This window comes from Amphiura filiformis, chromosome 7 (assembly GCF_039555335.1).
Source record: "Amphiura filiformis chromosome 7, Afil_fr2py, whole genome shotgun sequence".
NCBI classification, from domain to species: Eukaryota; Metazoa; Echinodermata; class Ophiuroidea; order Amphilepidida; family Amphiuridae; genus Amphiura; species Amphiura filiformis.
The window spans coordinates 15620038-15747610 of NC_092634.1; the positions used below are offsets into that span (position 1 = coordinate 15620038).

Consider the following 127573-nt stretch of genomic DNA (forward strand, 5'->3'; position numbering starts at 1 on the left):
AATACGTCGTCTTTTACTTGGTCATAATCGCAGTTGACCTCGTTTTAACGGCATTACTTACAGGAGTCTTTTTCGGATTCTTTGATGCGGAAATCATTGTCGAAACAGTATACAAGTATGGATTAAGTGATGAATTTATGGGCATGATAAGAACAGCGGACCATGCGTATACCGAAACAGGAATGACTACCAACCCCGTCTGTGATAAGACTCCCATGATTATTATCGGCATCCAGCAACAGAAATCTGTAGCAACTATGACACCCATCTTAATCGCTATTTTGATTTCTTCCTCACGATCTTTGCTTCGTCCTGATTGTCTAGATGATAACTGAACGTGAGCGAACATTACGATGTAAAGCAATAAAATAAGGAAAAATAAGAGAAGGTTAACACCCAGGAAGAGTGCTATGGAGAAATACCATGCAGGCTTCTGGTCTTGAGGGACGGGCACGTTGAAGGATCGGCTAGACAATGCTGAATCAAGACCACCTTGCGAAATCTTGTAACTATTCGGTTTTGTAATCAAAGGCAGACCAATACAGACGTCCGACAAGCCGTAAAAGTCTGATTCAGCATCGGCGAAAAGAGTAGGAACTAAAGACAACACAATTAAACCTACCCATGAAAGGCATGTTATTATTTTAACCGACGTCTTACCAAAACGGCGGATGCTAAATGGAAACACAATCCCATGAAAACGATCAATACTTATCAGGACAAGAAAATACACGGATGCCTCACTTGACAAAAGAGACAAAAATCCTGCGATTTTACACAAACCACTTGAACGCCACAACTCGGCATATTGAAAATATTTAGATCCATAATAAACATCAACACTTGCCAAAATCAACATATATATCCCCATCAAACAGTCAGAAATGGCAAGATTCATAACAAGATATGATTGGACATATTGCCCTGTCTTTTCAATCTTTTCTCTCAATCGCCAAAAGACAACAAAGACGTTACCACACACAGCACTTAAACCTAGCACCCACATGCAGATTCGGAGAAATGTATTTTCCATGAGTTCTCCACATGAAAACAGTGGAGATTGCGGTTCTAATGATATACATTCAGTGTGAGATGTGAAATAGCAACATATTCTGTGATCGTCAACATATCTGGAAAAAAGAATATGCAACATGAAATGAAATGAGTATATTTTTATTTAAAGGAAATAAATTAAAGTTTATTGTTAAATAAATAATTTTAAGTAATGGCATTATTCGCAGAAGGTTGGAAAAGGTTGCTATACAACGTTTGAATGCCGGGATATGTGATTATAAAACGTTTGCATAATATCAAAAACATTTTTTGAAAACTGCAAAATATTCTTAACCGCTTTAACACTGGAAGTGATCACAGACTAGTAAGAGCAAGCACCTCCATCAACTTGAAATTGGAAACATACAAACTCGTGCAAAAGAGAAGGATGCAAGTCAATCTGGATACGCTACAACAGAACAAAGAAGTATTCCAGATGAAGCTACAAAACAAGTTTGATCCCCTGAACGATGAAGCAGAAGACGTAGATATAAATGATGTCTGTGAGAGGCTTACAAACACAATCCTTGATTGTGCCTTGGAAATAGCAGGGAAAAAAGACTCACAAAAGATAGACAAGATTTCAAAGGAAACTTTTGAAATTATGAAAAAGAGATTGGAAATGAAGAACACGATTAGGATCCAACATATCGAGTACAAAGAGTTGTGCAAAACCATAAAAAAGCGAATGACAAATTCGAGCACACAACACAAAGATGATCCAGAAACCTCTTGAAGATAACAAAAGCTACAAGAAAGCAAAGCAAGGACTTGCCACTGGAAAATCTCAAATTATAGCCTTGAAGGGGGAAGATGGAAGCATAACCTCAGACAGGGAACTAGTAACTACAGTGCAACAGAGCATTAATGCCCAAAATTTAAAAGCTATATAATTTATTAACAATATACACTACCCATAAAATACTACTACAAGGGATTTTCAACATATTAGAATCCTAACAATCAAGTACCAACATGCACAGTTTTGTCCTTATATCACTTTTGGGTTTTCAACAAAATGTTATCAAACCTCTACTGTGATTGGCAGCTGCCTAAGGCATCTATTTGATCGCTGATAATGCCCAGCCATTCAGCAAGTGGCTACTAACTGACCTTGATAGGCTTGAATGAGCACTGTCATCTGCTGCAAAACCATCACACTCAAGGACCTGGTCACTCCATAATGCTACAGGGAACACAGTACTTTGACAATAGAATGAAAAACTCACTGTTGATTAGGCGCGGATTTTAAAAGAACAGCACTGTGCGTGTATAGCAAAAAATTGGAATAGAATGTTTGGAATTTTGTAACTAAAATACTAAATGCATTTTGCAAAATGTGCTCTGACAAATCTATAAAGCGTTTCATTAGCTTTAATTTGACACATTGCTTGACATGTTTGGAATTATGGTAAATCATGAAAAAATATTTATTATCGCAAATTAATTAATCAATATTATGTCCATTAATTAAAAAATAAATACAAATATGCAAATTTTCTCTGATAGAATTGTAGGATTTGACAAGAGTCAATCTTTCTTGTAAGTTTGATTTTTATAACATATTTACTTTTGACGAAAAAAAAATAAATTCATTTTTCATACATTTCTTTTATTATGCTAATTATATGAAAATTACCGAGTTTGATCATAAAATGTTGTAAGTGACATCTTTTACTTTAATCTAGATTTTAAATTATGTGTCAATCTGTCCAAAATTCAGTTTTGGGTATTTATGCTCTGTTGCACTGTAGTCATCAAGCGGGCAGAAGAGTTCTACCAAGATCTCTACTCCAGCAAAGTCCAAATAACTCCACCTATTATAGACATTGAAAGTGCAGAAGAAGATATACCACCAACTGGAGAGGATGGGAGCAAGTTGAAAAATCTCTCAATGACATAAATAAATAAATTTCGGATTTATGAAAAGACACGGAAAGAGGTAAAGCACCGGGAGAAGATTAGTCGACATTCTCATGGATGATGATGATGATGATAATGACGATGATTCTAACATAATGTTTATTAAGTGCTGACAAAATATTTGGAAAAATATTCACATTTTGATAACATTTTAAAAATGTGTTTATAGTGTGACCTTCATAAAAGCTGACATTTAATGTTACTAAAACGTTTTTACCAAACCCAAAACCTAAAATATAATATGTTTAAAACGTTTTGTGTTTGCTGGGGCAGCATCATTTTGCATGTCCTTACTTTAAGCATAATTATTGCACAGCCCTGAAATATATGCATTTTTGTACTTGTTCTCAAAATTACAAAAAATGAGTTAGTAACTTGTTAATATTGGTATACTTACAGGTCATTCAAATTTTGAAGTTCGTGGAATCCGTTTGATTGGACATCAAGTATTTCACCGGATCCTCTCACTAGAACGCTTAAATAAAATGAAAAACACATTAAACCAATAATCATAATCAAGCTGCAAGCTGGTATATTTTCAAGAAAGGATGACGACAGGAAGTTCACAGAGACAAACAAAGGTTCTTCATATTTTGCCCGGCTGTCATTTATGAACAGTAGGCCTAATGTGAGTTGAGATATTTGGGTTGAAATTTTAGTGTTTTACATTTTTACTTAAAATTGTCCATATCAAAATAGCGAAGACTTGACAGTAAGCCGAGTATTCGATTGATCCATTCTAATTTTACCCGCAAAAAAAGAACACATTTGATTTTTAAATTATACCGGCGAACGGCGAACTGATTTGAATGTTAATCACATTAGTCCATCGCGACAAGTTTCTGAGAAGTTTTTCTCTAGTAAATCGAATTTCAGCAGTGACAGTTATTCCATTTGTAGGTACGTATGTAGTCTACAAATGAGATTTTTCATCATTAATTAATTTCGAAGAGTACAATCAAAAGACTTACAGTGTCTTGAGTTGCGAGAGACCGGCAAATGCGTGTTGCATTATACGCATAAGGGGCACGTTCCACATGGCACTGTTAAAGATAAAACAGGAATAATAAAAATTACCGGTGTATTTTCCCGCTATGGCAAAATTTGGGAGAAGAAAATGAAGAAGACAAAGCAGAAGAAAATTGTAACGATAACGGAAAACGCATATGTATCTCGCGACGCATCCCAACTTTTCCCTGGGAAATTGTAAAAATGCACTGAAGACGGTCCAAATTAAGAAGGTAAACATTTTTAGGGATTAAGTCCACCGATGTTAGGTTAGAGTTGAGCTGGTATCCAACATTATTCATTCTATCCAGACGATCTAAGCATAAGTTTAACACTGCATTGGGCATCCTTTTTGAACAGCTTTGAACGGACTGTTTGTTACCACGGAGATAATGTTATCAGCCTTTGAGATAGAACCTAAAAACTACGTAGATGAATTAACCTTAATAGCATAAGCTGCAAAAGGATGCAACACTGAAAGCAAATTTATTCAGGAAAAAGGTCCATATTATGGAAATTCCGTACTCCCGGACAAAAACCCTGGCCCCTGGTTGCAACCAAAAAATGCACGAAAAAGACTCAGAATAAATTATTTTAACACAATATGTAAAGTTGTAATAGTGGTACTTACAGTCCCTCTAGTTGCATCAATTCTTCAAAATTTCGACTGTGTACGACGGCAATAAGCGTTGATGATAAATCACTAAAACGTAATCAAAATAAGGCATGCTTACAACCATATAGAAAAATCTTATTAAGTATGGCTCTATAATGTAAATTCAAATGCTATATATTGTATTGGAATAGTCAATGGAATTTGATTTATATTTATTTATTTAAAGCACGTAATGACTGTTCTTAGTGAACATTGAAGGGGTATTTCCATCTTCACATGTATATGCCTGGGGATATCGCGGGGGAGAGAGACGCAGGGCCGCGCTATAAGGTGGGAGCAAAAATTAACTACCTTGTGCCGGTCTTGTCCATATCTAATACATCAGAATATTTTTTTTTTGTGATTCAGCGGTGTGTGCGGGAGAGGGGGGGGGGGGTTCTTCCCGGTATTATCGGTGGGATATATACAATATACACTATTCTAGTAGTATTGTACATTATATTCTGTCACATGATCGGGGAAATGTTGGTGGGAAACTGGAAATATAACGGCTTCTTTCCTTCTTTTTCCCTTTGGTTTTCCTTTGCCTTCCCTTTCTCTTTCATTTTGTCAGAGGGCACACTGCTCCCAACGCTGGCTACTTTGAAGCTAGACGCGTTGGGTTTCGGGATGGCCTGTGGTGCTTTTGAGTTGGGAATACGTATATTTAAAAAAATTAATATTGCTACTCACAGCCAGGTGAGATTTTGCAGTCCATCAAAGGTCCTTAGCTGGATGGATGTAATATTGGATTTTGTGACAGATCTAAAAAATGAACATGGTGAATTAAGTTCACACTACCTCCAGACATAATTAAGTTTTCATTGTTTAAATTGGAAAAGTCCAGCAACTTTATAATTTATTTGGACATCGTATGATTGCGTGCTAGTGTGATTGGTCACTAGCGGTATGTCCTTAATGGGCTATTCGATTTTTTTTTACAGGGAAAACGACAAATTTGGTTTTCAAATTAATGGAAGAAAATGTGACGTAAATTGAATTAAGAAACAGTGAAAAGTGACGATTATGAATGAGGTTAAAGACTTTGCATTAATTAGTTTTACTTTACAAATATAAAAGTATAAGCAAGAAAATGCTATTACGAGTCATTAATGACTCAAGGTCAAAAACATCTTTTACCCAAATTCACTTCAGAATGCACCACATAACACGCTGTTTGATTAAGTTAACAATAACTCAATCTTTAATAAAAATAAAGTATGATTTGACATTGATTTTGCGAGTGAAAAATCATGCTTTGTTTACTGTGATTACATTACTGTGATTCCCAACATTAGATTGTAAACAAATATAAATAATCAAAATAAATTTATCCGGGCACATCACAATGCAAATAGCTTTTTCGACGGGAATTGACAATAAGTTACAGTTTTATTACAATCCCAGCAAACACAAAACGTTTTCGACATCATTCGCAAAAGGTTATAAAAGGTTGTCAGAAAACGTTTTAATGTCGGGTTATTTAAAGGGTATACTAAGGGTATAAAACGTTTTCATAACATTAAAAAACATTTTTTGATAATCTAATGCTCAGCAAACAGAAAATGTTTTACAGAAAACGTTCAAATGTCGGGTTATATAAAGGGTATAAAAACGTTATAATAACATTCCAAAAACATTTTTGAAAACGATACAAAACATTCTAAACAGAATATTATTTTGGGGTTGAAAAAATATTTTGTTAAAATTGCTTGCCCAAAATATTTGCAATAACGTTTTAAAAACGTTTTCATGACCTTTATATAACCCGACATTTAAATGTTATTAAAACGTTTTGAAAAAAAAAAAACATTTTAAGAACATTTGTTTACTGGATGCAAATATTTTAACATCATGTTATTTAAATGTTGACAAAATATTTGGCAAAATATGTTTGCAAAAATAGTTTACAATAACAGTTTGAAAACATTTAAAAAATATTGCTGTAGTGTGCTTTTGTACAAAACGTTTTAAAACGTGTCCATGACTTTTATATAACCCGACATTTTAATGTTATTAAATTTTTTTACCTAAACCAAAAGCCAAAATATAACATATTTAAAACGTTTTTAAAACGTTTTTGTGTTTGCTGGGATACAGGTGCCTGTATAAGCGGTCTCTCTTTCGTCTTTCGTTAGACGTGTCTCTAACTTCACTTCTTCTTCTGAAGTCGGAGACACATCTGAGGAAAGATCGACCACTCACACAAGGACCGGCTGCACCTGTGATAACCGATGGCGTACTCGTAGATACACTATAAAGAAAATGCACATTCAAAGATCTTGTTTTGTTTGAATCATGCAATTCAACATTTATTATTTAATTTTGATTGTTTTGTATAAGGCAGTTGAAGGTAAACAAATCTAATCTATTATGCAATTGATTAATACAGCATCAAGCCCGGTGTATCAAGACAATTATGAATATAAGAGCGAACAATTTCCTTACAGAGTTCGTAAGTGCCGAAAGCCTTTAAATACTCCGGGTTCCAATGACTCCACACCAGGTCCAGACACTTCCCTATTACAAACAGCAGCAACAATAACAGCAACAAAAATGTGAGTTAAACAAAACAGCTAAAACACGATTATAAACATGTTTACAAATAATATATTTACAGGCAAAAACAATATAATTGTCAAATAAGACGATATTATTTTGAACTATGCCGACGATTTTTGTATTTTAAAAACAACTGATTTCGAAAGTGATTTATAGTGCCACACTCACAATTCTTCAACCCATTATTGAACCGGATGGTATGGTTGAACCAGCTAGAAAGTAGATTGTCCATGAAAGGTCTTTATTTGTGAAAATGTTTACTTACAAGGCATTGGTAATTTTGGCAACATCAAACAATGACTGGAAATTTATACCGCACTGTACCAACAGGTTTCTGTCCACATAGTAACAATTGCAATCATCTGGACATCGTTTTGTATCTGCACAAAATCGAGAAAACTTATTCGAAAACTTGGTTGATAATCATCTGGCATGATGTGACTGAGTTTACGTCCGTCCTTCTGAACTTTTAATACAAACTACATTGTGTTGTCATCAGTGTTGTAGCATGTAATATGTTTTATTGTGAAATAAGATTAGCTCTTTTATTACCCAAATATTCTTCCAAGTTTGGAATTTAGTAGCTGACCGAAATGTGTATCGCATGCAGTCATAGAACAGTATATGCTTTTCAGATGATACACCACCCTGATACCAATTGTTTGGTTGAACCATCTAAACGAAACATTGTCTCAGTCTTTTCATATTTTACCGGGGTTATGACATAATTTCTGTTTATAGGATCAGCAGGGGTGTAGCAAAGGGGGGGGGGGGGCAGGGTCCGTGGGCCCGAGCACAAAAGCGAAAATTAAATAAGGGCTGATAATGGAGAACAGGGCCGGATTTATTGTCCTATGCATTTTTCTTTTAACCCCAATAACAGCATGTTTTTTTTGCCAAAATAGGGGAAAATATTATTGTAAAAAATTCATTTTCGTGCTTTGCGCGTATTCAAATAGTAAAATTAATGTTGATCTGGGGCTAATATAGTTTGTAGTTGATTTTTTTCGTGCGATTTCGCGCAAATGTCCTAGTAACATCGGAGCAAAATATGTTAGTACCCCCTATATTATACGTAAACCAAAACTTAGATCCCATAAGGTAAATCCCGCCCAGGTTAAAAGGGCCCGTACTGCTTCTTGTCCACGGGCCCCTGATACTCTTGCTATGCCCCTGAGGATCATATTGCCCAGTCCTCAATAGTTAAAGTACCACCCATCCTTAGGTTTCATTATCATCAGACAACATACAACTGCGTTAGACTCCAGAATTAATATGATTAATATAAATAGCAAGAAAAAAGTAAAACTTTCTGCTGATGTCGATATCGTAATAGGGTTCAGATTATGTTGTCCACCAGCCCAGCCCAGCACTAACCACATCCTTCTTCATCATCTGCGACAGGACAATCTTGTTTGCCGTCACAAACATCTACCATGGGTACACAGCTACGAGGTGTCATCGTCTTGGCAGGGGAATCACACAAGTATGATCCGGGACAATTGACAGATTCTAAGAAAAAGAAAAATATAATATTTTCCTTCTCCAATATTGGTAATTCGTTGTTATTATTCAGATATGACATTAATGACATTAAATTTAAAAAGAAGTACAATTTGACTGTTCCATTCTTTATATTTTGTTTATCATATTTGAAAATGCTGAATTGATCAAGCTTTTTTGAAAATTAGAATTGGAATATCTCCTCGCTTCTTACCACAATCGAATTCATCAACTAAGTTAAAACAGTCATTAAATCCATCACAGCGGGCCGATTCGTCAACACATAAACCATTTCCACAATTGAGATTATTTTCCAAGCACTCTTTAAGATAAAGATAAAAAAGCAAATGAGATAGCAGACAATAAATTGTGGGTGCTTTTACTAAACTCTTAAAACCATTAGGTCATTTTTGCCCCACCCGGTGAAAAATGAAAAAGTAACAATTGACGTCATGGAAAAGCTTCGAAACATCGACACCCGATTCGCTAATCAAGACGCATAGCATCGCGTGATCCTGGCGTAACCATGTTTTGTTTTAACACTTAAAAGTGTTAAAATCCGGACGCACGCATCGGTCAGTGCCGTTCCTCTGTGGTAGCAACTAGGGATGCTGCATTCCAGGAGACAGAATATCACACATCCAATACTTATTGTCGTCATACTACCCACATCATCGACCTTATAGCCCTAAATCCTTCACGTCTCTTGTATTCTGGTTCTTTAGCAACACAACTGCCAACAATTGAAGAGCTTTGTTCCAAAACCCCTTACATGCACTTGAGAAAACATACAAAAATCATGAAAAAGTACTGATATAATGGGGGTTTGCAACAAAAGCAGTTTTTGGCGGATGCTTGGGTAGTATGAGCATCCCGCCAAAAACTGCGTTTGTTATTTTTGACTCTCACCGTATTGTCCTATTCGAACTTGATTCAGGCGAAAAGAAAACCCTCGTCGTCCACCAGACCGATCAGAAGCAAATTTAAGCCAGATTTGAGCTTCATTGGAAGTATAACTAACTGTTTTGGGTTTCCCAGTAAAGGAATACAGCATCGTTGTGGAATTAGACGTTTCTTTGCCAAACCCTAAGATAATAAAATCGTAACCAGCTTCTAGTTCAAAATCAGTCATCTCAATAAATATGAATTGCTTATCTTCTGCAATCAGGACCCATTCGCATAAAACGTCATCTGGATATATATTCGGATAATCTGGGGAAGTAAGATTTCTGACTACTTGACCATCAAGGTAAATGTTTCTTGCGCCACACAAGCCTGAAATGCAAAAAAAGAATAAAAAAATTACACAATTCTTTCATAACAAGCTATACATAGCCATCAAATGCGATGCAAATCAAATTGTTGTAGAATTTTATCAACAGTAATTAAGTATGTGTAACTATTAAAACTGCACTTACAACCCCCCCACACACACACATTAACGTAACTATCATTAGTTCCACTGCCTTTACCGAATTGATCATGTCTCACCTCCCTTTTCAACCAATTCAACATTTAACCACATATTGCCTCTGCGAACTATACTGTCATATAATTACGCTGCCTTGAGCTATAATGACAGCCTGGTGATCTGGCAGCTCTGGCCTGTTCAGACAGTTTTTACCAGATACTGTACGGGTCTTACCACACTGTTCCTCGTCCGATCCATCTGGACACAATTCCTTGCCATCGCATTTGTAACGACTGTAGAGGCAGATTAGCCAAGGTTGAGAATGACACGTAAAGTGCCCAAGTTTACATTCAGCTGCGACGTAAAATCATCGAGAGCAACGTAAAAGCTTAACGTCTTTACTCGTAATTTCTGAGGGGTTTTTATGAGGCAAGATTTATTGACTCATGACGCTCTTCAATTGCTGCAATGTACTTGAGGCAGTTTACTGCTTATAGTTGTATAATAACGTTTTATTGTTTCAATGGAAATCAAAACTGGGAGCTTTATTCTTGTATATGATTAATACACTGAATTGACTCTTCAATTTACCTGGACTTGATTGAGCCTTCAAATCGATAGAGAATCCTCTTGCCTCAATATACCCTTCACTTGCCATCACAAACCATATCTTATGGCTGGGAGGCGTTACTAGGGCAGGCGCATCGGCCCCACTTACTATAAAGTAAGAGTCTGATGTTACGTTAGACAGGTCATTTCCTATACCTATGAATAAGGAGTCATAGTCATCAGGCCACGTGTCCATGTTGAAATCCGTAATAATTGCGCTGATTGTGTTTCCTGGTGTTGTGTTGATGTACCAAGTGCACGTTATTTTCTTTGGATATGGTTCGGGATACCGAGGAGAGGTAATGGTAACGGTGTCTTCTTCAGGGAGCAATGTGAACTTGTGGATACCGCATGGAACTGAAATATGATTTTGTAAGCATCAAATGATAATCCTTTTGAAGCTGCTTTTACTTGTTTACCCAATAGTAACACGTGTTGATAAAACAGGATCTCTTGTTATTCTGTCCCCTGGAGTACTCTGCTTTAAGAATGCTGTTTATGATGTACAGAATACCGAAGAAATACAAACTTCTCATATCTTAATGTCATGCTTGTACCTGCTACCTTTTTACCTAAACTAAACTTGTCTTTCAATTTATTGAACCAAGATTTCAATTATTCTTAATAGCAGAATAGTACCCGATCTATAAGACTCACCGCAAAACATTTCATCTTGGAAAGAATCACATGTTGGATCATCATCGCAAAGAGAACTTTTATCCAGGCAATTTGATGAGCAGGAAAACTCGTTGGTTTGGCATAATCCTACAGTGCAGAACATTGACATTGATTATCGATCACGCACCTGTTAAGCCCTCATCAGTTTAAGTAAATTATATCAGACAATATTTAAAGGTAGAACAGTGTATTCAAGACGTTGAAAGAGTTTTATTGTTAATACATTGACTGATCTTTTTCAACAACAGTGTTGTCTACATACCGCAACCAAACTCGTCAGAAAAGTCTTGGCAGTCTGCAATACCGTCGCAGATTGCTGTTTGGCTAATGCAACCAATACCAGATGAGCAGGGAACAGTATTATTGGTACAATTCAACTCTGTTTATGGAAATAAAGATAAAGTGCTACTTAAAATTGTATCTAAAACGCTTCCATGCAGACCATAGTCTTCGTGAATGGTCAAAGAAGGAACCGAAGTTCTAGATCAAAGACATAGTTGTATGATTAAGACAGATGTGTTTATAGGTATCTATTTGCCATGTATATTAGATACCATTTGCGGAAGATTCGCTAAGCTGTAGTGACTCGATATCTCTACATTCAATTGCACAATCATATTCCACTAAATTTTGACATAATAGTGAAGCCAAGAATAGCCTTTGTGGATAATAAAAAACGTGGCATCTCAGCATTGTTTATATCAATTGATAAGGTGATGAAATCATAGCGTCTTGAAATCGTGCGTTGTCCAGTTCTTGTAATAATTATGTAAAAAACGATCCCTATTTCAGGACATCGTTGCTGATGAGATGCGCGATTGCCTACAACAAAGAAGTCGTCAATGTAATGCAAAATTTCAAGAAAAAGGATGCATTTACTTCAACAAGTCAAACCTGTACAAAATGTTGGAAATTATCAGGGTAGTTGCCTCTGGTATTGACATAATAATTTATGATTTTGTTACATACATGTAGTGTTCAGATTCATCCTGAAAATTACTATTCTGAAATCACTACATTATTTACAACGCTTAGACCTACCTCCTCTTTGAAATGAAACCAATCCCAAGTAAATTTCTATGAGATCCCATGTACCCAGTCTGATGGTAATCCACATCTTATGATCTTCAGACCATGTTATTTCCGGTGTTCTCATTCCTAATCGAGTGAATACGATGGTGGATTCATTCATAGCATCATGACCATAACCAATAGAAAATAGATTGCGTGTGCTAAGACTCATGTATATGAACTCAAAGAGAACTCGTATCCAGTGGTTTACGGATGAAGCCGTTATTAACCATACGCACTCATTCCTGCCATAGTAACCTAAATCAAATGGTGTGTCCCTAAGACTGATATCCGTACTAATGTTCCCACAAAGCTCTGTAATTCAATTGAAAGTGTTATATGTACATCCGATTCGCACACGCTCAAAATTTAATTTACAGTTCTACGTATAATATATTTTTGCGGTCACAAGCAAGACTAGTGTTTACACATAATATTACCTTTATCGCATCCCAGTTCATCTGTGTATCCATCGCAGTCGGCCCGCCCATCGCACACATTTTCTGTATCAATACACACAAATGATCCTGGGCACTGTTGCTCCTGACTTCCACAAAGTTCTAGCATTGGGGAAAATGAAAACGATTTAAAATACGACATTGTTTCCAATGTGATTTTAGACAAAATGACTAAGAATGATCAGCGAACTTGCTCCTATTGAGTAAAGACACAGCTTATTTTGCTCTTGAGTTTGCTGTCTTGTTTGCTACAATTTGAACTTGCCGTCAATATTGACTTGAATGTGTTTTTAAACTACAGTATGTAGTTCGTGTTGTTTGCTTTTATATTTTGTTGTCTGTCCCTGAAGAAGAGCAGTTTATCTGTTCGAAATGTCGGTTGTTTTTTGTCCGTTTGGTTTTGTTTGTCTGCTTTGTGCATAGTGATTTTCATCACTTCTAGTGTACATTTGTACTGTTTTTCAGACACTTTTATGGGCTCTGGAATTGGCAATTTTAACCATCGAACTTTGCCTGTTTTTGTGCCTACACCGATTGTTATGTTTATCATATCTGTGCACTTTTGTATCCCATTGATCCTTGTTGTTTTTGCAGTTTTCGCACTTCTGTGGGCTTTGGAACTGGTAATATTTGGCTATCGAACTTTGCCTACTTCTTATGCCTATATTTGCTGTTTTTGTCCCCCCTGCTTACTGTCTAGTCTGTATTTTACTTTTGTTTTCCCACATCAAGTTGCATGGTGTACCTTGCTCTTTTTCTTTCTTAAGAATTATTATAATTTTACGAAAGTCGGGGGGCTTGATCGATCTCTAAAGATGCCACTCACCTTCTGTTAAGTTTCTAACGTGAATCTCCAATTCAAAATTACGTCCATGACGAAAATCATCCTGTACCAGCAATGAACAGATCGATTCAAAAACAATCCACAAGGTGTTGCTGTTTACCGCATATGTAGTCATATCGTTCCAGCCTTGCCATCCTTGAAGACGATCTACCACAGATTTCGCATTATGAGGATCATGTCCTTTGCCAAACTCGACATAATCTAAAATATATGGCATTTCAAGTACGGTAACATCGATCGTCATACCATGGCTATCGGGTCCAGTTATTAACCATAAACATGTTACCTCACAAGGATAATGCATACCATAGTACATTTGAAAATTGATGGCCACGACGTTGTCCGTGGTTAAATACAATTCTTTATTTCCACATATTGTTGTACCTGCAGGTAATAAAATTGGTATCAACTTGGGTCCTAAAAATTGTCTTTTCTTTAATATGATAATGGTCGTCATTGTGCTAACTACGACTTCCTCTTCTACAAATCATCATCATCATCATCATCATCATCATCATCATCATCATCATCATCAACAACAACAACAACAACAACATCATCACCATCTTCGTCGTCGTTGTCGTCATTCCTCTCCTCCTCCTCCTCCTCCTCCTCATCTTCATCAACAACAACATCGTTGTTGTTGCTGCTGTATTTTACGTTCTTTTGTTGTTGTTCTTCTTGTTTTGTGGATCATGGCAACTCATCATAAAAGCTTAAAATGATCTTACCACATTCCGCTTCATCTTCGTAAAACCAACATTCAGCTGTCCCGTTACACAATGCACCACGCGGGATACACTGGTAATTGGATGGACATAAAAATCCATCTAGATTGCATTCTAAGAGCACAACAAATAGAATGAAAAGGAAAATATATTACGTAAATGTTAACAAGCGCCATTAAACCAAAACATCTATGTTTGCAGACTCGAAATATGTGTCTCTGTGTGTGTACGTTTGCCTAGCATTATTTAAGAAGTGAACACCACATACCCACACAAAGAGGACCTAGACATGTGTCCTCTACTACTCTACTAGCCTTCGTCTATAGCTGACTCCTCTGAGCGTTAACCGTACGAGGATCAATTTGGGATAAATTGGCATCACAACACACCGACAAATAGGACTTCTTGACTTCAAAACTTGTCGTCATTGTTCAGTCTTCGGAAATATGCAAAATACAAGGGTATCTGTGTGGGTGTGTGTTTGTGGGTGCAGTCGGCCCCACAGTGGCGTAGCCCCGGGCACTGGGATGTGGGGAGGGGGGCAAGCCGTTCATGGCAATTTAACTATGGGATTTTCCCAATTTTGAAATCGACAGAGGACGTACCCCCGTGATACAGAGGCCCTACATGACAGCAACCTCAATCCCGGTCTAGCTACTCATCTAAATCTTTATCACTTGATGAATACGGAATGAACTGCATTTTGTTTAGGGGAGTAGACCGGGATTGACTTTATTGTCCCTATCTGGGTGTCATGGTGGGCGGATGTTTGTGAGGGGGTCATTTGTGGGTAGGAATTGCGAGCAGAATGTGTGTGCTTTGAACAAGCAGAAGGAGTTTGAAGTTGCTCATTTGCATAATGTTGAATTGCGATTACGATACTTGCTTTGTAGTATTTTACGGGACGAGATACTCTTTACCTTGGCACCCGATCTCGTCTGATGCATCGAGACATTGAATTCTGCCATCACATCGGTATGTGTCATTAATACACTGCAGGCCATAGTCACATCTATATTGACTGGAAGAGCACATATCTGAAACAAAAGTGTCTTACGATTATCACTGTTATTCATATAGAGTTCCTATCGCTTATGATTCTGGATTCTGGTGATCAGCTGTGATCGATGCAGTGGCGGCAACAGAAAGAGGCCATGGGACCTCCGATCTTAAGATCCCCCACTCCCCCGTATTCGAAGTATGAAATATGAAAAATTTGAATAGATTTTCTGTCAAGTTTGATGAAGTTGAATAAATCTTTTTAAAACAATCCCCTACCTGTATCAGTATGTCCTTCAATGTTAAGCAGAAAACCTCGATGATGATAATTGTATCTAATTATAATCGTTTGGTATGTGATCCATATTTGTGATGTCTCAAACGATAACACTTCGGGGTGAGCTCCTCCTGACCTCCGAAACGCTTGTGACGTCACATTACTAGGATAGTGACCACTCCCCATCGCTAGAACATCCATGTGTATGTCGAAATAGTCAAAAGTAATAACGATCCGATTGGCATGCTCGGCAGAAATAAGCCAGACGCAAGCAATATCTTTTGGAATATTTGCAGTAAAATGGAATGGCGGTGAAAGATGATACGACTCGCTTTCTTGTAAGGTTATAAAACTCGGATAACAGGGATCTAAAGAGGAGAAAAGTACAATAAAGAAAGTGACACGTATGCCGCATCAAAAAGGATATATATACTTAATAAGTCATATTCAAGATTCAAGGCTTACAGCAATTCATTTCATCGGTATAGTCGTCACATTGTGGGATCCCATCACACAACAAAGAGTAATCCAAACATTCTCCAGTAGAACAACGGAATTGAGCAGGACATCCATCTAAAAAAACGAAAGCAAGAAAATCATTATAGCGATTTTACCAATGACCAATGTTAAATCAATTTAATTTTATTACAATACTATCGAGTACTGTGTTAACTAACCACAATCGTTCTCATCATTTTCGATATTGGAACAGTCACGAAACCCGTTGCACACATGGCCGATTGACAGGCACGACGGAATTGGTGTTACGCATTCATATTCCTCACTTAGACAAGCAGCAACTGAAATATAACATGAGAGATTTATCCTATTAAAAGTTAGAACCTGTGTGGATGACATGGTTAGCAGTTACTACCTGCGGGGAAGGGGAAAACTACCAAAATGTGTTATTAGCTTTCAGTAGGAAATGTCATAAAATTTATACAAATTGCTCAAATCTTGAATGTTAGCATTTACCCCTTAAAGACTTACTCCAGAAGGGTCAATAATTCGGAAAGTGTTCTGATTTCTAAAGCACATAAAAATACCTTTTTCACGAAGTGTTTTTGGACTTAAAATTAATATAAGCACACTTCTTACCTTGCGCAACATTCGTATTCGTGACATTGAACAAAAACTCGCTGTCCAAACGTTGTCCGTTACTTTCAAATACTATCCACAGCATACTACTGCTACTTGTTATAACAGGAGGAATCATGCTATTTCGACGCGTCAAGATGGTAGAATCCTTCATGTTTGCCGTGTTAGCCAATGAAAGAACGTCATTGCCTTCGTTGTAATAATGCAGGACATGCAGCAAGATTCGGTCGTCGTGATTGGTGGATATAATCCAATCACAGGAGAGCTCAGTGTAAGGGGACGAAGGAAGATACGCTGCTGAAAGAATATGATGAATATTGTCGCTGACGTTGACGTATGGTCCTCCACAAAAAGCTATGAGAAAATAATAAACAAAAGTTTTGCGAAGGTATTAGAATATTTACCGTACACTGTAATTTATTTCCTCCAAGTGTGCCTTTATTCAATGCGTAGAAAATGAAGGCGATGTGTTTAGCCTCCTTCGTGAAACTTTCGTCTTAACCTGCAAAATTACCTCTGCGATGCGGACATTCCCCTTTCGTTATGGCGACTTGGGGAGATAAGTTATCTAGCTTTATCTGCTCGTGTACCGATAATGTGTCGAGTTACCAACACTCGAGTGTCCAAGTTAGATCACTTGGATGGCATTTGCATAGGAACCGCTTGAATTGAATAAAGTCTTACCGGAAGTACTACATGTAGTTTCAAACGATTCATCATCTCCCATAGGGCAGTGTTCTTCAAAGTCACAAACAAACTCATCATGTAAACATATTAATGCGTCAATAATACCAGTTGTATTGCAAGTAAACTGGTCATTGTTACAGTCAATATCTTTGTAAAACAAAGAAACAATGTCATTGAACATCGAAGAATGTGCTTAAAATGGAACGGTTGCATTCTAATGATTTCATATTTACGTCATTGTTAGCAATACAATAATAGAACATTACAGAATATTGCAAGCTGCAGTACATAAGAAAACAATAATTTTCAGAACACATTAACCTGAGACGACTATACTATACCGTATTTGTCAATCGTCCCAAAAGTATACAATGATATGTCTACTTCCAAAACAATAGTACCTTCAAGGGAGTAACCGGGGTGGTGACAGAATGAATGGCAAGTGTACGAGTTACAATTTGTAAATCAAAGGCTTGAAACGACCAATGTTCATTGAAGAGGTAAGTTCACATCCGTATAACCATCTACTGTTTCGTTTTGAGTGATTGACAGTTGGCACACCTCTATTGTGGGTACGTACGTGTTTGCTTTTATAGCTATTTGTAAAATATTGAATAAATTATGATTTGTTGAGCTGAGTTACCAAACATCCCGCCAAAAATAGCAACCGGGTAATTGTATGAAGGCCACTTTAAACCAACAAACGTACCAATAGCAGCTTTCCATGTGAACACGGCACGAAATCCTCGAAAGGGAGAGCTAAAAATACTTGACTCTGTAACAAAACGTAGCCATGTCACTGAATCCTGGTTGAGCAATATAGAATACTGTGGCATACTCCAAAAGCGTTCCCAATGAAATATTGCTGTATCTATCAACACGTTACTCCCATGCCCGTAGCTTAGTGTAGTGAAGGTTCCCAGTTCGAGATCGGTTAATTTCATGAATGTGCGTGAGCCTTCGTCCATTGCCTTTATCAGCCATGTGCATTCAAGATCAATTGAATCAAGTTGTGGATACAGTGGTGACATAACCTCTGTTGATTGGTTAATGTGGATTTCCAAAGTCAGGGGTTCGATCCCACAAGCTGAAATTTAATGAAATATGTGACATTTATTCGATCGGAAAGAGGGGTTACACCTGTCTTTTGCAAAATTCATGGCATAGACGAATCCATTTTCAAGCATTCCAACACCTCAATGGCAGCCATAGCTGGGTCCCCAATGAGTCTATCCCACCAGAAATGTGAAATGATGCGTCCTTGGCGGGAATTTTAAACTGAATTCCATCACCAGTGTCACACGTTGACAATGGTAGACAAAAGAATGATAAACACAATACAATATAACATCGATTTTTAAGCGGCTTTAATGCACCCAATTGGGCAGTCACAACACTAGTTTGGTGCGTCGGGGACCAAGTAATGGCCGAATGATTTCTGACCATCACTTGGCTCGTTGGATTCGTCTATACAACGGATCTCTTGGTAGAACCAGGTTTAGTGTGCAGTAAACTAACCACATATGCCACCAGTTCTTCACGCACTATGTCCGTCACTGTCAATTAACTGATACGATTTGTGAAGTGATTCTCAAAACATTCTCAACTTTGTATACCGTATTTGCCCGTATGCTGAAATTCCGTATTAATGTTTTTCATATTTTGAATGTCCCTTTCTTTTCAGTTTCAAGACCAGTTCTCTGACTTCGTCCTAAATGATTACACTTAGTGGAAAATACACCAGTCGTGTTTCTCGGGCGCCAGCTTCTTTTTAGGGCTTTTGTTCATTCATTTTCCACTTTAATTTTGAGATTGAAATGAAAAATCTATCCAATAAGCATTTTTCTACCCAATAAGCATTTTCAGGTTTATTGTAAAATATTGTTAAAGCAGCCTCCTTTTGCTAAAGTTAAACGGAAATAACTAAACATTATGCTCATTATCACTACGGATGTGGGCCGTAGTGGTCAGCGACAACCTGTAAAGTGTGCTGAGGCTTGTGGATCAACGTGTAGGCGTTGTGTCTGCGCGTAGCGCACAATAAATCACTGCTCTGCGCTTTTTTTTTTTTAATTAGGTGCATTCCATTAGATTTGAGAAATGATCTATGACCACTTACCCGAAGAACAATTATTCTCATCTTCTCCTTTCGGACAGTCAACTTTATAATTACACACATGTTCTTGATCTAAGCATCCAATAGACGTATTGCCAATAATACAGGACAACTCACCATCTGTACAGGACGAGTCTAGGCATCAAAGTATTATCAAAATAATGTATTTCAGAATAATTATAATATTAAGTAAATGATGTTCTGAAACATTACACTTGCAATTACAAATGCACATAATAAGTTTGCAGCGAGTTTATTGTCGAACATCGTATTATTACAATGTTTAATAATCATCATAACTGCCCCTACTATACTTTACATAAAACGTGGAGTGTCTTTTGTGTGTGTGGGGTGTGTGTGTGTGGGGGGGGGGTCATTTGATTGGGGTCTCACCGTCAGTCCGAAACACCGTCAGTCCAAACCACCGCTAGACCGAATTTTTAGGGTTAGGGTTAGGTTTAGGGTTAGGGTTAGGTTTAGGGTTGGGGTTAGTATTAGGTTTAGGGTAAGGGTTAGCGTTAGGTAAGCTAAAATTCGGACTAGCGGTGGTTCGGACTGACGGGATTTCGGACTGACGGGATGTGCCCCTTTTGATTCGGCGATAATGGCTTTACACTGTACAAACAATCAATAACGTCGCCCTCTGTAGTCGATACAATACAAAGGGTTCAGAAGCGAACGGGTTATAATAGTAGTCTGCTATTCGTCTTTATGCGGTAATCACCATGATAAACTGTAAATGCCGCAAATACTTATTAAAATATATCGAATCATTCGACCGACCTCATATTCAGGCAATGATTGTTTAATTTTGATATACAAGGATGACGGATTACCAATTTCATGATAATTTCAAGATATTTTGTTTCTCTGTATGTATATGGAAACCTTGATAAGGCCAACAAAATAAATTGGTTTCTTGTCATAATTATTTGAAACTTTTAAACTAATTCACACAAGCAAAATGAAAACTCAAAAAATTGTTTCTTGTCCAAAGATCACTTTCAAAAGTTGGGTCGGTCGGGCGGGAAAAGTGTTTTTCCTTATATCTTTTTTTTTTTCATGTACCAAAAGTATAATGTTAAGTACTTGTTTGTATTTAATATGAAAAACACTCACTGACCACAGAATTTCCACCAAGGTAAACCCTACTTTATTTGACATGTACGTGTCAAAAACGATTCTCTTATAAACCATCATGCGCACAGTTTCCACTTCGATACACCTGAGCACACATTTTCGTCCAAGAGCTTCCAAGCAGAGAATAACAAGCAGTGAATGTCTCCACCACAGTCTTTGTGAGAGCTGTGGAGCTTCTAGCTGAAAAATGGGCCTCTTTGACTGGTTTTTGTCGAAACCTCAAGTGTTCCCTTCATCCAATCAGAATTTTTTTAATATCAAACGAAAACTAACACTTCTCCCTAAAATTCGTCACTAGGTCAACAGATAACGCAATTCAATGTTATAGCAAGGCGAATGTGGTAAATCTGTTGAAAGCTACCTACCTAAACACATTTCTTGAACAAAATGTAGGTTTTAAAAGTCAAAACCTCAAGTGTTCCTTGCAATATTTGTCAAATTTTATGTCATTAACTGAAAAAGCACACTTATATTGTCCATACACTAGCGTCACTAGAATGAGCAATGGCCAATTCTCTTTAAATTGCAAATCTTGTGCAAAACTCCTGTCTGCCACCCTTTGGATCGCTAAAGAACGGTGCATCATCACAGGGTGTCGTATAATATATATATATCATATTATGGCGTACTGATGTACAAACTAATTGACACAAAAATCCAAAAATCTTGAAACACTTTACGAGAGACGCCGATCACAGTGATTCATAATGAGAAGAAAGGATAACCACTTACTCCATCCAGAACGCCATTCTACCTCAACGAAGAACCCTGTTGCAGCTACGTACGAATCACTTTCAAATTTCAGCCACACATTTTCATTTCTTATTATCAGATATGAGTACGGTGTTGTGTCTGTCATTGTTATCAACTTGTTATCCTCTGATGCATTCAATCCTATTCCAATGGTTAAGAAATCGTACTTGTTTTCCAATTCAAAGATAGTAAAGGTCATAATTAGTTGTCCGCGTTCTGCAATTCTTATAAAAACAGTGCACTCAGTGTTACCGGGATATGGTGCTGGATACATCGGTGATATCAAAATAAAAAGACTCCCAGGTTGAAGCAGTTCAGTAGTCATGTCACATATGTCTGTGGACAAAATTATTTTAATATCTATAACACTTTTACAATTATTTTAAGCGAGCTCTACATGAAATCATACAAGTGAGAGTAACATGGACGACAGTGAATGATCGTCACAATCCAATACCCTTTAGAGAGTGTTCATAAATACTTTGGTGTTGGAACCTCGGACATAAAAAAAAATAAAAATTTTGATCCCCCCTGAAAAGGGTGGATTGTTTTTGGATCCCCCTTTTTATGGTCTAAAGTTTTTTTGATCCCCCTTCATGTCCTAAAAAAGAAACCAAAAATATATGTTATTATCTCATTAGCTAAAAATTATTTAAAAAAATATTAAGCCTACTCGTTGGAGTCACATGAATAGTGTTACACCCTTATTTTTCTGTTATGATTAATGGTTGTAAACTTGAAAGTGTACATAATATGAAATGTTTGGGTGTTTTAATTGACAATGAATTAAATTGGCATAAGCAAGTTAAGAACGTTATCCAAAAGGTTTTTTGTAAGATTGCTCTTTTACGTCGTGTAAAACCTTACTTGGATATAAACACTCTTAATGTTCTTTACAAAGCTTTAGTCCAGCCACATTTTGATTACTGTAACATAGCTTGGTATGGTCGCTTTAAAAATGACACTGCTAAACTTGATATATTACAGAAACGGTGTGCGCGAATTATTTTAGGTGTTGACTTTTTCACTCCTTCGGATTACATGTTTAATGAACTTAGATGGGGGCGGCTTTCAGTCCGCAATCAGTATTTTAAAGCACTTATGGTATATAAATCTCTGCATAATCTAGCACCGCAGTACTTATCTAAGAAGTTCAATTTTGTAAGTGAACCATGATCGTAATACTAGACAAGCTACTTCTGGTCAGCTAGCTCTTCCATCACTCAATAATGGTTATGATATCGAGTGTTTTAAACATTCTTTTAGTTATAGTGGTGTTAAAGTATGGAACCATATTGATCTATGTGTTAGAAATTCTCTAAATTTGCATTCTTTTAAGGAGATGTATAAGAGACATCATTTTAAACAGCACTAATTAATATTTTGTGTGGTGCTTATGCAGGTTGCCTCACTGTATTGAGTTTATTATATTGTTGTTATAATATGGTTGATATGTTATGTTGATATGGTGGTTGAAGTTAAATATTTTATGCTATGTTGTTTTAAATTTGTATATATGTATTATTGCAGGGCCCCGGGTAAGACCAGCGGTTAGCTGATTCGGGCCTACCCTGAATAAAGATTATAAGTAATAAAAATAAAAAATAATAATAAATTATTGTAAAGTGCGCAAATTTTGTTGATGCATGCAATGGAGCAAACTGTAACTTTTGGACCCTTTATTATTTTCTTGAACGATTTCAACGAATGAGGTCTTAAATGATTAAATCCGAGCTAAAAATGCAGCTATTGGCTGCTGATTCCAATTATGACATATCTATTTTTGTTTAGGATATATACATGTACATGGATGAACATAACTGGTACCTTAATTATTTGCGCACTGTATATCTACTTTGTATTATTCGCTGTTGTGGGACTGAAAGGTATGAGCCTCTTTTAAGGGGCTCATACCTAAAATACCCATATCTAATAAACTATTGGGTGGTTGGGTGGGCTGGGCTGGGCCTCCAGCCCCAGGTTCGTAAGCTATGGTAGGAGCACACATTAATCTTCAGTTTTAATGTTTTTACTTAAAAGCTACCTTCCTACCTTTGGTATTTGTTGTACAATTCGCCTCGTCCTCACTTAATGGGCAGTCATTTCTTAAATCACAAACTTTCTGCACGTCCAAGCACGCGATAGATCGAGTAAGGCTACAAGGGAAGTAGGATTTCGGACATGATGGATCTGTATAAGAAAATGTGCTACAAATGGTCAAGAATATGAAATGGTACTGGTGGGGTGAAATTTTATTTTACCTCTTCAAAGAATGAAATTGTCTGCAGTTGTGAACGATGTTGTTTTACCCTTTTTGGGTGCTCCATTGGGCTATTCCAGATGTATTCCGCACCCCCCCTATGGAAGACATTTAAAAAAAATACAATTCCAGCTGGAATTGAGATGTGTCTAGAATTCCAGCAGTCATTTTTAACACAGATTCCGGCTGGAGGGTATGGAAGACATTGAGATTAAGTGAAATTCCGGCTGCTAAAATTAACAAAAAAACAAGAGTGGGGATTGTGAAAGGCCATGATGTGCCTATGAAAGACATTCATATTTCTTAATATTCCGGCTGGAAAATGGTCAAAAATGCTCCAATTCAGGCAGGATCTTCACTTATGGTCGCCATCTCGATTAACCTATGAATGACATTTACAATTTACTTGAATTCTGGCTGGAAACTGAAAAATGTTCCAATTCCAGCTGGAACCCTATGGAAGACATTTACATTTACTTGAATTCCGGCTGGCCATATTACCACAATTCCGGCAGGGTCTTCCATGGGGTTTTCCTGACATGTGAATTCCGGCTGTCAATTTAGCCCCGAATTCCGGAAGTGTCTTCCATAGGGGGGTGCGGAATACATCTGGAATAGCCCATTGACAATGCAGACACCTTCAAACCATAAGAGAGTCTTGAAGACACCAGAAACGCACACACACTTTGTACACACCCCTGAACACCCTGTCCACAGGCTTGCCTGAGATGGTACATAGCCTAATGTCCATCTATGAGTAACTGTTAATGTAATATTATTTTTGTACATAATAAGGTTAATTTACTTGTTAAAGTGCTCAAGAACTTAAACTTTATAAGATAGAGAGATTGGTACCCATCCCATAGCCTCAACATGCATCCTTGATCCCATGTAAGCTAAGAAAGCACACACAATAATTCGTATTTTAAGCGATTGAGGTATTATGAAAAAGTTATTTTGATCGGGGGGGGGGGTAAAACATCAGTTTATACAGTGTTGCCAGATATTTTCCTATTTTTTCAAAATTCAACACAAGTCTCGCTCTAAGTTAAAAGATATGAAAATGAAACTTCACCTTCATACGGAACATATCTTTTTAGAAAGAAAGTTAATTTCATATTCAATTTGATCATCTGGGATGGTCAGTGTTATTTCTAAGCCATATGGGTGTTGCCATAGCTGGCGTTTAATATGACAATTTAGATATTTCCAGCTTTTTACAAGTCTTAAAATAGTACACATCCTTAAAATTTGTGTGGAATGAAAATTACCCTAAGAACACTTAGTATGTGAATTTAAATTTTAAATTTGAGTTCGGAAAATATTTCCTTCTATACAGTATTGCCAGTTATTATCACATATATTCAAAATTCAACGTATGTCTCACTTTAGGATTTATATTGTTTAAATCGCTGCCATGAATAAACCACATGGATGATGCCACTATAAATGGAGTTAATAGTGAAATGTGGATATATTTTCAATTTTAAAATGACACCTTATTAAAGTTACAGCTATAGTATTCCAATATTTCACAAAAAACACCCAAAAAGCACACAAATTTGTCCTAATTTGGCGCTTTTATGGGCACTTTTGCCTTAATGCACCCAATTTGGTGTATTGTCTCCACTGCAAACCCACCAATCGACATACCAAAATTGCTAAGGTACCCCCAAAACCGTGGCACATCCCCGTATACCTTTAACCAGGGAGAACCCCTTTAATAATATAGGGTAGGCGTAATTTAAACATTATCTTGCTCTTATATGCATCTTTTTGCAATGTAACAATCTTATGTTATTTTAATTTATTCTAGCCTAGCTAGTATGTGTATATTGGTAAAAACATTATGGCTTTTATGTAGGCCTATATTTTAAAGTATACATGTTTGATGTTTTCTGTGTTGTATTTTAAGGGGTTGGTCACCCACCTTTGCACAGTATTTTTGTCAGACCTGAGAGCACATCAGACATACCAAATTGCATTTTGAATATGAGGAATGTCCTTCTGATATAAAATAATTTTGATTTTTTTTTAAATTCGCGATACAATAATTGTTTTTATTTTTTTATTTTTTGACATATTACAGTTAATTTAATAAATCTAATGATGTGTACTTAAAGTGTATGTAGCTGGGATGAAAAGCCGACCACTAATCAATTAATTAATGTTATTTGAAAATTTTGACCTTTCATAGTGAAGAATATAGATTTTTACTCAAAAGACCTAAGGTGTTTTGGTAAAAAAATCTATATATCTTCAATACGAAAGGTCAAATTTTCATATGGACGGCTTTTCATTCCAGCTACATACACTTTAAGTACATATCACTAGATTTATACAATTTACTTTTGAGATCTGTTAAATTTCAAAAATATCAATTTTTAATCATTTGCCATCATGTGCTCTCAGGTCCAAAAAAAATATGTGAAAACGTCGCTATTTGAACCCTTATGACTTATAAAAATATCGACATCTCACTACATGTATTAAACCCTAATTATGGCAACACCCATGAGGTTTGGAACAACACTGACCATTTATACAACTGATCAAATTTAATATGAAAGTAAATTTCATTTTAATAAACTTTCCTTGTGAAGGAGAAGTTTCATTTTCGCATCATTTAACTTAAGGTGAGACTTGTGTAAAATTTCGAAAAATAGGAAAATATCTGGCAACACTGTATAAACATATGTTTTCCCCAAGCTTAAATGTAAATTTTTCATAAGACCAAATATGTATAATTTCAACATGGTGAAGTTGATGTTTCACTTCCACGTATTTTTTAGGGGATGCATACCATGGTATTTTGGTATTTTTAAAACTCGTAAAAAGTTCAAAATAACCACATCTCGCTATTTAACCCTAATTATGGCAACACCCATGTGGTTTGGAACAACACTGACCATTTATACAACTGATAAAATTTAATATGAAAGTAAATTTCTTTCTAATAAACTTTCATTTTCAACCTAAGGTGAAACTAGTGCTGAATTTTGAAAAAATAGGAAAATATCTGGCAACACTGTATAAACAGATGTTTTTCCCCAAGCTCAAATGTAAATTTTTCATAAGACCGATGTATCATCTCAACATGATGAGGTCGATGTTTCATTTTCACATCTTTATTTTAGGAATGCATGCCATTGTATTTTGGCATTTTTAAGACTGAAAAATAGCTGAAAAAGCTGAAAAAAAGCTGAAAAAAACTCAACATACGTTGAATTTTGAATTATGTGATAATATCAGGCAATACTGTATAGAAGGAAATATTTTCCGAACTCAAATTTTAAATTTAAATTCACATACTAGGTGTTCTTAGGTTAATTTTTAACCTTAATATTGCGTTCATTCCACAATAATTTTAAAGGTGTGTACTATTTTTAAGACTTGTAAAAAGCTGGAAATATCTAAATATTGTCATATTAAACACCAGCTATGGCAACACCCATGGCTTAGAATAACTCTGACCATCCCAGATGATCAAATTGAATATGAAATTAACTTTCTTTCTAAAAAGATATGTTCCATATGAAGGTGAAGTTTCATTTTCATATCTTTTAACTTACGGCGAGACTTGTGTTGAATTTTGAAAAAATAGGAAAATATCTGGCAACACTGTATAAACTGATGTTATACCCCCCGATCAAAATAACTTTTCATAAGGCCAATGTATCATCTCAACATGACGAGGTCGATGTTTCTTTCTTTATTATAGAAATGCATTTTGGTATTTTTATAACTTTTAAAAGTTGAAAATATCCACAAATCACAATAAAACCCCAATTATGGCAACACCCATGTGGTTTAGAACAACACTGACCATTATAACTGATCAAATTTGATATGAATAAACCCTCTTTTTCTTATAAATGTTCCTTGAAAGGATGATGTTTCATTTTCACATCATTTAACTTAACGTGAGATTTGTGTTGAATTTCGAAAAATAGGAAAATGTCTGGCAACACTGTATATACAGATGTGTTTTCCCCAAGCTCAAATGTAACTTTTTCATAAGACCAATGTATCATCTCAACATGCTGTGGTCGATGTTGAAATCGGAGCACTACCATATGGTTTATGAGCTATACAAAGTTGGTATATTTTCATACTTTGAAAAAATTGAAAAACACCTTTATTTCAAATAAATGGTATAACCCACCCTGACATCTGGTGATTATTTTTATACTTTCAATGCGGCATCTAAGGTTTGACCTATTCATACCTTATAAAGAAAACAGTATATATATATTGTGTATATTAGTAACACTGGCTTCAAAACTTGACAAATTGACTGCTGAAAAATGCAAAAAATTGTGAAAATAGGCCCAAAATGAAAATTTGGCTGTTACCATGGCAACGGGGATATTTTCCCCAAATTTATTTCATGTGTGTTTGTTTCAGGTCAAGGTGCATCAAATATGAAAGTTTAAAGGAAATCCATTTTTTGACCGTGGCAAACATTTTAAAAAAATTCTCCAAAATAACAGATAATGCCAAATGGGAGCGATTGGCGAATAAGGTGCAACTCTATATATTACAAGACTGCCCTACCCCAACCCTAAACCCTAACCCTAAACTCCGTAAACGAGGACTGGACTTAAGTCCAGCAAGTTCCACCATATTCGGCAATTGAAAAAATGCTATGTCTTACTGGTTATTGAAATCCATTCAAGATGTACGGCGAATCCCAACTTCTGTGCAGATCCATCCGTGTTGAATTGAAACCATACATCAGCAGATTGGAGGATGATATACGAGTACGGAAATTGACCAGTTAACGTCAGTATTATCCCGTCATCACTGACATTGGCTCCGTACCCAACTAGGAGAACATCATAGTTATTTTCCGTCTCAAATTCGTTGGAACTAAGCATTAACGTGCCATTGTTTGTCGCTGCTACAAAAGTATTACATTTGATGCTATTAGGATAAAGCCCTGGGTACATGGGTGATGTCAGTGTCAGAGATTTTGTGGGTGATAAAAGGTGGCTTTTGGCCGAACAGATATCTGAAATCGAATGTACAAATTTTAAGGTTATACACTAATAGGCCTGGCCGATGCATAGAAATACGACGAGGAACTATTTGTTTGTGTGTCTGAAAAGACTGCTTTAAAATCACTCAAATTTATCAAGTTATATAGCCAAAAAAAATACATTTTGGGTTTTGATGCTTCGAAATGGTATATTTTATTTCATTATAGGGCCTATGACATTTTTGTTGTAATATTACAAAAATTCATCCGCACGGCATCGGATTTAGAAAATATTCGTCCTACCTAATTATATATAATTTTCAGCTTCGAGCGCGCATATAGGCCTACTGCCATTTTAAGATGTTCATGTTTACGGTTCAGTACGTTAAAACAAGAAAAGTCTCAGGTCAACCTATGTTGAGTTTTTGACCATTTGGTATTGTCTAGTTTCAACTGATATTCACGGCGTTTAACTGTGAGAGTTCTGAATATGAGAACATTCCGCCCGAAATTAGCACTGTGAAGAAACATGACACTACTGCTTTGCTACTGCATAGAAGTGTGTGAGTAAATTTGAATTTGGACAGTTATGTCAACAATAAAACACCAGTTTTATGGCAGTCGATTTCACATTTTATGTTATCTAACGTTATCAACCGCGATGAAGGGATATACTCACTCAATCATGTATATGACTAGCTATTACAAAGAACTACACCCTCTGGAGATGAGAGTAGGAGTGTTGCTGGTTCATCGCATTACTGACGAAGTCTACCGATCGGAAGATGAAACGTCTAAAAACGTGAGTAATCTAGTGGATTTGTAAAGCACAATTTACCAATAATTGATATCTAACAGTCCCGATGAACTTATTCAAGCGTCTGGTGATAACAATTTTATAGTGCATGATGGGAAGTCCTTAATTCATCCTCTGGTATATATACGATGATCCCTTTTCTGTGTCTTTTCGTTAAAAGAAAATTTTCAATCAAAATATTTCGGCTCATGAAACGAGTTTTTTCTGTTATATATTGAATTCATTCGCATTTGCTATCTACTGAAGATAGCTTAAATTTAATGCATTTTGTTATTTTTATCTCTTGAACAAAATAGATTGAAGTTTTTAGAATAATTGTGACAGCGATGCTATTTATTAAAGATCAAATTAATATTTCTAAGTTTTGCGACATTTTCTTTTGGTAGGCCTATAATTATGTTGAATCCACGTGTTTTTCCTATCTACTGAAGATAGCTCAAACTAAAAGCATGTTGTCATTTTGTCTCTTCAACGAGATAGCTTATTATTTCAGAACCGTGTTAGTGGTGCTATCTACACAAAATCTTTGTCGTACCCCAACGGTTTAAGAGTAGGATAATTTTGCTTTGACACCACATAACAAAGATTTCATGATTATGTGTTAATCCAATGGTGACGTCAAAAATGGCGATATCGCATCCGCTGCCACCTGTTTTTGATTAAAAGGGCATTTCGTGATCCACAGCCTCATCCCCCTACTTTTTTCAAAAACAAAATTTGAGATTTTTATACCACTGGAAGCCTCTGGCTTCATAATGTTTATGTACCAAACATTTCTTGCAGATTAATTCGTTTAGCAAAAATATCGTCAATTTGAATTAGGTTCTGGTATACCAGAATAACACTGGCCAATGGAGCAGTGTAATACACATAATCATAAAATCGGAATCTACTGAAAGTTTGGGAATAAGCTTTTTTCGTGGATATCTACTGAAAAATTTCATAAAAAGAGAAATCCTCCTTTAATATGACAGTGCGATTAATGCGTTCTTCCATCTTCCATTCAATTCCATAAGTTGCCCAATTCGACCAAAATGGTCAATTGCTACGTTGTTTCACACAACGTGCATAATAAACCATCGAATCAAGTTATTGCTCATTGAAATGGTGTCATAATTTCATTATTGAAGATTTCAATTCAATTTAAGTTGTGTTCAGTGATGGAAAAAACGTGAACCTTGATAATACATTTATAAAATACGTGACTATTAAAGCAAAAAAAGGACAAGCGACATTGTATTTGGAAACAGAGGAAACGTATTCTATTCAAATATTAATTGCTCGTGTATATATATAATATGTTTCATTATCATTGAGGTATAGGACTTTTTATTTTTTCGGAGAAGAGCAGGTAGGGCAACTACTTGATTATATTTCTACATGTTCATACTACATACTCTGAAAATTTTAGAAAATTCGCACGAGTCAGTTTTTTAAAATCACATTTTTGTTCCTAAAATGGGGTTATAGCGCCCTCAACGGGCACTCTCTCCATAGGGCTACATGTAAAGACCAGTTATAGACAAATGGCCCTAAAATAAAACGGACTCGTTCATTTTTCCTCAAATTTTGCATATGATGTAGATTTAACATCTGGAATGTAATGCAAGTGGTGTCGTTGCTGCTCTTCAAAATTCATTTATAAAATATCCGCCCCAGACCAAGGTTTCACTGCAAAAACAGTATTTAGAAATCGGAGACAGGATGGTGTTTATGAAGTTGAATGTTTAGCATTTTTTTTAAATGCTAAACATTCAACTTTTAAAACATGTGTTCAGATGTTTTAATTAAAGTGTTTAAAAAGCCTTTAATTAAAACATCTGAACACATAATCATAATGAAAAGTGTTTAAGATCTAAACATTAAAATGTTTAAGATCTAAACATTAAAATGTTTAAATGCTAAACATTTAATTTTTAAACACCAATCTGTGACCTGTCCCAGATTTCTGAACACTGATAATTTTGCAGTGTATGCATACAAACATACTAACTAAGAGTAATATTGTAAAATTTTCAAAGTGATTATTCTGATTTTTTTCTGTAATAAATGTTAAGAAGCTTACCGTACAGAGTTGAATTCCCATGGCCATAGGCAATTGACATCGCACCCATAAAATACAAATACACCCAAAATCGCTGATGAGAAATCATCGCTGGTTGATTTACGTATGACGATCAGAAAAAATATATAGGCACACAGCACCTGTCCAGAGAAGTTCATGTTAAAATTGGAAAATGTTCGGTGATGTACAATACCATTGTTAACCAACAAATGTTTGTTAAAGTTGACTTTTTTTTTACAGAAATTTGTTCTTGCTATTGAAAAGATTTTTTATGATTTGGTCTCCTGAATGAAAAACGTCTTCTTGCTGGCGAGATCAAAGATGAACTTTCGCCTGGTATTTCTGTAAAATAGTCTGCCAAGTAACATTGCTTTCCCGCTACATCAACGCCCTTAAGAAAGTGTTCTTAAATTGAGTGACCAAATTTTGTTGATATTCATGAAATATATTGAAAGTTGCGTGAATCGGAAATAATATCTAATGAATATTTTACTCACTGGCCTTTTACTACTCAACCTGTCAGCACAAACCCAAACCTTATATAACCCCTTATTTCTCTTCACACCAATGCACAGTTGCTTGTTTGTTCATATGAAAAATTCCTAATAAGAGTTTGACTTCTCCTTCACTTTTATAAGATATTCCGGTCCAATTCCAAATGCTATTTCACCATTAGATAATGAATTTGGAGAAACCCTTCTGATATATATTACAAACACTCGCTGAGCAGCAAGACCTTCCCTCTAAGCTTTTAATCCGATAAGCTGATTATCTATTTGTTTTCATGAATTGGAAGACATTTTTGTTATGTTTTACTGAGCTCAATCATCTGAAATTATTGGAGCGTGAGCCACCCAGGCTGGTGGCTCAGCATAGTATTTTATTAACAGAAGGTTTTCTCCAAATTCATTTCCTAATGCGCTTTTGCGAGGATTACTGATTGACAATATTTCAATACTGATATTATTTTATGACTTCTTGTAACGTAATATTTAGACAGTGCGAATGCATTCTTCCACTCCATAAGTTGCTCCTCCCTCGACCAAAATGGTCAATTGCTACATTATTCCATGCACACAATGTATAGCTCATTGAAATTGTGTTATAATTTCATTATTGAAGATTTCAATTCAATTTAAGTTGTGTTCAGTGATGGTAAAAACCGCGAACTTTGATATTCATTTATGAATAAAAGCAAACTGTGGTTTAAGCATTCGACATTGGATTTGGCAGCAAATCACGACTCGGTGATGCAGAATACCATTACATATTGACCAACAAATGTTTTTGTTTTTTTGGCAAGTTTGCTTTTTTTAGAAATTTACTCTTGCTACTGAAAAGATTTCCGCTTTTTTTGATTTGGTCTCTTGAATAAGAATGTCTTCCTGCTGGTCAGATGAAAGATGTACTAAAGTATATACTTTCCCCTGGTATTTCTGCAATATAGTCTACCAAATATCATTCATTGGACTTCCGTTTCAGCCATACCTATACAAAAAAATGTATAAATTTTAATTGAGTGACCAAAATTGTTGATATTCATGAAATATATTGAAAGTTGATTGAATCGGATATAAGTTTGTTATCTAATGAATATTTTATTCCCTGGCCTTTCATCACCGTCAGCCAAAACAAAAAATAAACCTTACATAACCTCTTATATATATCTCTCTATTCACACAAATACACTGACCACAAAATCAGAAATAGATGAATAATTTAATAATTATAGAAAGGCAAATAGATGTTAAAAAAATAAGTTGTGCATATTGTTGAAGATAGTTCATATTACATTGCATGTATGCTGCTATCTACTGAAGATAGCTCATATTACATTACATGTATGCTGCTATCTATAGTGAAGATAGCTCATATTACATTACATGACTGTATGCTGCTATCTACTGAAGATAGCTCATATTACATTGCATTTATGCTGCTATCTATAGTGAAGGTAGCTGAGATAGCTCATATTACATTACATTTATGCTGCTATCTATAGTGCAGATAGCTCATATTACATTACATGGACGCTGCTATCTACTGAAGATAGCTCATATTACACTGCATGTATGCTGCTATCTACTGAAGATAGCTCATATTACATTATGTGAATGCTGCTATCTACTGAAGATAGCTCATATTGCATTACATGTATGCTGTTATCTACTGAAGATAGCTCATATTACATTGCATTTATGCTGCTATCTATAGTGAAGATAGCTCATATTACATTACATGGATGCTGCTATCTACTGAAGATAGCTCATATTACATTGCATTTATGCTGCATACTGCAGTTACTGTCCGTTTTCCTATACACAATACACAGTGCTCTCACCATTGACGCGCGACCTTTACAAATAGTGTATGTTAGAAGTATATTGCATTTGCCTAGTTAACATCACTGTGTGAAAAATAACCGGCCAATATTTAAACTATTCTCCAAACTTCTAGCAAATATATTTCTCTAACATGACCTAAAATTACAGCTAGGTTAGATGTTCAGAAATAGTCGCACTTTCGTAGAATATGAGTGAGGGCAAAGCATAGCTAGCTCATAGCTAGCCAACTCCCCGTGTTAATTGAATGGAGATTTGACCGAAAATATTGAGCTATATTGGTAACGGACCGCTCCGTTCTGAAGAATGCCACAAAAAAACGGTACAAGCTACATTTAAACTATTCTATGAAATTCTAGAAAATATAGTTTTGTAACATGTCCTAAATTTTTAGCTAATTTAGGTGTTTGGAAATAGTCGCACTTTTGTGTTTTAGGAAGGATATGTAAACGACAGATAACACCAAAAATATGAAGAAATTATTTCCAAACCGTGTTAAGTCAACAATCATTATGTTGCTCATTTTCAAGAATGCTGGTTAACAAAAAGCAGGCCATTGTCTCATTTCGTGAACAAAGGTCCACATACCATTGTTTCCTTGCGTTTCCTTTATAATCAGTTACCCAACTGAAGCTGTATTATAAGCACCTCATAGCGAAACCGCACATATAAAACAGACACATGTGCACAACCAGAGAAGATCCGATTTAATCAGTTGAGCTGTTTCAATGAGTGTTATCTTGGTTTAATAGCTTTTAATGGGGTTTAAGTCCTGCAAAGGTCGAGATGAATTCTACTGTAGACATGACTGCATCATGGCTATCTATGGTGAAGATAGCTCATATTACATTACATGGATGCTGCTATCTACTGAAGATATGCTCATAATTACATTACATGTATGCTGCTATCTACTGAAGATAGTTCATATTAATTACATGTATGCTGCTATCTACTGAAGATAGCTCATATTACATTACATGGATGCTGCTATCTACTGAAGATAGCTCATATTACATTACATGTATGCTGTTATCTACTGAATATAGCTCATATTATTTGTGAGCAAGGATGTGTGCTTGATTAATTTTGCAAAAAACAACAACTCGCCCATATACAGCGAAGATCAATTTTTTTAATTTTTTTTCCTTCATGAATGGTAATACTCTGACCAAAGTTGCCCCAAATACGGGGTAATTTTGGTCAAAAAAATCTTTTTTAACTTCAAGGTGTAGAATGGGACCCTAATGTCACAAAAAAGAGTTAATTAGAAATATAATTGGTTTTGTTTGGAAGCGGTGGTTGAAAAACTCTGAAAAGTGCCCAAAGTTACCCCATTTTACGGTACTTCAATTATGTAAATAGGCCTACAGGGTGGTCAAAAATCTATCAATATTTATATAAATTTTTTCAAAACACCCCTTATCTGGCACTGGAGATGCATGATTGAGGCATGTAACTAGGTGTAGGCTAAGATAAGCTCAACAATCCAGTTTTGAAAGTTAAAAGAGAACTTCGACAAAGCGTTTTCGTAAAAATGGACTTTTTGGATCAAAAGTGAGCATGAGGGCGCTCTTTCAGATTTGTCGCAAACTTCACCCTGCAAACTTTCTTTGTTTTACTAGTTTTTAGTTTTATACTGAAGTAAAGAGGATCACAACCAAGGTCTGCTTAAGAAATTTGAGTCTTTTATCATGTTTCGTTTGTCCATAGCACCCTTTTGAATGTTGCTACATTAAATCCCTATTCAAATACATAGAGGGCAACGAACTTTATTAATGTAGCAACAAGTAATTAGTAATTTTTAATTGTCTAATTAACACATACTGAGGCAATGAATGCTAAATATGATATCACTTGGTTGCGATCAAGTACAGTATAGAAATCCATCAATAATGTTTATTGAACTTCACGTGGCGGAGGATCACCATTGTACAGCATTGTGATCCTCCGCCACATGATCCTCCGCCACAGTAATTAGTAGGCCTACAAATGAAAATCATAAATTTTTGTTTCAGAAATTGAAATACCAATGTCTAAGGAATAAAATAGTAGGGCCTACTAAACAAGCTCATAATAAATATCAAATAAACAAGCTACATGCATGTAAACACGTCTTGATGAGTAAGAATGCAACAAAGCCATCCTTTTTAGGTGCCCATATACAAAACATGACCATATATTATATTATATTATATTATATTATATTATATTATATTATATTATATTATATTATATTATATTATATTATATTATATTATGTGAATGGTGCTTTCTATACTGAAGATAGCTCATAGTATGTGAATGGTGATATCTATTATAGGTACCGGAGCTCATAGGTCGAAATTTTCAAATGATGGTCGGCTTTTCCTCCCAGCTAGGCCTAGGGCCTACATTAACTTTGTGTAGGCCTATAGGCCTAGGCCCTACATATCATTACATTTATAAATCGATCTACTATAAATTATCAATCAACATATCAATCAATCAATTAATCAATCAAATAATCAATACATCAGCCAATCAATCAATGTCAATCAGTCAATCAATCGATCGATCGATCAATCAATCAATCAATCAATCAATCAATCAATCAATCAATCAATCAATCAATCAATCAATCAATCAATCAATCAATCAATCAATCAATCAATCAATCAATCAAATCAATCAATCAATCAATATGTCAATCGGGATGTCAATCAACATATCAATCAGGTAAATCATGTACCATGACTGTCCCTCTCTGTCTGAAACAGACGATGGTGGACTACATTATTCAATGTGGCAACAGCCAAAAGCGTAAACAAAACAGACAATATGACGGCAACACTGCCTGCACGATGGACGCAATTTATATTTTCCCGGAGCCCCATTACAGAAAAAAAATGCACAAAATAAATTTCCCAGTGCAATATATACATTTTCACATGAAAATAAATAATTTTAAATTCAAAGAAAAAAGAAGAAGACAAATTTTTATCCATCGCCGGGGATGGGAATCGATCTCGGGACCCTTTGCGTGGGAGTCGAGATCCGTAACCACTACACTACGTAAACTCATTGACACACGTAGGGAAATTTTCAGTATATATCGTAACATATCGTGCGTTATTCATACATAAAAAATTTAAAAAAACAGTACTTACAATGAGGTTCACTGGCGAACCTCAACGGATTTAGACTGATAAAATAGTGCTTAATAACGTACGTACAGTTTTGGAATAATTTGAGACATTTTTGTGTTTACGTGTAAAACCAATGACAACGTCAAAATTGAGCCAATCTTGGCCGGCCCCCCCTGGTCTGAAAGTAGATTTGTATAGCGCCCTCATTGTTACGGTTGATGAAAACAAAGAACATGGCTGCCCCCATGAGCAAATTTTAGCACACAAAAAGCTTTTAAGTTTCTATACTTTTCCCGTGTTTTAAGGGTAAGTTTACCTATTTGAATGTACGAAATATACCCAAATTTACTAGTATATGTAAACTGTCCAACATAGGTATGCCTAATAGTGATACAGTATGAGCATTACTTCAGAGCAGGTAGTCCTGCCAGCAAGACTTCAGTCTTTTATCATAAACATAATGACAAATACGGACCTGAAATTTCAGTGTAGTAATTGGATTCCTTGCCCCAATAACATAGATAAATTTTGTTACCAGTGTGTTATTAATTTTTGAGAAAAATGCAAAAATAGTCACAAATTTACCACAGGGGTGTAGTATCCCCTTAAAAAAAAGTCAATATGATATTATTAACAGTCAATGTAGGTAACCCAGGCAAACCTTAGTTAACACATTTGCTGGTCAGCCAAATTCGCCGACAATGTCAATGCATTTTTACATAGAAATTTAAAACTTGTGCCCGAAGAAAGAAACCTACATAAATATGTTTTCTATACTTCACTTGACCCAAATATATAATTTTTATGGTGATAAGTCACCCGACATGGAATTTCAGAGGGATTTTGATAGCAGTTCCATTAAAAAAGCTGCTATCGCCATGAGACTAAGATCTAGAAACACCCCGAAATGCCGCTTTGGGGAATTTTGCTAGATGAATCTTTTTGATGAAAGTCAGGCTTTGACAAGATGTAACTTTGCTACGGAAAGTGCTATGAAAAAAAGGTTTTCAGTTTTGGCTTTGTTTACTCAAGGGCTTTAATTTGATATATAAAATGATGCAGTTTGATGGCAAATTTGAATTCACCTAGGATACCTAGTCAATGTCTGTGCTGACGAACGTGGACAACTATCTTTAGGTATCCCAGGCAAACCTTAGTTAACACATTTGCTAGTCAGCGAAATTCGCCGAGACCGGGCCCAAACACAATGCATATTTACATGGAAATTTGAATTTTTTTTCGAGAATAGGCCGTGAAGGAAACCTACATAAATATGTTTTCTATACTTCACTTGACCCAAATATATGATTTTTATGGTGATAATCAAGTCGCACATGGAATTTTAGAGGGATTTTGATAGCAGTTCCATTAAAAAAAGCTGCTATCGCCATGAGACTAAGATCTAGAAACACCCCTAAATGCTGTTTTGGGGAATTTTGCTAGCAGAATATTTTTGATGAAAGTCAATCTTTGACAAGATGTAACTTTGTTACGGAAAGTGCTATGACAAAAATGTTTTCAGTTACTCAATGGCTTTAATTTGATATGTAAAATGATGCAGTTTGATGGCAAATTTGAATTCACCTAGCATACCTACTATCTTACTCTGACCATACATGATATAGTATATAGTACACTACAGTGAGTAACAGTTTTTATCTACATTGTACTATTAAAGGCCAGAGGCACTTTACACCTGGACTTTACATTGAAAAACTGGTAGAGCATACTTGCAAGTCTTCATGAAGTGTGACGTGTCTAGACTGGATATAGTGCCGTACTATTACGCTGACTTTCGTGATTCGGCGAGGAGGATTTATTTCGACCTCCTGGTTTGTTTACAAACAGAGGTAGACAAAAACTGTTCCGCGTGTCCAAACACTCAAGTATCAGAAGGATGGTCCACAATAGCGTGATTCACGTAACCTGAATAGGGATTAAAAAGCTGTCACGTAGAACCATGTGCTTCTATTGTCCAATTTGCCATCAAGATTTCATATGGAAACAGTTCAGACCCAGTACAAGATCATGTCAGAAATTAATATTTTGTTCTGGGTCTGATTATTCGGACTAGACTGGATATAAACCAAGTCCAAGACCGTACAAAACGCATGAACGAGACCAAGTCAATTCTGAACACCATCGCGCATGTCTTCTTCTTCTTCTTGGTTGAGTCGGTAGATATATCAGATTATTAAGCTGCAGTTCACCAACTTTTTGGGTCATGGTCGCGGATTATATATGGTGCGTGTCTCTATAATTGTTCTGTTTGGCTTGGCTGCATTGTTGAGCCGGTTCTTGAAGCTGTCAATTGTGCTTGCCTTGATTGTTTCTTCTCCTGTTGCGTTCCACTCCCTAATTGATCTTGGAAAATAGCTGTACTTGTATGTGTTGAGTCTTGCATAGATTGGTTTATAATTGCTGCTGTTCTTCTTCCTGGTTCTTGTTTCTTTTATTAGCTCCATATGGTCATTCTTGTTTATGCCCACCATATTGTTTGTTATCTTATACATCATTGCTAGTCTTGCTTGCTTCCTTCTATCTTCCAATAAATCCCATCCTAACTCCTGTATCATCTTGGTCACACTACTTCTTTGCTTGAAGTCCCCCGTGCAAAATCTGGCAGCCTTAAGGTCCGTTCATACTACCACCGCATTTGCGATGCGTTGCTTTATGATGCCGATATATCGATTACTTTTGCCGCAACTCAACGCAACTCGTCGCATTTCCAAGTTAAAATGTATTTAACTTTATTGCGATATCGCAATGCAGTACTTGAAGTCCGATGCAGTGCGACAACGCACCGCATCGCAAAGCAACGCATCGCAAATGCGGTGGTAGTATGAACGGACCTTTACGCTGCACGGCTTCAAGTTGATTTATTGCTCCATCCTGGTATGGCCCCAGACTGTGCTTGCATATTCGAGTATTGGTCGCACTAAAGCCATATATGCAGTTTCTTTAACTTCCTTGGTGCAGAACCATAGGTTTCTTCTGAGACAACCAAGCACCCTGTTTGCTTTAGAAATTTGTTTTTCCTCTGTGTATTCCAATTATGCTTGTTATCAATTTCTATTACCAGGTATGGGTGCGATGACACTTCTTGCAGCTTTTGCTGGCAAAAAGTATAATCCATATCCGGAGGTTGCATCTTGTTGCTAATTTTCGTTATGTAGCATTTCGCTGCATTGAAAGACATTCCCCATCTATTCTGCCATTCTTCAAGCTTTCTCAAGTCATCTTGAATAGTTTGAAGGTCCTGCTGTGTTTTTGCCGCTGTGTAGATGACACAGTCATCCGCGAACATTCTTGCCTTGTTTGCAAGGTTATCTGAAAGATCATTTATATAGATCAAAAAATCCAGTGGTCCTGTGACTGTACCTTGTGGTACACTGGAAGTAACTTTCTTGGTTTCAGATGTGATGCCATCGCAAACAACTCTTTGAGTTCTTTCTGTTAAAAAGTGACGTATCCATTTTTGCAGATTCCCTCGGATTCCGTAGAAATCTAACTTACTAAGCAAACGTTCATGCGGCACTTTATCGAATGCCTAGAAATCTAGAATAGCCATGTGTACAGTTTCTCCCTCTTCCATACTTTTTGTCAGATCATTCAATGTCAGTATTAACTGGGTCTCTGTTGAATGCTTGGCCGGAAAACCATGCTGGTTATCTACAAGAATATTATTTTCTTCCAGATGATCCATGATGTGCGAATGCACTATGTGCTCTAATATTTTGCACACAACACTTGTTAAGGAGACAGGTCTATAATTACTTGGTTTAGCCCTGTCACCTTTTTTAAATATAGGACATTTGTCTGCCTGTCTCCACTGTGTATGGCCGAGCCCTAGTTTTAGCCTACATCTCATAAAATACTGTAACTCATATCCTACTATCGCTCAACAAGGAAACCTCATCACAAATTTTATACTCACCTTGTTATCCTACACCAACACCAGTTGAAATTTGAAAATAGTTATATTTAACACAAAACTTCCCGAAAAAACCTTTTGTCCTTCTTCAAAACAACATGTAACTTCATTTAATAATAAAAAATTGAAATCCTGGTATTACCAGTTTATCAAAAATTTTGTTCGATTTTATGTCAACTAAAAGGGTTTTTTTCAACCGCTGTATCTAGCGAGCACTCCGCAGAACGCACATATAGACCAAAATGGCAGGTGAGTGAATTTGTGATGAGGTTTCTTTGTTTGAGTCTTTATCAAGTCTTTGCCATTCTAAATATATATAAACTTGTATACCTTTATATACTTTAGACCAACAATTTAGCAGTTATGAGGCCCAAAAGTTTCCATAATTCCAGGGTTAAGGCCATGCACCCCTAAGCTAAAAAGGTTAGCTTGGTTCAAAAATCATATGGTCATTTATTGTGACTACCTGCATTTAGTGGCCATTTTGGACGTCATCTTGGAAGGCCCCACCCTTGGGGCCAGTTTATATTTTTGGAAACATCCTGATTATGTTTTGGGGTCATCTCAGGAATCTAAAAAATTCAGTTTGGGTTGGTTCTATGGAGGGTGCAAAGGAGTTGGTCCTAGCTCCCCTACAATGTAGTACAGTATGTAATTGTTTGTTGTCTGCAATCAATTTGTCTTGCACTACCGGACAACCACTTATTTCGAATGTTGTAAGAAACTAATGTGTGTGACATTCTCTTTCCAGAGCTACGTAGAAGTTCATGCCAGGATTGCAAAGTGGAGCTGCATTTGTGAGGCATGATTGGCTTGCATGTCATTTACTGATAAAGAGACTTCATCTGGTTTGGCAAAGACCTCTGTCCACACAATATCATCATCAAAGAGTTGTGCATAATTTACTTCAAAATAAAGCTATTACTAAACCGTTCCCTACACATACAAGTTGGGGTTTCTTAAGTTGTCTTCGCGTAAATACTTGTAGGACTGTCAGAATCTTGAGTAACTATCAACTTAGTAGTAACCATAGCACACTATTTACCCGTCATCTTCATACTTCAGCATCAGACATGGCAGATAATAAATACGCCATTGACTATGCCAAACTCGGCACTTCCAAATGTAAGAAATGCAAGCAACCCATCGCCAAGAAAGACCCTCGGATCGCCAAGTTGGTGTCCAACCCTTTCAGTGATGATGGCAGTCTTATGAAGCAGTACCACCATATCACCTGCATGTTTGAGACTTTTGCTCGAGCGAGAGCGACAACAAAGAAGATTGAAGACCCAAGTGATCTTGAAGGATTTGAAAATATGGAAGAACCAGAGAAGAAGCTACTCCGAAAGCTGATGGACGGTAGGTTATCACAACATGAAATTTTGTCATTATGATCAGTTTTTATGTTGATCTTTGCTACACCTGGCATCATATGCGGTACAAAAATGACCATACAGGGGTTGTGCCACAAACATGGACACATTTTAGACCTTTTGATATATCAGTGACTACTTATTCTAGGCCAATTTTGGTATACATGTACTTATAATATTTTTTATAGATGGGTCTTATTTTACAAAACATTCTTAATTTTTTTGGAAAATAGCCCAAATTTACCAAATCCTACAAAACTTGGTGAAAAGTTGTAAAAACTCTGATAATATGTGTTCAATTTGGCCAATTTTTAGTATATTGATTATTCTATTTTGGGAAAAATTATTATACATGTATTAATGAGTCCACTGACAGTTCATTTTACAGCACCTCAGCACCTCAGCACCTTGACACAGGAATGAGGCTTCAGCAACCCATTCTTGAAAATAAGTTTTCCTTGCCTACTATTGACAAACTTGGCACAGTATACTTTCTCAACTAACTTGGCACAATAGACTTTCTCATCTAGGGTCTTAGATCAATAAATGATTAGAATTTATTAATTGCATCCATTCTAGTTAGTATCTTTACCTTTTATTTTGTGTTTCATCTATAGATGTTGCTGCTAAGGCAGCAACCAAATCTCCTGGGAAATCACCTGCCAGAAAGAAACCCACAACTCAGGGCAAACTCAATACCAGCGGACCGGTGGTATCACCTGCCAAACATGCAAGTCCTGCAAAGGCATCACAAGGTAAAGGGCAAAATAAGCATTACCAAAATGGACTTTACCCATAATTGGGTTACTTATAGCTCACCATAGGGTAAGGACACGGAAAATGTATGATGCGCAAAAAATGCCGACATGTGCGCATTTTGATAATTTAGTCCATATGTGTAAAACAAATAAGGCTACACGTATATCTTTTTACACGTGTGCATTTTGTTAAATATTTTTCGATTTATTTAAAAAAGTATTTAGGGGGAACTTATAAGTTGTGTACCCTATATTACTGTAATCAGTCAGCATAATTTCACAAGATAATGATTGGCTATCAATTCTCAACCATAATGAAACAGAGAATAGCTTTTGTCGTCTTAAAGCATGGAATTGAACAAGTTGTGAGTACTTTTTCCAATAGATTTCTTAAGTAAAAATGTTTGAATTATTTATCTTCATCATACAACTGCAAATATTTACTATCTATCTATTTATTTTCTGAATCGGTTGCACATCCTTTAATCCAATTGCAGTTAATCTTTTCATGGTCATGGTAGACTCCTGACATAATGTTACCTCCATCAGAGAATCCCTGACTTCAGAAAAATCTCATCTGATTTCTTCATGGACATTATTTTGATTTTGTTCTTTAAACAGGTGCAGGTCCAAGTTCGCATACTGGTCCATCTAAAGCTCCTTATAAGACCACCACTGACCCAAAGCATGCAGATAACTCCTTCAGAGCATTCCGTAAACTTTGTGCAAGCATCACTGATGAAGCCAGCTATCTGGCCAAGACTAGAGAAGTGTCAAATGTCCTCAAAAAAGGATCCACTGGAAGTAAGTCTCTTAAAAAAACCAAACCTAATGTATGCGGATACCTCCTTCATCAGCTTTGTGCACGCATTGCTGATGAGTCCAGCTATCTGGCCAAGACAAGAGAAGTATCAAATGTCCTCACCAAAGATTCACTGGAAGTAAGTCTGTTAAAAAACCATAACCTAACACATGCGGATTACTCCTTCAGAGTGTTCCGTAAGCTTTGTGCACACATTGCTGATGAGTCCAGCTACCTTACTAAGACTAAAGAAGTGTCAAATGTCCTCACCAAAGTTCATGTATTTTAATTTTCATGGTAGCTGTGTTGAGCTCGAAAAAACATAAAACATTAATGTTCTTTGGAAATTTCTACTTCTGTAGTACCCAGAGTCTTAGCCAGAAATCAGGAACCACCCATCCAATCTATACGAAAATTTGACCCTCTAATATAAAACAACTTGTCTATACCCATGGAAGGGTCACTGAGTTCAAATATGGCCTGATTTGGCCTTTACATGTCACTTTGAATTAGTCCCAATTTCATATACCCTTAAAATCATCTGTTTTAGAGCTATCTTATCTGTAAAATCCATTAAATCTACCCGTCTAAAATTAGATTAGCCCGTCGTAAAGACGGGCAGACATATGGCTGGCTAAGACCTTAGTAGTACATGTACCTAATCTTTTCAAAATTAAAAATGAAGCAGCTTTGGAAAAACATTTAAGGGTTTACCGTCGTAACTAAACCATTCGATCAAATTTTTTTAAATTGACATATTTTGTACATTAATATGTGTAGATAATAAATCAGTAAAAAATACAGGGGGTGCCGGACCTCACTTTTGAGCTACAGCCGTTTTAAAAAGAGGTGTACATTTCCAAAAATCTCTGTACACTTCAATGGCAAAATCAGCAATTTTCTCAAAATAGATAACCTTTTGCGTTGTAGAAAAAAATTGTATCGATCAAATTTTTTAAATTTTATATATGTTATGAAAAATAAAAAAGCTCTGTAAATCGCAAGAAAAAAATTTGGGGTACCGGACCTTGTTTTCAAGTAAATTGACCAAAATAGGTCAAAATGCATTTTTTCTGCGACACCATGTGTACATGGATATTTTGCGTGCGTACTAACGCTGGTATACACGCCGATCTGATGCCGGATAAGTGTTCATTTACGCATGTGGCCACAAAAAAGGAATTGTCTGTTTACGCAGTTTTCACTGTAAAAAAGGTTACCTAAGAAGTTACCATAATAGGAACAATTATTCTAATTGAATTAAGACTTCATGCCTTAATATTCTTACTAATTTGGTGTATTTTGGTCATAAACGGGTGTAAGAAAGACTCCCATTCTGCAATCTGCAAAGATATTGGACCAAAGAGTTATCAAGTTACACAAAGTGAGGAATTTTCAGCTTTCACCATGTTCACCTGACTCGATCGACCAGTTAAACATGTTAAAGCGAAGCGTTTGACACCATGTCCGGAAGTGTTTGACTATAATAGGCCTACAATTATTATAGGCATAGGCCTACTTACATGTAGCATGCTTAATAGTGCCGTTTACCGAGAGGAAAACTTTTTTGATCACAAAAACTATAGGCCTACGGAATTATCTCAAGGTGGATTCATATAAGCAAAGTTAAACACTGGGTTGCCTATAGCTGTAGAAAATGCTTTAAAGATTTAAATGTTGGATTATAAACTTGCCGTGTGGTGCGTTTCATTATGAAACGTTCTACAAACGTATAACCTTTAATAATAGGCCTATACTATACCGGTAGTGGTTACCCAACATTTAGGCCAAAATATTATTAAAACGAATTAACCAATTTATCCAACACTCGTTTCGGCCTAATGTTTAAAAACCAAACTTGATTCTGTGTTTGTTGGGTAGGCCTATAACTTCATACCATCTATTGGACTCTACTGTCCAATTTGGGGGAGGGGGTCCAGGTCCGTTATCAGTAGAAGCACGCTGGCAAAATTTGGTGTGTAGGCCTGCATACATGTTATATTTAAGCGGCCACTTTTCTTGCGCTCAGCAAACATTGTTTTCTTTATTTTGTGGCCCTGGTTATCGCCGGTCGCAAAAATAGCATTGACACGCACAACACGCATCGTTCTCTGCGATGTCTGCAACGCAACGCCAAGCACGACGCGGAGTATGCACGCATTGAAAAGAGGCGCAATAGTTGAGTCGAATCGGGTGACGACGGAAAACCCTTAAGCAATTACCATTCCATAGTATAATAGTTATGTTTTGATAAGCTCAGAGGGGTTTTAGGTGTCAATCATGATAGGGTTTAACACCTTATTTTTCCCCAAGAATTGGAAAATTGATGTTTATATATGACTTCTGCACTAACATTTAACTTTATCCACAGCAAATTCTGCAATACTCTACTTTAATATGTCAAACCTGCATCATGAAGTTTACATATTTTTATGTCTGAACCAAAGGTATCTTTCAAAGCATAATTCAATAATTAGGATGCCTTAACGTATTAAGGTTGCCCATATCACAACAAAGTAATTTTCTTATTGTTGCAGGTTTCCAAGGTGATACGTATCTCCTCCTCAAGCTTCTGTTGCCGGGTGTGGTCAAGCGTGTGTACAACATTAATAGCAAGCAACTTGTGAAACTCTTCAGTCAGGTAAGCAGTTGTCTAGGTCACACAGCGGTTCACATCAATGGTTGATGACAACGGGTGGTTAAAGCCGAGGAGGGGAGGGGGGCACTGGAGTATCATGCATGACCATACATTCAAATTCACATTTTAATTTAAGAAAAAGGTATACTTTGCACAAAAAATCAAATTGTTTTTGGTCCTTTGAGACAAATGTTGCATAAATGTTATGAACTTTTGATTGTGTGTTTTCCCAGTTGTTATGAAGGGTTTTAGGGTCTAGAAAATAACTTATTTACTTGCTTCTAATGGGGTACAAATAGTGTCAATACTTGTTTGGGGTAGGCAATTGCACTTGTCATACGTGTTTAGGGATGCTTTTTCACACCTCGCAAATACTTGTTTGGGGTGCTTTTTGAGACTTTGTGGTCATACAGGATAACCCCCTTGTCAATGACCAGTGGCTCCCTGGGTTATTAAAGCATGTACCTACGCCCACTACGCAAACTACATGTAGCCAGCTCAATGTTGTGGTTATGAGCATACAGGTCTAGGTGTACAATGAATAGTTTGCATGAATAATTGGGAATTTTTACAGGTACTGCAATGTCTTGTTTTTATATCACTCTGCAGTTAAAGTTCCCAGAGTTCTCTTGAGTTCACTCTCCCTCTCTAGGAACTGAACTGATCTCACTGACACAAATGCTTTTTCCTGAAATATTGTCAAGCTGTTTTGACTTCCTGATTCCTTTGCAGATCTTTGGCACAGACCTTGATGCCATGGTGACAGATTTGGAGCAAGGAGACGTATCTGAAACTGTGAGGAAGTTTTATGAGCAGAGTCAAGCTTGCCCACCCATCAAGAAGAGTAGTCTTAATATTATTGAGGTGAGATATAATTTTCCTTATGTTGCTATAACCAATTCATACTTCAACATATTTGGATTTAAATCTAGACCACTTATTTTGTTTTGCCTACACTCATGGCTGGAGTCTGGGTTTTTTTATACAAGACTGAGTGTCATGTGATAATTTTAAAATTCTAAAATGTAAACTTATCATTCTTCTGTTCTCCTTTGTTTTCACATTACTGTTGTTGCGCATTGAGCGGCTCTGACGGATACTTGCGTGTTATAAGTCTCCATATTATTATTATTATTGTTATTGTTTAAGCTTACAATTATTATGCAACCATTCCATATTCTGTAGGTTGATGCATTCCTGGCAGAAATGGCACAACATACCAAAGAACTTGACCAACATATTTGGATTTAAATCTAGACCACTTATTTTGTTTTGCCTACACTCATGGCTGGAGTCTGGGTTTTTTATACAAGACTGAGTGTCATGTGATAATTTTAAAATTCTAAAATGTAAACTTATCATTCTTCTGTTCTCCTTTGTTTTCACATTACTGTTGTTGCGCATTGAGCGGCTCTGACGGATACTTGCGTGTTATAAGTCTCCATATTATTATTATTATTGTTATTGTTTAAGCTTACAATTATTATGCAACCATTCCATATTCTGTAGGTTGATGCATTCCTGGCAGAAATGGCACAACATACCAAAGAACTTGACCAACAGAGGGCGCTTGCCAAGATTACAGCTCGTTGTACAGCTAATGATCTGAAGATGGTAGTCAGGCTTATCAAACATGATTTGAGGATCAATGCTGGAGCAAAACACATGTAAGTTGTATTTTTCAATTTAAACCAAAGAATGTTCAAAGTATTAAAGAAAGTTTAAAGATTCCTCTTTGTCCTGCTGACAAATTTTCTTTTGTCTGTGGGTGTGTGTGTGTGTGTGGGGGGGGGTAGTTGCACTTGTAGTCACCTCCAAACAGGGATGTAACCAGGTAACCTCTCAGGAACTTGGAACATTTTATAAATACCATATTCTCTCTTATTTAAGGCCCTCCTCTAATAATCGCCCTACTATTTTTTCTCAACCAAAATGTTCAAATAAATTATGTGATCGCTGATTCTATTGTTATCGACTTTGTTTACAATATATTTATTACTAGATGGCACTTGTGATGTTTTTAATGAGAATTGACATTGTTAAGTAGACCTTTAATTACCACCCCCTTTTGGAAAATGAAATGCCCCATGGGCATTAATTAGATAGAATACTGTATGAGCAATGGGCTGCAAATAACTTTAAAAAGTTAAGAGTGCGTTCCCTACTGGGATCAAAAATCCGTCACTGGTTGATAGGTTAAATATCATACAAATTGTGGGTAATTTGTGTAGCATCTACGGGGTCACCGGCGAAAGTCAGGAAGTACAACCCCATTGAATATTCCTAAACTGTATCCCTGTTTGGAGGGTGTAGTGTATGGGGAGTGCACATCTTTTTGTTAACACCTATGGCCATCTGTATTAATTTAAAAAGAAAGAAAAGGTTTTGAAAGATATCTGTATTTTATAAGCAGCTTGCAAAAACAAACTTAAATTACATCACATACATAACTTATATTTAAACTATAACATGTATATTTATCCACCAGTCTTGAAGCTTTGGACCCCAATGCATATGAAGCATTTCAAGCCTCACGTGACCTGTTAGATGTGGTCCAGAGAGTGTTGGAGAATCGCAAAGCATCTAATGGCCAACCAGGAATGACAAAGAAACTGAGTGTCAGAGCCAACCTTATGACTCCTGTGTTGCCTATGCTGGTAAGTGAGTGTAGGGAAGAGTTTTGAGTTGTCAATAGCCATTTACTGGCATATTTTGAAAATTAATAAAACTGACCGCATGCCATGGTTTATGGAAAATGATATTATAAAGACTCACAAAAGTGCCATAGAGCACAAAATGCCATAGAGTTGACATTATACTTGTCTAGATTTTGCTGGCATATGTACTTCATGTATCTTCTTCCTTCATTATTCATTATGTAACTGTCCACTAAACCACAGTGAGACAGGCCCTCATGAATATGCGAGAATTCACAGCATACATGGACTTTGGCTGTTTGCAAATAGTCTGTTGTAGGCAATCACAACTAGATAAGATTACCAGAGTATCAACTCCACTGTGAACTATGGTATTGTAGTGGTGTAATATCATGACCCGTGCTCGAGTGAGTCCTGATATTTTTACGCTATCACTTTCAGTTTACCTGATGAGTTCATAAAGTCATTTTAAAAACTTACGCAAAATCCCAAAACTTGCAAATTTGATAAGAGCTATCTTCAGTAGATAGCATCATTTACACAATGTAATAAGAGCTATCATCAGTATAGTAGCATGCACACAATGTAATATGAGCTATCATCAGTATAGTAGCATGCACACAATGTAATATGAGCTATCATCAGTATAGTAGCATGCACACAATGTAATATGAGCTATCATCAGTATAGTAGCATGCACACAGTGTAATATGAGCTATCATCAGTATAGTAGCATGCACACAGTGTAATATGAGCTATCATCAGTATAGTAGCATGCACACAGTGTAATATGAGCTATCATCAGTATAGTAGCATGCACACAATGTAATATGAGCTATCATCAGTATAGTAGCATGCACACAGTGTAATATGAGCTATCATCAGTATAGTAGCATGCACACAATGTAATATGAGCTATCATCAGTATAGTAGCATGCACACAATGTAATATGAGCTATCATCAGTATAGTAGCATGCACACAATGTAATATGAGCTATCATCAGTATAGTAGCATGCACACAATGTAATATGAGCTATCATCAGTATAGTAGCATGCACACAGTGTAATATGAGCTATCATCAGTATAGTAGCATGCACACAGTGTAATATGAGCTATCATCAGTATAGTAGCATGCACACAATGTAATATGAGCTATCATCAGTATAGTAGCATGCACACAGTGTAATATGAGCTATCATCAGTATAGTAGCATGCACACAATGTAATATGAGCTATCATCAGTATAGTAGCATGCACACAGTGTAATATGAGCTATCATCAGTATAGTAGCATGCACACAATGTAATATGAGCTATCATCAGTATAGTAGCATGCACACAATGTAATATGAGCTATCATCAGTATAGTAGCATGCACACAATGTAATATGAGCTATCATCAGTATAGTAGCATGCACACAATGTAATATGAGCTATCATCAGTATAGTAGCATGCACACAATGTAATATGAGCTATCATCAGTATAGTAGCATGCACACAATGTAATATGAGCTATCATCAGTATAGTAGCATGCACACAATGTAATATGAGCTATCATCAGTATAGTAGCATGCACACAATGTAATATGAGCTATCATCAGTATAGTAGCATGCACACAGTGTAATATGAGCTATCATCAGTATAGTAGCATGCACACAGTGTAATATGAGCTATCATCAGTATAGTAGCATGCACACAATGTAATATGAGCTATCATCAGTATAGTAGCATGCACACAGTGTAATATGAGCTATCATCAGTATAGTAGCATGCACACAATGTAATATGAGCTATCATCAGTATAGTAGCATGCACACAGTGTAATATGAGCTATCATCAGTATAGTAGCATGCACACAATGTAATATGAGCTATCATCAGTATAGTAGCATGCACACAGTGTAATATGAGCTATCATCAGTATAGTAGCATGCACACAGTGTAATATGAGCTATCATCAGTATAGTAGCATGCACACAGTGTAATATGAGCTATCATCAGTATAGTAGCATGCACACAGTGTAATATGAGCTATCATCAGTATAGTAGCATGCACACAGTGTAATATGAGCTATCATCAGTATAGTAGCATGCACACAGTGTAATATGAGCTATCATCAGTATAGTAGCATGCACACAGTGTAATATGAGCTATCATCAGTATAGTAGCATGCACACAGTGTAATATGAGCTATCATCAGTATAGTAGCATGCACACAGTGTAATATGAGCTATCATCAGTATAGTAGCATGCACACAGTGTAATATGAGCTATCATCAGTATAGTAGCATGCACACAGTGTAATATGAGCTATCATCAGTATAGTAGCATGCACACAGTGTAATATGAGCTATCTTCAGATAGCAGCATACACAATGTAATAAGAGCTGTCTTCAGTAGATAGCAGCATTCATACAATAGTCATTAACGCAAAATCCAAAATTGCATTTCTTTTCAGGCTGAAGCATGCAAATCTGTTGGCTATGCCATGAAGAAGTGTCCCAACGGTATGTACGCAGAGATTAAATATGATGGAGAGAGGGTGCAGATTCACAAGAGTGGAGACAACTTTCAATATTTCAGTCGCAGTCTCAAGCCAGTCTTACCACACAAGGTGGCGCATATCAAAGACTTCATACCCAAAGCATGTCCCCATGGCAACAGTCTCATCCTTGACAGTGAGGTAAGAGATAGTGTTTTGAAATATTTTGTATGCCAACACAACATTTAGAAAAACTGCAAACACACTTTGTGTGGCATATGTAACTTTTCAGCAAATATGTGCCGTAGCAGCCACTAATTAATTCACAGACTTTGGCGCAAGTCTAGCTAAGCATTCACATAAGTGTAAGCTAAGATATATCTCTCTTAATTTCACTCTTTTGCCTTCTTTATTATAGTTGATTCATACACTCTTAGATAGCGCGAACCAATCAGAGCAATTGTTAGTAAAATCCAAACCATGCATTGATTGTGTATATTGTGCACTCAGCGTAATGCTTGCACATGCGTTAAGCGTCATGTAGGCTTGATTCATTTTTTAGGGCGGTTGATGCATTTATATTTGGTTCTGTTTTCCAATATTTTTAATGGTAATTTTGTTTAAAAAACAGCAAAAATCATGTGTTTTTTCTTCTCGTAGTATGAAATAGGTTAATGAAGCAGCGTATTACTTGTTGCTCAGATATTAGACAAAATAATGCACTTGCACTGATATTGATGCGTCTAATGCACTCCCCCTTGGGGCTCGTGCATTAGACACATCAACATCAGCGTGTGTGCATTATTTTGTCCAATTTATATCCCAACAAGTAATATGCGTTCATTAACCTATAATCAAAAGGAGAATAAATCTTTTTTTAAAGTAGAATACATAAATTTTATCTTTTGTTAGAAGTGTTTGGGGTTGATTGTTTTAGTAGGAATATCCCCAAATAATATTGTGATGCAATCAAACAATACAAGTTGTTTGTTGAGAAAAATCAAAATTAAGTTTTCAATTTCAGAGATTTATTTTGATGAAAACCGCCATCACAATATTAGACTTACGCTTTGATAGATATGATAATTTTTGTGTTGTCTAGAAGAATAAAATACACAGGAAGTTTAATACTATTATATATTGACTATATCTCAAAATCAATATTAGCAACAAACGACTCATTTATTGGTATGTTTGGAATAATTCTGGAATACTCTTCTCACAAGTATAACCCTAACCCTAATCCTAACCCACCCTAATTATAACCCTAACCCATACCTTATTATAACCCTAATCCTAATCCTAATTATAACCCTAACCTAACACTAACCCTAAAACACAGGGTGTGCAGGCTAGGGTATACCAGAATTATACCATATATTTTTCTTCTGACACTAGGAGAAGATAATGTACTGATATTTCAGTAGAAGTGAGCTTTCCGAAGCTTTGTCTTTGATTTTCTTCACATTATGTAAAACATTCCCTGTAAATTAACTGATTTCATTACCAGATTCTGATGGTGGACAAGAATGGCAAGATCCTGCCATTTGGTACATTAGGTATTCATAAGAAGAGTGCTTTCCAAGATGCCACTGTGTGTCTCTTTGTCTTTGACTGCCTTCATTTCAATGGAGAAAACCTTATGGACAAGTAAGTATCATTGCACTGGTACACAAATATTAACTGCCTGAAATAGAATAATGTGAAACAGGGATGTTCCATTTCATGAGCAGGGATTGTTCCATTTCATGAGCAGGGATTGTTCCATTTCATAAAGCTGATATGGCAGGTGAAATCGAACAATCAATATTTGACCAAGTGATTATATAACATTACACAAATTTAAAACAATTGGCATGTGGTTATATATCAGTCATATAAATCATTTTAGGGAATACTAAAAAGGACAGTTTTTAAGCTTTTAAATGACACCTCTTCCATTGATGTCGTATGTTGAATGGTGATTTTATGTGACAAATAGGATTCAAATTCCTTATTATTTTCTTTATTTTTCGGGGCACATTTTCGTTATTATATTTAAATGTGGGTTTCCAACAACTGCCGTGTTTCGATGTGATGGGTCACATATATGGGGTTATTGCATTCTGTAACAGCATCTTGAGAACTACTTGTTGAATGATAAGTCTGGCAGTATAAATCCCAATATCTATTTTATTTAAAACAATTTTGCTACACATATCTAACAAAAAGGTGATAAGTCATTATCATTTTTTAAGGCACATAAAACGATCGGAATATTTCATGTTGCATACTCTCCCTTCTAGTTTGGATATGATTTGTGTACTTGAATGCTATGCTAAAGTCACTAAAAATAACATTGTTTCTTTTGAATTGACAGAACCATGAAAGAACGACGAAAAATCTTGGAGCGGAATTTGACACCAATACCAAATAGGGTCATGTTCTCAGAAATGCAGGTCATAACAGTAAGTGTTGTGTTCTTATTTTATATTAATGGCCCATTCGGTGATTTTCTCATCCAGACGATCCTAACAATCATCAATTTTAATGACTAAGGAAGACGATTTGAAACATAATTAAAGCTGTTTTCTAATAGTGATATCTCCTTTTGAAATTGCAATGCAATATGGAAAGTGAGCTTACAAAGCGGATATTTTTGATTTGTCTGTTCCATGAAAACACTTACAGGGTGATTTAAAATGAACTGTACCCAAATTCAAAAATTAAAATAAAATACTTCCCGACATTTAAATAATTTGTGTTTAAAAGCTGTAACAGGATAGTATATCTCCTATTATTGGTGAAAAAATCATGTCTTTACCTCAAATGGTTGTGAAGAAAAGGACATTTTTATAAAACACACCAATTTTGTTACTGCGGTAGAGAACACGGATAAACTTAGTTCCATGTGTTGGTCTAAAAATGCGATGATAAATTGAAAATGCGATATCGTCTGACTAAAACCACTTATTATCAAAATTCAAAATTTCTACTACAGAACACTTATCACTGCTTTCTATGATAGTTTTTTGATATGTACAATCTCCGCGAAAATATATAAAAAATGGGTTAAGTTGGGTACAGTTCATTTTAAATCACCCTGTATAGTATGTTCTCCAATTGAGTCGCCAACTGTCCCACCTGTCAGTGACTACTTTCTGTATGAAAATTAATTTGTTTTCATGGTGTTGTTGTGTTACTGTTTTTAACTCGGAATTATTTGAATTGTGTGCACACAATCATATATTTGGCTTGTTGACCGTTTGCATGCACAAGAGTGTGTTTCTTATGAGCCCTGTGCAGGGCAACTTTTGAAGATTATTGCCACAACTTTTGAACATTTCCTGTCCCATAGAAACCAATGGTTAAGACAAAAATTGGGTGACTTCATGATTATTTAGCCCGTGATTCGGGCTGAAATTTGTTGGCAACCCTGCGTGTGCAGGGTTTTGTCCTTAATACGCTCATGATCATGCAGAACCTGCAGTCATAATTTCTTTGTGTACTGGAACTTCAATAATGAAATCGCCTGGGTATATTGATTGAAAAGACAATCCTAAAACAATTGAATTGCAGATTTGTTATATTGAAATTTTGATTTTATTTATTCTCCTAGAAACCAGAAGATCTGTCAAGCATGATTGTAGAGGTGATCAGGGAAGGATTGGAAGGCCTGGTCTTAAAGGATGTCAAAGTGAGTGATTTAATAGGATTTATTTGCATTCATATTATTATGATAAGTAGAGAAAATGATGATGATGATGACATTGATGATGACTATGATGAAGACAACAATGACAAAGATGGTGGAATCATCACTTATGATGATGGAATAGTTTAATAATACACAATTTTTTTAAGATTTACACATAGTACTAGTAGCAATGTGAACTATTATTTCAAAAGATTTGATTCACAGTGCAGTGCTTACCCCTGGAGTCAATAGCAGATAAAAAACATTAAAAGATATCAACAACCTTTTGTAAAAGAAATATGCATTTTGACATTTACTTTGACTGGGATTGTATAATTTATGCATGTAATGGATTAAATGACAGATATGAGCAGTATGATATATCAAAATTAAAAATTAATGGCACCTTCATCTCTGTGGCATAATTGAAATGAAATAATCCTTTCTGAATGATTCTTTAAAGTTGTATGAAAGTTGTATGAGTCAAATCCATGAGTACGGAGATGGTAATATCAAATAAATTGAGACGATTTCTGACTAATAAAGTCAATTTTGAGTTTGTTTCACTGCTATGGAAAAAGTTTTAATCAGCTATACAGGGTGTCCCAGAAAAAATTACAGAGTGAATAAAGAGAAGTAGACATCAAAATCAAAAAATTAAAAATGTAGCGCAAAGCCTATTTTATTGTGCATCACGTACAAAAATTTTAATTGATTCTTAATTGATTCGCTTTTTTCATACTCACCATGCTCACAACAGAGTGTTTAAAAAGAACGAAAAGAATTTCACAGAACAAAACTTGAAGCCCATTGACAGTTAACCACTATAATGCGCATTGGGTTGAATGATCTTTCTTTCTAACTTGGAATGAAGTGAATTGACGCATGCGTTATGTAATCACTCATTTCTTCGCAATCAGTAGACGGATTCCAGTAAAATTGACGTATAAGATGCAGAATAAGATGCTGAATACACGCTGATGTTTAGATTCTGATGTCTATTTCTCGACTTACGCCCAAATTTATTCCCTCAGTAATTTTTTCTGGGACACCCTGTACTTAACACAAATTATCAAAATGTGATATAATAGGCAAATATTATAGATGTTGATATCCAAAATAGTAGCCAACAAATTAATAAATTGGAAGTCAATGTACCTATAACTTGAAAACAACTTAGGGACAGTTTGCTTGATTGGGTCACATCTTATTAACATTTTCAAAATAATGTCTTTATATCCTTTAGGCATTGAATTAGGTAAATATTTTTCGTCTATTTGATGTCTCACAGCCTGGGGACGGGGCTGTTGAAGAATTCCTCCTGCGTAATCTCTGCGTGTCGTAAAAGCCGACTAAAAGAGGACCATGGAATCTTAGGGGCCAGTTGATGTTGGTTGGCACCAACAGGATCGGCAGGATCAATAACAGGCTCAACCCTGATACATGGTTAGCCCTGCATCGAGCAGCAGCGATGTAGTACGCGTTCTTGGCGCTCCTTAATATATTCAAGGATATCGGCAGTACTCGATTTAGTGATGGGCGTTTTGGCAACCTCAAACACGGCTGTCAATGCTGCAGTGAAGAAGGCAACGGGATACCACTTCACTTATTGTTTCCCAAGAATAATCATGGAAGGTCACAATTTGATGTTAGAGACTAACGGCGTGAAGGGGGCTGTGGAACCTAATGTGGACGTCTCCTCGCCCGGTAGGGTGTCCCATGGAGAGCAGGTGGGCCCAGACCGTCAGCTAGCTACTGTTCGAAATAGTAAGGTCATCTTGCGAAAAAGTAAGATCATCAGAGTTGGAACCTGGAATGTGCGAACTCTTAACCAGAGTGGGAAGCTCGAAAATGTTAAGCAAGAGATGACCCGACTTAAAATCAATATACTAGGAATAAATGAAACCAGGTGGACAAATAATGGAGACTTCAAAATCGATGACTTCAAGATGATTTATGCAGGTGGTGACAAGCATGAGAAAGGAGTTGGGCTAATGCTAGATGCAGATATGGCTAAATGTGTGCTGGGCTATTGGACTGTAAGTGAGAGAGTTTTGCTGGTCAAACTACAAGGACAACCTTTCAATATAGATCTCTGTTATTGTAGTATATGCTCCCACAGCAGAGAGCACAGAAGAGGAGATTGATGCTTTTTATGATAAACTGGAGGAAGCAAAGTCTCAGTGCAAATCAGATGAAATACAACTGATCATGGGAGATTTGAATGCAAAGGTGGGGCAAGGACAAGATGGCAAAACAGTAGGCGAGTTTGGACTTGGAGAAAGAAATGAGCGTGGTGATAGATGGGTGCAGTGGTGTGAAGCAAACAACATGGTAATCACAAACACTTGGTTTAAGGAGCACCCCAGAAGAATATATACATGGAAGAGCCCTGGGGATCGCACAAGGAACCAGATAGATTTCATAACCATTAATGATAGATTTAGAAGAGCAGTGAAACATGAAGACATGTGAAGACATATCCAGGGGCAGACTGCGGAAGTGATCATATTCCAGTAGTATGCACACTTCGTTGTAAGCTGAGAAAGTTGAAGAGAGCGAAGATCACGAAGAAGGTAGATTTTGAACAGCTGAAGAAACCAGAGATCCGAATGGAGTATTCCATCAAAGTGGAGAACAGGTTTGAGCAACTTACAGACGAAGGAGAAGAGATGACATGGGAATCAATGAGGGATATCTTGGTTGAAACAGCAGAGGAATGCCTGCCAAAGAAGAAGAGAGAAAGTAAAAGCAAGTGGATGACAGAAGAAATTCTATCAATGATGAGAGACAGGCAAAAGATCATGGACAGGGATTCGAAAGAATATAGAGAGTTGGACAGGCAAATAAAGAACGTTGCAAGGAGGCCAAAGAGACCTGGCTGAATAGTGAATGTGCCAAAATTGAGAGTCAATTTGGAGAGAATCGGAATGTGTACCAGAGGATAAATGAGATCTCAGGCAGGAAATCAGGCTGTTCAAGCTCTGGGTGCATCAAGGCAAAGAATGGTAATATGCTGGTAGGGAAAGATGATGTAATGAAAAGATGGATTGAATATGTTGGGGAGTTATTTCACGATGTAAGGGATGGTTTGCCAAGCTTTCCGATTCTATTGAGGGTCCAAAGATATTGCAGTCAGAGGTTCGATCAGCTATAAAAATGATGAGCAGAAATAAGGCTGCTGGGCCAGATGGAATAGTTGTTGAAATGATTGAAGCATTAGAGGATTATGGAATTGAGAAACTGGCAGGAGTCATCAACAGAATGTATGATGATGGGATATTTCCGGAAGACCTGAGCAAATCAATCTTTATTGCTCTTCCCAAGAAACCTGGCGCTGTGGATTGTGAACAACACCGTACAATTAGCCTTATGAGCCATGTTACAAAGATAATTCTAAGGATCCTGTTACTGCGTGCAAGAAGTAGAATAAAACCTGAGATTGGTAAAGAGCAGTTCGGCTTTGTAGAAGATGCTGGTACCAGGAATGCGATTTATGTCTTGAGAATGATAACAGAGAGAGCGGTAGAGATGCAGAAGGATGTTTTCATGTGTTTCATTGACTACTCAAAAGCCTTTGACAAGGTGAGACATGATCAGCTTTTTGAAAATCTTGGCAGGCTAGACCTGCATGGAAAGGATCTACGACTGTTGCAGAACCTTTATTGGATCCAAACAGCGTGCATAAGGGTGGATGGAGATTGTAGTGAATATACAAGCATTAAGAGAGGAGTCAGACAGGGATGTGTGATGTCACCAGATCTCTTTAATTATTACAGTGAGCTGATTCTAAGGGAGCTAGAAAAGGAAAATGGTCTCAGTATAGGTGGACATAACATCACGAACATAAGATATGCAGATGACACTGTCCTATTAGCTGAGTCTGAGGAGGATCTGCAAAGGCTTCTTGATGTGGTGGTTCAGGAAAGTGAGAGGAAAGGTTTATCGTTAAATTGCAAGAAGACAGAATGTATGGTGGTATCAAAGACTGAAAGCCCAACATGCATATTGAAGGTGAAAGATCAAAGAATTAAGCAAGTTTCCTCCTTCAACTACCTTGGCAGTCTAATCACAGAAGATGCCAGATGTATTAAGGAGATTAAGAGAAGGATTGCACTGGCTAAGTCTGCGTTCTCAAAATTAGACAAGATTCTAAAAAACAGTGCCCTCAGTATAGAGACCAGAATTCGGGTACTCAACTGCTATGTCGTCCCTGTATTAATGTATGGAAGTGAAGCATGGTCAATAACAACAGACATTAAAAGAAGATTGGAGAGCTGCGAGATGTGGTTCCTTAGAAGAATGATGAAGATCCCGTGGACTGATAAAGTGTCTAATGACGATGTCCTAAGTAGAGCAAATGTGAACAGGAAGCTGTTACTTGAAATCAGAGTTAAGCAGCTCAAATTCCTTGGTCATATCCTCAGAAAGGATGGTTTCGAGAACCTAGTATTGACAGGAAGAATAGAAGGAACAAGGAGCAGAGGCAGGAAGAGAGTGATGTGGTTATCAAATCTGAAAGACTGGCTAAAAGAAAGGGGAGCTGAACATAAAGCGACAGAGCTTCTGGAGATGGCTTATAACAGAGAATTGTGGCACGACATGATCGCCAACGTCTTAGGATATGGCACCTAGAGAGAGAGAGAGAGAGTCTTAAACAACTGGATGAATAATGTACACCAAGATATATTCAGGAGTTGTTAATAAATAAATCTTTTGTTTTACAGAGTGTGTATGAGCCAGGAAAAAGACATTGGTTGAAGGTGAAGAAGGACTACTTGCACGAGGGCGCCATGGCTGATTCAGCTGACTTGATTGTACTAGGAGCATACTATGGCACGGGAAACAAAGGTAAGGCTATGATAATTCATTTTCCAATAAAAGTTTTCAAGAAGTTTTGTGATATCAGAAACTGGAAGCACTTATTAGGAAATAAATCTGTATATAGATAAATGTGACAATTTTAAGCCATTTTAGTGTATCACAACATAGTTGGTTTATTGACCGATTTGGCGCAGCGGTAGTTCCCTCGCCTTGCACCACCGTGGTCCTGGGTTCAAGCCCCGACCGTGCCCAAGGACTGTATGTGCACTTGGTTTATCCCGATTCCATACTCGCTCTCGCAGGTTTTCTCCGGGATCTCTGGTTTCCTCCTGCTTCAAAAAATCTGTGATTAGTTGTTTGGTTAACTTCCTTCACCCAATGGAATTTGGGGAGCTGCACAGATAATTGGTGGATGTTACAATCTAAGTGTGGATAGGTCTGCGCCAGCAGTAGCAACCTAGTTGATTTCGACCTGATTGTGATGATTTATCATGGCAGCGAAATTACAGCGCTTTGAATCTTCCATGATCTGGAAAAAGGTGCTATATAAATCTGAAATTTATTTTATTATTTATTTAATTTGATTAGCCTATACCTCTAGATCTGATGATTTTCAAAAGTACAGAACACTTTAATATGAATTGTTGACTGCTGGGTGCACTTGTTATCTGTTGACAGTGGCGGCTGCACAGGGGGGATTATTCCCCAAACTTTTCCCCCATTCAGAATAAAAAAATCTGGTTGTTGTCGGGGTGAACACCCTCAAAATCCCTCAAAATCTTGACTATTTGGGGCTAAAATATCACTTACCCCCTCATTGCCCTGTAGTACCACTGTATGTTGGTATAACTGCATATCGGTAGAACTGCAATGGCAGTTTTAGGAAACAGTTGCTGGATGAGAATTGTGAAAGAGGGCTTGAAAACTTGATTAGAAAAACAAGTGTTCCTTTCTTTATTAGTCACTCATGCCCCTGTGTTTAGAAAAAACTTGATGGCAGGCATAAGAGTAACAACTTTGATCATTTGTATTTACAGGTGGCATAATGTCCACATACCTGCTTGGTGTTCACAATCCAAGCTCAGATGGCTTCTTGACTGTTACCAAGTGTAGTGGTATAGATGACAAGACCCTAGAGAAGCTTAACACAGAACTAGAGGTGGTTAAAATCAACAAAGACATGAGCAAGGTCCCAAAGTGGTTGAGTGTCAGCAAAAATTTGGTTCCTGATTTTGTAGTCAAAGACCCAAAGGTATGTACAATGTAGTAAATCATTGAAAAGTACAGATTGCACAAGATGAATCTACTATGGCAAGTCAGCCAAAGTGTATCTTTTCTGAGTCGACTGACATTGTCTGGTGTTATTGGCACAGAATAGCCCAACAGTGCCCCCATTTGTTAAATCGGGGCTGATGATGTCCAAGAGTAAACTGGATGAAAGCTTCCTCTGTCATAAGGTATCAAATGTTGTGAGAAACAAGAATTGTAAATTATATATTTAAATTAAATTTTCATCATATGATGAAGAGTGATGAGAGTATAATAATTCTAAATAGGGGAGAGCAGCATGATCCATGTGGTTAAGGTCTTTGACTTGGTTCAACAGGTCCCTCGTTCGATTCCCAGTGGAGGCAAAATTCACATTAAGTTATCTGCCGTCTCTATAGAGGCCGCCAGCCTTTCGCCATCTTGTGGGTACAAATGATATGTGTGTTCATGCGTCCGACACTAGCTACGCGCAGGGCGCAGCTTGCCACGCAGCTGTTATTCGGGCTGTTATTCCCCATCGTGATTTTGCTGTTCACACATGGAGATCGAACGACCATCGCAGTGTGTACCCACAAGATGGCGGCATATGACATCACGCTGACGGCCTCTATTACTGCATTTGAATTGTGGGTCATATGTAGGTGATGACACCGTGACTGTTCGTATATACTGTGCCCCTGGGCATTATGAGAGAGCACTGTTTCAACATGAAAAGATTTACTCTGTTATGAATCAGATTAGATAAGAAAAAAAAATCATTAATAGTATTGAGGGGTTAAAAAAGTGGCTTTTCCACTTTTTTTTATCCTGCGATCATCACACCAAGCAGTCAGGCATTAGCGTTGTTTATGACCCGTTCTCAATCAGTTGGTGGTTGTTCATCCTAATTGTCCCGAAAAGGAGTTTACTATGACTGAATGTACTTATTAGTTCCACTTCGCTACTGTTTCAGTGGTGGAAATTACTGCCCAATTAAAGAGAGACTGCTTTATTTTTAGGTTCAATGTGATTTTCTGTTTTGTTTGTTTTTATTGAATATCATTCAGTCATTCATTCATTCATTCATCTTTATTTACATGTATTTATTTATTTATGTACTTATTTATTTGTACATTTATTTACAGAAAGCACCAGTATGGGAGATACAAGGAGCAGAGTTCACCCAATCAGAGACCCACACTGCAGGAGGGATATCCATACGCTTTCCAAGGGTCACCAAGTTCCGTGATGATAAGGACTGGAAGACAGCAACAAACCTACAGAGGTTAAAGGTCAGTGTCAGGTCAAATTGATCAGGGCCCCCAGACCAAACTGTTTTCCCTGTCTAAACTTGACCAGGTCAGGCCAGGGAGGTTATTTTGCTTATTTGTTGGACTGGTCTGGAGTTTGGGCATTAGCTGTCGGGTTTTTCTAGACTGCCCCACAGTCTCGGTTCCATCTCTGGGTAAATAATTATTATTTTAATTATTTATTATTATTATTTATTATTAATTAGAGCTAAAACCACCTTCTCCTTCACTCCATTAAAACCAACACACCACTAAGCCCTAACTAATGGCAACAAAGTTATAGTGCTCCTGGAGCACTGTGCGTCGACGAAAACTCAATTAATCTACAAACCAACTTGTTTATCTATATTATAATACGCTATTCTCTGTCTGCGGATCTGTCTGTGACTGCTAATGTGAGGCCGCCCGTGAGGTCATACGGGCTCAAACTTGGTGGGTGGGTGCAGCTTGATATGAGAAAGAACAAGTTTATATTTTTTAAGGTCAAAGGTCAAGGACGGGTCAAGTTCAATTGAAGTCTAATTTCAAATTGCCCCTATGGAGCTCAAACTTGGTGGGTGGGTGGACCTTGGACTAACAAACAAAAGTTTCCACGGTGACCTTTTTGTCAGACCCTACGGTTAAGAGGTCATAGGTCATGAAAGGTAACAAATTCAAATTGCCCCTATGGAGCTCAAACTTGGTGGGTGGGTGGACCTTGGACTAACAAACAAAAGTTACAACGGTGACCTTTTCATCATACCTCACGGTTAAGAGGTCATAGGTCAAAAAGGTAAAAATTTCAAATTGCCCCTATGGAGCTCAAACATCGTGGGTGGGTGGACCTTGGACTAACAAACAAAAGTTTCCACGGTGACCTTTTCATCATACCTAAGGTTAAGAGGTCAAGAAAGGTAACAATTTCAAATTGCTCCTATGGAGCTCAAACTTGGTGGGTGGGTGGACCTTGGACTAACAAGCAAAAGTTTCCACGGTGACCTTTTTGTCATACCTACGGTTAAGAGGTCATAGGTCAAGAAAGGTAACAATTTCAAATTGCTCCCATTGAGCTCAAACTTGGTGGGTGGGTGGACCTTGGACTAACAAATAACAGTTTCCACGGTGATGTTTTTGTCAGACCTACGGTTAAGAGGTCATAGGTCAAGAAATGTCAAAATTTTCAATTGTCCCTATGGATCTCAAACTTGGTAGGTGGGTGGACCTTGGACTAACAAACAAAAGTTTCCACAGTGACCTTTTTCAGTCAGACCCTACGGTTAAGAGGTCATAGGTCAAGAAAGGTCAAAATTTCAAATATTGCCCCTCGAACTTGGTGGGTATGTGGAAATTGGACTAACAAACGAAAGTTCCATTGTGACCTTTTTGTCAGACCTACGGTTGAGAGGTCATAGGTCAAAAAACAAAGATTTCATTGGAGCTCAAACTTGGTCGTTGGGTGTAACGTTGGCCAAGGAAGCCCAGGTTTGAGATCTGCAAAAGCCAATAACTATGACAGCCGAGAACCGCGAAATACGGGTAACCGCCTAGTCTTTTATAATAGCTCTCCTAATCTGAGACTGTTCCGCTTTGATAGTAAACTGACTTCCAAATAATTATCAAGCTATGTAACATGACTGTGGTGTCAATTATGATAGCCCCGCCCCATTGTTAATTCAAATATGGTAGGCACATAACATGCATGACCCAGTTCTATTGTCATTTTGCGCGCGCGTTGGTTATGATCAACAGACTATCAATGAAAACTCATTTCAAATATCGCCTTGCTTGCTGAGCTCTACATTGATTGGTCAGGCTGAGTAGCCGCTTACACAAGTCTTACACAAACGGCAAGACAGTGAGACCAAGGACGTGATATATAGCCTATAGAAAACTCGTCTGACCCAGGATGTAAAAGTGAATTCCCACGAAATGCTGGGAACTGGAAGTCAATTTGCCTACAGATTGGAAGGGTCCATGTATCGGGTTTATTTAATGTTATATAATCTACATTACCAGTCGTTCTCCATGGACCCGAGGGAGGGTCTAGGTTTTTCAGGCTGGGGAGTTAAAAAAAAGTCTGCCTCGGTTGTCTTTAGCTGATTATTTTGTGTATATAGCTGTCTTAGAATTCTAAACAGGCAAATACTTGACCCTAACATGACCAAAAGCCACAAAAAGCTACAAGAGCAAGAAACTGCGCGCGCATGTGATGCGATTGCATCATCATGCGAAAGCACATGTGATGCAATCAAGGGAAATGAGTCGGATGTCACTAATATTGATTTTGAGATATTAGCAAAGAAAGGGTTAAAATTCTTTTGTTTTATATTGTTTTCAGCAATTGATAAATTGATGTAACTTAGCAGAGAAAAGTCATATCAACATGAGGGTTTCAGTTTCAGAAAGCTCTAAATGTCCTCTTTCGAAACATATATGTAAAACTCATTTTCGACCAGGGTCGACATGTGACTCATTCCCTTGATCACGTCACATATGGTGACGGAAAGCCTGGCCAAGGCAATCCCCTGTGGCAAGGTATGGCTGTGAGCGTGTCTAGCACCCGAGGGGTCTGGGGTTCAAAACCGTACCCGAAATGTTTTTTATCTTCTTCCTTCCTTCTTTCCTTCCCCTCTCCCAAAAAGCCTCAGCAGAGTTTAGGGCTATATTGTAATCTACCATATTTGAAATGACGAGAGTACCTGTAGATGTTTTGCCATGCACCACGGTTCATAATTTTGTTGTTTGGTGGTAGTTGTTAACATAATGCTACATGGTGCCAATTTTATCTGCAATCTATATGCAGACATATTATCAACATTTACCTCAGCAGGGGGGGGTGGGGAGTTATTTTGCACATCAAAAGGGAGCATGTAATCATTGTTATAATGTACATGTATGTATTCATTTTGACATTAGAACATTTAAAATTCAACAATATTATATTGGCACATGTATGACACATGAAATAGTGGTTTTATTCATATAAATTAGCAGTGCACTTTTGAGACAACTATATATGTAACATGAATAAATAGTGACATACATTATAAATCATTGTGCTAAAATATTTGCTATCAGTATCAATACCAGGGCTGTAACACTCACATACATTGTATACATGTACGGGGTGCACAAATGTGTGTGTCGCTTTCGCACTGGAAGATTTGTCGATGGAAGTTGTGAATTCTTGACCCCAATTTTTTGGCCCATTGCGCTCAAGAATCATGAAAAATGGGAGGTGCAGAGAAAAATATTCCAAACTTTTTCAATGCACATTTATATACCAATATCCTTCAATGTGGCAATGTAAAGAGGCAAAAAGGGAACGGCCACATCCCAGATTTGGGCAACATGTACTTTGTTTCTTCATCCTGTACAAGCAGTGCACACACAATTGTCAATTGTTGACACCAATTATTTTTTTTCACCATCAAGGCCAGTCGTGTGCCGACACCCTAAGATGTAACAATGGTCCATGAAGGGCGGGAGGACATGGCCCCGACCCACCAACTGTCATAAGTGGGACTTATTCCATTAATTTTTTATTATAGGCATTATATTATTATATATTATTAGGCATTATATTACTTAGTTACATATCTGCAGTGGGTACAAATTGTTGAGGTTCTCACTAATTTTGTATTTGAAAAATGTAAATTGTTGAGGTTCTCACTAATTTTTTATTTGAAAAATGTAAACTTAAATCACTACATTCAATCTTGATCCAAGTCTAGCACTGCCTGCTGATCTATTCATAAGATATTCACAAGATCAGTGACTGATGACTTCATTTGCACAAGAGATTATCCTACAGTATAAGTACTCTATGTCAATACTCTATTTATACATAATTTGATAACTTGAGGTAGCATATGTTACAAATCTGCATTATTATGAAAAATAAAAGTATTTTCACTGTGAATAAGCAAAATGAGTCAGATAAGTGTCCCAAGCTTATATGTTATAAAATGTAACCTGATAACACAAATTCATGTTAACACAAAAGACAAGTTGGTGTTAATGATCCAGAGTACACTATTTTCCCTCCATGAGTGACACACAAAAGTGGCAGAGTGGGTACTCTTTGGTTCTAAACACCTCAAATAAAGAAAGTCCGCAGTCATGTAACCCGTCCTACACCAAAACCTGATCTTGTTATGACAATTTGATTGAAAAGGTCGTGTGCAGAATCTTGTTAGCTGCAATTTGATACTAAATTTGCTACCGAAAACTCTAAATTCAGAGAGATTGATACCAGTATATGAAATTTGGTGCATTTTCAAAAGTTGCAAATTAAAAACGGACCACGCGGACCTGTAGAGGTGAATGGCAGAGCGCGACCATTGACATAGCCCGAAACAACCGCTAGGTCATATCGATCGCATCGTGCCCTAGTATTCATCAGTAAAGCACTGTAGCAATCCATGCGTTTTAAATTAACAATTGAATAAAGCGCGCACTTGGGATAGTCGACAGGGGCCCATCATATTGCCAAGCTAAGCAATTTCGACCGCGTGCTTCGTTTTGATTTGCAACTTTTGAAAATGCAACAAATGCCATAAACTGGTATCAATCTTGGTCACTTTTGAGTGTTTGGTAGCAAATTTGGTATCAAATTGGAGATAACAAGATTCTGCACACGACCGTATCAATCAAATTGTCATAACAAGATCAGGTTTTGGTGTAGGACGGGTTATATGACTGCGGACTTTCTTTATTTGAGCAGTTTACCTCATTTGCAGATCTACTACTGGCCAACATAACTACATGTATAAGTATGGAGGACTGCAAAATTGTGTGGTAATGCATTCCAATGGGACATAAACTGTGTCACTTTAATGAAGTTGCATCAATCATACATGTATATAAATATAAGTATTTTCACTGTGAATAAGCAAAATGAGTCAGATAAGTGTCCCTAGCTTATATGTTATCGGGGGGGGGGGGAATTGGAAATTTTTCATTTGTTTATATTATTTATTTTTAAAGCAACAATGTTTTAACATTGTTGCTAAAACAATTAAAGGAGGATTTTGTGATCCTAGCATCCTAGCATCCTCTTTTTATGACATTTTTCAGTAGATATCCACGAAAAAAGCTTATTCCCAAAATTTAAGTAAATTCCGATTTTGCGTTTGCGAGTTATGCATGATTTTATGTGTATTACACTGCTCCATAGACAATGTGTTGTAATTTCGTTCTGGTACACCAGAACGAAATTAACATTTTACAATATTTTTGCTAAACGAATTAATCTGCAAGAAATTTTTGGGACATAAACATGTAGCCAGAGGTATCCAGTGGTACATGTATAAAAATCTCAACTTTTTTTAGAAAAGTGGGGGGGGGGGGATGAGGCTGTGGATCAGGAAATGCCCTTTTAACAGTGAGGTTTTTAATGCCGACTTAGATCTTTTTGCGTGTAAAATTCCATCCTCACAGATTCCACTTCTTCAAATTGGGTTTGATAGACAGTCATCATTAGCTGAGAAACAACACAAATCAATCCAGTTCAACCTTAATATCAATATTGCTGTCACAATTATGACACTTTTGACTTAACACTCTAATATTCATTGCCACTAACTCTTTATCCATGTTCACTTTCTGTTTCTCTTCTTCAATCTTTTCAATTTCACATCGTAGTTTGTCCTTTTCTAATTCCATTTTCTCCTGCTGTGTTCTTATTAAGGAATTTTCCAGTTCAAGTTTCTCTACCTCCAATCTCAGCCGTCGATTTTCCAATTCTAGTCTTTCTCTGTAGTGATTAAGAGGCCTGGGTGGGTTGCTTGGACTTGGGTTGTGGTTTCTGGTTGATTGGAATGGGTTAAGCCGAGATACTGATGAAAGAGGGCGCTTTCTCTTACGTGCATGTAGTAAGTCCGGTCGAGATGTTCTGGGTGATAGAGTCATCTTCAGTGGTCTTGATTGGACAGAATTAGCTATCGGTATATGAGCTGAGGATGAACCGGATATTTGTCCCTCACCTGTAAACAAGAAAACAATATAAATAAATAAATTGATGTACATTTCATTTTTTGGGTCAGACAGGGGAACTCTTATTTACTTAATTGTATTGATGTGTATCCTCCTATTAGCAATCCACTTTTCCAAGCTCTTGTTTGCAGAAATATCAGTATATTTCCTTCATATCCTCACGCAACTATAAGGATACGATTAAATATTTAAATTTCTGCAAATAGGGAAAATGGATTCTAAATGTAAGCATGCAATGTAGGAAACATTTGAACTTTGAAGGTGTGGTGCCAATCTAACTTCATCAGTTCCAGGTGCTTCTGAGATTGTTTATACCTCATCACTAAATTGTCATCATAAATGTACTGGTGTCTTCACTTACCATTTTCATGAGGTGATTCCATTATGCCATCTAGATCACCATTCTCAGTTATACATGTACTCTCAATCTTTACATCGCACACATTGTCTACAGAATCTTCACCATCTATTAAATCAGTGAATTCCATACTGTTATCATCAATTCCAACCGTAGTATCCTCCAAACTATCCCAAAACTCATCACCAAGTTCACAAGTCTCAACAACCTGTTCTTCCGTCCTGTTCACTCTCAAAATCAGGTCCGTGAAATGGGATTTGGAAAATGAACATCCACTCTCATCTTTTTCATCTTCCATTTGTTCTTCTTTCTTTGCCTGGTATAAAAATTTTTGCCATTTTTTGTGACACTCAGAAGCAGTTCTGTCAGTCCCTTTTTCACTGATAGTTTTAGCAATGGTCCTCCAAATGTCAGATTTTTGTGCTTTTGATGCGACGTCATTTGTATCATCCTGAAGGATCATTTTGTGTTTGTCATACAGTGTTACTAGACATCTGATCTCTTTGTTGTTAAAGTTAGATGTGCCTCTGTCATGATTATGGTGATTCCAACCTGTTATAATAATTAGAAAACTAAATTAATAATAATATGCCTTTATAGACCCTATCAAATAAACTAACCAATACAGCATAACAATTGAAATGTCAGCCATGTTGGTGGAACAGGCTTTGACTATTTCTGACTGACAATTGAATCACCAGTTATGTCTGATGTATTATTGTTCTCTTCATGTTGGTCCAAAGACGTAGTACGGTATTAAATTTCAATAGGGTCTATAACAGCAATGGCATGGGAGGTACAAAACAAAAATTTTAATATGGTCAAAATGAATGGGACATCTTATAATCAAAATATAGTTTCTGTTTTTTTTTTTGGGGGGGTTGGCAATAGGCCTATTGTTTCGATTATAGTGTCATGTATCTCAGTTGTTTATGTTTCTAAAATTTGACAAACGTTTTTCCTCATTTTTCACAAATTTGTCAGGGTAGCAGGAGCTATATTGAGATTAAATAAAAAGGATATATTTGGGTAGTGTATCTTTATTGGATGATGCTAATATTATGAATAAAACTGCAGTTAACTTTATTGTAACTACAGTATTGTGTTAAAAATAAAAATACAGTGGAAACTCGTTATCTGAGATCGCCGGGGGTTGGCATGTTTAGCTCAGTGATTAAGCGGAGTTCGCTTTTAAAAGTCAGGTACAAAATATGTGTCGGAAGACTGCATGTGTTTAAGCCTAAAGTCGGCTCAGTGGGCTGTACAAGCAAAACTTCACTGGTCGAGTCTGCATAGCCATCTTCATTATTTTATACTAGATTTGCAGCCTCCGAGCAATGTCACAGTTCGAAATTCCCTTAATCGGTATGATAGGCTAATAACTTGTTTTTGATTTTCGGTAAGAGGCATTTTTCTCACAGCTTTCTGATGAAATTCAGATGATTTTCTCAAGCTGATTATCGTAAACAAATAAAACTGTGATATCAGGATTTCCCCTACTTCCAGCAGCTAGTAAACATGCCTTGAACATGTTGAAGGGTTTCCCACTTTCGATCGAAGGGCGGACTTCCGCGTTTCCGATTGGCTAGTCTGATATGTCGTCAGCAATAATTGGCCTTATATGGCAAATTTCGTCATGACTTGATTTTATAACATCTAAAAATAGGAAAGGGAATCCTCATTTGCCGCTAAAGTGATGTCTCGAGCGAGTATTTTGTCAACTTCTCACATGACTTGCATCATAAATTTACCTTGGGAAATTAGCTCGTTTTATCCATCATAAAAACAATAGAAAACAAAAGCTTTGACTGACAGCAAGTGCTCAGATTATGGGATTTCGTGTTATTTACCTCGTATTAAACAGTTTATTTTGTACAGTAAATAATAGGGGAAAATCGGGACCACGAGTTTCTGTTCGTAGTAAGCGGTTTCTCGCATTAAGCGATCTCGTATTAACGAGTTTCCACTGTAACATGAAAATAAATAATACAGCATACCTGATGCTGAAGGTATCTGACTGGTATCACCATCCTCTATAGCACCAGGTTCTCTTTTAAGTGATATTGCAGTAAAGAAGCTTGCACCATGGATGTCCTGATTATCCTCACATGGGTCGTTGAATATTGGGGTACCAGTCTTTATTAGGATCACCCTGTTACTGTAGGGTGATACTACTGGCATTTCTTCATTATTTTTACGGGCAGCATCTATTGCTCTATAGTCTCTATTTGCCGCACGCTGTGAAAATAAGAAAACGTACAAGTATTAAATCAAACTTTACAGGAAGATATTTAGTTAATAAAGAGCACAGCAAGTCTGTGATTATACTTGTGCCAAGTACTAAGCAAGATTCTTTTTAGGCATAGTATGTTTTTTATGTCATCTGATCTCCCTCACAATAATATGCTGGACATTTGAACTTGAAGTACATCAATTTCAGAAAAGGAATCTTGCTTCCTAGTTTAGGATAGAATTCAGAAAAAGCTAGTGAAATTTCAGCTAAGGGCTCATATTGAAATTCCCTTACACAGGAAGGTGTGCGCCATCCTGCAGCTTTCCTGTGCTAGCCTTCTTTGGTTAAAATCCTGGGCAGGGTGTATCACTGATGCATATAATCCATCCGCTTTTATGACCGAGCTTTCCTGAGGCGGCGCTTAGCGAGGGAATCCTGCCTTCTTTCTGTGTGAAAACGTGATATGTTGTTACTGACATTGTCAGCTCAGGCATCTGATAATATTGTGGTAGTCCAGTTAGCATGGTTGATAGGGCATCAGACTTCAATGTTCTTGTGAAAATAATTGCGCTAGCTTGAAATTTCCCTGGATAAGGAACTACCTGCCTACATGTAATTGTCTTGGTTTACCCATACGTTACTCTGGGAGCTGATCCTGGTTGTGATGGTTGTATGTAGGTAGAATAGGAGACTGCTCCTATATTGAGCTGTGTCATGAATGTTTATAAGGTGCGTCTCAGGCCACAGTAGTCTGCGAAAATCTGTCTTGAAGTGTGCTGAGGCCTGTGGGTTGTGCACTATAAGTCCCCAAATGTATTTATTATTTAATTAGCTTTGTATATATTTTCAACAGAAACCCCCATGATTATTCTTCACTAATCATTTTCTTTTTAGTGATACAAATTAAAATATTGGTTTTTTAGTCTTAAAATCTCACTTCAACCTGTCAATCAAATATTTCAATCACATACTAGATTTGAAAGCATAAAAAGATCTGTACAAATTATGTGTAAATTAATTAAATATAAATTTTAACTATCTTGGTGAGAAATTCCTCGATAGCAATATCATGATGGCCCATATACTCCCATGTGCGAGTGTTACCCATGCCCGTCCAAGCAAGCATCAGAATTGCACCCTGATGAATGGCATATTCTGCTGCAGCAAATCTCTAAACAGCGATGCTGCTATACTACGATCCAGCTCGTAATAGGTGGGACTCATAATATTGTGGATTGATACATACAGCAGGGCGCAGCACCTACGCGAACTGCGCTTTGGGTATTGCGTGAATGATGCAAGCTTTTGTGAATTTACACAGTACTTTATTGACTCACACAGTGACAAAAACCAAATAATTCTTGCCTATTACAAGCTGATCAGAGTATCAAAATCTGACACTTTTATAATGAAAGACAAAGATAAAAAGACTAGTTTGTGTCTGACGTCACTATCAATCAAATTTTCTACGATCCTTGATTGGTTAATAGCGCGCATACAAGGAAGGTGGATTTATCTGGTGCCGATCGGAGAAAAGGAATAGCAGTAAATGGCGAAAAATTACAGAAGTATACTTTTACAAGGCAAAAAGCAACTTTTCTAGGCATTATTGTCATGGTGCCTTCGCGAAAGAAAGTTTCTTACTATTGAGACTTTTGAGATGGTTTGTATGTTTGAAGGTACAAAATTAAAAATAATGCACCCGGTTTTACCGCCGCGTTCAGCAACTCATATCATGATTCATCACGACACTTGTAAACAAAGTCAAACCGCGCTCGAGTTTGATTGACAGATGACGTCAGACGCAAACTAGTCTTTTTTTATCTCCGTCTTTCGTTATAACATGTTTGCTTGGACATGAATTACATGAAGGAATAACCATGAATTGGCAGACATACGTACCCCCATGATGTGCAACTTACCAGTAAATCTTTCCATTTCTGTCGTACATCAATAGCATCCCTCTGACATAGTCTATCACCATTGAGAGTCACATCAGCAGCAATCTGTTGCCATATCACCTGCTTTGTCCTCACACCATGGGCCTTGTGGTTATTACTCAGTAGAACCTCACGACTTTGGTTGACTAGCTCAAGGAGACAGTCTATTTCCTCATTGGTGAAGTTTGGTTTACGAGCTCTACCGCGGGCATTTAGGGCTGGTGACTCCATGTGATTAGAATTGGGTAGATCCATGGTCACAGTGATTTTGTTTTATGTGATTTAAATTTGGTCACTCCATGGTACTTGTCATTTGTTCCAAAATCTAAATGTAAATAAAAATCAACAATAAAATTATGTACACATGCATTAAAGACAATACCATGGACTGATGTACTATATTCATGGAGTATGATTCATTTTCTGGGAACTACAATGTAGGACATTTTCTGATTATGTTTTTTAACAGATTTTATTTAGTAAGGCAAAATACAACACATCAACATTGGGATCAACATGCAAATCAATTTGGACATGGCTGGTTTTCATGATACATCAATTTAATTTTCTTTTGTCATCATTTTTTGTTTTTACCAAAGAAATATATAGTTAATGAGGTATCATGACTGAAGAATCTAATAATGAATAATTTTTGCAAAAAATCTGAAATCAATGCGTAAATGCTCATGGTACTTTTATTTTGAGATTTTTTTACCATCAGAATCTAGGGCTTTAGGCCCCTAGTTATTAGCACCGTCCTTGAATCCGGCCTGAAATTTTTTTTTGTGTGTTGGGGGGGGGGGGGACAATTAACTGGCCAAAATTGTTAAAAGTTGTGTAAAAAAGGGACATTTTGATATAAAATTAGATTGATTGAGCGTATATTTATTGGTCCAACTACATGTATGAGTTTTAAAGTACGTATTGGACGAGACATAATCGAGTCCAATATTTTAAAACTCATATAGCTCGACCAATAAATATTGTTCGTAAAGCATCCAATTTTATCATTATATTTTGGATCCAATAATTATTTTCACACACTTGGATTCATCAAAACATAATAATGCCAAAAGGTGGGGGGACACGTCCTCCCTGTGAATCCAACCATGCCATGCCAGCCTACTTGTGATTGGTTAGTATTGTCATGGCTCGAAAAAGTGGGGAATTTGGGAAGCTTGATCTTCCCAGGTAATGTTGATGTTTGGAGGGAAATTCTGGTATTTGGAGGGAAATATCTTTTTTGTATAAAAACACATGGCTATAAATTGTGGGAAATTTAGCTTGCTTCCCAGGAAATTAACATTTTTTCAAGCCCTGAGTATTGTATCCAATGTTGTGCGTTCGCGTTGTAGTTTGAAATGTGTGAAATACGATTGTGGTTGGATCAAATACAGCTGTTGAATTTAAAGCTGCATATTCATTCAATTGAAATCCCTAGTTAAAATACATACATGGACTTACTACCGGTAGCTATTTCTCAAAATATTGGACTATAAATCCAGCAATTCCTTTTTTATTTTTTCATTACAATTCAGACAGACTGACACAAAAATACCAATACCAGAAGGTATAATTTCCATCTCAGTCTCAGATGACAGAGCTGTCAACCCCGGAAGTGAGACATAGATAGTCAAATTTAATTTTTGGGCTCAAATTCTGGATGAGTTAATGTTCCAACATTTATACATGTAGGGCGCATCGGAAAAAAGTACCAAATTTCGTCAGTGACAGTGTACATGTATGACATAGTTGCATACATTGTAGTCCTATTGATTTGTACATTGTACTATAACAGCATGAACATCATTACATCATTGAGCTAAATACAAACAAGGTTACAATACAATGACTGTACATACATGTGTACATGCAAATATTTAAAATCCAATACATCGTAACAATGCAGTTTTACATGTATTTACCAACAAAATAAAATTGTTATCAACCCAGCCCAGTACATAGAATTTTGATAAGCTTAAAATTGACAACCAACCAACCTGCAATATACAGAATATACAACTTCAGTACAGACAGCAGTGCTAGAAGTAGTATGACTAGACTAATCAGCTTACCAGAGCATAATAGTTTGGATAAATTAGGTGCCCATGACACTGTACAATATACACAGTACACTATAATAATGAAAAGGTTATTATTTCACACCCTGTACCGGTATATGAAGAGCATCCACCAGCTGTGTGGTATGCAGTAGATCCAGATGCCCTTTGTTATTATTGCAAGGTCAAAGGTTGTACAGTGTGGTGCCAGTGTTGCCAGTTCTAATTGGGATAATTCCTTGCTGCTTTGCACTATCGCTACCATGGATCTCTATGGCGGGCTCTATGGCTCAATGACTTTTAAAAATCTTTTACATGCATGTAAAAGCCAAGTAAAAAAAAAAGTTGATTGTCTGGATTTTTTCAAAAAGAGGAGAAGGTTGCAAGGCCTTTTTATGAATTATATTTACTGTGGATTGATTGTTCCAAGGGGCTGCATGATTAAAATTGAAGTACAGAAGCAAATCTATTGCCAATAATAGCTAATAATGGTAACTTTTGAATCATTTTTACTCGATCCCCCCAAAAAATAAAAAAATAAATAAAATGACATGAAACTTTCAGAATCCCCCAAAAGGAAGCATGATGATCAATTGGTATTTTTATTATATTAGTTGGCCGATATATTTGTATTATTTTTAATCAATTAGGCCTAATTTATTTGTTAAATACATAGATTTATTTCATTATTTTTAAAAGAAATATAGATCAGTTGATTTTGGACCCCAAAATTTAAAATTTTTCAGTTTTGATGGAATGGAAGTTAAGTTAAACTTGACCCTGCTCCCGGGGGGAGCACTCACTAAAAATGGATGACGGAGATGTGCGGCCACATAATTGACCCCCATTTTTCAACTCCCTCTCACCCAATGACCCCATTTTTTCAAAAATTTTGGACAAATTTCAGATAATCGCTCACCGTGAATGACCCAGTTTTGTCATTATTTTTCTTCAAATTTTTCAAAAAATTTCAAATTTTGATGACTTTTTTGAAAATTTTGTTATCAACTTTTATATTTCCCAGTCTCATGGATAGACCCCCTTCTTTGATAAGATTTTCCCCAGTCTCTTATGCAGGGCCTTCTCACCGAAAGACCCCCCTTTTTTGGTGTCTAGGCTCTCACCGAAAGACCCCTAGTTTTGAACTGCTATCCGCACATCCATCACTTCCAAAGTCAAGTGCCCCCTGAAAAACTTTACTGAAAACTATAATTTTTTGTAATGTAGATTATTGCACGTATGAACTTGACTCAAAAAGGATTGAATGTTGTAGTGTTCTGAACAAAAACAAGAAGTTAAAAGTGCTCAAATATAATTTGACAACAAAAAATCCCCTGTGAAAATAAGCACTTTATATATACAATCTGAGACGAATATTCGTCTCAGATACAATATATCTCTCCACACAGGTGTCGACTGCAGACCACAAGTTTTCAGAAAGTGACCATTTTCATGACCATATTTGGAATCAGCATGAGAAATGCATTACATTGATTAACAGACAAGCCTAGTATTGGCCCAGTGGTTCTTGGGATAACTTTTGATATTTGGATAAAAGTAGACTTTCTATGTTGAATGAATCCTATGGCCATCAGTGTTGTCTTTATAATGTCTTTTATCCCTGTTTTTTGTTGTTGTTGTTTTATTATTTAGTTTCATATTCTAGGGACCATTATCATGAAATTAAAAAATGGAAAAAAAATAACCATATATATTTTTATTCCTCCTTTATTAGGACTTGTTCAAGAAATCTAAAGAAACCTCTGACATAGCCAACCTGATGGCTCAGAAAACTGGAACATCCAGCTCACCAGGGAAGAGCAAACTCAACACTAAGCTGAAAAGAAATAACAGTGGCTCATCAGACCAAGGCAGCTCAGACTCACCAGGAGGAGCTGGACCAAGTACTGGAGTCAGTCCAACAAAAAAGATGAAAAAAAGAGGCAGCAAGTCCTGCAAAGAAGGTGAAAAAAGAGGCAGCTAGTCCTGCAAAGGTGAAAAAAGAGGAGGTGGAGGAGATGGAAGCAGATGAAGTACAGAATGGAGATAGCCCACAGGTTTGTTTATTTTATTTGTCTGTTTGATTTTGTAATGTAATGACTTTTATGTTGCCCATTCTTTTCAATTTTAATATTTTCCAGTTTAATTTTATTTCTGGTCTTAGGTAGTATCATTATTTACCAGTGTATCCAGTCTTTTTCCCCTTGCAAAATGTAGCAGTATCAAAAGCTGTTGGGCAAACCTAGTGAAACTGACATGATATAAACTGCCGTGGAGGGGGCTAAAGGGGCAGTGGTTACTGAGGGGATCAAGTCTCTCCTTCCTTAATGTCACTGGGATATGGATACTTCACTTTTCTTTTTCTCAGGGCTATCCTATGTCCTGTAACAAATATTTGTCTCCCTAATAGTACCATTGGTAGTAATCGCATACTCATACTTTCCTTTATCTGTTCTTTTATTTGTTTGTTTTTGCTTCGTTTGTGTTTGTTAGTTTATTTTATTAAATAATGCTGAGGCATAGGACACTGCACTTTTGGGAAGACTAGTGCATTGGCTAATTGTATACTCATACTTTTTTTGACCTGTTCTTTTATTTGTTTGTTTTTGCTTCTTTTGTGTTTGTTAGTTTATTTACTTTAATTAAATGCTGAGGCATAGGACATTGCACTTTTGGCACTAGGCACAGGTTAATGATATAATTATCTGAATATTTTGCCTTTTTGCTTGACCGGAGGGTTGCTGGAGTGTGCAAAATTTGGACAAGAGATTCCACTTGTTATGACAGGCCAGAAATGGGCTATTCAAGTTGAAATCCATACACCTATGGAAGATGTGACCTTCAATAATCTCCCACTCAGGGAGTGTAGATGTCAAATTGGAGTCACCCATTCTAAATTCGCACTCCCTATGTGGAAGATTAAGGTTGTGTCTTCCATAGAGGGTGTATGGATTTCAACTGGAAGAGTCCAAAGCTTGATAGCTTATATACAATAGCGCCCTCATGCAATAACACTATCCCAAAGTTGATATGGTTAGTCTCACAAGTAGATTACTGCACTCAATTTTTTCCATAAAATGTACAAATTATAGTATACTTACTGTACAAGTTGAATAGTGGTATGTTATCTATGTGGGTATACCGTGGTGAAGCATGAAGTGAAGGGTAGTTGCATCTCATACAGAAAATGAAGACATACTACTATTTTAAAACCAAGTACTAAATCTTTGACACTTGAAAACATCCTCAAGCTTAATAATTTTCATTTCAACAAGCCCACCTCACCCGCCTCCAGCAACCTCTGAAATACACCCTATAGTGCTATTTTGTCAATGCATAAAATATAGGCCTAAATGAAGTTAGATTTAACATTTCATTTCCAAATTGCAAGTCACCCAAAAATGTGATGCTTTCTCAAAAGCACCACTTAAAGGAGTATTTTGTAATCATAGCATCCTTTTTTTATGAGATTGTTCAACAGATATCCATGAAAAAAGCTTATTCACAAAATTGCAGTTGATTCCAATTTTGCGTAACTTGCTAGTAATGTATGATTATGTGTATTACATTGCTCCATAGGCCACCGTGTTGAATTATGTTCTGGTACACCAATACTTTTGCTAAATGAAGTAATCTGCAAGAAATTGTTTGTACATTAACATTATGTAGCCAGAGGTTTCCTGTTATATAAAAACTTTTTTTAAAAGACATGGGGGAAATAAGGCTGTGGATCATGAAATGCTCTTTTAATCCATAAAAAAAATGGTGACCGCACCGTATGATGAAAATGGAACCCATACTAGCAAGTCACATGGTGAGTGACTCAGCTCTGTCAGCCCCCTCCAGCCTGACTTGCAATTGGGGATGACGCTATCACTTTTCGTTCATTGCATCTAAATAGAATGTATTTCTGGTCTAAAACTTCACTGGGAAAAAATGTGATATGCTCAAGCAAAGTCAGTCGGAAGTTGGATATATTGAGTTTATAGCCAAACAAAGACAATAATTTCTTTTGTTGCATATTGTTTTGGAAACACTTCAACTGTTCATATCTTTGGAACTAAATGTTCAATATTAATGGGGTGCAGTTTTACATACAAAAATTGAATATGCCTGACTTCAGACTAATTTTGCTTGATCACACCACAATTATGAGCTTTCTTCTGATGCAAAAATCTTCATTTTGATATATTTGATTTATATTTGATTTTAATTTGTTTGCACAACTCTGACATCAAAAAACTACGACAAACCTGATAAATCATTGTTTACCATTGTATTTTGTGGTGAACTTTTGTTTTTTGATGTGTCAAACAAATCTTCTTTTAGGCCTGATTTATGTGCACTCAGTTCAAAAATGATTGATTGTGCGGCATAACAAACAGGGTTTCTAACCCCTCTTAAATAATTTCTGCAGATTTTGTGACACATCTATTTTATAAACTCACCCTAGCATGTTGAAACTAATTCATAATTATATCCATTATGGATGCAATGCAAGCTACTTTAATAGATACTTCGATTCAATACAAACTTCCTGTTTTAACTCTCTTCACGCGGGTGTCGACTGCAGACGACATGTTTCAAAAATTTCTTAAAAATTCAAAAATGTCAGAGATGTAAATTTTCTTGACCATATTTGGAATCAACATGAAAATTGCATTAAAATGAGTACAAACAAGCCTAGTATTGGTTCAGTAGTTCTTAAGATAGCTCTTGATATTTTGAGAAAATATTTCAAAACTTGAACTTTTTCCGTTGAAGCACATGGATAGCACGCAGAGCATTAAGCCTGATTTATATGCACCCGGTAGCCTTTTTGAAAAGCCTGTTGGTTATTTGCCCACAAAAACATTGAAAAAGTAATACCCAGTAGCTCAAATAGTGCCGCCGTGACAGGGAGTTGGCTGAGAATACAATGCAAGCTTAACTTTAATAGATACTTTAATTAAAACTTCTTTTTTTAAGCCTGATTTATGTGCACTCAGTTCAGAAATGATTAATTCAGTAGTAAAAAAATAATACAATAATTATTTGTTTTGGGAGAAAATGGGAGGGCAAAGTTGATAGATTGATGAGGATGAGAAAATGGAGAACACAAACAATCAAATTACCGTAACCACTTGGGTATAAGCCCACCCCCTAGATGGCAGATTTCACTTCAAAAATGGGGGTGGGCTTATAACCGGGGAGGGGCTAGTACTTGAATTTAGAAATAAGAAAAATCATCCCCATTTGTATATGCCCAATGTACCAGTAATTTCTATCATCTATGTCAATTTCTTAAAATTCTAAGTGTGGAATGTTAATTATCAACTGATATTTTTTATATTTGTTCTTAAATGTGAGAGAAAAGCATTGATTTGATTTAAGAACTTGGCCAATATTTAGTACTGGGCTTATAGCCGAGTGCACCCTTGTTCCCAGAATGTTTTGAAAAATAGGGGGTGGGCTTATACCTGAAGGTGGGCTTATACCCGGGTGGTTACGGTAATGACAATATTGAGTGAATGGATAGATGGCAGGAGCAGGGTGTAATTTGGTAGTTCAATTTGTCAAGTGCAATTCGCTCTCCTCCAGTTCTGTCATAGTATCATATTTTTATCATGTATCATATTGATATTTTAATGGACGTTGAATTTTTGTGCAATGATTAGTGTGGGAGTATGTGTATCAGTGGATGTAGGTGGGTGTGATTGAGTGAACTACAACTAAAATTTTGATTGTACTTTTAATATTACTGCATTGAGTATTATACCATGTTGTGCTTTATTCAATAATTCTTTTAGGGGGGTGGGGCAAAAGTATGAAAATGTTTATAAAACTGGCTAATTTTAGCTCTAAGTAGGGTGATTTAGGCCCCAAAAGAGTGATTTTGGCTCACAATAAGGTGAAATTGCATGGCACTTCTGTGCTTCACTGCAGCATGGATGTTCTCTCAACAGGCTGCTTCCATGGCTAGAATGGCAAGGCATCCATCCATCAGAGTGACTTACAGGTACTTCTGCTGGTGCCAGGAGCATCAGATGAACCCGTGATTCGGCTTCTCTAACTGATGTCGCAGAGTTCCTTACCGTTCTGTTCAACCGTTGTACAGTCGGAACTTTCTAGCGGTGGGAGCGATTCACCATGGGTTCAATACAGGATTGACAGTATCCACTTCTCCAGCTGGGGTTTTCTATTAAAACTATGTGCCCGAGAAGCTGAATATGGGTTGATCTGGCGTCCCTGGCACCAGTTGAAGTATGGAAGTCACTTTAGTTGAGGTGCACCTTGCCTTTCTATGGAGGTAGCCTAACTCCGTTTAAAAAGTCCTCACTGCTCTAACGCTATCAAATTTAATTATTTTTTGCACATTTTACATGTAAAAAATACACAATACCTTAATATATTGTTGTACAGGTAATAAATTACAACTAATTCATAAAATAATTCATTGTTTTCTCCAAATTGTTGAAACTTACATAGTATTAGTATTGCTATTTGCCTGAAAATATTGACAATTTACGCAAATCAGGTAAAATCTACACATTTTAGAGTGTACACCTTGGTCTGGGGCGGACTTTTTATAAATGAATTTAGAAGAGCAGCAATGACACCACTTGCATTACATTCCAGATGTTAAATCTACATCATATGCAAAATTTGAGGAAAAATGAATGAGTCAGTTTTATTTTAGGGCCATTTTTCTATAACTGGTCTTTACATGTAACCCTATGGAGATAGTGCCCGTTGAGGGCGCAATAACCCCCGTTTTAGTAACAAAAATGTGATTTAAAAAAAAATGACTCATGCAAATTTTCTAAAATTTTCAGAGTATGTAGTATGAACATGCTGAAATATAATCAAGTAGTTGCTCTACCTGCTCTTCTCCGAAAAAAATAAAAAGTCCTATACCTCAATGATAATAAAACCTAGGTGTGTACAGTTAATACATCTAATTCATAAATAGTTCTTTGGCATCAAAATTGTGTAATATTGCCATATTTCTGAAAAATTGACAATTTACGCAATATTTTACACATAGTCTACAAAATAATTGCACCACTTTGGAATTCTACATCCACCCAGGTGTTGAATCCCATGGGAGTACCTATCACCTGGTGGTAGTGGCTTTTTTCTACCATGCCATGTTTACCTGCACCTTAACTAGTGCCCTTTTTTCATTTAGCTGCTCTACTAAACATGAAATTTGGAATTAAATCAAAATACTGGACTTACTATTTTAGCAATACTTGTTATGTGATACCATCACACTTCATCAGGCAACTAATCCACTGGTAGACCAATCTTTACTAGTGGGTCAGTTGCCTGATGAAGTGTGATATGGTATCACACGTAACGTAGCATAGTATTTTGATTTAATTCCAAATTTCAAAAACTTCTTAGTGTTGATAAGTATCAAGAAATCTCAAATTTGGGCATGGACGAATGTGTATCCCCTTTTTCTTCAGGCCATATTTTTCCAGTTTGGCTAATTTTGCTTAAAATAACACACGCTAATACATACACCAGGCACAAAAAGAAACTCGTCAGTTATATTCAACCTTGCTGTTCAATAACTTGATAATTTTGGATTATTCTAAAATATACATTTTGTTAATTGGACTTTTCTTTCTCATTTGACACCCTGTTCGTGTAAAAACGAACAAGAATTGACCAAGATATGCGCCTCCAAAGCCGCAAACCCCAAAATCAAAAGTTGCATTTTCAACGATTTTCAATGGGAACGCATCGTTGTATTGCACACAAGCACCACGGGCCAATCAATAAAGCACACAGTGTAACAGGCACAAATGAATCGTTAAAATTGCAACTTTTCATTTTGGGGTTTGAGAGTTTGGAGGCACATATCTTGGTCAATTCTTGCTCAATGTTCACGAACAGGGTGTCAAATGAGAAAGAAAAGTCCAATTAAGGTTATACACAATTTTGCCATTTTCAGAAGCAAAATGGGATGCACGTAGCCCCCTTTAAACTTATCTATTTCTGGAAATAAATATCGGAGAGAAAACGCAAAACTACGTCTAAAAGCTGAAAGTGTAAGGGTCATTATTATGCTTGAATTTTCCACTTGGCTCAAAATGAAATGTACTTTTCAAACATTTCAATTTTTTTTCAATATCCGGAGCATCAAGATTTTTGGGAACACGGCCATAATTTCTCATTGGAAGTGGCGATTTTGTTGGGAACTTCGACGCACATTACAAACAAGTCAATAAAAGAATGTGCATATTCATTCTTGATATTGGTTGTCTCGATTTTTTATATAAGCTTAAAATGTTGGCCGAATTTGAAGTAAAATGGCCTCCACTTGTATGTCGTTTTGTAACCAGTAATAATAATTCCGTGCAAGATTTCATAGACAAAATTCTGACCTACATTATTTCTATAAACCCTCTTCTGCATGCAGGTGCTATTTAAATTTTCATTTCGATAGCAGAAAATTGAGATATTTGCTATTTTTCCGACTCGCTGCTGCCAAATTGTCTAGTTTCGCGATAAAAAGATACAGCGAAATCAATTTTTTTTTCGAACCATTTCACCTCGTTTCGGCTTGTGCTTTGTAGCACAAACTTCAAAATTGATATAGTGATTCTATATTTCAAGCTGCGTCATACTGTGTTTTTCTTACCTCTGATTGTCGCTGCTCAAGGCCAAAATTCAAATTTTTGGACAGAAGTGACACTCTCATTTCTTTTTAAAACACGCTGTCATGGCTGTTTACGTACGACATTGTTACGACGGGCTGTATTTGCCAAGTGGTGTTGCCGAGGGCAAGTGGTGTTGCCGAGTTTGGATTTTAAAATATTTAGGTATTTTCTAGCTTAAAATCCAGCGCCAATGCTGCGCTTGCAACAGGTAGATATTTAGAAATCCATTTAAGGTATGGGTATGGGTATGGAAATTGGGGATCCCAAAAATTGGCATATGCCTATATATAGGCTATATGCAAAGGGATGGGGCATTTTGGCAGGCCAAGGGGAGGGGCCACAAAATTTGGCAGTCCAGGGGGTGCGGACACTGAAGCGATTTTCGGCTGGCGAGGCGGAGGCAAGCGATTTTTAGCGAGTCGCTTGGAAATTTTGGCTTATAATTAGTAGGCTAATACCGGTACTGATTGCAAGCCGGGGCCGGGGGAGGAATAAAATTAAATTTTGGCAGGTCGAAAGGAAGAATGACTTTACCTAGCACACATTAAAGGGGCATTATTTCGTGATCCACAGCCTCATACAACCCCATAGGCCTACGTCCTTTCTCACAAGTTAAGATTTTATACCAGTCATCCCGCTCTGGCCACATGTTTAGGCATTTTCACGCAGATCAATTCATTAAGCAATGGAAAATATTGCCAAATTTGAATTTCGTTTTAAAAGCCTAGGCCTACTCCCCATTAAAAAAACCCACTAATTTTGGGGGATTAAAAAGTTCTGTAAAATGAAACAAAAGCCTGCCTCAATCCTAATTATTCATTTAATAGGCCAGGCCTTCATTTCTGAAAATAGCGGGAGCTCAGTTAGTCACTCTCCTATGTGTAGGCCTACTGAGGAGCTTGACAAGGAGCTCAATTATATAATATCAATATTAAACCATAGGATTTTCAAGAAGTGAGCAGCTCAATAAATGCCATTAGTAAAATTATTGGGCCTACGATTTTTATATTTTATTTGACTGTGATCCGTTTTTCTATAGGCTATATACATGCCTACACTGTATATAGGCCTACCTTTAAAATTTCTAAAATTGGCGGAATTGAACAAGCTCTAAATTTCTCATACGTCCAGCATAACCAAGGGCAACGGGGGGGCGCCCCTAGCTATGGCATATACCCGTGAGTGGCGGAACCAGAATTTTTTCCGGGCATGGGGCCGGGGAAGTGAATTTGAGATTTAGGGCACTTATTGCACTTGAAATTGCATAAAAAGTGGAAAATTACATAATTGTGGGGATTTTGCCTAAAAACTGGATGAGAAAGAACAAATATTGGGGAAATACTGCCCCCCCTAAGCGGCGCCACTGCATATCCATCCAAGCTCATCCATGATGCTAGAATGACGGAAGTTCTGGCGCTGAAATTCAATTTCAATATCACGAGTTTTTATCAGGGATTTTACCAAGGGAAGGCGATAGTGTAGGATTTTGCTGATATACCAGGCAACGCGAGAAAGGTGTGGCGAAATAAGGGAGTGTTCATTATAAATATTTTCCATTATCATACTTTTGACGCCGAGAGCATAATTATTTGAAGCGTACATCGTGTCAGTCACATGGTCACATTATTTTCTGTTGAAAGAAAACGCACATGTCTCTGATTAGCTCGGGATTAGCTACTGCTGCTGCGTGCTGGTCTGTTGTTGTCGAGTGGAAATGGGAAATTTATGAATGAACTTCCGCAACTTTGCAACATCATCACGCAGGCGGCGTAGCTGGGATTTTTTCCAGGAGGGGCAAGACTGTAGGCCCTATGGGGCGGGGCCCAAATCCACCAAATTTCCCACTGGGGGCGGGGGCCCAAATAGACAATTTTTGCCAGGCTTATCATAATCGTATATATGGTAGGCCTATTGAGCTGTATTGCATATCGTTTGAATTCCCCATCTCTCTGCCCCTCCTCTCACCCTCTCCTCTCTTTTTTCCTCTTTCTCCCCCCCCCCCCCCTTCCCTCTTTTTTTTCCTTTCACTCGGGGGCGGGGGCCCAAATAGGCAATTTTGCAATTGCCCCCCGGCAGCTACGCTACTGTCATCACGGTAGACATACTGCGGTAGGCCTACAAGCAGGGCTGTCAACTGTCACGCATTGGCCGTGAGTCTCACGCATTGGGTCACTTTCTCACGGTCTCACGCCAAGGTAGTATAATCTCACGCCTAGGTAATAAATCTCACGCAAAAAGCTGCAAAATGAGTAAAATCTCACGCATCGTCCTGAATAATTTGTTGCTCCTACCCCCCTTTTCACATTCCCGGCGCCGTGGCTCAAATATTAATGGTTCAAAATGAACATTGAGTCGGCAAATCCCGATGCACGCCTAGCTCTTTATACAGACAAATATAGTAGGCCTATCAAAATGTTGTATTTTTATATTTTCTGGTGCTCATGGAGAATATCATGTCATGTAGGTCACGGCGCTGGGTTGGGGGGGTCTCAAGGCATTTTGGTAGGCCTACCCATGCTTGATTCGGAGGTTTTTAGCAGGCCCGACCATTTTTTAAATAAAAACACCTCGGTGGTCTCTTCAAAACATTTGTACCAAGGATCAAAGTCATCCAAATTTGGCCTAATTTGGCGCTTTTTAAGGGCACTTTTGCCAAAATCGCCCAAAAGTTGGTCTTCGCTGTAAACCCACCCATCATAGTCGTTGAAAAGGTAGGCCTACCCCAAAACTGTGGCACATCCACGAACCCGAGGAGAGACCTCCATGGGTAAAAACACACTCTAAGCGGGACCAGATTTATAATTTAAAATAGGCCTACATTTTGGAAGCCAGTCATCACGACAAAAGCGGGCCATGGCAGTGTTAATGATATTAACACTTTGATTTAAGGCTTAAATAAAGAGTGTAGGCCTATAAATTACAAATTTGCACACACCCGGGGGACCTTCTCAAGCTGGTTTGGGTAAGGATGTGAGGCTGTGACTCGAAAAACTACGATGCGATTTTAAACCAAATTTGAAGAAAACAGACCCAAAATTGTATCAACTTTTGGACTGAAAGTTTTCGCAAAATTTTACTCTTTCGAGAAATTTATTGAAAATACCCTTCTTGAACCTAATTTTCATGACACTGAGGGTCAATAAAATCATGGCTAAAAATACAACAGAGTCTAAACTAAATGGCTGAAAATGCACCCCAAATCTGCCGCACATCCCCACGACACATTTCACCTTATAGATTTTGAAAATTGTCGCAATAAAATAGGCCCGAACTTATCCCAAATTATCCCCGAAAAAATATTTTTTGCAGGTGAGGTTGGAGTCTTATTATTTTATTCTCAGAGAGGATATGGGTTGATATTTTTAGCAGGGTACAATTTGTCTTGTTTTTTGACGTTGAAGTTCCAGATTCTTTTTTTTATATGTTATTATTCATTTATTTATTTATACCCGGATTTATACCCTGTACGTGGGGAAAAGTACACACGGCAGCTACAGAGAAACCACGAAAAACTCCTGTGAAGTGCATGAAAATGCTCGGAAAATGTGCCAAACGAAACAGCCGAAAAGGAAGATAAAATAAAAAAAACAAAACCAAATTCCCAGGAAATTTCCCGAAATAAGTTCCAAATTCTTTGTCCCCACTAAAATATATGAACACTCCCTTATGAAGTCTGCCCTCTTCCGGCTATTCTGGTAGTAGGCGTTGACAATTACCTTCATATTTTTGAAGCATGTTGAACCCGATTTGTTCTCTATTCACATTTTTAACGTTGCAAGTAACATTTCAAGACCTGTATTTGTGACAGGTATTTATTATCTTGCTAGAGATGTGCCTAAAGTTGAAATTCAATATTTCGGATCGCAAAGATCGAGAGATATAAAGTTGTTGAATATCAGTTTAACACCATGGATCATATGGGCGTCTTATATGAGCGATTACGATAACTAGGCAAAAATGGCTGGGATACAGGTTGTGTAAATACGACATGAATATTCATGAACTATACAGATTCCATTCTTCTCTAATAATAAAGATGTCAATCACTCTCCCCGACGACAGTTGCTTGGCGCTTGTAAACAAATCGAAAAAATAGTGCTTGATAACAGCTAAAAAAATAGGCTAAAAACACATTTTCACACAATTTTTTCCGGATTTTTTTATTTCACATGATAAGTAGACATATTTTCTTACGTATAAGGTAATAATATATTTTTTCTGGAGGTAAAGCCCCTCAACACTTTGTTTAACCTTAACAAAATGTTTATGAATAATCCAAGATTGTCAAGTTATTGAACAGCAAGGATGAATATAACTGACGAGTTTCTTTTTGTGCCTGGTGTATATCTTGAAATGATTCAAGGAAGCCACTGGTCACATTTATATTTCCATATGTATTCCAGACTATTGAGTTATATTACAAATAAGGGGCAAAAACAAAAGTTTTGCTATTTCCCCCCAGGAAAAATCATGCACATGGGGAAAATAAAACCTATTACAATGAGCCTATGGATCACTTTGACTGCGGACTTTTTCTCAATATTTGAGCACAAACATTGCTAGCTCCGACACGCTTTTAAATCAATCATGTTAAGAGACTTATGCTGATTTCATACTGACTGCCGCTGAGCAGTCCAGTGGCATAGCGTCATAAGAGCACGGGGGGGGGTGAATGAGAATTTAGAAAATCCAATAGGAAAATGGCTGAAAAATGTCTTGTGCTCACCTAACCACACACGGTGCCCCCAATCATGGTCAGTGCCCCCAATATGGTGACCAACGCTACGTACGCCACTGTGTGACCGTGTGACGCTTCGTCATGCCGCTTGTACTTTACTGCAGGTGCATGACCATGTTGCGATCTGCCACTTTGGGCAAAGTAGTGGAGTGATTGATGTATCTGCTGGACTCTGGTCACCGCTAGCGTTTGTGGTGCGACTGCGCAGTGAAGCAAAATCATCATCATAGCGCCATAGCTGCAAGGGGCAGGAAAGAATGATACCAGCATTATGACCACTTTCTGTTTGAGCAGTGTTTAAATAAATAATGGCTGTGTTGTTTTGTTAATGAGGATGATGTTGACAATGTTAATGTTTATATTGTAAAACTGGTTTTTTCAATACAGGATAGCAAACCAGTATGCAAGTATGGGGCTACATGTTACCAGACTAATCCACAACATAGGTCAAAGTTCAGTCATTCTGCCAGCGGTGGAACGAACAATAAGGTTAGCTTCTTGCACTTTTGTTGTATTCAACAGTGACCTAGGCTAGTTTATAAAAGCTAATAATGACCTATGAGTGAAGCCTTACCAAAATCACTAAGCGATCAGGTGATTTACAACAATACGTACAGATAAATATTATCAACATTATTTATTTATATTGCTTAATATTCATTGGAAGATTATGAGTTTTTCATGTTACCCTGCTGCATATTTTATTGTGGACATAGACTTTTCGATACAACATGTCTTAGTTATTTAATACATTCCCATTGTATTTCCGGTAATGTTTAACTTCTAATGATGTTGCAATGGATTCTGGGAAGGGTTAGAAATCTTCACTGGATATATAGGCTATGACAACCATTGCAGCCCAGATATGCTCTCCTGAAAGGGCCTGTGAAATTTTGTCGGCAAAGTCATCAAAATGGACTCTTTCCTAATATCAGTCTTCCTGCTATCTGGTATTACCTGTTGTTGATTTGTGAGTCTGCAGTCCTAGAAAGACCCATTTGGAACCAGCTCCCTAGTGTTATCAGATCTACAAATTCTGTTGCTTCATTTAAGGGATCTGGAATGAGCGTTTTGTGTGTTTCGACAGTATTTATTGTGGGACATTAGAGCACATCAGACATATCGAATTGCATTCTGAATACGAAGAATGTCTTTCTGATATCAAATAATTTTGATTTTCTGAAATTTACGATATAATACAAATTTTATGACAAATTATTAAAATTTAATATTTTTTACATTTTTGATATAATAACAGTCCTCGAAGTAAATTTAATAATATATTCTTAAAGTGTATGTAGCTGGGAGGAAAAGCCCACGATCAATTGAAAATTTTGACCTTTCATATTGAAGATTTGGATTTTTTTCCCCAAAAGACCTAATTTTTTTTGGTGTTTTGGGAAAAAATCCATATCTTCAATAATGAAAGGTCAAAATTTTTAATTGATCGCCTGCTTTTCATCCCACCTACATACACTTTAAGTATAAATCATCAGATTTATAAAGTACTATTAAATATCAAAAATATCAATTTTTAATCATTTGCCATAAAATGTGTATTACATTGCGAATTTCAAAAAATCAAAATTATTTGATATCAGAAGGACATTCTCCGTATTCAGAATGAAATTGATATGTCTGATGTGCTCTAATGTCCCACAATAAATACTGTCCAAACGCTCATACCCCAACCCTTAAGCAACAAGTTTTGAGTTTTACCAATCCAAATTTGCTCGCACCTTTGATGCAACTTGTGTTTGCACTTGGACAGGGTTATAGCTAGGCAAATTTTTGTGCGGGGTAAAATTTACATGATATGGTAAAACAAATTGAAATTTTGATAAGAATTGCTAATTTTTATACTGATTGTTCATTGATTTTGAAGCATTTGAGACTGGAGTGCCGGGTATTTGGGCTCAAAATTAACTTGAGTGCCGGTTGGAAATTAAGAGTGCCTGGCAGGGCCACCTGCCACCGCCCAGCGTAGCTACAACCCTGCACTTGGACATCTTTTTGTAATTGTCCAAATTGCAGGCAAACGTAACTTAACCTGCATTTTCCCCCCTCTACTATATTTTTCCCTTCCCTTCTTTTTTGGATTTGGTGGGCGGTCTTAGAGGTGCTTGGCACCTGTTCGCTTCAGCCATTCACTGGACTTTTTAAAACAAATTTTGTTCCTTTCATGATATTGTGTAATTTTTGATGTAACTTATGTGCAATATTATATATTTTTTGTAATTCTGTGCCAGTGATAAAGTGTAAAGGGGCTGGCAAAAATACAGGGGGTCATAAATTTTCAGACTAAAAATAGGGGGTTATAATTTTTAACACCCAAATTATTAAGGGCTGGTGCCTCAAAATTTTCCAAGCTAGCCATAAAATTTCTTCTTCTAATCGAAATGTGCGCACAATCTATGCAACATTTTTACGTGCTCCGCGCATCTTCTTTACACTTACAATAAAAATTTTATTGCGCTCCACGCACTTCCGCGCACTTTCTTCATTCTTAAGTTTTGGCGCACTCTGCGCCTTAGTACCGGGAATGAATAATTTGTCTTTTCAACCCAAGATAGGGGGGGTCGTAAAAAAAATTTTGCCCGCGATAGGAGGGGGGTCATAAAAAATTGACTTCGGTCACCGACATATTTGGGATCCCCCTTCTGTAGAAAATGCCAGCCCTCTAATAAATAAAATAAAATGTCACTGAATGTGGACCATTGTAACACTGAAATTGCCATAAGTGCCTACTTTTTAATCATCTGTTATGTGTCAATATTTCAATTCAAATCAGGCCCATAAAATTGACAAGGCCTCATAGAGGTTCAGAACTAAGAGATCGAATGGCCCTAACACTGCTAGTGACATCAGTGCATTTATGCCTTTTCATTGCAAGCTTGCTGACAAACCCATAGCTGGATTTACCTTTTGCAGAGCTGCCAACTCTCCCTCTTTTCGCAGGAGACTCCCTACTTTTAACCCTTCAGAACCCTTAATTTTTGGTCATCTCCCTGAAAAGGAAATGGTTTCGCCCATTAAGATGTACACATTTTGACAAATCTCCCTGATTGCAACAGGAAATCTCCCTTTTTTTCAAGATTCAAATGTTGGCAGCTCTGCTTTTGTTAACCCTTGGGCTCGGCAACATGATTCTCCTTCCTGCCTTCATTTCTTGAATTTCTTCAAATTGCTTGAGTATCTTCAAATGGTTTTACTGGGACAAATGTGTGCAATTTCAATGCCTCAATGGGTGAAAAATTAGGACAATTTTGACCTAAAACCATATCAAAAGAAGATGCACATTACAACTTATTTCAACTTCCTCTTTCTTTTTGAAATTTTTTATTTTAATATAAATTTGTTTTTGCTCTCAAAATTTTAAATCCCCAGATTATGAAATTTTGACCCCCAGATTGTGGCCCCTGGACCTGGGCCCACTATTCATTGTAGTAAATCCGGCCCAGAACAAGCTACCTTTACATGTGTATGAGCTCTACAGATTTAGCCTAGCATGTGATTTTGATAACTGCAACCAGCAAAATACATAACTAGGTCACTACTAATTGACTTAAGATTGAGTGTAGATTGCTTAACCTAATGGGCCATTAAGAGCCATTAAGAGACAGCTATATGGTTCATTGAACCGCATCCATCCACAATATCTGTGGTAATACAATCTTAATGACATTTTAAACCAAGTTTGGCAGATTTTTAATTAAGATAAATGAAAGTGACCAAAACAGGAATTAAAAACAGATATATTTCAAAATATTATGCAATGTCAACCAAGTATGACAGGGTTTTCAGCATCTGAAAGGCATACAATATTAACAATAAATTAGTTTGGTGATTTCTCATTTTGTCTAAACAGTACTGGTCTGTACCAATCTGTACCAATCCCGGTCCCCGCACTCTGTGCATCCATGGGTATTCATGCTTGTCGGTGAACTTTAAAAACACCCCCTTTTGCATCTTATTTCACAAAGTTTTCAGGATAAAACACCTTTTTTTAGCAATTTCACAAATTATTTGCCTTTAGACAATATCCCTATTGTCGCTAAAACGTGAACGATATTTCTAATATACCCTTTTCTGGCAGAAATGCGTAGGCTGCGTACAATGCACAAATTGCACTGGCGCAGGCGTTTTATATAGACTCATTGATGTTGTTATTCTGCGGACTAGATCCTATTAAAGTCAAAATTGAATAGACCTGGAAGAAGGAGGACCTGTAATAGGCCTAATATTGAATTGCTTATACACACCGGAAAAGTTATGAAAATTTGTATATCCTTAGTCGGCGTTGATGACATGATCGACAGCTTGATGATGTTGGATCTGTACGCAAAATATGTTTGTTTACATCCCAGGGTTGGCTCACAGGCCCCATGGCTAAATATATGAACTTCAATCACTTGGCCGGGTGCACACCGGATGTGCCGAACACAAAATTGTGAAACTGGGATATTTTCGTAAAACCACAGAAGATATAATAAAATATTACCTTTACCCCTTTTTTCAATTTCATGAACACTTGGTTTGAAAAAACACCCATTTCTTTGTGTTTTGTGAATCACGCTTCTTCATTTGAAAACACCCTTATTTTGCGAAATTTTGACGAGCATGAATACCTGCGGATGCACGGAGTGCGGGGACCGGGGATTTATTCTGTTTCAGTTTTATTTCGCTAACAAATCAAAATATATAAATACTATACTCAGATATTGAGAGTGGCTTTGGGGCATGAGCCCCGAGTTAAAAAGCAAGGGGCAGCAAAAAGGAAAGGGCGGCAAAAGAAGAAGGGGCGGCAAAAAGAATTGTTGAAGAAAAAAGGGCAGAAAAATTGTTTGAAAATTGTGAAACAAATGGGAATATGCATGATAATTTTTTGTTTGTTTTTAGGTTGTGCTATTATCCTTTATTTTTTTATTATTTTTTTTAAATTTTTGCTCTTCACTTTTTTTAAAGCATCCAAAAAATATTGGGTCAACCTTTTTGGGCTGTTCATGAAGGCCTGAAGGGGGTAGCAAAATTTACCTTTACTCCAGCACCCCCCTGAAAGGAGGAGTGGCCTGGATATGCCACTGCATAGCCACACTTGCCAAAGATTGATGTGGATGGAGAAAACTTGTTGTCGGCTGCTCATGCATAGCCGAAGGATGGGGATGATAAATATTGATGCTCTGCATGCTAGCCATAGGCTTCAACATAAAAAGTCCCAAGTTTTGAGATGTTTTCTCAAAATATCACCCAGGGGGTGACTTCTTCAGGACAAAGTACCTAAGAATGAGACATGTAGACCGCCCCTTGCCTACTGATGGCTCTGAAAAGAGCCATTCACTGAAGAGAGCCACACAAGGGGCAGTCTTCAGTGAACAGCTCTTTTCAGAGCCATCAGTAGGCAAGGGGCAGGCTACATGTCTCATTCTTAGGTACTTAGTCCTGAAGAAGTCAGAGCTACTCCTGACGAAAGCTTGACAGTTCTAAACTTGTACGACGGCAAACCCGCTAAAAACCCACTAATTATTGTAATACCCAGTGATATATGCTAAAATACCATGTGAAAGAATCAACCTGAATACGAAAAAGATCACTGGTTTGAGGTCAAACCAGTGATCGTTTTTGTATTGTATGAACAACCAGGGGATAACTAATAGTTTCAGACAGACAATATTGACTACTTTGTAGATATATGGAAAACAACCTGTCCAGCTTGAATAACACCCTGGGAATTAAAATGTAATTAGCTTTCACACAGAATAAAATGATTTATGTCCCACCTTCCTCTTCTAACTTGTAAAACAGGTTTGTTTAAATGATATCTGGTTTTTAACAATTGAAAGAGTGGTTTCAAATTTGTAGTATCATTTTGTGACTTTATTAGCAGTACTGGCTTTGACTAATGGGCAATTAAAGAGACAGCTCTGTGGTTCACAGCACCCATTTGCAGGACCAGTAAATAACACTATCAATCAGGGTCCCAGATAATGCATTAAAAGAATTAATAATTGTAAGAATAGTTTAGAGTGATATATTACAAGTACATATGTCAATATAATTGACCGTGGATTATTTTTCAAGAATCAACAGTTCCTTATGTATTCTCCTTAACCTAACCTACTCTGCACTTTAATACAACAATAAATAAATAAATAAGTGACAATAAATAAGTGATATGATATCTGCGTCTTGACTCTGGAAAACAATTTTTTTTTAAACCTCATTTTGCATTTAGGTTTTTAAGCAATATCTTAAATTTGTTGAATATAATTTTTTATACAGATGCAAGATGCCTTATCACTGAAGTAAACAAATTACACAGCTAGTCTTGGTCTTGCTAGCTTTTTTCAGGGATATTTGTCTCATAGCCCTGCTTTTATTATTTTGTAACAGGAAATATATTATATAGGTTTATACACACATTGCTGGGTTATTACAAGAATCAATAAACATTCAATTAACTATAGATAATGGACTTAGTTTTGTGCAATGTAGTTATATTGAATTTTTTTCTGAAGTAAATTTTTTCAAATTTTTCAGATTTTTGTGAAATTTTAGGATAATTTTAGCTTAAAAAAACAAACAAAAAACCTGACACCCGATCCTACTTAAAAGGTCTGTCCACCCATAGAGCAAACTACCCTTGTATCGACCAAAAATGTGTCATTTTTTCCCTTGGTTGTTTTCGGTCTGTATGCGCTTGCAGGCAGCTTATGGCGCCAAGAATTTTTCGGGGGCAAAGTGAATTTCAGGGGAGGCGAAATAACTGCTAAATTATTAGTCTAAAGAATATAAAAGTATACATTTTTAGACTGGAAATGACTTGCTGAATTCATCTGTGAGGTCCAATTTGGGCCAAAATGCTCTTTTTTGGAGAAAATCCCCCAAAACGGGTTTTTTGGCCCAAATTTTTTCGTGCAATGTAACAAAAAAATTGTTGGCCAAAAAATTTTTTTTATTAATTTTTAAAAACTAGATAAAAATATCTAGGGACCGTTTCTTTTATTTTTTTGAATTTTGACCAACTTTGAGAAATTTGCACCAAAATGGTCAAAAATGCAAAATTTTCAAAAAAAATCATAAAAAAAGCCTGATTTTCGCCCAAATTTCAAATATTGTCGGTCAAGTTGGTCAAAATTCTAATTTTCTCCAAAAATGAGCATTTTGGCCCAAATTGGACCTCACAGATGAATTCAGCAAGTCATTTCCAGTCTAAAAATGTATACTTTTATATTCTTTAGACTAATAATTTAGCAGTTATGAGGCCCGAAAGTTTTCATAATTCCAGGGTTCAGACCAACCTTAAGGAAGCTATCTGGATTAGGAGGAGAGGAGACAATACATGTATTCTCAATACAAGCAAGGGGCCAACTTATCACCATGAACTACCAAATCACAACAGGGGTAGAGGACAAAAAATAAAAGAAAAAAAGTGCCTCTCTGGCAAAAAATGAAAAAGAAAATCTGGAAGGCAAAGGAAAAGAAAAGAGGCAAGGAGCCCCTTTCCACCAAAATTCACCCTGATCATGGGCCAAAATAGTGTAAAATGGTGGGGTGGATTCCCGGCGCCGCCACTGGCAGTGAACAGGTTGCAGTGGTTACATTACACAGTTTAATGTTTTATATGATAACTTTTATATGTTATTTTGTGAAATATATTTTACAGGGTCTTGCCAACATCTTCAATGGTGTGAGTGCTTTCGTACCAGCTAAACATCCAGCATTTGATAAGTTGAAAAGATATGTGATTGCTTACAATGGTGATGTAGCAGACGACTTTGGATTGGATGAGGCAACTCATATAGTCGTAGACAAACATATCAAGGTTAGTACAGGATAATTACACTACCTCTGCCTTCAATGTTTGTTGCATTTTCACTTCATAACTTGAGTTCCCCTGAGGTTTTTATCTGTCATTCATAACACTTAGTACAAATGACCATACGGGGACGTGCCGCAAAATATGGGTAGCATTTTCGGCCTTTTGGTATTTCAATGACCCCTTTTTCAAGCCAATTTTGGTATATGAATGGATCCTTTTTTCCAAAACATTTTCAATTTTCTCGAAAAATAGTCCAATTGTGCCTCAGTCAAGACAAACTTTTGAAATTGTCATAAAAAATTTGGAAAAATTTGGAAAAACTAAGACAATATGGGTTAAATTTGGCCGAAAAATTTGCATTTTGGTATATCATGGGTCCAAATTTCTTGAAAATTTGGTATATTTATGGGTCCACTTTCAATTCTAGGTGGCACACCCCTACCAAAATCAAACTTGAGTACCCCCCCCCCAGATTATTGTGCACTTGAGGTCATCCTAAATCTGATATAATATGTCAACTCAGCCCTACATTGACTGTAAGTGGTTTAACACCAATATCAAGTAAAACTTAAATTTGTTCTTGTTCTGATTTGCAGGAGGCAGGACAAAAAACACAGCTTGGAAAATATGTGACCACTGGATGGATCTGGGAATGTATTAAACAAAAACATTTGGTACCGGAGACCAACTATGTACCTGATTGTTGATAGCAAGCTAAAATGTGTGTGGTACCAGAGACCAACTATGTCCCTGATTGTTGATAGCAAGCTAAAATGTTTGGTACCAACGGGGTACTAGAGACCAATTGTGACTGTCCACCACAAACTGCTTGTAAAGTCGGCAAGTTGTATTCTGAGTTACAGTGCAAAATGTGCATAAAGGTTGTATTCATATATGTACCTCAAGTTGGTGCTACATGTTTCTCATTTTGCTAGTGCCAGTCAAACATTTTAAACCAATCATTAATCCTATTGTTGAAGAGGATAATGATAATAAGCCTCTACTTATGTACAGAATTTGTAAATAGCTCTAGTCTTTGTTTGCTGTGGCTATGTCCTGTTCAAATGGTGGGTTAACCAACAATTAACAATCTCGGGGATGATCTGAAGTGACCGCCAATTATGACCATTTGATATTTAATACCAGCAATGTGGAAAAAGAGAAATAATTTAGCATCGAAATAATGTACGCTTTTGCTGATGGAGCAGAGTTTAGCAAACTATAACTCCCCTTCTGGATATCGTTTTAAGTCAAAATGATATATCATTGTAAAGCTTATGATATATATTTTCTAAACACAGGAGAAAACAAAATTGACAATGGGCGACGTTATGAGCATTTCGTGGTGGACAGTCACAATTATGTCAGCTTATGTCCCTGATTGTTGATAACCTCTACATCAAAAGACATCACAGTGAATGTTATGCATAAAAGAGAGTGCTTGGGACCAGAGACCAGAGACCAAATATGTCTATGAGTGACAAACAATTGTGGAGTAGCCACTTTGCCAAGCATAAAATGATTTCACAATGAAAGTGAGAATTGATCAATTAGCAACCTTAGGTATATAAGACCAACCATGCACTTGATTGCTAATTAGGTCTAGAAGCTTTGCTGTACACAGACTTTGAAATTAATAAAGGAATGATCAAATTCTAATGTTTGATTACCAGAGACCAAAGGGACCAGAGACTACTAGTAATCAATGCTCTAACCCTAACCTAGACTACTCTGCAGTCCACTTGCCCATTGTGCATACTCTGGATATTGTATTTAAGCTTAAAACTCTGATTTAATTAATGTGTGCACAACTGATAGATTTTCACAACTGATCTTTTCAGTCACCGTACTCCCTCTGTTTGTTAGCTTCCCAAGTGGACTACTGACTTTGGATTGTGGTTAGCATTTTTAACACTGTACTCTATGGAGAGTTGGGCCAATTTCTGGCCTAACTAAAATTGGTCATGATGTAATGCATCTTTAAATGAATCTGGCTTGTGATTGGTCGCCCAGCTCTCGTTATTGTTTAAATCCTCCCGACACGTACCATTACCATTAACTATACATGGTACACAACTATCTTTGGAATGCGGCGCTTTTGTGCTGGCGTGAAAGTTGGTGAATGAACAACCGCATCTAGCGCGTATTGTACCACCATGCTTAGTCTTGTGGTTAGATTTGATGATAAACAAGTATGATTGACAGTGTATTTTAGAGAACGAAGTCCCGGGGTAAAGTTCTGCTTAAAAGTGAAAGTCCATAATCGATTTTTAACTTGGGACTTTGGCTATTAATACTGGTAGATTCTAAAATCAGAATTGTTAAGTATTGAAGTGCCAATATAATTATGACATTATGATATGTTGCATTCAATAATATAAGCCTACATACACTTCACTTTTACTGTCACTAATATAATTATTAATTATATAAACTTTTTCATAACAATTTATACTAGTATTTTGATGTAATAAATTATCAGTATAATTTCGAGTTCAACTGAATGCTTTCATCATGATTAATAACATGCTTTTATTTATCAAAAATCGACTATGGCATAGAAGTAAATTGGTACCCCCGGGATTCAAACCTCGGACCCCTCGCATGCCAAGCAGAAGATCACCAGCCTCTAGCCACAGGTGTTACGCTGGCCCGGCCAGAGATTTCCTGGGTAACATATGACTTAGGCTGATTGCATCATTGCATCACATGGAATGCATGCACGAGCAGTGGTTTTAATAGTAAACTTTAGTGAGCTCTGGTTAAGTTTAAACCTAAATGCTCCACAGAGCTTTTCGGAGTGCATCAAATATCAGTGCTTGATAACAGTGCCAAAATATGTCCATAAGGTGAAAGAAAAAACAACAACCTGGTTTTCAAATGGTACCAACATGTTAATTTGGTACTTTGGCACTCAAAAAGCCTAACATACCAAATGGTTTCAGAAGTTGTTACAAAATAATGCTTATTGTAAAGTTTTAGTTTCTTCCTATATGAAAAGTTAAACGAGAAATACTTCATGCATCAACCGGGCACCAAAAGAGAGAGGGGGCTCCAAATGCCAAGCATGTAGTGTCTTTTGCCAGTGAATATATTTGTCGGTTGGATGAATTTAATATGTTAATTTATGGTACAATCTTATCCAAGTGTTCTAAAATCATGTTGCAATTGCCTTTAATAATGTATGTATTTTTAATTAGTTGGCCTATGCTGGATGTGCATATGTGACCCGATTTAGTCCACTTGACTTGGGCTAATGTCGGCAAATATGAAAAATGATTCAATGCTTACATGAAGGCAGATGTACACTCACAAAAATATCGCTTATTTATATATCAAATCATGGAATATTTTAATTTGTATGTTTTCAAGATTTTATATGATATGATATGATAATTTTAAGCCGAAATAATATAATGTAAAATGCAAGAAAACCACTTGGCTGCTTAAATGTGGAGCTCTATGGGGGAATTGGCGAATGAAACCCGGGAACCCTGGTTTTAATCAAGAACTTAAAGCAATAATGTGTGATTTGCATAAAGAATAGATTCCTATTTAAATGTTTGTTTTCACTGATCATATTATCCTCTTTTAATTTCGAGCCAAACAAATGAGGTATAACGAAGAAAATTGCGAGTTCATTCCAGCGCCTACAATGCGTGTACTATGCTCGCCGATCGTAACATGTAATACTGCACGGAGCATCGCGCTCGATGTGTGTACACATAAGCTGGCATCCACGGGAGATGTTAGCAAGCAGTCGATCGATGAACTCTGAATAAAACCGGTCGACCTTGTTTTAATATAAAAGTTAAATTTAACTGTTATCCAACCACTTCAGGCTTAGTCTTTTACGTGGTATTTTTGTACACTACTGGGCATTATAATTATACAAAAAGTAGAAATCCAAGTAAAATTGAGGGCATCGCTGTGAAGCAAATCACACATTATGGCTTTAAAGTTTAAACTTACACTTCAGTGCAAGTTCTGTTGCTTTGTTTTAGGAGAATAGAACTGGGGTAATAAAACAAGGCAAGTTTTTGACAGCGTGCTGAGAATTTGAATCAGGATGTCTGGGTCTGTAACATCAACTTTTAATCTTTGAGATGTAAAAGATTAACTATCTATTAAAGCCATATTGTAACATTTCCATAATTTCATAGGCGTATTGGGACAAGGAATGCAACTGGCCATCTTACAACTCACTGTGTTGAACTCTGCATCAAGGGGATTTGCATGGCTGAATGATCAAGAATCGATACATATTACAGTAAATGTTCACTTGGTGAGGATTTTAAACTGCACCATAGACTCGTTTTTTCCATAGTAACAAGTCATGAATCAACTTTTGTGACAAGCATAGGGCTACTTTGTGACTTTTGAAAAGGGCAGTTTTTGCCTTCAATTTGGGCTCATTCAGCCCTGAAGTCATGGAAGTCTCTCATATTCACACAACACTTAGTAAACAGTCATATAATTATTTCAAAGTTAGTTTTATTGGTACAAAATGAAACCTTACAATGTTATGACGAAATGTTGAGAGGGGGACTTATTTCTTTTGCTGTGTTTATTAGTTTACTAAAATACATTGCAACCAGAAATTTGAAAAACATTGAGGTTTAATCCTTCTCGTACAATATGGCTTTAACTGATAAATAAACAATTGCAAATTACAAATTGTTTGTTTCTTTACATTTCAACTCTGATGACAATATGAATAATAGTGGTAGAAGATGCAATATAGATAGTGCTTGTAATAAATTGAAATAGAATCATGTCATTTTGTGGCTGTGTCTTTAGATTTCTCATAAGCAGTCAAATCTCCCTCACCTGGGCTGAACCTCTTTTATATGGATCTCACTGTCATACGGCCATATATTCTTCATTGGGAAACATGTTTGACTCCTTAGTTTTATGCTCTGAAGTAAGGACATAATATCATGTTGCCCCAGTTTGTTGCATACAAATACCATCTTTCAGTAGTATGACCAAATGTTGAGCAATGTTCTGTTTTATCAATGTTAAAACTTTGGACATTCAATGCAGGATTTTTCACTTAGCCGACCAATCCATCATATCCAAATAAAAGAGTTTGGAATGTATACACTTTTTTATACAAAATTTTCTCTCGCAGCACACTGGTCTTGTTAACATTAATAAAAGAAACAGTTGGGGATGGGCAAGGGGACACCCCTCCTCCTTCTCCTCCTCAAAAAATCTCTTTGCCCCTTTGTTACAAGCAGCCAATCATGTGGAATCACATGATCATGAGGTACACATTAACGTGTGGGGTGTTGGCCGTAGCCATTATGGATTTTTGGGTCAAATTGCGATTAACTCTAGAGATCATCTCCTTGCAATCAATGATATTGGAAAATATAATGTATCCAAGGATGTTTTTGACACTATTTGCTCCTTGGGAATTTCAAGATACAAACCAACTAGGAGAGGAAAGAAAGGAGGTCGAAAACTTAGACTAAAACTACAACAGGTTAACACAAATAGACGTGTTGGGTCTGATGTTTCCCTCTTTTCTTTGAACTGCCAAGGTGCCAAAGATAAGTCCAAGAACGGGATAATAACTGACTTGATTTTTGAACATCGGATACAATTATTTTGCCTCACAGAGACTTGGTTCGCTGGAAATCAATCTGATGATTTCTGTCTTCGATCAATGACGCCACCTGGCTACGATGTGGTCAATGTTCCGCGTGGAGGTGGAGATGCTCATGGTGGAATTGCTGTGTTGTATCAGAAGTCCTTTAAGATTGTTTCCAAGATTGACAACACGGATCATCGGTTCAGGAGCTTTGAGTACTGTTCTATAGTTTTACCTGCGGATCAAAATGTTTCACGGTTGTCACTATTTATAGACCTTATCCATCACCCAAGAATGGCCTCAATGAAGGACTGTTCCTTGAGGAATTTTCTCAGTTCATGCAGGATTTATCCATTGCTCAAGGTGATTTAGTTGTAGTTGGCGACCTGAATCTTCATCTAGATATCCTTAATGATCCCGGTACTCGCAAATTCAGTGAACTTATGAACATGCTCGGTCTCAGTCAGTCTGTTACTGGACCAACACATCGCTGTGGCCACACGCTGGACGTTGTCATAGCACGCGAAAACGACAGTCTTGTAGAGAACACTTGTGTGCATGACCTTATTTCAGATCATGCACTTGTTGAGTGCACACTTTAAGGTCGGTAATCCTCCTGTTCCAAGAACCACAATCACTTCGCGGAAATACAGATCCATTGACTCTGATAATCTTAATAGCGATATTGTGGCAAGTGAGCTAACCACTTCGCTGCCTGAAAATCTTAATGCTGCTGCTGATCAGTACAATAAGGTACTGTCAGATTTATTGGATCATCATGCACCATCATGTACTATAACCGTGTTTGCTGTCATTGGCGACATCCTTCAGAATAAGAAATCTTCAAAACTGCCAGATCACAACTGTTCGTACGAGTTGGCAAATCGCTTTGCATCTTATTTTTCGTCTAAGATACAGACAATCAGGTTGAGTCTCGCGTCAAGTGATCCTTTGCCTTCCGAAAATCAAACAACTTCGGAGTTGTCTTGGACGGAGTTTAGCACGGTTTCTGAAACAGATGTTAAGGACATTATTATGGAGTCTTCTAGTGCCTCTGGGCTTCTTGATCCCATGCCCACATGGTTAATCAAGAAATTACTTGATTCACTGCTGCATATTATCACATCCATCGTGAATATGTCCCTTAAAGAAGGAGATGTTCCATCTTCAATGAAATCTGCTGTGATTAAGCCTTTGCTCAAGAAACAGAACTTGGATGCTAGGCATATAACGTTTAACAATAACACCCCTCCACAACCTGCCCCGCCCACACGCACCCCCACATACTGAAGCTCACCTTCATTCAGCAGTATAAACACACTGACATACTAGAAGAATTGAGCGCGGAAATGGAAAATGTCACTTTTGCGCACATAAATCTGATTTTGAGTTTTCTTTCTCCAATAATTCAAAATGGAAAATCTTTCCCAAATAATTTTGTTTCTTTGCTTGGTTAGTTATTCTCTATACAACCACACCCGGTATACCCCCCCCCCACACACACACCCCACCCCCAGCTGACGGGTTGTTTAACATTAAGACTCTGGCTTTCCTTCTCAAGTGGCACATTTTCCTGACTTCTTCAGGCAATCCCTTCACTTGGCGAGCCCTCCTAATACCAACTGATTCTTCAGTAATTTTGTTTGTGGTGTCTCTGAACTTAGCCCACAGGTCTTCTACATCAGTATCCTCCAGTTGAAGCAGGGGTTCAAAAGTACCACCAATCTTGGCTCTGAACTCTTCTGCAATCAGGGGGTTGGTAAATCTACTGACGTCATAGCTTTTTGGCGTTGTTTTCAGGCGTTTGGTTCTGACTGGTGCTGACACCACTTTAGCGATCACTAGATTGTGATCTGAGCCCACATCAGCTGAGCAGTCTGATCGGCAATTCTGGATGCTACTTAGGTTCTCCTGTTGAGTTATGACGAAGTCAATCATATTTTGTATTTCCCACAAGGTGAAGTCCATGTTACCTTTCTACAGGCTTTATGCTGGAAGTGGGTGTTACAGACTGTCAACTTGTGGAGCATGCAGAATTCCAACAGTTTCTCCCCTCTACTGTTGATCTTACCAATACCATACTTGCCCATTGCGGGGGTCCAAGCTTTACTGTCAGAGCCTATTTTGGCGTTGAAATCCCCCATCAAGATAAGTTTCTCCTTCTTATTGGAGCTTTGTGCTGTAAGAAGGCCTAGACTGCCAGGGACCAGAGAAATATTATCTGGTGAACCTTCTCTGGACCCCTTCCAGTTTATTTTTGTGACCCTCTCTGTTAGGAGCCCAAACTGGAGCCCAATACTCCAGTATAGGTCTCACCAGAGCACAGAAACTGACAGCTTCTTCATGGTATCCGGATCATTGGATCCAACCGTTCTTTGGATGAAGCCAAGCAATGAAGCAAACGCTGGGCCCTACTAGTGATAGTGTCAACATGGGGACCCCACTCAAGGTTTGAAGACAAGACAACGCCGAGATGTTTGTGTGTATAAACGGTTTCAAGATCATCCATGTGATTTCTACCTGAAAGAATACGACAGGATCTGGTATAATGTACATCACCACGCATTTAGCAGCATTGAGGGGAAGTTTATTGGTGCTGCTCCACGTACTGAGTGCATCTAAGTCATCATAAAGAATATCTCCATCCTGGGGAGATGTAATAGGTCTATAAAGGACCGTGTCGTTGGCATACTGTGGAAGAGACGATGAAACAAAACAGGGAAGATCAAGAACGTGGACATTGAACAGTAGAGGGCCAGGAACTGTGGGACCCCGGACCTAACAAGAATCCAATCGGCGAATTTACCAAGGTATCGCCCCCTTTGAATTCTATTATAGAGGTACAAGGTGAACCATTTTAGCATTTGACCACATATACCATATCCATGAAGCTTAGACAGAAGAAGACTATGGCTGACCTTGTCAAAGACTTTGAATCGTTGAATTCAGCTAGGTCCTCATGTGTGCAATGTTGCCCCATTTGTGGAGAGACCAGCAGGTGTTCCATAGTCTGTGGAACTGTTGCACACTCACAGGTAGTGTTGTGTCCTTCTGGTAGGTAGCCCCATTTCTGCAAAGCGACCTTGCACCTTCTGACCCCTGATCTTAGTCTGTTGAGACACCGCCACTCAGGCCACGTTGAATCAGCTCCAGGTGGTAACTGCTCACTGGGTTGCATTCCCATAGCTGGTGAATTGGGAGATCTCTCTTTCCACAGGGTGAGCCTTTCCGCTTCCTTGGAGACTGTCCCAAGAGGATGAACTCTGCTTAGGAAGCTTCCTCTGGATCTAAGGCGTTTGGGTGTAGCAGTCTGGTTGAACATGGGATGCTTCATATCAGTGGTCTGACGCTCACGCTCTTGCATGCTGGTCACTTGTCGACGTACATCTGGAGGGGCTATAGCAGCTAAGGTGTAGAGACTCTCCGTTGGTGTTGATCGGAGAAAGTCGACAGCATGAGTTGAGTGCTGGGTCCGACGTCCACCTTCTTGGCATGAGTTGATCTTCCCCACACTGGGCAGGCATATTCAGCACTAGAGTAGCATAAGGCCAAGGCTGTTGATCTGAGAGTGTCTGGTCGGTCGAGCTCCCCATCTGGATCCATTGAGCTTGTTCAAAATGTTGTTTGCTCCTTGTCTTCTCAATTTGGGTCTTGTATAAGAGTGTGCGGTCGAGAGTGACTACCAGATATACGGGTGTTTCATAGTGCTCTAGTGTGGTTCCAGACCAGGTCACCTTCAGTTGCCATTTCGCTTCACGGTTGCGGAGGTGGAAAGCACACACCTGTGTCTTGGATGTGTTGGCACGGAGGTAGTTTGGCGTGAGCTCATCCAGGGCTTTGGAGAGTCTCTGTTCCACAACAGTGAAGTCGATGTGTCGATATGCCTCTACTTCTTAGGAAGATATAGGATTCACTATCAGATACCAATCTGATTGCTTATCAGACCGAGGCCTCAGCAGACGGGGTTAGCAGTTATTCAAGAGAAGAATACCTTAATCATCGAGTAAAGGGATGAAAATCGTCAAACCTATTCTAACTATAGAACACAAATGAAATAACCACTGATGGAACAGGTATGGCGATGTGGCTTGTGGTTACGGAAAAGTCTACTCTGCAAAAGTTCATTGACGAGTTTGACCGTTTCAGCATTATATCTTTTAAAATGTATGGGATGCGAAATCGTGTTGGTATTCTTCACTGCCCGTCAATCATGTCAATTGGGGATACAAATTTTATATGTGTGTCCAAATGTAAACCCATATAAATTGGACTGATCTAGTGCCTTAAATTGTCATATTCCTCAGTGCTTTGCTTTATGCCTTCTTTGACAGGCTGCGTCACAAACCTGCAGCATACCTAAACCAAATACTGTCAGTCATTTGTCAGTTGAGCCAGAACTTAAACCTAGAAAAGCAATTAATTATGATGTCACTCTCCTTTGCTCTATTATGTAAATTACCTAGGAGTGCTTGAATTATTTTTCTTGATATGTTTTTGTTGTTGGGTGTTTTCTTTTCCAAACTTGGCCTATTGGGTAAAGATACGAATCACATCATTGTTTTTGCAGAGAACGGTACTATCATTTTTCTGGCACCAATTTGCTTTTACTTGTTTTTCGGGTTGACAACCCTGGATAATCAAAGAAAGCTTCTGTTCATTCATTAGATAAGTTATTCGAAATTATGTTCACTCAGAGTTAGGTTGAATATTGAAATCAATGGTTGGGCTACATAATTTGATTACAAGCAGGACTTCGATAATGGCTCACCGCAAGGATAGGGATACGCAGCTTTTGTACCTAATATTTCTCCTGATATTGAATGTACAAGTTCAAGGTAAGGTTTGTCTGAAATATCGGTTTTTTAAATAATCTATTAATTAATGTAAAACAGTGAATTTTGAACAATAAAATATTCACCCTGAAAGAAATGGAATGGAGTGAATTGAATTATTTGCAATGAAGTGGAATTTGCTTAAAAGGACCAAGAAGAAACGGTACTCTATTGGGGTGATAAATAATAGCGATTGTTTTAACCAAAGAGGATCGATATACTTTGATTGGTAGCAGACCAACATATTGCTTTCTCGATTAAAGGCCCATTCAGTGATTTGCTCATCCGGACGATCGTAGAAATCATCAAAATTCAGATTTTGGTACCTTTATCATTGTCATAGATGTGCTAACATAGCCTTCGAGTGGTTCAGCCAAAAGCCGTGTGTTTAAGACAAAATAGGATATTTTACACGAATCTATCATTTAGATACTGATAGTATCTAAATTAGCTACATCATATATGTATTTCAAGTTCGTCAGTTTTGTTTTCTTCGTTTTTTGCCAAATTTGTCATTTCAAAAATATCAAATAACAATTTGAATGGCTTGTCCTTCACTTTTAAGCAATTTATACACAATTTTAATTTTTTTAAACTTGCGCTGGGATCACTGAATGGGACTTTAATCATGTTAATAGGACACTAGAAACAGTACCAGTGGCGTACCGTGGCCGCTCCTCAGTACCCCGGGGGCTGAAGAAAATTCAATTTTGCCGCCCCTTTCTCAACATTCCGAAATGGTTGACCTATTTTTTTTTTCGGTGGTTTGAAAAAGTGAAAGGCAAAAAAAAAAAAAAAAAAAAAAAAGGATTATAGCCGCTAGCGCACTAAAATCAACAAATTTTGATTCATTTCCCAATTTTTTTTTCAATTTTTTTCCGCCCTTTTTCTTTACTAATTCTTTTTGCCGCCCTTCTTCTTCTGCCGCCCTTCGTTTTGGCCGCCCCTGCCTTTACCTCGTGGCCCCCCAATCCCACCCCCCCAAAATACGTGCGCATGACTACTCTATTGGGGGTGATCAATAACAGCAATTGTGTTTTACCAAGGATCGATATACCTTGATTGGTAAAGATAAAATAGTCGGCATATTGTTTTTTACTAAAGAGGCTCGATAATATTAGCTAATATTTCGATTAGAAAAAACAGTTCGCACTCAATTGGGATGATCAATAATAGTGATTGTTTTTACCAAGGATCGATATACCTGGATTGGTAGCAGCGAGTTGGCGCAGCGGTAGTTCCCTCGCCTTGCACCACTGAGGTCCCGGGTTCAAGCCCCGGTGCGGCCCAAGAACTCATGTGCACTTGGTTTATCCCGATTCCATGCTCGCTCTCGCAGGTTTTCTCCGGGATCTCCGGTTTCCTCCTGTATCGCAAAAATCGGTGATTAGTTGTTTGGTTATCAAAACTTCCTTCACCCAATGGAATTTGGGGAGCTGCACAGATAATTGGTGGATGTTACAATCTAAATGCGGATCATGATGCAGTCATGTCTACAGTAGAATTCATCTCGACCTTTGCAGGACTTAACCCCATTAAAAGCTATTAAACCAAGATAACACCCATTGAAACAGCTCAACTGATTAAATCGGATCTTCTCTGGCTGTGCACATGTGACTGTTTTCATGTGCGATATCGCAATAAAGTTTGCGTATTATAGCTTCAGTTGGGTAACCGATTATAAAGGAAACGAAAGGAAACAATGGTATGTGTACTTTTGTTCACGAAATGAGACAATGGCGTGCTTTTTGTAAACCAGCATTCTTGAAAATGAGCAACATAATGATTGTTGACTTAACACGGTTTGGAAATAATTTCTTCATATTTTTGGTGTTATCTGTCGTTTACATATCCTTCCTAAAACACAGAAGTACGACCCTCTCCAAACACCTAAATTAGCTAAAAATTTAGGACATGTTACAAAACTATATTGTCTAGAATTTTAGAAGAGTACTTTTAATATTGGCCGGTTATTTTTCACACAGCGACGTTAACTAGGCAATGTACTATTACCTATAACATTAACTAAAACACCAAAGTACGAATATTTCCAAACATCTAAATTAGCTAAAAATTTAGGACATGTTAAAAAACTATATTTTCTAGAACTTTAGAAGAGTACTTTTAATATTGGCCGGTTATTTTTCACACAGCGACGTTAACTAGTCATATCCCCATACTTTTATCGTAGGGCTATTTGTAAAGGTCACGCGTCAATGGGAAAGAGCACTGTGTATTGGTATTGTGTATAGGAAAACGGACAGTAACTGCAGTATGTAGGTGTGCGCCGTTCGGCAGCAACCTAGTTGATGCGATCTGATTGTGATGATTCACCATTGCAGCGAAATTACAGCGCTTTGAGTCCTCTAAGATCTGGAGAAAGGCGCTTTATAAATTCAAAATTTATTTATTTATATAGAAAGAGATTGAAGAAAATATACTCGGAGGTATATCGCAATCAATTATACACAAATTTGCATAGGTACAAAATGTGACTTTTCACGGAATTTGCATCATATTATCATACTTTTGGTACAAAAAGTGAAATTTGATTTTTGGTTTTGCCACACTTATAGATTGCACAAATAACATAAATGTTAAGGGCTTTAACGTACCGGCTATATAAGCAATGATTCATCCCCAAGTCCCTTCTAGCCGTCAGCAATTTGTGCAATTTATGCAATTATTAACTTTTCATATCTGTGTTGCTATTGTGTGGAAAGGGCTTTAATAACGTACCGGCTATATAAGCAATTATGACATTCACCCCCAAGTCCCTTCTGATTGTCAGCAATTTGTGCAATTTATGCAATTATATATTAACTTAGAATATTTTTCCATATCTGAGTTGCCTCCAGTAAGCGCTATTTGTGTTATTTGTGCAATTGGTGGAAAGGGCTCTCACAGTCAGTGGCGTAACCAAAGGGGAAAAACTGCCCCCCCGACACAAAAACTGGGAAGAAGAGCAAAAAAAAGGGAAGGGGAAGGAGAATAAGGGGAAGGGAGAAGAAAAACGGAAAGAAGAGGAAAGGGGAAGGAAGAAGGTCATGTTTTACTAGTTTTTAGTTAATTGAAGTAAAGAGGATCACAACCAAGGTCTGCTTAAGAAATTTGAGCCAATTATCATGTTTCGTTTGTCCGTGGCACCTTTTTGAATGTTGCCTACATTAAATCCCTATTCAAATACATATAGAGGTCAACGAACTTTTTTAATGAAGAAACAAGTAATTAGTAATTTTTAATTGTCTAATTAACAAATACTGAGGCAATGAATGCTAAACATGATATCATTTGGCTGAGATCAAGTACAGAAACAAGTAGAAATCCATTGTACATCATTGTGATCCTCCGCCACATGATCACCATTGTACAGCATTGTGATCCTCCGCCACATGATCCTCCGCCACATGAACCACCCCGACTAATTAGACTTAACGAGTTACAGTAATTAGTACAAATGAAAATCATTAATTTTTGTTTCAGAAATTGAAAGACCAATGTCTAAGGAAAATAATAGTACTAAACAAGCTCATAATAAATATCAAATAAACAAGCTACATGCATGTAAACACGTTTTGATGAGTAAGAACGCAACAAAGCCACCCTTTTTAGGTGCCCAGTATAAAAAACACGACCAGAAGAGAAAAGGAAAAGAAAAAAGGGGAAGAAAAAACGGAAGGGGAAAGAGAAAAAGGGCAAGAAAGAGGGAAGAAGAGAAAGAATCAATACTACTTTCATTGTAAAAATTTGTACTCTGAAACACAGATTGTTTAGCTTCTAATATGCCAAAAACAGGAGCTTCCGGGGGCACCAGGGGCCCTAAGGCGCCCTGGACACCACCCGAAAACTTTTGATCAGAAATTTTTTAATCTTGCCCCGTGGAAGGTCAGGTCTTTTTACGCTGCTTACAGTAAAAGTTAATTTTTTTGGAAAAGAAAGACTAATTTATTTTTTATGGAAATGTTACAATAATGGCTTTACCTTTTGCTGTTAACATGCTTACTAGACATCGCAGATAGTGCAAACAATTCTTTTTATGAAACCCCTAAGCTCCCGCCTAAGCTAGCCAAACAATTTGCCTTAACTTTTACGCAAATTGGAGCAACTTTGACTTAGCGCCGGTTGGAACGTGATTTTTCCCTGGGGATTTTTCCAAAATAGAACCAGCCTAAAAGTTGTAACGTTAATTACTGTATGGTTTGATGGGTTCATACCACACACAATACTCTCCAAATTTAAAAGATATGCTTGGGTGAGTTCAGACATCTTGTCTGGTCACTGCAAACAAAGTTAGTTCTGCGCTGAATATGGTACTAATAAACAAGACCAACACCGCGCTGGGGCATAAACAAACGCCGATGAGTTTTTTGGCACCAAATATCTCTAATAGGTCATACTTGAGCACTCGCTAATCACTCGCTAGCTGTTGTTATACAAGGCACACTCAGTCATTTAATTAGACACTGAAGCGATCGAATCGGTGTTGAAATGAGCAAAATTTGAGTAACACCCTTTCATGTTAAAATGAATTTTCTCGACCAAATTAAAAGTAATAATGATAATTTTTTCAGTAAATGTCAGAAAAAAAGAACATAATGCTTGATAGGCCTACTGTATATTTTTCATCCTGGTGTTAAACTTAGGTGTGAAATTTAGTCTTTTAGTGTAAGAATTTCGATTTTAACAGGCTTCAACTTGGCCAATGAGCTTTTTTTGGATTAAGTTTTTAGCTTTTCAAAAGTAATGTGGTTCGCCAATGAAGGATTTTTCGGGGGCTATACTTGATTGAGGAACCAAACCCTATCCAAGATCATGTGGTCCTTGGTTTCACCCTACATTTTGTCGTGTTAAAGATGCACACTTTACGATTCCAATTTATCTTCTTCTTCTTCTTCTTCTTGGTTGAGTCGGTAGATACAGATTATTAGCTGCAGTTCACCAACTTTTTGGGTCATGGTCGCGGATATATGGTGCGTGTCTGACGGTGTCTCTATCTAATTGTTCTGTTTGATTGCACTGTTGAGCCGGTTCTTGAAGCTGTCAATTGTGCTTACCTTGATTGTTTCTTCTCCTGTTGCGTTCCACTCCCTAATTGATCTTGGAAAATAGCTGCACTTGTATGTGTTGAGTCTTGCATAAATTGGTTTATAATTGCTGCTGTTCTTCTTCCTGGTTCTTGTTTCTTTTATTAGCTCCATATGGTCGTTCTTGTTTATGCCCACCATGTTGTTTGTTATCTTATACATCATTGCTAGTCTTGCTTGCTTCCTTCTATCTTCCAATAAATCCCATCCTAACTCCTGTATCATCTTGGTCACACTACTTCTTTGCTTGAAGTCCCCATGCAAAATCTGGCAGCCTTACGCTGCACGGCTTCAAGTTGATTTATTGCTCCATCCTAGTATGGCCCCCAGACTGTGCTTGCATATTCGAGTATTGGTCGCACTAAAGCCATATATGCAGTTTCTTGAACTTCCTTGGTGCAGAACCATAGGTTTCTTCTGAGACAACCAAGCACCCTGTTTGCTTTAGAAATTGTGTTTTTCCTCTGTGTATTCCAATTGAGCTCCCGGATTGAGCTTGTTATCAATTTCTATTCCCAGGTATGGGTGCGATGACACTTCTTGCAGTTTTTGCTGGCAAAAAGTATAATCCATATCCGGAGGTTGCATCTTGTTGCTAATTTTCATTATGTAGCATTTTGCTGCATTAAAGGACATTCCCCATCTATTCTGCCATTCTTCAAGCTTTCTCAAGTCATCTTGAAGAGTTTGAAGGTCCTGCTGTGTTTTTTGCTGTGTAGATGACACAGTCATCCGCGAACATTCTTGCCTTGTTTGCAAGGTTATCTGGAAGATCATTTATATAGATCAAAAAATCCAGTGGTCCTGTGACTGTACCTTGTGGTACGCTGGAAGTAACTTGCTTGGTTTCAGATGTGATCCCATCGCAAAAAACTCTTTGTGTTCTTTCTGTTAAAAAGTGACGAATCCATTTTTGCAGATTCCCTCGGATTCCGCAGAAATCTGCTTTGGAGTAATATTCAATTCAGTCACCCAACACTTTTTCATCACCTCAAACATATCGTGATAGCCTTCATAAAGTAATATCACCGACCGTCAATTGGAGATACCAATCCTGTATTAACGTTACGTAATATCATGATTTTCGTCAATACTTCTCTTTTTTTTCGAATTCAGGAATCAGAAAGGACATAAATATTATATATGTTCATCATCTCACGGACTCAAATGATAAAATATCTCTACCTATGGGATTATAGTAACTCAGACGTGTCCCTCATAACAAAACATAATTCACGGAAAGTATTTGAATAGAATAAATTACTTTTGTTATACCAACTTTAGAAAAAAACGCAATGATTTATAGTGCGCTATCCACAAGCCTCAGCACACTTTACAGGTTGTCGCTGACCACTACGGCCCACATCATTCCATAGTCCATTTAACAACAAATCATGGACTTTGCAGCTTCAAGAGCGCGCACCCTTGACATTCAGGCTTCGCAATCAGGATCAGCTCCCCGAGTTTCGTACGGGTTACAACGAGACAATTAGCAGTAAGTTCCTTGTCCAGGGGAATTTCAAGCTAACTCAATTTTTCTACGAGAGCATACTAAGCTACCGCCATGGTTCTAACCCGCAACCTCTCGCACCATAGTCGAACGCCTTATCGACTGTTTTTAGGGTGTTTTTCGTATGCTGTGACAATCAAGACTTGTACCAAGACTAATTTCAGTTTATGCAGTCTGATTTTTGGAAAAAAACACGTTTCATTCCGATAACCGATAATTTAATTAGAGAAACACAAAAAAGTGAAAATTATAGAAAACTTTCGGCATATACTCAACATTTTGAATGCTTAGACTTGTTCCAAGTCTTTGATTTTTGTGACTTGATTGTCAGAAAATATGCCGAAAATACATATTTTTGGCTCTTTTTTCAAGAAATTGGTAAAATGGTGATTTTTTTCTTTTATTGCCAGTTAGGACTAACTAAAGGATTAGGATTGAGCTGTGTTTCATTTGGCAGAACTTGATAATATTTTTTTAATCCCAAACAATTAGTGCTCTATTTGTCTGGAATAGGGAGTAGTTTTACAAAACCCTTACCCTACTCCTAAACTTCATAAAACCTAAGCGCTAATCATAACCCTACACATAACCATCTATAACCCAAACCGAAAATTAATCATAACCCTTACCCTGACCTACCCTTATCATATCCCTAACACTAACCCAAGTGCTAACCCTAACCTTATCCATAACCCTAATCCTAACCTTATCCATAACCCTAATCCTAACCTTAAATGCCCTAAACCCTAACTTTATCCCTTTTTGGTCTTAAGTTATGACCTAGACTAATGGGCTGTTCCTCATTTTTTTGGTCCAAAATATTTTTCATGTTCAGTGGCGTATCATATCAGAGTACGTTATTTGATGGCAAAGATAACAAGAATAGTCTTTAAAAAGACAAAGTTAACGGATCAGGGTGTATAGTATTTTGTTCCAACTTTCATATAACTGTGCACTGACTCGACAATAAATAAGTGATTTGTGGTTGCATAATTATTCTGATTCAGTGTATTTAGGTTTTTAAAGCCTTATATTGAACTTTTTTCATGGTGTGCAGAAGTCCCTACAAGTCCAGATTGTAACATTCTAGGCATATATCACACCTATGTTGCATGATGTTTAGGCCCTTCACAATTGATTCTTACTTTGGGCCCTTCACAATCTATTTCTCTTCTATTGATTGCGACCCCTCTTGACATTTACATCCTGTCAATTAGGACAATACCCTATTGTCCTCTGGAGTTGTCTATTTGCATATTGCTTCTCAGCAGTCAGCACTTAGTGAACATGCTCTCTTACAGTAAAGACATAGCTTATAGTTGCTCTGGGCTTGTCTTGTTTGCTACCTTTTACTTGCCTTCTGTTTTTGTCTTGTATTTGGTTTTAAACTACAGCATGTAGTTTTCATGTTTAATTTAATATTTTGTCGTCTGTCCCTGAAGAAGAGCAGTTTATCTGCTCGAAACGTCGGTTGATTTTTTGTCTGTTAGGTTTTGTTTGTCGACTATGTACACAGTGATTTTCATCACTCCAGTGTACTTTTGTACTGTTTTCCTGACACCTCTGTGGGGTCTGGAATTGGCAATTTTTGGCCATTAAACTTTGGCACTCTGCACCGAACTTTGCCTGTTTTTAGGCCTACATTGGTTGTTTGGTTTTTGTCTACTAATGTGCTCAGTGATTTTCATCGCTTGTTCTAGTACATTGTTTCTTCTAATGCCTATTTTGTCCCCCTTCGTACTGTCTAGTCTGTATTTCACTTGTTCCCCAACATCAAGTTGGTGTACCTTGCTTTTTTTCTTTCCAGTTGTTCATATATTCAAGGTATCCTCTTGTATCATTTTTTGATCCTTGATGTGTTTTGTCACCATTACCTACTTTTTTAAATTAATTCTTACTTTACTGTTTTAGATTTTAAAAAGGGTTAATTATCACTTTAATATTATTTCTTTATTTTGAAACAGCCAAATATCAACATTACATTTCAGCACTGTAGATTTAATTACGATAATGCAGGGGGTGTATTTTGTTGTCAGTATCATAGTCAAAAGGATCGAAGTAAGAAAGTAGCAAATTATTGTAATTAAAATGTCATTTGATAGATCTGTCAAATAAATATTTTTGCAATTCTCAATTTTGGATGCGACAGGAAAAACTCAAAATCAATATTGCGGGCCTTATAACTTACCAGCAATACATTTTATATGTTCTCCCAAAAATCAGAGCAATTTGAAAATTTTACTCCTGTGCAACCAAAAATGTGCAAAGATTAGGCTTTTGTAGAATAACGCTATAAAAATAGGTCGTAGATACAGGGTGTCCCCCCAAAAAAGAGGCCCCTCATTGCGCGTTATGTTTCTCCTATTTCTGAAAAGTTGATGAAATATAATTTGGTATGTAAGGAAACCTTCAATCGTTAGCTGTAATAAACCAAAACAATTACTTCAATCGGCTAAACACTTTTGAAGATATGCTCTTTTAAAGAAATGTACCCGTTTTTCACTCTGTCCACGGAGGAGGTTTGGCTACTTCAAGATTGAAAAGGACTACACGTACCATGCATCAATCATTCCTCAATGATAACTTTATAAAATAACTTTATTTAGGGAATGTGCTTTACCGGTGGGTTTATGGGCTATAGATTTTGAGAGTGTCATTTATTTGTGGGTAAAATGGATGCCGAATGGGACTTCTTTTGCTTTACTTGCAATTACCTATTTTTTCTTGATTATTTATCCCTTTTTGTTTTATTATGTTTCTTCCTTTCTTACTTGCTTTTTATTTACAACATAAGTCATTTCTCTTTTTAAAATGTAGCCCTGAAAAGGCATTGTTTGGTTTATCGTTGATTCTTCTAAAGTGAGTTTACTGTGCTGCTCTGCCCACACCTGGTTGCCTCCTTGGGGAATTCAGGTTTCAGCCCTGGTCCTCATTGCATCACTTGCGTTGCGTACCATCCTTGTGCGCCGGATACTTGCGAATGCAGCAGTAATACGTTTGTGAAGATCTTGGATTTTGCCTCAAAAGAAGAAATCAAGTGGTGTGAGGTCTGTTTGATCTTGCAGGCCACTCCACAGCATGATCCATCCCAACAATTCTGTTTGCTCTCCGTGGACAGAGTGAAAAATGAGTACTTTTCTTTAAGAGGGCATATCTTCAAAAGTTATGAGCCGATTGAAACAATTGTTTCGTTTATTAAAGCTAACGGTTAAAGGCTTCTTTACATACCAACATTTATTTGATCAACTTTTCTAAAATAGGAAAAAAGGAGGGCGCAATGAGGGGCCTCTTTTTTTGGGACACCCTGTAGCACAAGCTATACATTTTTGTTTTGATCACACGAATAATTTACTGTAGGCCTATCATTCAACAATTTTAACTTAAAAGTTCAACCAAATACAAGCAGTGGAACTCGAACTTAAACATAGCAAAGCAATTGATTATAATGTCATTCTCCTTTGCGCTGTTATGTAGGTTACCTGGGGTACTTGAATTATATTTCTGTTGTCTATTTTTTTTTTTCAAACTTGGCATTGGGCAAGGTACGATACACATCATCAATTTGCTTTTATATTTTGTTTTTTCGGGTTGACAGCCCAGCTGGCTGGCTAACCAAAGAATGCACCTGGTCATCTCAGTGGTGGTTTGTTCACTCAGAGTCGGGTAGAATTTTGAAATCAGTGGTTGGGGTACACAATTTGATTAGAGGCAGAGTATGTAATGAAACTTGGATAATGGCTCACCGCAAGGATTCGCAGCTCTTGTACTTAATGTTTCTCCTGTTATCGAATGTACAGGTTCATGGTAAGCATTGCCTGAAATATCGAATTTTTTATACTATTTACTTTCTATTAAGGGATCTCGAATGAGCGTTTATTGCGTTTCGACAGTATTTTTTGTGGGACATGAGAGCACCTCAGACGTATCGAATTGCATTCTGAATACGAAGCATGTCTTCATGATATCAAATAATTTTCATTTTTGAAATTCACGATATAATACAAATTTTATGACAAATTATTAAAATTTGATATTTTTCAAATATTTGATATATAACAGTCCTCGAAATAAATTTTATAAATCGAATGATATATTCTTAAAGTGTATGTAGCTGGGAGGAAAAGCCGACGATCAATTGAAAATTTTGACCTTTTATATTGAAGATATGGATTTTTTCCCAAAAAGACCTATTTTTTTGGGTGTTTTGGGAAAAAATCCATATCTTCAATACGAAAGGTCAAAATTTTCAATTGATCGTCGGCTTTTCATCCCACCTACATACACTTTAAGTATAAATCATCAGATTTATAAAGTTTACTTCAAGTACTGTTAAATATCAGAAATATCAATTTTTAATGATTTGCCATAAAATGTGTATTATATTGCGAATTTCAAAAAATCAAAATTATTTGATATCAGAAGGACATTCTTCGTATTCACCTTGCACATATGTGAGATGTGCTCTAATGTCCCACAATAAATACTGTCCAAACGTTCATACCCCTTCCCTTAATAGAATGAATTTTGAACAATATTCACATTGAAAGAAATGGAATGAAGTGAATTGAATTATTTACAGAGTGGAAGCGAGCAAGAAGAAACAATATTGGGGTGATCAATAAGATCTATTTTGGCCAAAGAAGATCGAAACTTTGATTGGTAGAAGAGCAGCATATTGCTTTTATCAAAGAAGCTCGATCAGCTAGTACTCTAGTTGGATAATCAATAAATTATAACAGGAATTGTTTTTACCAAGAATCGATATAGGGGTTGTGCATATGACGTATCATACCGTAAGGCTGCGTTCACATAGAAGTATACTATTCGGGTATACGGTGCACGTTTTGCAGGTTCACGCGTATAGCTTAAATCGAGCAAGGCAATTTCATAGTACCGGGTCACATAAGGCTACGATCGCATAGAAGTATACTATTCGGGTATACGATGCACGTTTTGCAGGTGGACGCGTATAGCTTAAATCGAGCAAGGTAATTTCATAGTACCGGGTCACATAAGAGCTATTCGAAAAGGCCGTATACCTGCGTTTAGTACAGTATAGTGGGAATCGCGCGTGTTTGATTTTAGTGCAGCGTATACCGTCCAAATTTTAAAAACCTAAACCATATGTGGGTAAATTCATTTTTTAATAGATGCACTATCTAATTCTGCACATTATGACACCTCATTGAATGCAATGTGACTTCAAGAAGTAAAGTTACAAGCATTTGATAAGACGAAGAAAATGGGTAAACTGACATACTCGCTGTTCGCTATACGAAATACGCTCATTCGATCAGGCTGAGTTCACATAGTATACTCCTATATGAACTCAGCCTGATCGAATGAGCGTATTTCGTATAGCGAATACCGTATACCGTATACTTCTATGTGAACTCAGCCTAAGCAGTATTCAGACTTTTTATTGTACGTAAAATATTGTATGTAACATATCTACGTTGTTTAATCTATTGCCATTCTATTTCCAGTAATGTTTAATTTCTAACGAATGTTTGATGACGTAAAATCGATAATATATTTCTACTAGATATTATATGTAACATATTATCGATTTTTCGTCATCAAACATTCGTTAGAACTTAAACATTACTGAAATAGAATGGCAATAGATTAAATAACGTAGATATGTTACATACAATATTGTACGTCTAATACTCGGAGTCTGCGGAGCGCTTGAATATGGCGGACTTCTCAAATGCATTCAACAAAAGCATGCCTGCAAGCTACCGCGACAGTTGTCTCACACGCATAACAAATGCACTGCGATCAAATAGGTTGATGACAACATTTGATTGAATGGACTGCACTGCGCCATGATTACGGTAAAGGACACCGATTCAAATCCTTTGTTTGGAGCCAATCGATAAAAGCAGGCAGGGCCTCTATACATTGATTGGTATAGCCACTAAGAAAAAATAGCACAGGCTCGATAATATTTCGATAGTTAGTACTCTATTGGGATGATCAATAACAGGGATTGTTTTTACTGACAAGGATCGATATAAACATCTCAAAAAAAGTAACTAACCCCCCCCTTAAATAATGGCAATTTTTCAAAAAGGGACTATTGTATTACAAATCTGTAAAATGCGTTGGAAGCAGAATTTATTTCTGCGCATTTTGACACCTCATTTGATACGATAGCCCAGAAAACAATAAAACACCGGTCAATTTAATGTAGTGAGGTCAAGATTTGAAAGTTGCACTTACATACACATACTACCAAACCCCCTAAGAATTTTTATCCGTAAAAACGTAGCCGTTTACGGTGACCCGGTGACCACTTACAGGGGGGGGCCGGCCAAGATTGGCTGAATTTTGACGTTGTCATTGGTTTTACACGTAAACACCAAAATGTCTCAAATTATTCCAAAACTGTACGTATGTTATTAAGCACTATTTTATCAGTCTAAATCCGTTGAGGTTCGCCAGTGAACCTCATTGTAAATACTGTTTTTTGAATGTTTTGTATGAATAACGCACGGTATGTTTATGATATATACCTAAAATTTCCCCATTGTGTATCACGGTTCGCTTGGTCTAACGGTAACGGGTCTCGCCTGCGGTGCATAGGGTCCCGAGATCGAGTCCCGCTCACTCCCGGCTATAATTTTTTTTTTCTTCACATTTATTTTGAATCCAAAAATATTTATTTTTATGTGAAAATTTATACATTCACTGAGAAATATATTTTGTGCATTTTTTTCTGTAACGGGGCCAATAGAGCTAAAAACACAACTCAGCACGGGGCGTCCAATGTCCAGGCAGTGTTGCCGTCATATTGTCTGTTTTGTTTACGATATTGGCTGTTGCCACAGTGAATAATGTAGTCCACCATCGTCTGACCACTTAATTTCAAGCGCTTCGCCCTCTTGTGACCAGATCATATAGCCTTTGTTCCAACCTCCTTGTTCTCCTTCGTGTTGAATGAGCACAATCCACCTTATAACCGAGACTAGCAAACGCATAAACGCATGCTCCACGTAGCACGTATATGGCAAGCCAAGGGGGCCAAAAGCGTGGAACAGCTACGCGTAGCTTCTTTCTCGTTACGAGCAGCTGTTTGACCAATCAAAATAGTCAAATTTAATCACGTGGTTGGGTCGTTAGCTGCGCGTAGTATAGTTATAGGTATCCTCTTTCACAATTATTATCTTGTAATTAATTTACGGAATTAGCATAGATAATGAACGGGTAAAGGAGGCCAAATCACAGCACGTGTCAAGAGAACATGTTGCTAATGACTGGCTAAAATGACACAAAGCATATTTATTTAGTGTTTCCAAGTTTACACCGTGTTTAATAGCAAGTAACTTTAAACTCGGGCTGTATTAGCGGTGCAGGGGATATGAAGGTCAAACAACAACAACTACTGATGTAAAGCGCTGTGTAAAGATATTGCAGGGAAAGCGATATCACATGCCACTGTGTAAATATGGAGAGAGTAAAATGGGTCATCAATTTTTTTCGGAACGGGGGGGTTCCTAAATTTACAAAAAGTCGGCGTCAATAAATTGCGGCCCTCACTATTTCGGCATCAAAATGTTATGACCCCGACACCCACCACCGATACACCGTACCCCTAGACAGGCTAAAATTGTATTGAAATCAGTCTTTTGAATACAATAAACACACTATCTGTAGTCATCTTGTGACTCCCTACATTTTGTCATCAATTTATGACCCCCTCCCCTTATTTTTCTTTCCAAAAAGTATGACCCCCTATATTTGGGATCCCCTTCCCACACCACCACATTGGGTTCGTTACTTTTAATGCACTCGGTGTTTCTACCGTCCCGGCTCAAACCAGGCTCAAACGATTCTAGAAGTTTTTCTCACAAGCCCCGCCTACTTTTCCTTCCTTCACGGCGACCCGGAAGTAACGTTTTCCATTGGTTTGTGTGGTGCAAAATGAAGAAATTACCAATATTTGGCAACGAATTACAGGAATTCCAGTCGTAGATCTCGACTGAAATGGATATTTTAGGTAAATAACACTTTCATTTATGTAATATCAAAAACTTGTACGGGGATCTACTACCAGTTTGGTAGAAAATCGAGTTGAAATGTGGGCATGTTTTTGGTATAATGGTCAATTGAATTGACAGGTTCGTATTAAACTCAATGGGAATCTCAAGCTTTCGGCTAGGCTAAACTTTATTGTACAACAATATTTTGTAAATTTTTCTCGTAAATCGACTCGTCCATGTGTGGTATACACTCTCTTTTTCCATTTAAATAGTTAAGAATGGAAATTTTTGCGTTACGAGTGTAACAATTACGAGGTATTTGTCCGCGGTTTCGGATTCTGTTCCCTTCGCCAGTAGTGCAAGACTGGAATTCGGCAATGTCGAGATAGTATTTTCACGAGTTCATACCCTAAAATGCACTTTATCACTGAGTATCTCCCAACGAGTGTATTTTTATTTATATCAAATGTCTTCGTTACAAAAGAAAACGTCCAAACCTGTTAGGGGTGGTGCAATAATTATGTGTACCCGGGGGATTATAGGGGGGCAAAGATTTTTGGCAGGCCAAAAGGGGGGGCAAGCATTTTTGGCAGGTCAAAAGGAGGTCAAGTGATTTTGGCAGGTCGAAAGGGGGGGCATGCAATTTTGACACAGATATTTGGGCAACGTTAGGAATACGTTCAAATATGCAAAATTTCCTGCTCGCTGCGCTCGCACTATATGATAAGGCAATTTAAGGTTTTAAATTCGGGTTCCCCAAAATCTTGCATGTGTAAGGGGGTGGGGCAAAGATTTTTTGGCACATCAAAAGGGGGGGGCAAAGGTTTTTTGGCACGTCGAAAGGGGGGGCAAAGATTTTTTGGCACGGCCAGAGGGGGGGGCAAGCGATTTTTGCAAGACCATTTTGAGAATTCACCCCCCCGGGGTACACATAATTATTGCACCACCCCTTAATTTAGATTTTAGTTAAGAGAATTCCCACACATAAGGGGCCTAGGGCTGGCATTTTCTTCGGAAATGGGGGTCCCAAATATGTCGGTGACCGGAGAAATTTATGACCCCCCTATCGCGGGCAAAATTTTTTTACGACCCCCCTAAATTTGGTTTTTATTATAATGACGGCGCCCCACCGAGATCTACACATACTCAAGACAAATTATTTATTGGCGGAACTAAGGCGCGGCGCGCACCAAAACTTTATAGTGAAGAAAGTGCATTGAGCGTGTTAAAAGTTTTATTGTAAGTGTAAACAAGTCAAGGCGCGCGTTGCACGCAAACATTTTGCATAGATTGTACGCACATTTCGATTGTGAAGTCAAAGAATGCGCGCGTAGCGCGCTAAAATTTTGAGTCACCAGCCCTTAATAATTCTATAACCCCCCTATTTTGGGTGTTAACAAAATTATAACCCCCTATTTTTAGTCTGAAAATTCTATGACCCCCTTGTATTTTTGGGACCCCCCCTTCCGAAGAAAATGCCAGCCCCCTAACCACCATCAAAATACAAAACACTTGATTTGTTTACCTCTTTGATGAAGTATGTACATGTAATTTTTTGCTTGTTAAATATTTCAGTTAAAACTGCATTTAGGGGTTGTGCAATAATTATGAGCTCCCTGCGGGGGGGGGGGGGAATTTCAAACGGCTTGCCAAAAATTGCTTGCCCCCCCCACGGCATGCCAAAATCACTTGCCCCACCTCTTGGCCCGCCAAAAAATATTTACCCCCCCCCTCCTTTTGCACATGCCAAACTTTTGGGATCCCAATTTACAAACCTTAAAATGGTCTATATGCCTACATGTTGCGAATGCAGCGAGCAGGAAAATTGGCATATTTAAGCGTTTCCGTACGGTTTTCCTAAGCCTTTTTAGAGCGTTTTATTTAAAAGGCGCCCCTAGAATGTGTGCCAAAAATCATTTGCCCCCCCCCTCTCAGCTTCGGGGCCCCCTTTTTGGCCATGATTAATGAATGTCAACCCTATAGAAAATAGTGTAATAATGTTCTACAAGAAAAATTAAGGTGACAATTTTAAAGCCCCCCCCCCCGGCAATTTTTCTTTGGGCATTAGGCCCCCCTGTTACAAGTGTTTGTGAACGTTCCCAAATATGACACCTAAATGAACCCTGTGGTGTGCGACCAACTGGGGGGGTTAATAATTTGCCCCATAAATGAAATCACTCAGTGCTCAATGACACCGCACCACAGGGGGGGGGGGGTTCAGGGGTAACATTCTCCAGTGACAAAACTAGACTTCCGCAATCAAGAGAACAGTTACATGTAGCTAGGGGTAAATCTGCCACCACCACCAAAGGGGGCTGGGGAAATGCTGATTTTTTATTGAAGAATGTGTTCATTTGGGGAAGTGTGAGTGGGGGCAAGGATTTCAAACGAAGCTGCTGTAACATGCTGGAGGTATTGTGCCACTGTCCCAGCTCTACCCTAACAAATTTTCTAAAATCCTATTTTCCTTTACAGACCCCCGGTTCAGACCTGCCAAAAGATGAGAGCTACTGTACAAGTAACAACCAACTGCCAGTCACCATTGACCAATGCCCATGTGAGCCATTCCATGTCGCTTTTTGCAGCAGAGGCAGACAAAACAAAGGACTGAAATAACGGAGTTCAGAAACGCACTTCACTATGTTTCTAATTGAAGAACAATACTAGTATTAAAAGTCAGGACTCATAAATTAGGTGTAATGGAATGTGTAAAAATTATTCATCAGATCTAGTATTAGAAATATTCAATCTAGACAGATTAGAATATAATTTAATTCAATTTTAATTTAAGGGATTAAAAATTGCTTAGATTGATTTTTAACCCCTTAAATTAAAATCAAATTAGATTGAATCGAATTGGATTTTAAAAATCAAAGCGATTTTAAAAATCGAATTAGATTGAATTCTAGATTGAATGTTTCTAATTAGAGAATAAAGGTATTGTTTTTAACCGCTGGAGTGCATCTATCGTCTTATATAACACGGGCGACATCATTTTTTTAAGTAAAACAAAAATAATGATGTCGCCCGAACTCGCCTGTGTTATATGAGATGATAGATGCATGACAGCGGCTAAAAACAATACCTTTATTCTCATTCTTAAACACTTCAATTCAAATAAAAATATCAAAAGAATTACAAATTTTAATCAAATTAAATCCTACATTTTGCAAGGAATTATACCTAGGGCTTAAAATCGATCAGTCCCATTGTTGCTATGCGCCTCCAATTGGTTCAAATAGCGAGTACGCATATCGCGTCGATGCACACGCGCTGACCCGTGTGATATCATGTCGTATCACACGGGTAAGAACCAATAAGATTGCAGGAACATTCTCAAGTGTTTAAGAATAGATTAGAATTCAGTTAAATTTCATTTAAATGTTTGAATCCAATTTTGGACTTGTCTCTGATTACAATCACTAGTAGACTGATTGAGGAATTTGTAGGGAACGTATACTGGATATCTTCTTCCATCACACAATAGTAGAGGCTAGTAAAAAAATTCCCATCATTTATTCTCTATTTAGTAGGTGTGATGAACTATTTTGGTTTGATTGTTTATTGATGCCAAACACAAGCAAACACAGAACTTCATACTTTTTTAATTAAAAATTAAGTGCTTTTTATTTTTTTTTAATTTCTTACAAATCTCAAAATAAACAGTGATCAAAACTACATACCGACCGTATTCACCATGCTTTCTTGTTGTGTTTTTTTTCATGAACTCTTGTCTTTTTTATATAGTGTAAAAATAACTTTAGTAATGAATTGCAAGTACAAAAAAGATCATTTGTTTGTCTATTGGCAGTCACTAGTCTTTTGGGAAGGCTTGTGTGCAGGCCTCGAATTTCAATGTTTTTTTTGGGGGGGGGCTTGAAAATGGGTGCCCCCCCAAAAAAAAAGCACATTGAAATTCGAGGCCTACCTAAAGCCTTCCCAATTCCCAAAAGACTAGCAAGGGCACCAAGGCCAACAAGTGATGAAGAATGCCTTGAAAATGACAAAGATATGGGGCACCAAGGCCAAAACTGAAATAGGGCAGGCAATGGCCTTGGTGGCCTCACTGCAATTCAAGCCCTACTTACCCGGTAATATGGTACTTTCACAAAAGACTAGTATTGACTGACACCTGCCAATGCTAGTCTTCATGAAAGAAATAGTTTGTCTGCCAATAATAAAGCATTTACAAGTCGAAGATTTAGGACCAGAAGGCCCTATCTGCAATAGCTGCCAGGTGTCATATTTTAGATATGTACACTACATAATGCAAAAATTACTGAGATGTCTACATGGCAGCTATTGCAATTGGGGCCTTCTGGACTTAAACCCTTGAAGTGGATACTCATCATATTTGCAGTATCCAGATTTTTAATTACTGCAGTATTGGAATGAAGGTACACCTTACCCATCACTACCACCCCCCCCCCACACACCCACCGGAACCCTAGTTTGCCTCAAGTTCGGTAGTGACATTGGTGCAAAAATTTTTGGGCTGGGGTGGAGTATTGAATCGCACTCGTAAAGTTCATTGCGTAGAGCGCACATGTACAATGTTGGTTTTAGGGCTCTCAACTAGGTAATTATGTACTTGGGTACCGGTACCTGATTTAATTTGCGAAAAAAAAAAAAATACTTTTGCTTCTATTGAACAGGCAGGGACACATTGAATTAGTATGCATTGCTAGCTGTTCAATAGAAGCAAAAGTAATTAAAATGTTCAACTTCATCCAATTTTTAATTTTTTTTTATATAGCAGTATTTCTCTGGTTTCCAACCTCGAATAACACCTGAGTAATTTAAGGCCAGGTTAACTGCCAGGTTATTTTTTCAAATTTTGTATAAAAAAAATTGCCATTTTCAGGTACTTTGACCCGGGTAGGCCAAGAACAGGCGGGAACTCAGAATTGGTGAGAGCCTTAGTTGGTTTGTAATGGCACAATCGCGAAAAGACATTGATGTCATTAGGCCTACCGAACTTGAGGCGAACCAAATAAAAATGCCTGCACATTGAACATTTCCAATCATTCTGTGCTATAATTTACAGTCTACAAGGAACTCTGCATTGTACTTGTAGGCATCACTTGTCAGTGTCACTTTTTGAGGTCCTTATTGTTTTTATAATTGGAGTTCATATTTACTAAATTACTACTGCATCGTGCTGTGATTATTCGTGCATGTAGTTACTAGTAGTTTATGCACAACATGTATTGCTATGCAAGTATTTAATTTCTTTTAAAATGTTAAACCTCCAGATAAGATTTTTCTTCAAAAAATTAAATTGTTGACTTTATCGATCCAGCAGCATGTTGGGAGAGTTTTAAATGCATGCAACAGATAGTTTACAGAGTACAGATGCCAGCTGTTCACTTCCAAATCATTATCTTTTCGGTCTTTCAAGAATTGCGCCATTATTCTCAGTTGTTCTACATGTACTGCACCTGGAAATGAGAATAAAATAAAATGTAAAATAATATTAGCCAATGATAAATTACAAATTATTATCCATGTATCAGGATTATAGACTGCCTTTTACCATGGAACAGCATCCAGCGATGCTTTTAGTTTCATTCTTTTAACTCGGATGCACTCGCTTTTAAAATTGAAAATCACATTGCCACGATTTATTAAAAATTCCTGTAGTAGGTTGCAGAATAAATTTTTGTACAGTAACTGAGTAAGGGCTGTGCAATAATTATGAGCCCTGGGGAGGGTAAAATTGGGGGGGCAAGAAATGTTTGGCGAGCAGAGAGGGGTGGCCGGGCAAGCAATTTTCGGCAAGCCAAGAGGGAGGGGCAAACGATTTTTGGCACACGTTCATGGGGCGCTTTTTAAATAAAAGGCTTATGGAAAACAGGTCGGAAACGCTTAAATACGTAAATGTTCCTTCACGCTGCGCTCGCAACATA

General features: G+C 37.3%; 3 protein-coding genes across 4 annotated transcripts; 1 reads left to right on the forward strand and 2 right to left on the reverse strand.

Moving 5' to 3' along the window:
* Positions 1-13: 13 nt before the first annotated feature.
* LOC140157669 (G-protein coupled receptor GRL101-like) lies at positions 14-9972 on the reverse strand. Its single transcript, XM_072180908.1, has 8 exons — positions 9614-9972; positions 8919-9026; positions 7088-7154; positions 5333-5404; positions 4616-4687; positions 3948-4019; positions 3374-3451; positions 14-1130 (listed from the first exon to the last, which is right to left on the reverse strand). The coding sequence occupies exons 1-8, from the start codon at positions 9834-9836 to the stop codon at positions 14-16; spliced, it is 1809 nt and encodes a 602-aa protein (XP_072037009.1). The 5' UTR covers positions 9837-9972.
* A 31884-nt stretch (positions 9973-41856) lies between these two features.
* LOC140157670 (DNA ligase 3-like) lies at positions 41857-101433 on the forward strand. The gene is made up of 19 exons (XM_072180910.1): positions 41857-42459; positions 43091-43228; positions 43853-44035; positions 46571-46674; positions 47404-47535; positions 48181-48338; positions 49160-49328; positions 51792-52016; positions 53326-53465; positions 54175-54262; positions 55414-55491; positions 60219-60342; positions 61353-61567; positions 62709-62855; positions 77176-77419; positions 77451-77497; positions 89220-89321; positions 96496-96654; positions 97248-101433. The coding sequence occupies exons 1-19, from the start codon at positions 41868-41870 to the stop codon at positions 97356-97358; spliced, it is 3156 nt and encodes a 1051-aa protein (XP_072037011.1). The 5' UTR covers positions 41857-41867; the 3' UTR covers positions 97359-101433.
* LOC140156797 (uncharacterized) lies at positions 65805-75609 on the reverse strand. Of its 2 annotated transcripts, none has more exons than XM_072179778.1 (5): positions 75456-75609; positions 73363-73705; positions 71205-71445; positions 69211-69759; positions 65805-68839 (listed from the first exon to the last, which is right to left on the reverse strand). In XM_072179778.1, the coding sequence occupies exons 2-5, from the start codon at positions 73633-73635 to the stop codon at positions 68355-68357; spliced, it is 1548 nt and encodes a 515-aa protein (XP_072035879.1). In that variant the 5' UTR covers positions 73636-73705; positions 75456-75609; the 3' UTR covers positions 65805-68354. The 2 variants fall into 2 exon arrangements, with proteins under 2 accessions (XP_072035879.1, XP_072035880.1); XM_072179779.1 differs by having other exon boundaries at positions 75381-75609.
* Positions 101434-127573: the final 26140 nt, after the last annotated feature.

Coding starts and splice junctions, on each gene's coding strand:
- LOC140156797 (XM_072179778.1), bottom strand. CDS start 73,635: ATGGATCTACCCAATTCTAATCACATGGAGTCACCAGCCCTAAATGCC. Junction 71,446..73,362: donor AGAAATGGAAAGATTTACTG/GTAAGTTGCACA, acceptor TTATTTTCACAG/CGTGCGGCAAATAGAGACTA. Junction 69,760..71,204: donor TCAGATACCTTCAGCATCAG/GTATGCTGTATT, acceptor TTATTATAACAG/GTTGGAATCACCATAATCAT.
- LOC140157669 (XM_072180908.1), bottom strand. CDS start 9,836: ATGACTGATTTTGAACTAGAAGCTGGTTACGATTTTATTATCTTAGGG. Junction 3,452..3,947: donor CTCTCGCAACTCAAGACACT/GTAAGTCTTTTG, acceptor ATTTTATTTAAG/CGTTCTAGTGAGAGGATCCG. Junction 1,131..3,373: donor CTTCAAAATTTGAATGACCT/GTAAGTATACCA, acceptor TCTTTTTTCCAG/ATATGTTGACGATCACAGAA.
- LOC140157670 (XM_072180910.1), top strand. CDS start 41,868: ATGCCAGGATTGCAAAGTGGAGCTGCATTTGTGAGGCATGATTGGCTT. Junction 42,460..43,090: donor ACTCCGAAAGCTGATGGACG/GTAGGTTATCAC, acceptor TTTCATCTATAG/ATGTTGCTGCTAAGGCAGCA. Junction 61,568..62,708: donor TTGTAGTCAAAGACCCAAAG/GTATGTACAATG, acceptor ATTTATTTACAG/AAAGCACCAGTATGGGAGAT.